Source organism: Trifolium pratense, linkage group LG2, assembly GCF_020283565.1.
Source record: "Trifolium pratense cultivar HEN17-A07 linkage group LG2, ARS_RC_1.1, whole genome shotgun sequence".
Taxonomy (NCBI): Eukaryota; Viridiplantae; Streptophyta; class Magnoliopsida; order Fabales; family Fabaceae; genus Trifolium; species Trifolium pratense.
The window spans coordinates 32,708,797-32,852,975 of NC_060060.1; the positions used below are offsets into that span (position 1 = coordinate 32,708,797).

The following is a 144,179-nucleotide window of genomic DNA, read 5'->3' on the forward strand; positions in this document are numbered from 1 at the left end:
CGCTTTCTAGATAGCAACGCCAACTACAAACGGAGTTCATTTTCTCATCTGAACTATCATCTTCATAATCAGGAAACTAAATCAACTTCTAGATGCTCTTCAACATCTTGTTCATCCATCAAATTTGCAACTATCTCTAAATCTTCATCATCTTGTTCATCCATGGAATCTTCCACAATCTCTAAATCCATGGGGTATTGAAATATTTCTAGAAATATTGGTTCTTCATCCTCTTCACTATCAACAACAATCTCATTTTCCATAGAATTTTCTACTAATTTTGGAAATTTTGTTGAATCTTTAGAATTTTTCATGTTACTAATGTGGAGTAAATTAAAAGATGAGTCCTTGTAGAAAATTTAGTATGTATATAAAGAAGGCATGTACCAATGAAAAATTGCAATGAAACATCAAACAAGTAGTTATTTCCTCTTCTCGTATACTGCTATTCAAAGATGACTTTGTATTGGTAATAAGTAAACTGTAAAAGCATGCATGGGAAAGTTAAAAAGAAAATATAGAAAAAGTAATAACAAGGATATTTTAGGAAGATCAACTAAAATTATACATTGGTATTCTAAAACGACTTACATTTTGGTATAATTTTTTTTCTTCCAAAATGACTTACATTTTTGAATGGAGGGAGTAATTTGTAATTGTCAAACTTTAATTTTTTTATGCAATAATATATTTTAAAAAAAATATTTGCTTTGCATAATCATCAACCCTAGTCGACATGTACATATGTTGATTTTAATTTTAGAATAACATTGAGTAAAAAAAAATTGGAATAGCATAAAGGAAAATGCTAAACAATTTCTCCGGGGCACTAGTTAAGAGTATAAATAAGAAAATTTTATCTCGTAAATTATGCATTCAATGTTTTAATGATCTAAAAATGTATTCTCTCTCATCATTAACTTTTTTATTTGTTTCTTTTTTTAGATGTTTAACTAGTGTCCCGGGAGCACTGTTTAGCATGACCCTAACATAAATTATCAAAAACAAAGACCAAAAGACCATAATCTTATTGGACTTGCATAATCTACTGTGCTAGAGAAAAACAAAGACCATATCTAAAAAGTCAAACTATTCATAGTCAAGTTTGCAGCCGTTCAACTAAAACTTCTTGCAAGAACAGAACAAAAATCAATTGTTAAGTACTTATTCATAGTCAAGGTATATGTTTGAAATTTCCATAGAAAATTCCCAAACCATACTGGACAATAATAATCCTCACAAACAATCACATGCATGATAGTACACAACTTTGTCTATAAAAGTCCACAAAACACGTAAAATTAAAATCATTACCTCAAGCATACCAAAACTACTATTATCATAGACGAATAATATTAAGCTCTTTAGCTCAAAAAATGGCTTCCATCAATTTTTGGTCATTCATTTTAGCACTTCTATTTATAATATTTTCATCAATGACAAATGTTGAAGGTGCACGTAACCTTCAAATGATACATGAAGTGTCCAAAGTTGACTTGCCAGCACTACCTGCTCTGCCAGCATTGCCAGCACTGCCTGCTTCGCCAGGACTTACAACCAATACTGTTATACCAATTGTGCCTCAAGTTCCAATCACTGTGCCTACACCATAAGTACCTAATGTTGATTAATGCTAGTAATTTGTACCGTTTATTTTGATTAACATATATATATATATATATATATATATATATATATATATATATATATATATATATATATATAATAATTACGCATGAATAAAAGTAGACTGGTGACCAGCGCAGACCAGCTGCGCTGCTAAATATTTTTTTTGTACTTTGTACTTTTTATGTGTTTGTTAAAATTTGGTTTATGTCATTTAAGGATATTTCTGTTGGGTTGGGGGTTTCATTTGTACTTTATTATGAATATGAATATGTATCATATAGAATTTCTACAATCCAAAGTTTTTAACTTAAACTTTATCATCATAATCTGTCAAGTAATATTCTTTACTGCAATTTTCCGGTGATGGGTCAGGGATGAATGTGTTGAAGAACAATTCAGAGTCTTTAAGTCCAACAACCCTTTTCTCTTGTTCTTCTGAAACTTCTCTTGTGTGTTTGGGATCAGAAAAGCTTGAAGAAGCACCAATGGCGATGATATAAAGTAGTTTTGGTATAGGAAAAGTTGATAGAACGGTTGGGATTGGGAAAAACAGGCATAGAGAAAATAAAAGAAAATAATCACAATACAAGAATATAACGTGGAAACTCCAAAACTAGAGAAAAAATCACGACTGTTGTCAAAATCGACAACTAGAGAATAAAAACTATGCGAAAATTGTTACAACACATAGACTACCCTCAACCACCTTGAGGGCCCCATACACCCACAACAAATACCTAATTACACATCACAGCACACTAATAAAAAAGTACAAGAAATAAATAAAAAGTCTGATATAAGCTTAAGGTCCTACAGACTGGTCCTACAGATTGGTTTTAGAGAATATCGGTTTTGTAAAAGATCCATTTTTTATGATTTTTAAACACCGATATGATGATACTCAGAATTTATAACAGGAAAAAGAAGTAAGGTTAATATGGTCAAAAAATTAAGGTTTTTAGAGCGGAGGGGTTTATTGTTTATCGATCAAGCATCGTGTTTTGAGAAGAATGAGAAAAGAGTTATAGAAAATTTTTGCTGCATATTTCAATTACAATTGAACTTTACGCAGACTAGATCGCTCTATTTGAGTCCGAGACTCTGAATATTTAGGACACTTTGTTTATACAGAAATTTATCTGGTTAAGCGTATTTAACCACATGACCATAAAATATTAATCACACGGTCAATCCCTACAAAAAGCCATTTAAATTTTGTTATTGTTCGTTCATACAGGGACAACATTACATTTTCATGTTCACGTTCAGGTGATTACATTATTCTTAATTCGATAATAGGGACAACACTACATTATTCTATGGATGTGGATTCAATCTTCAATAATAGACAAAATGTTTTAACTCTTAATTTATAACTTGAGAAGGAAAAAGAAACTAATTGGCACCGAGCAAACTTCAATATTAAAATCTGTTAAGATATTGTGTTCAAGTGGTTAATGAACTTTCACTATAATGAATTATTTGAAAAAATTCAAGTTCGATTTTTACCGTAAACAATTCTTGGCCAAGTTCAAATTGTACGGAGTTTTTTTTTTTTTGTGATTCAACACAATTTTTAAATCATCTAATTTTGATCATATGATGACGATGATGTACCGAGTGGATTTGCTTGAGTGTTCTAATAATAAATTGAGGAAATCGAAATTCTTAGTAGTATATCCCTTTGTTTTAGAGTCCATTGAAAGATTTGGACTTGGATCAATACAAATAACTATCGATTATGAAATAAAAGGAAAAAGTTAAATAAATAATTAATTAGAATTATGGTTGTGAATTTGCATCCGGTGGAGTAGATCCCAGCGGAGATTGTCCCGTTCGGAGCTCCGAAAACAAAGATTTTATTCCTGTGGGGATGGTGGCAAAAATCCTCCCACAGACACTTCGAGGCGGAGATCGGAGACGAAACATCCGTCCCCAGTGAATTTTCTGAATCCGTCCATATATACATTATATTATTATTATTATTATTAATATTATTATTAATATTAATATATATTAAATATTGATTTTTTTTTAAATAAAAAAAGTAATTGAGGAGTCATCTATTATTTTCTCCGCAATTTGTTTTTGTTATTTTAGTGTGAAGGGAAATAATTTGGGTCATATTTGCATGACTTTTATATTTAGTTTTTGCTGTTTCTAGTTGTTATAGGCTTTTTTAAGTAGTTTTACTAGCTTTTGGACTTCTTTCTTTTAAGTAGTCTTTAATCGGATGTTTTCTCTCTCCACCCTCCGTGAATCGTTTATCACTCTGAATTTCCAATTTTGCCCTTGAAAAAACTTCGGTTCGTAGAAACCGAAGTTTTTTTTTTGCCTTGAAAATAAATTTCGGTTTCCAAAAACAGAAATTTACTCTGAATTTGCACTAGTAAAAATTCGGTTTCTGCGAACCGAATTTTTCTGCAATGGCAAAATTGAAATATTGGGGGTATAAAAGATTCACGGGAGGTGGGAAGAGAAAACATACTTTAACCGTAGGTTTCTTTCTTCTGTTTTTGTGACAGTTTTTTCTCTAAAAATGACTCCTAGTCGTAAACGTAAAGCCCAAACAGAAATGGTTCCCGATGAGGTTCCGCCAACACAAGCAACTCAAACTACTCCAAATGAGAGACACAGTGTATGTATGTTTTCAATTCTGAAACAGCCAAAATTGATTCTAGACGTGTAGAATTGATTCTGACTTGTTTGGTTTTTAAAAAGTAAAATTGATTCTGCCTCCAGAATTGATTCTACTTGAAGCTAGAAATTGTAGCTTCTGATTCTAAAATTGATTTTTACACTCAAATTCTTTGTTCCACTCACTTTTATATGAATAAATCCAAACATAAATCAATTTTGTTAAACTCAATTCTATCAAAATCAATTCTATCAAACTTCATACTGTCAAAATCAATTATGTCCATTACAGAACCAAACGCATTCAAGATCAAGATGCAGGAGCTGCTGTTGTGCCGAATGTAAGTCCTAATAAAAAAGGACTAAAATCTGATGTTTGGACACATTTCAGAAGGGAACAAATAGACGGTGTTTGGAATATATGCAAATACCGTAATAAAAGACTTGGTTATGAATGCATTGTTTTTATTTTTTTTTAAAAAGAAAAATGCAAAATATTTGTTTTTTATAAATATGACAGAAAAAATAACGTCATACTACTATCATAATTTGACCGAAAAATAAAGAAGTTTTGTTAATAGTTGCTTATGTAAATAGATAAACTATTGTGTTATTTCATAATCAAAAATTGTGTATTTACAAGTTATTTTTTCATAAACTATATTGAAAAACTTATAATAATACGTAAAATCTTATTTATTTGCAAGTTGTTTCGCATAAGCTCAAAATAAGTCAATCCAAATTATAAAACAAAGAGCGATGTAATTTTTTCTTACAGTCATGGAGCAACGTAAATAAAAAAATTCAATTATTTGGTAAAGATTGCTATAAGGCTACTCTGATCAATGTTTATTAAAAAAATGGCATGGTTTATATTTTACATGAACATAAAAGGGTAAAGTTGAGTTTTAGATAAAACAATAAGGGTAAAATTGAAAATAAAAATGATAAATTATAAGCTCATAAACTGTAAGCTAGTAAAATAAGTAAGCTCATGATGAAAAGACTGTTAACAAACAAATCTTTTAGATTATAAACTATAAGATATAAGTTATAAGCTAGTTTATTGTTCTAGCCAAACAGAGTCAAAGTTTTTTAGATTATGCATAGTAAATCCATATGCATATCTTAACAGAATTTACAGCAAACAAAACATTATACCAATATTCATTCATAATTAAAATTTAAAATTTTCAAGTAAAAAAAACGTTGATAAACAACTGACATAATTTTTTATATTTGCCAAATTCTTCTTAATTAGTATGAAAATTGTGCACCAGTTAATTACTAATTGTCAACCTTTAATTTTCTTTTATGCAATAATATATTTTTAAAAAATTATTTGCTTTGCATAATCCACAATCCTAGTCGACATGTACATCCAGTCGACTTTAATTTTTGAATAAACTTAAATTTACTAAAAAAAATTGGAGGTACAAAGATCATAATCTTATTGGCCTTGCATAATTCACGGCACTAGTCGACATTAATTTTGGAATTACATTCCTCAAAAATCAAAATTTATTTGCAGCCATTAAACTAAAGCTTCTTGCATAAGAGAACAAAAATCAATTACTACTACTACATTACATTAATATGAATCACATGATGTACAAAATTCAAGGTATATGTTTGATTTTACAATAGAAAATTCCCAAACCATACAATACTAATCCTCACAAACAATCACATGCATGATAGTACACAACTTTGTCTATAAAAAGTCCACAACACATAAAATATAAATCATTATCTCAAGCATACCAAAACTATTATCATAGACCAATAGTATTAAGCTCTTTAGCTCACAAAAAATGGCTTCCATGAATTTTTGGTCATTCATTTTAGCACTTCTACTTATAATATTTTCATCAATGACAAATGTTGAAGGTGTACGTAACCTTCAAAAGATACATGAAGTGTCCAAAGTTGACTTGCCAGCACTACCTGCTCTGCCAGCACTGCCTGCTTTGGCAGCACTGCCTGCTTTGCCAGCACTTACAACCATTCCAATCATTTCTGGTGTGCCTGGAGTGTCTATACCATAAGTACCTAATGTTGATGAATTCTAGTACTTTCTACTGTTTATTTTGATTAACACACGTGTATATATATATATATATATATATATATATATATATATATATATATTATATAGAAAATAATTACGCATAACAAAAGGTAGACGGGCGACAAACTGCGTCGCTAAACATTACTTCATACTTTGTACTGTTTGTGTATTTGCTAAAATTTGGTTATGTCAATTAAGGGTGTTTCTGTTGGATTGGGGGTTTCATTTGTACTTTATTATCAATATGAATATGAATATGCATCATATTGAATTTCTACAATCCAAAGTTTTTAACTTAAACTTTATCATCATAATCTGTCAAGTAATAGTCTTTACTGCAATTTTCCGGTGATGGGGTCAGTGATGAATTTGTTGAAGAACAATTCAGAGTCATTAAGTTCAACAACCCTTTTCTCTTGGATTTTTTCGGGGGCACTAAAAAAAGATAATATAAAAATTAAATACGAATTTTTTTTTAACGACTAAATTTTATTAATAACGCAACTGAGCGCGAGACGAGTATAGTGCGTGAAACAAACACATAGATCACATTACAATACAGAAAATAAAACTAAAACTTACTACCAAAAAAAAAAAAAAATAAAACTAAAACAACACCTAAAATCATCAACACCCATGACGGGCCTTACACCAAATACCATCAACCCTACCCATCCAACTCAAGCTCCATAACCACAACCCCAGCTATATTTTGTACGAAAATTATATTTTGTACAAAATTTTGATAATCAATAAATCAAATTACATATTTGAAAATAATAATCTGTATGTCAAGTGACTTGAAATAATCAATAATTGACTTTGAACTAATACTCACACAAAGTTTATCATTAGAAAATTATATTTTTATTATTATATTACATATATACTAAAAAAAATATGTGTTTTTAATTGAAAAGAGTTGTGTCTTTTTTAGAAAAAAAAATAGAAATTGTGCATTTTATGTATTGATATATATATATATAGATGAAAATTAACTTTTTTTAGGAAAATGTACTTGCTAATGGCTTAAGACAAAGTTTTGTCACCAAATAATTGATTTCCTTTTAAAAAAAACAAAAAAACTACCAAGGGTGCTTGGGCGCAACATTTATCCGCTCGGTCAGTCCACAATATTAATCTTTTTACTCCGAAACAAATATATATAATATACATTTGTAATTTTATAAAACTATTAAGAATATACTAGTAATTTCTTATTTTTCCGAGAGTGGCAAGGCCACCCACAACACTCATGGTTCTGCCACTAAGATCAAATGTGTATGGGATTGCTGTTAAAAAAAAAAAATTGTGTATGGAATTATTGCAACTTTTAACAAAACAAGAATTGAGATAATCCCAATTGACATGAGCCCAAATTTTGCAACCCATATAAATATTTTCATTCTGTTTGGTTTTATAGAAGATCAGTTTTTGTAAAAGATCTATTTTTTATGATTTTTAAACATTGATATGATACTCAGAATTTATAACAGGAAAAAGAAGTAAGGGTAATGTGGTCAAGAAATTAAGGTTTTTTTATTTGTTTACAATGTGTTGGGGATTGAACCCATAATCTATAGCGTACTACCAAAACTCCTCACCACTAGATCAAACCTAGTGGCTTAGAAATTTAAGTTTTTAGAGCGGAGGGGTTAATTATTTATCGATCAAGCATCATGTTTTGAGAAGAATGTGAAAAGAGTTATAGGAAAATTTTGTTTCAGTTTTCAATCACAATTAAACTTTAGCTTGAGTCGTAGACTAGATCGCTCTATTTGAGTTTGTGACTCTAAATATTTAGGACACTTTGTTTATACAGAAAATTTATCTAATTAACATATTTAACCATACACTACAAAAAAACATTCATTTACCGACGGAAATTACTAGCAGTTTTGACCCTCTGTAGCTTACTGGCGGCCTAAACCCCCAATAAGTATAAAAAACCGCCACAAACTAAACAAATATTATTTAAACAACAAAATTTAAACTTACTGGCGGACCTGGTCGCCAGAAACTGGGTTTTCTATTAGTGGCGGTCCAGGCCGCCATAAAAGTGTGCGAACGAAACATTTACTTGCGGTCCTGGACGTCTATAATTGTCTTTTCAATTACCGGCGGTCCAGGCCGCCATTACCTATGCAAGAATTTAAAAAAAAAAATAGTTGTACACGTCTTTGGAAATTTTTAAAAAATAATATATGGCCATAAAATATTAATCACATGGCCAATCCCTACAAAAAGCCATTCAAATCTTTTAATTGCTCATATAGGGACAACATTACATTTTCATGTTCACGTGATTACATTATTCTTAATTCTATAGGGACAACACACATTATTCTACGGATGTGGATTCAATCTTCAATAATAGACAAAATGCTTTAACTCTTAATTCAACTTGAGAAGAAAAAAAGAAACTAGTTGGACCTAGTAAACTTCAATCAATACATGATTAGAATCCGCACGCAAGATATTGTATTCAAGTGGTTAATGAATTCTATTATGATGAATTATTTGGAAGAATCCAAATTCAATTTCTACCGTAAACAATTCTTGGCCAGATTCAAAATATATAGAGTGCATTTTTTTTTTTTTTGTGAAGATGCTTATTTATAGACTACAAGTCCTTGAAGGCTATTCAACATAATTTTTAAATCATCACCTGATCTTGATCACATGCAAATGACGATGAGTGTTCTAATAATAAATGGAGGAAATCTAAATTTTTAGCATATGCCTTTGTTGTAGAGTCCATTGAAAGATTTGGACTTGGATCAATACAAATAACTATCTATGTTTATTAAGCTATTTGAAATAGCGTTTGAAAAATAAGTTATAAGCTAGTAAAATAAGCTATAAGCTCGTGATGAAAACTGTTAGCAAACAAGTCTTTTAAATTATAAGTTATAAGACATAAGCTATAAGCTAGCACATAGCCAAACAGAATCAAAGTCTCTTAGATTATCTATAGTAAAATCCATATGCATATCTTAAATTTAAGCAAACAAAACATTATATCAAATATTCATCCATAATAAAAATTTAAAATTTTCAAGTAAAAAAAAGTTGATAAACATCTGACATAAATTTTTATATTTGCCAAATTCTTCTTAATTAGGAGTATGAAAATTGTGCACCAATTAATTACAAATTAGTCAATCTTTAATTTTCTTTTATATTAAAAAAAATTATTTGCCTTGCATAATGCACAACCCTAGTCGACATGTACATCCAGTCGACTTTAATTTTGGAATAAACTTCAATTTACTAAAAAAAATTGGAGGTCCAAAGATCATAATTTTACTAGTCCCACACCCGTGCGATGCACGGGTGTTATGCGGTATTTTATATTATAATAATGTTGAATTCACTTCTTTTAATCACATGTGCAATAACATCTAAAACAATTAAAATAGAGACATATTATTTAGATTAAAATATCAATCAATATATGAGATTTAAATTAAAACGAAAGCTAATAATCATTACCAACTATTTTTTCTTCTTCAGTTGAATTCAAAATATCTTGGAATGGCATGAAGTCAAAATGGTTCAATGGAATGTGTGGAGCATCGATCTTGGTAAATGTAGTAGTGTGCGATGCACGGACATTATGCGTTGTTTTATAATGAAGCGTCAAAAAATTATTTGTATAAATAGTAAATTAATAATTGAAACAATAGATGTTATCAAAATAATATTAGCAATAAAACTTAATTAAAAATATTAACAATATGAATTATATTTGTAATTGCATTTCAAACAATTTATTTGTAGTGTTTCGTAAATATCATGCAAAGTCCCACTGCAGAAATATCACAAATTAGACAATAAGAATGCTAAGAAAAAAAATAAATATTGAATATTAAAAGGGAAAGAAATGAAGAAATAAGGATGAGAAAGAGGGTTGGGTAGAAGGGTTATACAATGACTATGATAAAGTGTTAAAATAGAATAAAGAACATCAAAATCTATATATACTTGCAAAATCAACAAAATAGTTTCACTCGTTAAATACAAAGAAAAAGAAAGATACAATAAAATCATAAAATTTCAGAAACATATCATTCTTCTACAACACTAATAACCCTTCAAAATAGAAATTTCACATGTCCATATATATATATATATATATATATATATGAGGAGGGATATATGACATATATATTATAAAATAATTAATTCACAAAACTATTTTTATTATGGTGGGAATGTCAATCAAAAGGCTTGGCACTAAAAAAACATTAAAAGAGGTTATTGTTTCACTTATTATCTAACTCTTGATTTATCCACAAAAAGAAATGATCCAAAGGCTATGATTGATTGATATAATTAGGGTTAGGATTAGTTGTAGGAGAACTATCTAGAATTTATATATATAGATTGGCCTTGCATAATCCAGGGCGCAAGTCGACATTAATTTTGGAATTACATTCCTCAAAAGTCAAAATTTATTTGCAGCCATTAAACTAAAACTACTTGCAGAAGAGAACGAAAAATCAATTATTATTACATTGATATGAATCACATGATGTATATATCTAAAAAATTAAACTATCCATATTCAAGGTATATGTTTAATTATACCATAGAAAAGTCCCAAACCATACAATACTAATCCTCACAAACAATCACATGCATGATAGTACACAACTTTGTCTATAAATATAAGCCCACAAAACACATTAAATATAAATCATTATCTCAAGTATATACCAAAACTATTATCATAGACCAATAGTATTAAGCTCTTTAACTCAAAAAAATGGCTTCCATGAATTTTTTGTCATTCATTTTAGCACTTCTACTTATAGTATTTTCATCAATGGCAAATGTTGAAGGTGCACGTAACCTTCAAAAGATACATGAAGTGTCCAAAGTTGACTTGCCAGCACTACCTGCTCTGCCTGCATTGCCAGCACTGCCAGCACTGCCTGCTTTGGCAGCACTGCCTGCTTTGCCAGCACTTACAACCATTCCAATCATTTCTGGTTTGCCTGGAGTGTCTATACCATAAGTACCTAATGTTGATGAATTCTAGTATTTTATACTGTTTATGTGTTTGTTAAAATTTGGTTTATGTCATTTAAGTGTGTTTCTGTTGGGTTGGGGGTTTCATTTGTACTTCATTATGAATATGAATATGTATCATATTGAATTTGTATAATAAACCATAGCTTGAAGAAGCTGCAATGGTTATGATGATGAAGTTAACAATGATATAAAGAAAAGGAAGAGTTGATATAATTGTTGGGTAAAATAGAAATAGAGAAAATAAAAGAAAATAATCACAACACATGAATATGAAGTGAAAACTCCAAAACATGATAAAAAATCACGGCTGTTGTCAAAATCGACAACCAGAGAATAAACACTATGTGTAAATTGTTACAACACAGACTACCCTCAACCACCTTGCGGCCTCTACTATACCAACAACAAATATCTAACTACATCTCACAACACACTAATAAAAGAGTATAAGAGAAAAACAAAAAGTCAGATATAAGGTTAAAGTGACAGTGACGGGTGCATCTAAAAACAAAAAAGTTAGGTCTAATATATAATCTTGATTTCCCCATGCTTCACCACTTTAAGCGATGTGAGACTTCTCCAATAACTAATTTTTTAACGATCTTCTTTATTTAAGAAACTGAGCGATGTGAGATTTGACAATCAACCTCAACAAGAACACGATCAAATGTATATGGGATTATTGCAACTTTTAATAAAACAAGAATTGAGATAATCCCAATTGACATGGGCCCAAATTTTGCAACCCATATAGATATTTCCATTTTGTTTGGTTTTAGAGAAGATCGGTTTTGTAATAGATCCATTTTTTATGATTTTTAAACATTGATACGATGATACTCAAAATTTATAACAGGAAAAAGAAGTAAAGGATAATATGGTCAAGAAATTATGTTTTTTACTTTTAGTGCGGAGGGGTTTATTGTTTATCAATCAAGCATCATGTTTTGAGAAGAATGAGAAAAGAGTTATAGGAAAATTTTGCTGCAGATTTCAATCACAACTGAACTTTAGATTGAGTCGCTGACTAGATCGCTCTATTTGAGTACGAGACTCTGAATATTTAGGACACTTTGTTTACACATGGCCAATCCCTATAAAAAGCCATTTAAATTTTGTAATTGTTCATATAGCGACATTACATTTTCATGTTCACGTCATTACATTATTCTTAATTCAATAATAAGGACAACATTACATTTTTTTTTTTGTGTGAAAATGCTTATTTATAGATTACTAAGTCGTTGAAGGCTATTCAACACAATTTTTAAATCATCATCTGATTTTGATCACATCATGATGATGTATTGAGCGGATTTGCTTGGGTGTTTTAATTCTAATAATAAATGAAAGAAATCTAAATTCTTAGCATACGCCTTTATTGTAGAGTCCATTGAAAAATTTGGACTTGAATTAATACAAATAACTATCAATTATAAAATAAAAGTAAAAAAAGGTTTTGTTAAAAAAAAAAGGAAAAAGTTAAATAAATAATTAATTAGAAGGCCGACTTAAGATGAAATCAATTATAAAAAATAGAATCAATTAATCAATGTAAAAAGTCATAGAGACGTACACTACTAGAAATTTACTATTTTTCTGCAAAAAAATATTCACAGATTTTCTGCAGATTTCACACTTAGGATTCATATCCTGCGGATTTAGCGTATAAAATGTTGTTCAATTTATCTCGACGATTATTTTCAAAATATAAAATTTTCATAATTTTTTATAAAAGATATTAATGATCAAAGTTTTTTTTTTTGAAAAAAAATTAATGATCAAAGTTATGCATTGACATATGTGCAAAAATATAAAACGACAAATAAAAAGGAACGGAGGGAATGATATATTAAAAAAAATTATTTGCCTTGCATAATCCACAACCCTAGTCGACATATACATCCAGTCGACTTTAATTTTGGAATAAACTTAAATTTACTAAAAGAAATTGGAGGTCCAAAGATCATAATCTTATTGGCCTTGCATAATCACAACTGAACTTTAGGTTGAGTCGCAGACTAGATCGCTCTATTTGAGTACGAGACTCTGAATATTTAGGACATTTTGTTTACACATGGCCAATCCCTATAAAAAGCCATTTAAATTTTGTAATTGTTCATATAGCGACAACATTACATTTTGATGTTCATGTCATTACATTATTCTTAATTCAATAATAAGGACAATATTACATTTTTTTTTGTGTGAAAATGCTTATTTATAGATTACTAAGTTGTTGAAGGCTATTCAACACAATTTTTAAATCATCATATGATCTTGATCACACGATGATGATGTATTGAGCGGATTTGCTTGGGTGTTCTAATAATAAATGAAAGAAATCTAAATTCTTAGCATACGCGTTGTTGTAGAGTCCATTGAAAAATTTGGACTTGAATTAATACAAATAACTATCAATTATAAAATAAAAGGAAAAAAAGGTTTCGTTAAAAAACAAAAAAAATAAAAAAGGAAAAAGTTAAATAAATAATTAATTAGAAGGCCGACTTAAGATGAAATCAATTATAAAAAATAGAATCAATTAATCAATGTAAAAAGTCATACAAACACTACTAGAAATTTACTATTTTTCAGCAAAAAAATATTCACAGATTTTCTGCAGATTTCACATTTAGGACTCATTTCCTGCTGATTTCGCACTTAGGACTCATTTTCTGCGGATTTAGCATATAAGATGTTTCAATTTGTCTTGACGATTATTTTTAAAATATAAAATTTTCATAATTTTTTATAAAAGATAATTAAAGATATTAATGATCAAAGTTTTTTTTTTGAAGAAAGATTAATGATCAAAGTTGTGCATTGACATATGTGCAAAAATATAAAACGACAAATAATTAAAAGGAACGGAGGGAATGATATATTAAAAAAATAATTATTTTCCTTGCATAATCCGCAACCCTAGTCGACATATACATCCAGTCGCCTTTAATTTTGGAATAAACTTAAATTTACTAAAAGAAATTGGAGGTCCAAAAATCATAATCTTATTGGCCTTGCATAATCCACAACGCTAGTCGACATACAATCGACATTTATTTTGGAATTACACTCCTCAAAAGTCAAAAAATATTTGCAGCCATAAAACTAAATTAAGCTTCTTGCATATGAGAACAAAAATCAATTATTATAATTACATTGATGTGAATCACATGATGTATATCTAAAAAATTGAATTATTCATAAGGTATATGTTTGACTATACCATAGAAAATTCTCAAATATACAATACTAATCCTCACAAACAATCACATGCATGATAGTACACAACTTTGTCTATAAAAGTCCACAAAACACAAAATATAAATCATTACCTCAAGTATACCAAAACTATTATCATAGACCAATAGTATTAAGCTCAAACAAATGGCTTCCATGAATTTTTTGTCATTCATTTTACCACTTCTTCTACTTATAGCATTTTCATCAATGACAAATGTTGAAGGTGCACGTAACCTTCAAAAGATACATGAAATTTCCAAAGTTACCTTGCCAACACTACCTACTCTCCCAACATTGCCAACACTGCCAACACTCCCAACACTACCAACTTTGCCAACATTGCCAACCATAACCATTCCCGGTGTGCCTGGAGGGCTTATACCATAAGTACCCAATGTTGATGAATTCTAGTTTTTTGTACTGTTTATGTATTTATTAAAATTTGGTTTATGTCATTTAAACTTTAAAGGGTGTTTTTTTTTGTTACAAAAGAGGGGTAAAGCCTCATTTAAAGGTGATCCTGTTGGGGGTTTCATTTGTACTTTATTATTAATATGATATGATATGAATACGTATCATATTAAATATGTGGCCTATGTAGCTATTGTTTATTATATATAGTTAATTTCGAATATATCTTTTCTCATCATACCATGCAAGGAATTATGTGGTACGAATAGTCACCATGATTTGTACTTCCTCCGGTCATTTTTATAAGAAACACTTTAAAAAAATCATACAGACTAACTAAACACATTGTAAATATATAGTTATTTTCATTTAATACTTTAAAAAATTAATTTAACATACGTCTTTGTAAATAGTTTTTTTATTTAATACTCTATAACAATAGACTACTAACATTTTGTCAAAAAAAAAATAGACTACTAACATTATATTGGTCCGGATGAAAAGAAACTTGAATATCTTAAATAACGTTTTATGTCCAAATTTTGTGGATGAAAAAAATTGTGAATAAAAAGGAATTAATACTCTACTAAATATAGTCTGTTTTTTCAATAGATATTAGTCATTGGTAATTTTCGTATATAGTTTTCACCAATAATGTGATTACTAACAAAATGAGTCCTTCGAAGTAAAACAAATGAAAGAAAAAAAACAAAATGAGTCCTTCGAAGTAAAAAAAATGAAAGTAAAAAAATTAATCCTTCAATTTTACAAATTAGCAATTTTGTCTTTAAAATTGTAACATGTAAAGCGAAAAAGATTTATTAGTTAAGTTCAATCGTTAGAAAATATGATGTGACACTTGATTTAGATTCCACATCACTATCATGTACTCCTATATAGGATAGAAAAAATTGAGAACCTAACTCCTGGCATTTTGCTCAACTATTTTATTCTTTTTCCATGACAATGATCTGGAATTTAACTTATTATGTCATGGTAACCAACAGTTGAATTTAATTGTGGGTCGTTTTACAATTTGAAGGACATAATTGTTAATTTGTAAAAAATAAAAATAAATTATTAGTTTGATTGATTCCTATCATATCAAGAATAACATTGTATTTTGGATGGGAGGACGATGTCTCGGTCTAAGATAAAAAAAATACAATCAAGGTTTAAAGAGCACTTCAAAAATTATTTATGTTTATCTCCCTTCAAATACACTACCAAAACTCAAACCTAGAACTTTTTTCTCAACATGAAAATTGCTTATGCACTCAAGAAATTTTATACAAAAAATTCGCCTTTTTGCGGCGGTTTTTTAGTGGGGGTTTCTCAAAACCCCCGCAGAATGCTACAAAAGTGACAGAATTTACCTTTTACTGGCAATTTTTTACTGGAGGTTTTCCCGAACCCCCGCAATATACTTCAAATTAATTCCAATTCTTTTCACTCCCCGCTCTATACCTTTTCCCTCTGGCGCTTTTTTAGTTTTTATTTTCCCACTTTTTTATTTTCATTTCTTTTCCCACGTTTTTATTTTCATTATATTTTTCTAAACAACAAAAAAAAAAAAAAAGGAAAGAGAACATTGTTGTTAGTAACACGCAGAAGAACAACCGCTCCTCAAAAGTCTTTCGGTCGGCGCCGCTTCATGGTTAGTAATCACTTCCAGGTTCAATTGTTTTCACTCCCCGCTCACAGTACTCTTCCAGGTTCAATTTCGTTAGAAAAGGAAACCCAACACTGTTGTTCGATTTCGTTAGAAAAGGAAACGCAACACTGTTGTTTGATTTTGTTAACCTCAATTCCTTTTCAATTTATGATTTCTATTTGGTTTCAAAAAATTTCGTTAGGGTTTCTATAATTTCTCTACTTAGGGTTTCAATGATTTATCTACTTAGGCTTTCCTTCTTCGTATGAATTGATTTGTCATTGAAAAGATTTGAAATGTTTTTTGTGTTATTTTTGTAGACTGGTTAGACGAATAAGTGCATATAGTGTTGGTTGATTGAAAGTTGATTGTTAGAGGAAGGGAGTAACAACAAGAAAGAATCATTTGAGGTAATCATTGTCACTTATTTTTTAGTTTTATTGAGTGCATGTAAACTGTTTGATCAAAGTTCTTAATGGTTGGTTTTCCTTAAATTATTAGGTAATTATGAGGAAAAAAATCACTCTTTTTTTCCCTTTCTGTGTTTTCCACTCTTTTGAACAGAGTGAGTTTCATTTTGCTGCTTCATTTTGCTGCTTAATTTTCCTTTAGTAAGTTGAGATTAATATTTGATACATAATTCCACTTGGTAATTATTGTCATTACGGACTTTTCAATCATAGAGTTTTACATAAATAGCTATAATTTAAAAACAACTTACAATACCCTTTAAACTGCTTTGCGCTTTTGTTGTCTGCTGTGTTTGCTTTTTCTTCCTGTAACTGTTTTTTTTTATTTTTCTGCTATAGTTTAGGACTGGTTGTTGCTGCTCTCACTTGGACTGCCCTGTTGGTTTTGGTTTTTCCTGTAGTGCCTCCAGGGCCGTCTCCCACAATTTGGAGGCCCCAGACTAATAATAAAAATGGACCCCAAATAAAAAAATATATAATTTTTTATAAAAAGAACAATATATATTTAAATTGTAAATAACATTAAAAAATAATCATTATAAGATGGGATGAGTAGCTAAACTGATTGTAATATATTTTTTTTGTTACAAGAGAGAACAACTCATTGTAATATACTAACAACTAACGATTTCATATTAAGAAAAATAGTCATTGACCTCAAATAAAATTTAAAAAAATGACAAAATAAAAAAATATTGTCACGGGTGGGAATTGAAGCCACCACCTCCTCCAACTTTGAAACATTTGGAGAGTTGCTGACCACTAGGCCAACAGGCAATTCATGAACTTTGGTGTCCGAAAAACTACTTAAGGCAATAATTTAAATTATGGGTTTGAAAAAAAAAAATTGAGGCCCCATTTTTTTGGAGGCCCTGGGCTGTAGGCCTGCTTGCCTAGGCCCAAAACCGGGCCTGAGTGCCTCATGGACTTAGTTGTTCCATTGTATGTTTCTAACCCATGTAGCACTTCTTGTGCTTGTGGGCTTTATTAATAAATCTTTAGCTTCTAAAAAAAAAACCCTTTGAACCATTCTAATTCCCAAAGGTCAAAGCTCAATCAATCTATGTTTTGGCATAGAGAATCCTTATAGCATATATTGTGTCAAATTTAGGCCACTAATTGAGTATCTTGCTCTTTTTGGATAAAACCAGGTTACAAGAAAACTAGCCATTCTTGATTTCAATGTCTTCCAACATACTTTCAAGCCCCTTCAAATGATTTTCTAGAACATATAGTTCATTCTGGTGCTTGTTCTTATCAAGCAAGTTTGTAGCCTTTGTAATTGCAAGATTGATCTTTTTAACTTTTTGAGATGATAGCTTTGATTTAACATCCTCATTCTTTAGAGCATTCGTCAGCTTGTAGATGCAGTCATCTAATTCATTCATTACCTTAGCCTTTCTTAGGAATCTCTCATCTTAGAATAAAAGAACCAAGCAGATTGTTGTCTGCAACACTTGCTCTCTCACCCTCATAAACCTCAATAGAGGCGCCACAACTATCCTTAGATGTTGCATATCCTTTTGCTAATGATAGGAGAAGTTAAACACTGCTCAGTCAGTTAGTTACAACCTTACAGGGGTGTAGGATAATCCCTCAGTCAGTGTAAATAGATTCTTTATTAACAAGAAATACAGTTACAAAATTCAAAAGAGATGAAATCTCAATTCTCTCTAATAGAGACTTTAACTCTTATCATGTGAGTTTAACCTACAAAGAATCTTCTATTTTAGTATCATCGTTTTAAAACAGAACATACAAGATATCAAAATCAACAAATAAACATATTTTAAGACAGGTCTAAATTGGGTTATTGCTTCAGCATAAACAGGGTCACTGAATCCAGTAAGCTGAAGAATGTCTAGTTATAGCTTTGAGTTCATGTAAGTGTGTCTAGTTATATATATGTGACTATATTAGGTATATATATGTGACTATATTTAAATTAGTTGTAGCTTTGGGTTCATGTAAGTGTGTCTAGTTATAGTTATATATATGTGACTATATTTAAGTTAGTTGAATAGCTTTGGGTTAATGAGTTCATCTGCATGTAAGTGTGTCTAGTTGTATATATTATTCTGGTGTGTAACATGCAAATGTGCCTAGTTATCTTCTTTTTGCATGTAAGTGGCTAGGGAGCTTTTTGTAGTGTTCTTTTGGTGTGTTGGCCTGTTGTTTATAATCCTAGAAAAAATGGCAGATGCAAAATTGTATTTCATTTTGGTTTGTTGTAACTGTGTTTGTTTGTGGAAGCTTTGTCAAATATTTTAACTAATTAAATTGTTATTTTTATTTTCAGCCTGACGTTGCAAGTGAGTCTGATTCACCGTTTAAGGCAAGAGGATCAAGTGGTGGAAGCAATATCTGATGCAAGATTATAATTAGGATTATTACATATTATAGTTTTATCAAACAACATTTTGTTGGGTTATTTTAACATGTGTTTTTGATTCGGAAGGGTGGTCAAGAGTGATATTAATTCTATATTTTGTGAGGATGAATTTTATGCTATTATGAATTGTTAAGTTACATTTGATATTAGACGATATTTATATATTTATGTTGTTTTGAACCAAGTTTATGTCATTATGGTTATATATTATATATTTATTTGGAATATGAGTGAAATAACTTATTATATGCTTATGATATATATATTAAAAACTAAAAATAAACGTTCATGAAAGTATAAAAAATTAAATATAAAAACAAAATCCAGTATTGGTTTTACGGAGGTTAAAAACTCCCAGAAAATAAATATTTTAAATTCATCCGACATAGATTTTCTGGAGGTTAAGAATTCCCAGAAATTAAAGAAACTAAACTGTGGGGGTTTAAAACCCCCTCCTAATAACCTCCGCAGAATGACCGTGATACCAGCGGTTTTCGCGAACTGCCGCAAGTAAGTAAATAACCACCGCAACTATGCTATGGCAACCTATTACGCGGCAGTTTGAAAAAATCCCAGAAAACATATTACAGAGGTTGGAAACCCCCACTAAATAGGTACAAAACCGCCGCAAAAAGGCGCTTTTTTTTGTAGTGGATCTAGTTAACATATTTAACATATTTAACCATACACTACAAGAAAACATTCATTTACCGGCGGAAATTACTAGCGGTTTTGGTCCTCTGTAGCTTACTGGCGGCCTAAGCCCCCAATAAGTATAAAAAACCGCCACAAACTAAACAAATATTATTTAAACAACAAAATTTAAACTTACTGGCGGACCTGGTCGCCAGAAACTGGGTTTTCTATTAGTGGCAGTCCAGGCCGCCATAAAAGTGTGCGAACGAAACATTTATTGGCGGTCCTGGCCATCTGTAATTGTCTTTTCAATTACCGGCGGTCCAGGCTGCCACTACCTATGCAAGAATTAAAAAAAAAAAAACAGCTGTACACGCCTTAAAATTCGCCCAGTCAGTATTGTCGGCCTTGGCCGCCGCAAACGTCTTAGAAATTTTTAAAAAATAATATATGGCCATAAAATATTAATCACATGGCCAATCCATTCAAATCTTTTAATTGCTCATATAGGGACAACATTACATTTTCATGTTCACGTGATTACATTATTCTTAATTCTATAGGGACAACACACATTATTCTACGGATGTGGATTCAATCTTCAATAATAGACAAAATGCTTTAACTCTTAATTCAACTTGAGAAGAAAAAAAGAAACTAGTTGGACCTAGTAAACTTCAATCAATACATGATTAGAATCCGCACGCAAGATATTGTGTTCAAGTGGTTAATGAACTTCTATTATGATGAATTATTTGGAAAAATCCAAATTCAATTTCTACCGTATTATGATGAATTATTTGGAAAAATCCAAATTCAATTTCTACTGTAAACAATTCTTGGCCAGATTCAAAATATATAGAGTGCATTTTTATTTTTTTTTTGTGTGAAGATGCTTATTTATAGACTACTAGTCCTTGAAGGCTATTCAACATAATTTTTAAATCATCACCTGATCTTGATCACATGCAAATGACGATGAATGTTCTAATAATAAATGGAGGAAATCTAAATTTTTAGCATATGCCTTTGTTGTAGAGTCCATTGAAAGATTTGGACTTGGATCAATACAAATAACTATCTATGTTTATTAAGCTATTTGAAATAGCGTTTGAAAAATAAATTATAAGCTAGTAAAATAAGCTATAAGCTCATGATGAAAACTGTTAGCAAACAAGTCTTTTAAATTATAAGTTATATACATAAGCTATAAGCTAGCTTATTGTGCTAGCCAAGCAGAATCAAAGTCTCTTAGATTATCTATAGTAAAATCCATATGCATATCTTAAATTTAAGCAAACAAAACATTATATATATCAAATATTCATCCATAATAAAAATTTAAAATTTTCAAGTAAAAAAAAGTTGATAAACATCTGACATAACTTTTTATATTTGCCAAATTCTTCTTATTTAGGAGTATGAAAATTGTGCACCAATTAATTACAAATTAGTCAAGCTTTAATTTTCTTTTATATTAAAAAAAATTATTTGCCTTGCATAATGCACAACCCTAGACCCGAGTCGACATGTACATCCAGTCGACTTTAATTTTCGAATAAACTTCAATTTACTAAAAAAAATTGGAGGTCCAAAGATCATAATTTTATTGGCCTTGCATAATCCAGGGCGCGAGTCGACATTAATTTTGGAATTACATTCCTCAAAAGTCAAAATTTATTTGCAGCCATTAAACTAAAACTACTTGCATGCAGAAGAGAACGAAAAATCAATTATTATTACATTGATATGAATCACATGATGTATATATCTAAAAAATTAAACTATCCATATTCAAGGTATATGTTTGATTATACCATAGAAAAGTCCCAAACCATACAATACTAATCCTCACAAACAATCACATGCATGATAGTACACAACTTTGTCTATAAATTTAAGCCCACAAAACACATTAAATATAAATCATTATCTCAAGTATACCAAAACTATTATCATAGACCAATAGTATTAAGCTCTTTAGCTCAAAAAAATGGCTTCCATGAATTTTTGGTCATTCATTTTAGCACTTCTACTTATAGTATTTTCATCAATGGCAAATGTTGAAGGTGCACGTAACCTTCAAAAGATACATGAAGTGTCCAAAATTGACTTGCCAGCACTACCTGCTCTGCCTGCATTGCCAGCACTGCCTGCTTTTGCAGCACTGCCTGCTTTGCCAGCACTTACAACCATTCCAATCATTTCTGGTGTGCCTGGAGTGTCTATACCATAAGTACCTAATGTTGATGAATTCTAGTACTTTATACTGTTTATGTGTTTGTTAAAATTTGGTTTATGTCATTTAAGTGTGTTTCTGTTGGGTTGGGGGTTTCATTTGTACTTCATTATGAATATGAATATGTATCATATTGAATTTGTATAATAAACCATAGCTTGAAGAAGCTGCAATGGTTATGATGATGAAGTTAACAATGATATAAAGAAAAGGAAGAGTTGATATAATTGTTGGGTAAAATAGAAATAGAGAAAATAAAAGAAAATAATCACAACACATGAATATGAAGTGAAAACTCCAAAACTTGAGAAAAAATCACGGCCGTTGTCAAAATCGACAACCAGAGAATAAACACTATGTGTAAATTGTTACAACACAGACTACCCTCAACCACCTTGCGCCTCTACTACACCAACAACAAATATCTAACTACACCTCACAACACACTAATAAAAGAGTATAAGAGAAAACAAAAAGTCAGATATAAGGTTAAAGTGACACTGACGGGTGCATCTAAAAACAAAAAAGTTAGGTCTAATATATAATTTTGATTTCCCCCATGCTTCACCACTTTAAGCGATGTGAGACTTCTCCAATAACTAATTTTTTAACGATCTTCTTTATTTAAGAAACTGAGCGATGTGAGATTTGACAATCAACCTCAACAAGAACACGATCAAATGTATATGGGATTATTGCAACTTTTAATAAAACAAGAATTGAGATAATCCCAATTGACATGGGCCCAAATTTTGCAACCCATATAGATATTTCCATTTTGTTTGGTTTTAGAGAAGATCGGTTTTGTAATAGATCCATTTTTTATGATTTTTAAACATTGATACGATGATACTCAAAATTTATAACAGGAAAAAGAAGTAAAGGATAATATGGTCAAGAAATTAAGTTTTTTACTTTTAGTGCGGAGGGGTTTATTGTTTATCAATCAAGCATCATGTTTTGAGAAGAATGAGAAAAGAGTTATAGGAAAATTTTGCTGCAGATTTCAATCACAACTGAACTTTAGATTGAGTCGCTGACTAGATCGCTCTATTTGAGTACGAGACTCTGAATATTTAGGACACTTTGTTTACACATGGCCAATCCCTATAAAAAGCCATTTAAATTTTGTAATTGTTCATATAGCGACATTACATTTTCATGTTCACGTCATTACATTATTCTTAATTCAATAATAAGGACAACATTACATTTTTTTTTGTGTGAAAATGCTTATTTATAGATTACTAAGTCGTTGAAGGCTATTCAACACAATTTTTAAATCATCATCTGATTTTGATCACATGATGATGATGTATTGAGCGGATTTGCTTGGGTGTTTTAATTCTAATAATAAATGAAAGAAATCTAAATTCTTAGCATACGCCTTTATTGTAGAGTCCATTGAAAAATTTGGACTTGAATTAATACAAATAACTATCAATTATAAAATAAAAGTAAAAAAAGGTTTTGTTAAAAAAAAAAGGAAAAAGTTAAATAAATAATTAATTAGAAGGCCGACTTAAGATGAAATCAATTATAAAAAATAGAATCAATTAATCAATGTAAAAAGTCATAGAGACGTACACTACTAGAAATTTACTATTTTTCTGCAAAAAAATATTCACAGATTTTCTGCAGATTTCACACTTAGGATTCATATCCTGCGGATTTAGCGTATAAAATGTTGTTCAATTTATCTCGACGATTATTTTCAAAATATAAAATTTTCATAATTTTTTATAAAAGATATTAATGATCAAAGTTTTTTTTTTTGAAAAAAAATTAATGATCAAAGTTATGCATTGACATATGTGCAAAAATATAAAACGACAAATAAAAAGGAACGGAGGGAATGATATATTAAAAAAAATTATTTGCCTTGCATAATCCACAACCCTAGTCGACATATACATCCAGTCGACTTTAATTTTGGAATAAACTTAAATTTACTAAAAGAAATTGGAGGTCCAAAGATCATAATCTTATTGGCCTTGCATAATCACAACTGAACTTTAGGTTGAGTCGCAGACTAGATCGCTCTATTTGAGTACGAGACTCTGAATATTTAGGACATTTTGTTTACACATGGCCAATCCCTATAAAAAGCCATTTAAATTTTGTAATTGTTCATATAGCGACAACATTACATTTTCATGTTCATGTCATTACATTATTCTTAATTCAATAATAAGGACAATATTACATTTTTTTTTGTGTGAAAATGCTTATTTATAGATTACTAAGTTGTTGAAGGCTATTCAACACAATTTTTAAATCATCATATGATCTTGATCACACGATGATGATGTATTGAGCGGATTTGCTTGGGTGTTCTAATAATAAATGAAAGAAATCTAAATTCTTAGCATACGCGTTGTTGTAGAGTCCATTGAAAAATTTGGACTTGAATTAATACAAATAACTATCAATTATAAAATAAAAGGAAAAAAAGGTTTCGTTAAAAAACAAAAAAAAATAAAAAAGGAAAAAGTTAAATAAATAATTAATTAGAAGGCCGACTTAAGATGAAATCAATTATAAAAAATAGAATCAATTAATCAATGTAAAAAGTCATACAAACACTACTAGAAATTTACTATTTTTCAGCAAAAAAATATTCACAGATTTTCTGCAGATTTCACATTTAGGACTCATTTCCTGCTGATTTCGCACTTAGGACTCATTTTCTGCGGATTTAGCATATAAGATGTTTCAATTTGTCTCGACGATTATTTTCAAAATATAAAATTTTCATAATTTTTTATAAAAGATAATTAAAGATATTAATGATCAAAGTTTTTTTTTTGAAGAAAGATTAATGATCAAAGTTGTGCATTGACATATGTGCAAAAATATAAAACGACAAATAAAAAGGAACGGAGGGAATGATATATTAAAAAAATAATTATTTTCCTTGCATAATCCGCAACCCTAGTCGACATATACATCCAGTCGCCTTTAATTTTGGAATAAACTTAAATTTACTAAAAGAAATTGGAGGTCCAAAAATCATAATCTTATTGGCCTTGCATAATCCACAACGCTAGTCGACATACAATCGACATTTATTTTGAAATTTCCAAAGTTACCTTGCCAACACTACCTACTCTCCCAACATTGCCAACACTACCAACACTGCCAACACTCCCAACACTACCAACTTTGCCAACATTGCCAACCATAACCATTCCCGGTCTGCCTGGAGTACTTATACCATAAGTACCCAATGTTGATGAATTCTAGTTTTTTGTACTGTTTATGTATTTATTAAAATTTGGTTTATGTCATTTAAACTTTAAAGGGTGTTTTTTTTTGTTACAAAAGAGGGGTAAAGCCTCATTTAAAGGTGATCCTGTTGGGGGTTTCATTTGTACTTTATTATTAATATGATATGATATGAATACGTATCATATTAAATATGTGGCCTATGTAGCTATTGTTTATTATATATAGTTAATTTCGAATATATCTTTTCTCATCATACCATGCAAGGAATTATGTGGTATGAATAGTCACCATCATTTGTACTTCCTCCGGTCATTTTTATAAGAAACACTTTAAAAAAATCATACAGACTAAACACATTGTAAATATATAGTTATTTTCATTTAATACTTTAAAAAATTAATTTAACATACATCTTTGTAAATAGTTTTTTTATTTAATACTCTATAACAATATTGTCAAAAAAAAATAGACTACTAACATTATATTGGTCCGGATGAAAAGAAACTTGAATATCTTAAATAAGGTTTTATGTCCAAATTTTGTGGATGAAAAAAATTGTGAATAAAAAGGAATTAATACTCTACTAAATATAGTCTGTTTTTTCAATAGATATTAGTCATTGGTAGTTTCCGTAGATAGTTTTCACCAATAATGTGATTACTAACAAAATGAGTCCTTCGAAGTAAAAAAAATGAAAGAAAAAAAAACAAAATGAGTCCTTCCAAGTAAAAAAAATGAAAGTAAAAAAATTAATCCTTCAATTTTACAAATTAGCAATTTTGTCTTTAAAATTGTAACATGTGAAGCGAAAAAGATTGATTAGTTAAGTTCATTAATTGTTAAAAAATATGATGTGACACTTGATTTAGATTCCACATCACTATCATGTACTCCTATATAGGATAGAAAAAATTGAGAACCTTACTCCTGGCATTTTGCTCAACTATTTTATTCTTTGCATGACAATGATCTGGAATTTAACTTATTATGTCATGGTAACAAACGGTTGAATTTAATTGTGGGTCGTTTTACAATTTGAAGGACATAATTGTTAATTTGTAAAAAATAAAAATCAATTATTAGTTTGATTGATTCATATCATATCAAGAATAACATTGTATTTTGGATGGGAGGACGATGTCTCGGTCTAAGACAAAAAAAATACAATCAAGGTTTAAAGAGCACTTCAAAAATTATTTATCTTTATCTCCCTTCAAATACACTACCAAAACTCAAACCTAGAACTTTTTTCTCAACATGAAAATTGCTTATGCACTCAAGAAATTTTATCTAGTTAACATATTTAACATATTTAACCATACACTACAAGAAAACATTCATTTACCGGCGGAAATTACTAGCGGTTTTGGCCCTCTGTAGCTTACTGGCGGCCTAAGCCCACAATAAGTATAAAAAACCGCCACAAACTAAACAAATATTATTTAAACAACAAAATTTAAACTTACTGGCGGACCTGGTCGCCAGAAACTGGGTTTTCTATTAGTGGCGGTCCAGGCCGCCATAAAAGTGTGCGAACGAAACATTTACTGGCGGTCCTGGCCGTCTGTAATTGTCTTTTCAATTACCGGCGGTCCAGGCTGCCACTACCTATGCAAGAATTTTTTTAAAAAAAAAAACAGCTGTACACGGCGTAAAATTCGCCCAGTGAGTATTGTCGGCCTTAGCCGCCGCAAACGTCTTGGAAATTTTTAAAAAATAATATATGGCCATAAAATATTAATCACATGGCCAATCCATTCAAATCTTTTAATTGCTCATATAGGGACAACATTACATTTTCATGTTCACGTGATTACATTATTCTTAATTCTATAGGGACAACACTACATTATTCTACGGATGTGGATTCAATCTTCAATAATAGACAAAATGCTTTAACTCTTAATTCAACTTGAGAAGAAAAAAAGAAACTAGTTGGACCTAGTAAACTTCAATCAATACATGATTAGAATCCGCATGCAAGATATTGTGTTCAAGGGGTTAATGAACTTCTATTAAAATGAATTATTTGGAAGAATCCAAATTCAATTTCTACCGTAAACAATTCTTGGCCAGATTCAAATTATATAGAGTGCATTTTTTTTTTTGTGTGTGAAGATGCTTATTTATAGACTACTAGTCCTTGAAGGCTATTCAACATAATTTTTAAATCATCACCTGATCTTGATCACATGCAAATGACGATGAGTGTTCTAATAATAAATGGAGGAAATCTAAATTTTTAGCATATGCCTTTGTTGTAGAGTCCATTGAAAGATTTGGACTTGGATCAATACAAATAACTATCTATGTTTATTAAGCTATTTGAAATAGCGTTTGAAAAATAAATTATAAGCTAGTAAAATAAGCTATAAGCTCATGATGAAAACTGTTAGCAAATAAGTCTTTTAAATTATAAGTTATAAGACATAAGCTATAAGCTAGCTTATTGTGCTAGCCAAACAGAATCAAAGTCTCTTAGATTATCTATAGTAAAATCCATATGCATATCTTAAATTTAAGCAAACAAAACATTATATATATCAAATATTCATCCATAATAAAAATTTAAAATTTTCAAGTAAAAAAAAGTTGATAAACATCTGACATAACTTTTTATATTTGCCAAATTCTTCTTATTTAGGAGTATGAAAATTGTGCACCAATTAATTACAAATTAGTCAACCTTTAATTTTCTTTTATATTAAAAAAAATTATTTGCCTTGCATAATGCACAACCCTAGTCGACATGTACAATTTAATTGTGGGTCGTTTTACAATTTGAATTTAATTGTGGGTCGTTTTACAATTTGAAGGACATAATTGTTAATTTGTAAAAAATAAAAATCAATTATTAGTTTGATTGATTCATATCATATCAAGAATAACATTGTATTTTGGATGGGAGGACGATGTCTCGGTCTAAGATAAAAAAAATAATCAAGGTTTAAAGAGCACTTCAAAAATTATTTATGTTTATCTCCCTTCAAATACACTACCAAAACTCAAACCTAGAACTTTTTTCTCAACATGAAAATTGCTTATGCACTCAATTTTTTATCATTTGTATACTTTATAGATCAATCTAATAATAACCAGTAACAAAACTGAAAAAAATTAGTAAAAGTAATTCACATAAAATCTATCTGTTCTGGCTAAGGTATTTAACCACATGACCACAAAATATTAATCACATGGCCAATCCCTAAAAAAGCCATTTAAATTTTGTAATTGTTCATATAGGGACAACATTACATTTTCATGTTCACCTGATTACATTATTCTATACCAATTTCTTTATGTGGATGTGGATTCAATCTTCAATAAGAGACAAAATGTCCGTTTCAAAAAAAAAAAAAAGAGACAAAATGTTTTATCTCTTAATTCAACTTGGAAGAAAAAGAGAAACTAGTTGGGTCTTCGGAAACTTCAATCAATACTTGATTAGAATTCGTACGTGTTAAATCAAGATATATATTGCGTTTAAGTGATTAATGAATTTTTATTAAGAGGAGCTATTCGGAAGAATTCAAGATCAATTTCTCGTGGAAATAATTCTTGGTCAGATTCAAAATAGAGTGAACATATGTTTTTTATGTGAAGATGCTTATTTATAGATGACTAAGTTGTTGAGTGCGTTGAAGGCTATTCGACACAATTTGTAAATTCTCATCTGATCTTGATGATCACATGGTGATGATGTGTTGAGCGGATTTGCTTGGGTGTTTTGATAATGCAGTCCTTTAGGATGATTTCTCTTTTCACCCCCAAGTTTTTCTATTCATGCAAAACATGTAGAAAATTTCAGAAAATGTTTTTCAAAGTTTTTTTTCAGTGTAAATTTTAAAATTTGGAAAAGGTTTTCTGAAATTTGATGCACGAAAAGAGAAATCTGGGGGCGAAAAGAGAAATCATCGCCCTTTAACATACACATTCGTTATAGAGTCCATTGAAAGATTTGAACTTGAACTCGGTACGAAACACCGTCAATTATTATAAAATAAAAGGAAAAAATTAAATTATTAATAATTAATTAGAAGGCCGATTTAAGATGAAATCAATTAAAGAAATAGGCTTATAAAAAAAGTAGAAAAATAGAACCAATTAATTAATGTGAAAAGTCATTGAGCAGATTGCAAATAACCAGACTTTTGTACATCTTCAATTGGCGAAATACGCAATTGTAAAGCTAAGTTATTTTTCTTCAATTGTGTATGTGTGCCATGTAATTGTACAATTTTTTGTTTAAAATTATTAAAATTTCTCCTGAAAAGACTTATTAAATATTATTCAATTAAGCTTTATGAATTGTGGTTGTGTATACCGGTACTAGTAGTGGTAATTTAGGTTTGAGTTAGTTTTGAGAGGCTTAAGCCTATATTTAGATATATAAATAATTGAACAAAAAATCTGATAAAAAGATCATATAATACTTTAATCACAATTAAATTATTTTAAAATACATTTTATAGTGTGTTCTTAATATAAAAAAAAGTAAGTTTTCCCTCCCTCTCCAAAATCAATTCCCAAAATAAAGTAAGTTTTCTTCTTCTTTTTTTTTTTTTTGTGTTTTTCACATGTTCTCTCCACACATGAGGTAATCATGGTCGATCAAATTGGTTCTCTTTGTTTAAAAAATTTTAAGTTGGTATCTTATGTTACTAATAACATCATAAATTCATTATTTAGGACTAGATCGCTCTATTTGAGTTCGTGACTCTAAATATTTAGGACACTTTGTTTATACCGAAAATTTATCTAGTTAACATATTTAACCATACACTACAAGAAAACATTCATTTACCGGCGGAAATTACTGACGGTTTTGGCCCTCTGTAGCTTACTGGCGGCCTAAGCCCCCAATAAGTATAAAAAACCGCCACAAATTAAACAAATATTATTTAAACAACAAAATTTAAACTTACTGGCGGACCTGGCCGTCAGAAACTGGGTTTTCTATTAGTGGCGGTCCAGACCGCCATAAAAGTGTGCGAACGAAACATTTACTGGCGGTCCTGGCCGTCTGTAATTGTCTTTTCAATTACCGGCGGTCCAGGCCGCCACTACCTATGCAAGAATTAAAAAAAAAAAAAAAACAGCTGTACACGCCTTAAAATTCGCCCAGTCAGTATTGTCAGCCTTGGCCGCCGCAAACGTCTTGGAAATTTTAAAAAAATAATATATGGCCATAAAATATTAATCACATGGCCAATCCCTACAAAAAGCCATTCAAATCTTTTAATTGCTCATATAGGGACAACATTACATTTTCATGTTCACGTGATTACATTATTCTTAATTCTATAGGGACAACACACATTATTCTACGGATGTGGATTCAATCTTCAATAATAGACAAAATGCTTTAACTCTTAATTCAACTTGAGAAGAAAAAAAGAAACTAGTTGGACCTAGTAAACTTCAATCAATACATGATTAGAATCCGCACGCAAGATATTGTGTTCAAGTAGTTAATGAACTTCTATTATGATGAATTATTTGGAAGAATCCAAATTCAATTTCTACCGTAAACAATTCTTGGCCAGATTCAAAATATATAGAGTGCATTTTTATTTTATTTTTGTGTGAAGATGCTTATTTATAGACTACAAGTCCTTGAAGGCTATTCAACATAATTTTTAAATCATCACCTGATCTTGATCACATGCAAATGACGATGAGTGTTCTAATAATAAATGGAGGAAATCTAAATTTTTAGCATATGCCTTTGTTGTAGAGTCCATTGAAAGATTTGGACTTGGATCAATACAAATAACTATCTATGTTTATTAAGCTATTTGAAATAGCGTTTGAAAAATAAGTTATAATATAGTAAAATAAGTTATAAGCTCATGATGAAAACTGTTAGCAAACAAGTCTTTTAAATTATAAGCTATAAGACATAAGCTGTAAGCTAGCTTATTATGCTAGCCAAACAGAATCAAAGTCTCTTAGATTATCTATAGTAAAATCCATATGCATATCTTAAATTTAAGCAAACAAAACATTATATCAAATATTCATCCATAATAAAAATTTAAAATTTTCAAGTAAAAAAAAGTTGATAAATCTGACATAACTTTTTATATTTGCCAAATTCTTCTTAATTAGGAGTATGAAAATTGTGCACCAATTAATTACAAATTAGTCAACCTCTAATTTTCTTTTATATTAAAAAAAATTATTTGCCTTGCATAATGCACAACCCTAGTCGACTTTAATTTTGGAATAAACTTCAATTTACTAAAAAAAATTGGAGGTCCAAAGATCATAATTTTATTGGCCTTGCATAATTTAGGCCTTGCAGCCATTAAACTAAAACTACTTGCAGAAGAGAACGAAAAATCAATTATTATTACATTGATATGAATCACATGATGTATATATCTAAAAAATTAAACTATCCATATTCAAGGTATATGTTTGATTATACCATAGAAAAGTCCCAAACCATACAATACTAATCCTCACAAACAATCACATGCATGATAGTACACAACTTTGTCTATAAATTTAAGCCCACAAAACACATTAAATATAAATCATTATCTCAAGTATACCAAAACTATTATCATAGACCAATAGTATTAAGCTCTTTAGCTCAAAAAAAATGGCTTCCATGAATTTTTGGTCATTCATTTTAGCACTTCTACTTATAGTATTTTCATCAATGACAAATGTTGAAGGTGCACGTAACTTTCAAAAGATACATGAAGTGTCCAAACTTGACTTGCCAGCACTACCTGCTCTGCCTGCATTGCCAGCACTGCCAGCACTGCCTGCTTTGGCAGCACTGCCTGCTTTGCCAGCACTTACAACCATTCCAATCATTTCTGGTGTGCCTGGAGTGTCTATACCATAAGTACCTAATGTTGATGAATTCTAGTACTTTATACTGTTTATGTGTTTGTTAAAATTTGGTTTATGTCATTTAAGTGTTTTTCTGTTGGGTTGGGGGTTTCATTTGTACTTCATTATGAATATGAATATGTATCATATTGAATTTGTATAATAAACCATAGCTTGAAGAAGCTGCAATGGTTATGATGATGAAGTTAACAATGATATAAAGAAAAGGAAGAGTTGATATAATTGTTGGGTAAAATAGAAATAGAGAAAATAAAAGAAAATAATCACAACACATGAATATGACGTGAAAACTCCAAAACATGAGAAAAAATCACGGCTGTTGTCAAAATCGACAACCAGAGAATAAACATTATGTGTAAATTGTTACAACACAGACTACCCTCAACCACCTTGCGGCCTCTACTATACCAACAACAAATATCTAACTACATCTCACAACACACTAATAAAAGAGTATAAGAGAAAAACAAAAAGTCAGATATAAGGTTAAAGTGACACTGATGGGTGCATCCAAAAACAAAAAAGTTAGGTCTAATATATAATCTTGATTTCCCCATGCTTCACCACTTTAAGCGATGTGAGACTTCTCCAATAACTAATTTTTTAACGATCTTCTTTATTTAAGAAACTGAGCGATGTGAGATTTGATAATCAACCTCAACAAGAACACGATCAAATGTATATGGGATTATTGCAACTTTTAATAAAACAAGAATTGAGATAATCCCAAATTTGACATGGGCCCAAATTTTGCAACCCATATAGATATTTCCATTTTGTTTGGTTTTAGAGAAGATCGGTTTTGTAAATGATCCATTTTTTATGATTTTTAATCACTAATACGATAATACTCAAAATTTATAACAGGAAAAAGAAGTAAGGATAATATGGTCAAGAAATTAAGTTTTTTACTTTTAGTGCGGAGGGGTTTATTGTTTATCAATCAAGCATCATGTTTTGAGAAGAATGAGAAAAGAGTTATAGGAAAATTTTGCTGCAGATTTTAATCACAACTGAACTTTATTAGATTGAGTCGCTGACTAGATCGCTCTATTTGAGTACGAGACTCTGAATATTTAGGACCCTTTGTTTACACATGGCCAATACCTATAAAAAGCCATTTAAATTTTGTAATTGTTCATATAGCGACATTACATTTTCATGTTCACGTCATTACATTATTCTTAATTCAATAATAAGGACAACATTACATTTTTTTGTGTGAAAATGCTTATTTATAGATTACTAAGTTGTTGAAGGCTATTCAACACAATTTTTAAATCATCATATGATCTTGATCACATGATGATGATGTATTGAGCGGATTTGTTGAGTTCAGATAAGCTCCATTGCCTTACGCCTTTATTGTAGAGTCCATTGAAAAATTTGGACTTGAATTAATACAAATAACTATCAATTATAAAATAAAAGTAAAAAAAGGTTTTGTTAAAAAAAAGAAGGAAAAAGTTAAATAAATAATTAATTAGAAGGCCGACTTAAGATGAAATCAATTATAAAAAATAGAATCAATTAATCAATGTAAAAAGTCATAGAGACGTACACTACTAGAAATTTACTATTTTTCTGCAAAAAAATATTCACAGATTTTCTGCAGATTTCACACTTAGGACTCATTTCTTGCGGATTTAGCGTATAAGATGTTGTTCAATTTATCTTGACGATTATTTTCAAAATATAAAATTTTCATAATTTTTTATAAAAGATAATTAAAGATATTAATGATCAAATTTTTTTTTTTTTGGAAAAAAGATTAATGATCAAAGTTATGCATTGACATATGTGCAAAAATATAAAACGACAAATAAAAAAGAACGGAGGAAATGATATATTAAAAAAAATTATTTGCCTTGCATAATCCACAACCCTAATCGACATATACATCCAGTCGACTTTAATTTTGGAATAAACTTAAATTTACTAAAAGAAATTGGAGGTCCAAAGATCATAATCTTATTGGCCTTGCATAATCCACAACGCTAGTCGACATACAATCGACATTAATTTTGGAATTACATTCCTCAAAAGTCAAAAATTATTTGCAGCCATAAAACTAAATTAAGCTTCTTGCATATGAGAACAAAAATCAATTATTGTAATTACATTGATGTGAATCACATGATGTATATCTAAAAAATTGAATTATTCATAAGGTATATGTTTGACTATACCATAGAAAATTCTCAAACATACAATACTAATCCTCACAAACAATCACATGCATGATAGTACACAACTTTGTCTATAAAAGTCCACAAAACACAAAATATAAATCATTACCTCAAGTATACCAAAACTATTATCATAGACCAATAGTATTAAGCTCAAACAAATGGCTTCCATGAATTTTTGGTCATTCATTTTACCACTTCTTCTACTTATAGCATTTTCATCAATGACAAATGTTGAAGGTGCACGTAACCTTCAAAAGATACATGAAATTTCCAAAGTTACCTTGCCAACACTACCTACTCTCCCAACATTGCCAACACTGCCAACACTCCCAACACTACCAACTTTGCCAACATTGCCAACCATAACCATTCCCGGTGTGCCTGGAGGGCTTATACCATAAGTACCCAATGTTGATGAATTCTAGTTTTTTGTACTGTTTATGTATTTGTTAAAATTTGGTTTATGTCATTTAAACTTTAAAGGGTGTTTTTTTTTGTTACATAAGAGGGGTAAAGCCTCATTTAAAGGTGATCCTGTTGGGGGTTTCATTTGTACTTTATTATTAATATGATATGATATGAATACGTATCATATTAAATATGTGGCCTATGTAGCTATTGTTTATTATATATAGTTAATTTCGTATATATCTTTTCTCATCATACCATGCAAGGAATTATGTGGTATGAATAGTCACCATGATTTGTACTTCATCCGGTCATTTTTATAAGAAACACTTTAAAAAAATCATACAGACTAAACACATTGTAAATATATAGTTATTTTCATTTAATACTTAAAAAAATTAATTTAACATACATCTTTGTAAATAGTTTTTTTATTTAATACTCTATAACAATAGACTACTAACATTTTGTCAAAAAAAAAATAGACTACTAACATTATATTGGTCCGGATGAAAAGAAACTTGAATATCTTAAATAACGTTTTATGTCCAAATTTTGTGGATGAAAAAAATTGTGAATAAAAAGAAATTAATACTCTACTAAATATAGTCTGTTTTTTCAATAGATATTAGTCATTGGTAATTTCCGTAGATAGTTTTCACTAATAATGTGATTACTAACAAAATGAGTCCTTCGAAGTAAAAAAAATGAAAGAAAAAAAAACAAAATGAGTCCTTCGAAGTAAAAAAAATGAAAGTAAAAAAATCAATCCTTCAATTTTACAAATTAGCAATTTTGTCTTTAAAATTGTAACATGTGAAGCGAAAAAGATTTATGGGTCATGTTAACATGTGCCCTAAGGGCACATGATAAGATACCTAAATATAGAAATTTAGCATTTAATGATACAAAATATTAAATGTTAAAAGAGCTGATTACACAATTTTCAAGAGCATATTTCCACATTTATCTCATTAAAATGTGCCTTAAGGGCACAAGTTAACATTTTCCAAGATTTATTAGTTAAGTTCATTAATTGTTAGAAAATATGATGTGACACTTGATTTAGATTCCACATCACTATCATGTACTCCTATATAGGATAGAAAAAATTGAGAACCTAACTCCTGGCATTTTGCTCAACTATTTTATTCTTTTTCCATGACAATGATCTGGAATTAACTTATTATGTCATGGTAACGAACAGTTGAATTTAATTGTGGGTCGTTTTACAATTTGAAGGACATAATTGTTAATTTGTAAAAAATAAAAATCAATTATTAGTTTGATTGATTCATATCATATCAAGAATTGTATTTTGGATGGGAGGACGATGTCTCGGTCTAAGATAAAAAAAATAATCAAGGTTTAAAGAGCACTTCAAAAATTATTTATGTTTATCTCCCTTCAAATACACTACCAAAACTCAAACCTAGAACTTTTTTCTCAACATGAAAATTGCTTATGCACTCAATTTTTTATCATTTGTATACTTTATAGATCAATCTAATAATAACCAGTAACAAAACTGAAAAAAAAAATAGTAAAAGTAATTCACATAAAATCTATCTGTTCTGGTTAAGGTATTTAACCACATGACCACAAAATATTAATCACATGGCCAATCCCTAAAAAAGCCATTTAAATTTTGTAATTGTTCATATAGGGACAACATTACATTTTCATGTTCACCTGATTACATTATTCTATACCAATTTCTTTATGTGGATGTGGATTCAATCTTCAATAAGAGACAAAATGTTTTATCTCTTAATTCAACTTGGGAAGAAAAAGAAAAACTAGTTGGGTCTTCGTAAACTTCAATCAATACTTGATTAGAATTCGTACGTGTTAAATCAAGATATATATTGCGTTCAAGTGATTAATGAACTTCTATTAAGAGGAGCTATTCGGAAGAATCCAAGATCAATTTTTCGTGGAAATAATTCTTGGTCAGATTCAAAATAGAGTGAACATATGTTTTTTATGTGAAAATGCTTATTTATAGATGACTAAGTTGTTGAGTGCGCTGCGACACAATATGTAAATCCTCATCTGATCTTGATGATCACATGGTGATGATGTGCTGAGCGGATTTGCTTGGGTGTTTTGATAATGCAACCCTTTAGGATGATTTCTCTTTTCACCCCCAAGTTTTTCTTTTCATGCAAAACATGTAGAAAATTTCATAAAATGTTTTGCGAAGTTTTTTTTCAGTGTAAATTTTAAAATTTGGAAAAGGTTTTCTGAAATTTGATGCACGAAAAGAGAAATCTGGGGGTGAAAAGAGAAATCATCGCCATTTAGCATACATATTCGTTATAGAGTCCATTGAAAGATTTGAACTTGAACTCGGTACGAAACACCGTCAATTATTATAAAATAAAAGGAAAAAATTAAATGAATAATTAATTAGAAGGCCGATTTAAGATGAAATCAATTAAAAAAATAGGCTTATAAAAAAAGTAGAAAAATAGAACCAATTAATTAATGTGAAAAGTCATTGAGCAGATTGCAAATAATCAGACTTTTGTACATCTTCAATTGGCGAAATACGCAATTGTAAAGCTAAGTTATTTTTCTTCAATTGTGTATGTGTGCCATGTAATTGTACAATTTTTTGTTTAAAATTATTAAAAGTTCTCCTGAAAAGACTTATTAAAAATTATTCAATTAAGCTTTATGAATTGTGGTTGTGTATACCGGTACTAGTAGTGGTAATTTAGGTTTGAGTTAGTTTTGAGAGGCTTAAGTCTATATTTAGATATATAAATAATTGAACAAAAAATCTGATAAAAAGATCATATAATACTTTAATCACCATTAAATTATTTTAAAACACATTTTATAGTGTGTTCTTAATATAAAAAAAAAAAAAAAAAAGTTTTCCCTCCCTCTCCAAAATCAATTCCCAAAATAAAGTAAGTTTTCTTCTTCTTTTTTTTTTTTTGTGTGTTTTTCACATGTTCTCTCCACACATGAGGTAATCATGGTCGATCAAATTGGTTCTCTTTGTTTAAAAAGTTTTAAGTTGGTATTTTCTGTTACTAATAACATCATAAATTCATCATTTCCGTCAAATTTTGAGTTAATTCCATCTATAACTTCCACGTAACGTCCCCTTAAGTTATCACTTACGTGACTCTATGAGCTACATGAATGTCTTAAACATAAATTTGACTAAAAATAACTAGTTTATTGTAACAGCATTGATAAGGCAAAGGATTAACTCAAAACTTTTTTAATATAGAGGACCAAATTAAAACTTTAAATAAATAAATGTAAAGAACCAAAGATACACTTTAACTAGTACAAAACAGTCAGATATTAGAAAACTTATTTCTTTCTTTAGACTCAACCTCATAGGTAGATTCTAGTGCTTATATAATTTTTCCATTAATCATCTCATTGTTGATTACCAAACACATTGGAAATCCACACAAGTAAACTCCTATTCTACTCTACTTCAAACCATTCAAAAAATTGGATGTCCAACTTTTGGGTCTCCATTGTGTTTATACTATCCAACTACCATCACCAAATGAAGGTTAATTAGCTAAACCAACATGGAAAAAACTCAACAATGATATCTATAAAAGACCTTCCACTAATCTCATAAATATACAAACTAATCAACTCATAGTAAAATCTACTAAAAATTAATCACAAACCAAAACCTTTTACCATGGCCTCTTATAGTTCCTTCATTTTAGCAATTTTCATTGCTATTTCCTTCTCAAGCATGAACATTAGCCTAGCAGCTCGTAATCTTCTACAAACATCAAATCCAACTACACCAACACTTCCAAAACCAACACTGCCACCTTTGCCAACAGTTCCAACATTACCTCAAGGAAAGGTTCCACCTTTGCCAACAATTCCAACACTACCTCAAGGAAAAGTTCCACCTTTGCCAACAATTCCAACATTGCCTCAAGCAAATGTTCCACCTTTGCCTACAATCCCAACATTACCAAAACCTACTCAGCCATCAATTCCTAGTACCATTCCAACTATTCCACAATTCACTCTTCCACCACTTCCAAACTTTCCTACTACAATTCCAATCACTTTACCATCATTCCCCTTCTTTACTCCACCACCTTCAAAAACTAGCCCTTGAATGAAGTTCATGTCAAGTGTTTTATAGATTCATTTAACATATTATACATTGTTCATTTGTTGTTTGGGATTATTAGTTTTTGTTTGTGTGCGTGTGATCTTTATTTTTCATTTTTCTTCATACTTGTGTGCATGGGATTGTATTCCCTTTATTCATTACTTTATGTATTTGGAGATCTATTGTTATAGTGTACACTTTATAATATAAATGTTATATTTCATAGTGTTTAAATATGGATGGTTATAATGCATAATATATTAATTTCAAAATATTTTTTCTTGACTATATATGATTTATACAACATTTCAGACATACTTTCACCACTCCCCACCATTTCCCTGCTCTTCTCCCCACCATTCCTCAACACACTTTCCCTTGTTCAGACTTTGTACTCTCTCTAGAACATGGAATGCATGCAATAGATATAGATATAGATATAGTTTTATTACTTTCTTACATTACTACCAGTTATACAACAGTGCAATGCGCAGGTTATAAAAGAACAGTATCCAGTAACATGAGAAATTATGATAACAATATAAAAAATTATGGATTATGAATTGCTAATCGTCAAAACAGGTGGTTAAACATATATAAGAACAGTACACACTTCTCAGTTCTCGGACCCTTTCGGCTTCCCATATAGCACGTTTCACTCATAGTGCAGAAAAATCTTCCTAACAGATATACATTTTTTTGAGTTGTTCAACAGGTTACTGTCAAATATTGACGAATCAACACTCATAATGCAAGATTGACGATTATAGGGATCAATTAAGCAAGAAATGTCAAATATTAACTCTTAAAAGTAAATCTAAATTTTGAGTAAAAATGAAAGGTGCACGGTCTATTAACACACCCACCATATATTCTAACTAAAAATGCATCAGACATTTGAGTATGTATTTCATATATTCTTGAGGCTGCATCCTTATCTAGTCTATGCTTGTAATAATCAACTTAATTCTTATCTCACAATAGATCCAAACCAAAGTGAGTTATGGCTAATTGGAGTTATGGATTAATTGATGGATAAAGAAAGCTACAAGAGAAAAGAGGCCACCCTATCACTATATCTATAATGTCAAGCAACCAATCTATCAGTAATTGGTGCAGATGTGAGTGAATGAAATCAATTGTGCAACATTAATTTGGTTAAAATAGAGTCAAATAAAGTGATGCATGTTACTATGTTTTTACATTAAAAAACAAATTTGATGTGAATCACATGAATTCGTCAAAATTTCGTTATAGTCAAACTTGGACGAGGCAAACTCAATTATGATACAAATTAACCAAACAAACCAAAATCCTACTGGGTTATAGGAAACTCACTTTTCAAATCTCATAGTGCATCCAAATACACACTTCTATCTGAAAAAGATTCATCGCCTGAACTTTCCCCCTTCTCCCGCATACAGCCACCAATCCTCGTGAATAATTTGGTACAAGTATGCTTCACAGAAGACAAATGTAGTCTAATTGACGAGGCATTGCATGAATTTGCAGAATCATTAAGCATAAATTATCAGTAGTCTCTGTCATAACTCATAATTTAAAGCCAATGGCAGCCATGGCCTATAGGGCATGAATACGGGATAGTGGGATACGATTAACTTTCTCAGTTAATCCGAACAAACAACATTGTGGCCGGCCAGCAGCATTTGACAATTAATAGTTTTGTAATATAAACACTAATACGCAAAATATAAACCAACGACAATGAAATATGGTTAATACCAACCATCAAATATTGAAGATTTTAGCTGTTGTCATAAGCTACAAACTGACCTTACAGGCCAACCAACAAAACTGAATCCAACAAAGTTGTATTTTGAATGCATAAAAAAAAAAAAAAATCTTAGTATCTAATTGGCTTCATATTTAGGGTCTGCAATGACCAAATGATATGCTATAACCAGAGCAAAAATGAAAATGCCAAGAAAGTTGGCAATAAATCCCAAAGCTTCATCATCAGTCATCTTTTTCTTCCTGGAGGTGGCAATAAAATCTACATATGATTAAAAACAAATATCAATAAAACTACATACAATGTGATCTACTTGTTAAATCAACTATTAGTGCCTATTTGAATTGACTTATGACCCGCTTGGATAGGTTTGCTTTTGAGCTTATAAAAAATAGGTTATACAAATAAATATGCTTCTATGTTAATTCATAAACTACATTGACAAGTTTATAATAATACATAAAAAAAAATATTTATTTGCATAAGTTGTTTTACATAAGCTAAAAAATAAGCAAATTCAAACGGGCCTATTTGAGCTCATCTACTGGCATAAACACGTGTGAGACCGTTATTTCCATAAGCTCTTCAAGATAACTCGTGAAAATAGCTTATAGCTTACAAACTTGACTTTATTTTACCCTTTATTAGAGAAATAACTTATACATACACACTAAGATGAAAAGTGGTGAGTGTTTATGCTATAAGCACTTGATTAAGTTTGTTTATTTTATGTCCAAACAGAACCTAAATCAAATCTATCTCTGGCTAACTAGTAACTACCCAACCAAAAAAGATTGTTTCTTTTCCAATTTCGCAACAAACCCATCAAACAATTCACATTGCTTACAATTGCAATAATATATAAAAATAAAAATCTGATAAATTGTTCAATGATCACAATAAAACGAATTTCACCATCACTATATATAAATAACGAAATGACAACAAAAAAACGTAGATGAATGAAAGAATGTGAAGGAGAAAAGTAAGAAACTGACCTTTATCTGAGATCGTGAATCGGAATCGGAATCGGAATGACAGACCGAGTTGGTTTTGGTGTGAAGACTTTTTGTTGCTGAGTTTTATTCAAAAATTCACTGAATTGACCAGAACTGTTAAACGCCGTCGTTTTATTTTATGCTACTTTTTTAAAAGGTTTAATCACAGTTTCAGTCTTCTATTTTTACTATTTTGCAGAGTTGATCTTCTATTTTAAAATTTGGCAGTTTTAGTCCATACATCAAATATTTCATCTAAATTATTTATGGTGATACAACATATTTTAAATGAAGTTTATAAATGATTTTTTTTTTCAATTCATGGTATTTTTCAATTTTTTCCCATCATTATTAGATCATATATCATGTCTTTTAAAACATATCACATTATCAATTTTTAGACAATATTTGATGAAGAGACTAAAACTATCAAATTTTAAAATAAAAGAACAATTTTGCAAAATAATAAAAATAGGAGAACCAAAACTATAATTAAGCATTTAAAAAAAATATATGCAACCTTTTTTCCAAAGGGTCACAAAGGCAAATGTTGAAACCATAATAACGCATACACCGATGCAAAATAGCAAAAAACAGATTCAACTAACTCGAAACAATTTAGATGATTGGTCTATTATAAAGACAAAAGATAATCATAACTCTTAAATTTAACTTTAATCCACCACCACGCTCGAATCTTAATCTGGTTAACCACCACCTTGATGTGAAAATCCTTCAAATTAAATACAAGATTATTTCGCGCCTTCCATTATATCCATACCGTAGCAAATGACGAACATGTAACTCACAAAACTGCTGCAAAGCATGACAGTGGCCATTATTTGGTAATGCACTCCGCACACCTAACCTTTTGACTTTTGAGAGATATCATGTTCAAAGAACAAATGCACCAAAGTTTCATCAGCATAGTGTTAAATCCTGTGATAATCTGGTTTTGGTCCAAGAAAGAAATGTTCTAGTTCAAAGAATGAAGCGACTGCGTACCCTACAATTAGATAATTCACTTAATTTCAAGAAGGATGAATGATTAATAGGGACTGGTTATAAAGAATAAGTATTGTTAGTTTGTTGGGTTGTTATGCCATCTTGAAATAGTGTCATGCAGTGTGGGTGTGTAGAATGACTTGAATAATCATCGATAAAATTACTCAATTCTCTTCTTCACCAAAAAGAAGACCCTATTTATCCTAAAACTAATAGAATCCTCATTTCTAACATGTTATAACTTCATTTAATGAGTATGACAATGGTGTGTTTTCAAGCATACACTACGATTACAAATTAAACCGATATTGTTTTGTGGATATCTTTCACATTTTTATCCAGTAAACTTTCACTCTAAGTAACCGGAAAAAAAAAACTTTCACTCTAAATTATCAAAGGCTTTTATTTGATCACTTGTTAGTAGAGCGGAAAATTCACCCTTAAGGTGGATAAGTAAAATACCAGGGTTCAAACTCAGACTCCCTGCATATATAATGCAATGTTACCGAGCTAACCTCACGGGACTGTTTTTATTTGATCATTAAGCCCAATAAAAGAGTGTGTGCCAACGTAGACACTAATGAGAGGTTGAGAATTGTTGAAGACCGATTTATTACATTTTTGGAGTTTAAGAGACAAGAAAATTGTGTTAAAAAAGTACGTTTTTCAGATTTCCTTTAAATAACTAACTTAACTACAAGTTCCAGTATGTTATTACTATATTGGATTAACTTGTTAGTAATAGTATTATCCATAAAAAATGAAGAAAAAAGTGTGAAAGTTCACATATATATCAAGTTATTGGTAGACATAAGTTGAAGAGAACCCCCAAGTTGAATTTGGACATTAAATGTCTGTATTTTTTTGTTGATGAAAATGTGTCTGTAATTGTACAGTGGCCTTTTCTATTGTTTGTAAATGGAGTTACAAATACCACTGAAATTCCGGGTTGAAACCCGGATGAAAGCATCCAATGAGTGAAACCTTTCTTTATGACGATGTGGTGGAAATTTGGGAGCAATAATTTTCGGTAACATCAAGGGTTACCAAACAACAAACCACAACTTGAAAAAATTTAGGACTAAATTGATAATTTTAGGCAGCTGCAGCCAAAGGCACAGATCTGTGGCATGCTCTCTTTGCAGCACGAACAATATCTTCAACCTGTACATTCACATATACCAGAACACAAACAGATTTAAATAATCCATACCATATACACAAATTTAAACCTAAGAAGTACTATTTAAGAAACATTACCTGTGGGACAGCCAATCTCTCTAGATTTGCAGCATAAGGCATGGGAACATCAGCCCCAGCAATTCTCTCAACCGGTGCATCAAGATAGCCAAAACTCTCCTCAATGACGGATGTACTGCACAATAAAAGTATGAACTTAAACAACTTCCGAGAGTTAACTAGAATGATATAGAGAAACTAATGTCAAGAGATAAACCAGATTTCAGCGCCAACACCATGCTGAGGAAACCCTTCTTCAACTGTCACCAGTCTGTTGGTTTTCCTGACAGAAGTATTGATGGTGGATCGATCAAGCGGCCGGATTGAACGTAAATTAATAACCTGTGTGGATATAGACCATCACTCATTTTTAGTCATAACCAAAAAGAAGCTGCATAGGTGAAAATTTAACACACTATTGCAAAGCCTACCTCAGCACTGATTCCTTCTTTTTCCAGTATCTCAGCAGCCTAAACAAAGTAAAAAAGTTATTTACAAATTTTGCTTGTTTGGGAGGACTGGAAGTGGTTAGAGATTCTAATTTTTCTTCAAATATATAAAACACATAACGAACAATTGATCCAAAATAATTATTTCCTCTTTTCTTCTATTATTATTTATTTAACACTTACATGCAAGACAAACCTATATCATTTCACATACTACTAGTACTAGTGCTAGGTAAATGATAATTAAATTCTTGAACAAACAATAAATATCTAGAATAGAAAATGATCTTAGGGTAAAACAAACCTTTAGAGCAAAGCCAACCATTTTTGAGAAGGCTGTAATAGTCACATCTTTTCCTTCTCTCTCAATCTGTCAAGGGAAAACGCATGAATTTGATAAGAATGCTAAATTTCATAATGTGTGACACTAACAAATACAAGAAAGGTGTATCTCAAATACTTCAGACTACAGCTAACTAAGTACCTTCGCTTTTCCAATGGGAAGGCAAAAACTGGAATCAAGAACTTCGGCGGAAACAGGGAATGACTCACCATATCTAGAGCACATAACCCATCAAATTAAATACCATTTAAAACTAGAAATAATGTGGAAAATCTTCAAGCTTCAACAGGTCATTTACAAATTACAATTACTAATCAAGGAGAAAAACTTACAACAACTCATTTTCAAGGAAAACTACAGGATCAGGGTCCCTTATAGCCGCTTTAAGTAAACCACGAGCATCTTCAGATGAATATGGTGCCAAAACTTTTAACCCAGGGCACGATCCATACCAAGCTGCATAACACTGCATAAAAGCAAAGTTATAGGGCACATAAATATATACAAACACTAAAGTACAAAACAAGTGATCATTGGTCATGACCAAAGTAAAACAGTGGATATTGTAAACAAATAGTTAACAGAAGTTTCACATAGAAGAAAATGTTAGGAAAAACATACATGAGAGTGTTGAGCACCAACACCAGCAGCAGCACCATTGGGTCCTCTAAAGACAATAGGTACAGATATTTGCCCAGCAGACATGTAATTTGATTTCGCAGCAGAATTAATGATGTGATCTATTGCCTGCAACACAAATCAATATGAAGTCAAGATGATGAAGGGTATGTTTAGATATTAGTCTTTGGAAAATTATTTTGAATGAACTTGACTTCACACAATTGATTTTCGTCACAAACAGTTTTTTAGGGGAAAGTGATTTTAAGTGAATTGATTTATGTTACGTGAAAAGTGGTTTTGACATAAAGAACTATTTAGTGTTGATAAAAAAAACTTTTGGGCGTGTGATTATTAACATGGGTATTCAGATGAAGAATTGCAAACATAAGGCATGCAGAGTCATAATAGATTTCACCAACAATTAAAGTTGAGAAGGAACAAAGTTCCGGTAAAAAACCTGCCAACTAACAATGCCTTGGTTAATTTATGAAGTCAAGGCACTGTAAACAATAAACTGAACCAGTTCTTCCAACATAGAGGTCAACAGGTTTCCAATAGCCACAAATCCATAGTGTTTCTTTAGCAGGGCAGTCAACCACAGGATTTTGTGGGTTGGGTGTGCTTCCGCAGTACATAAAGAAATGCTTTGGATTTTGAATGAGGAAGCTATCATATCACCAAGATGCATTAAATAGAGACTGCTACTATGTCCCCATCAGATTTATGTTGGGATTCTTGCCATGCCTGCCATTCAAATTTGACGTCCACGCGCACACACACACACCCTCCTTTGATGGTTTGAGCTTTCACAACATCCATATTTTAAGTTTATTGCTGAAACTTACTGATTTTGCTTCAGTTATCAAGGTTTGTACATCTATACTGTATTATCACGACTTCTAAGTATTAAAGAATAATGTCTTTAATTCTGGGTAACTTTTCAACTTTTGAGCATCTATTGCATCTTATATGAATTAATCATCTTATATACATAATCTTCAATATAGTGATCATCTGGGTATAAAATTTTTGGGGTGGAACTCACGGGGAAGTCAATATGTGTCCTTAGTAAATTAATCATCATTTTGAAACTCAGTAACATGTGTATCTTATCATGCAGAAGACAGAATTCATAAGATGCCATCCAATAATTATTAAGGGCAGCCAACTTTTCATGACAAGATTTTAAAAGTTAAGAGCATGGCTTGCAAATTCCAAACAGAAAACAAAACACAGAGAAATTAAGTGGTGGCAAAAGAAGTAAATTAACGCACTTAATTGCACACCCAGTTTAAGAAAGAAACGATGCAGTGAGATAAATGCTAACCTGCATGGAGAAGTTAAATGTCATAAACTCCACAACAGGCTTTAGACCATAGTAAGCAGCGCCAACTCCAATCCCAGTAAACCCAGCCTGCATTATTTAATGAACATTATATTTGAACAAATTATGCCATGCAAACAGTGAATAAATCCTTTTTTTCGTAGGAATTATCGTAAAAAAAAAATTCATACCAAGTCTACTCATTGTGTAACTTTTAAGATGGAAATAAACCAACCACTCATGGTACACTAAAATATCAATTTTGAGCTGTTGGTCACATGTGTTAAGAAGCAGGAATTTTTTTCATGTTCAATAAGCATTTTTTACAAAATATAAATTAGCAGAAGCTTACATGAGGAAAACAGCTGAACATGGCACCTCATACCATCACATTAGCAAAATTTGAATTTTATTTATTTTATTAGATGGTTGCACTAATGGCTGGAAAAATAAAATTTAAACCAATTCACAAGCAAGGGTAAATAAACTTCAGCAAGGAGGGGCAGAAAGACATGAATAAAATAACCTCGCAAATGAATGGGTGCAAATAAAAGCATCAAATAAGTGAGGAAGTGTATGTAAGAAAAATAACCTCAGTGATGGGAGTGTCACGAACCCTCTCAGGGCCATACTTCTCCAGAAGTCCCTTGGATATCTAAAATGAAAGAACAAATAAAATTGGCATATTTCATAATAGATATCAAAGCTCAGCAAGAAAATAACTTGAGCAAGTGGAAACACATAACTAACCTTATATGCACCTTGATATTCTCCAACCTGTAATCAAATACAAGCAAAATGAACATAAGAAAATGAACTCCAATAATTTATTTTCCAATATACTATTAGAGAAAATAGGATACACGTAATGTTGCACTGTCATTTAATAGCAACCATGTATTCCGCCAAACCACCCCACTTTAATTATATGACATGGCGAAATGTTCGATTTCTATTGGATGTCAATGTAAAATTAATTTACGGTGACAAAAAGCATATCCATTAAACTCATACTATTAAATAAATTATGGATGAGCTACTTACCTCTTCACCCATCAAGAAAACTTTAGGATCAGCGGACATTTCCTCATCAAGCGCAGAATTGAGAGCATCTCTCACTGTCATCTGTATAAAGAGATATTTTCATTTCAAAAGGGGAACACTATGAATTAGAGTTTAATAAGGTTTGACGTGATGATAAGTAAGAAAGCAACAAATTAAACCTGTTTGGCGGAAGAAGAGAACTGTCTGAAATTGGAGAGGGTATGGCGAATACTCTGAAAATGGAAGTGTTAATAAAATATTGCAAAATGAAAAGCACAGAAACAGAATTGAAGAAATAAATAAGATTGGTATTTTACCTTGTTTCTTATGACACCCAACATCTTGCTTCCTTGAACTTGATTAAATAAAACTAATCACAAAATTGTAATCCACACATCAGACAAACGAAAAAATCTAGGACAGAAGATAGCTAAGGTATTAACAAAGAGTACGAAACCCTAAGAGGTGTACGGAAGTTGGATGAGCTACTTCACCCAATATTCTGTTTATTAAAACCTCATACAATACTATGAAGCACGAACACTCCTCAAATAAGGTGCGTGGGTGTCGCACATCGGTGTTGTGTCCGGTGTCCATGTCTGTGTTCGTGCTTCATATATACAATATGATCTACTTGTTAAATCAACTATTAGGGGCCTATTTCAATCTACTTATTCGAGCTTATGTACACGACATAACCATCAAATCCTTTCACATTGATTATAAATTACGATATATAAATATAAATCTAATGAAATGCTAACAAGCACTGATATGGATGTAGGTTTTGCGGCGCAACTTGTTATCTTTCATTCATGTGTGTGTATATATATATTATTACAAATAAATTTTTCAATAATCACAAAATAAAACGAATCTCACGCTGAAATTATGCGAAACTAATATTGATCATGTCCAAACAGAGCGTATAAATTAAACAGAATCAAAATTCAACGTGGATTCTTCGATTGAAAAAACGAAGATGAATGAAAGAATGTGAAGAAGAGAGTAAGAAACTGACCTTACGCGAGTGAGATCGGGAATTGGGATTACAGAGCGGGTTTGTTTTATCATTCACATTCACTCTGAATTTATTCATAAGGCGTGAATTGAGCGAAGGTGCTAAACGGTGTCGTTTTGTCTTATGCCGCAAAAAAAAAATGAAAAAAAAATAGAAGTGTGGCTGCTGGGATTCGAGCCCAGGTCTCCACGGCCACAACGTGGAATTCTTACCACTAAACTACAGCCACTTCATGTTATATTTTGTGAATTTTACTTTATATATATAATAATAATGATTACTTAATTGAACATGCTCAAATGGTGCCCCTCTCCATGCACGAACAAGATAAATGCTAATTATGTTGTATGTTGAGAATGTCACATTTTATGTTTGTTAATAAGTCAAAATGATCTTGATAAAAAAAAAAAAAAATCAAAATGATCTATATAATATAAACTTTCAATCCAACGATTGATTTTACAAAATTTGATTTCGTTATCGAGATATTGACAAGTGGTACACTATGCACCACTTGTCTCACTCTTTCATTTTAGCCCAAGCCATAAAAGTGTACCACATTATGAGATATGGCAAATGATAGATAGTTTATTTTTTTTTTTGTAGAGAGATAGTTTTTATTTTATAAATTAAGTTTTGTAGAATTGAATGAGACGAAACTCTAATTCTAACGCGTTATTAGCGATTATCAATTATTTGTCAGTTCATGTGTTATCGGGTAATTTGTGCACGCTCCTTCAAAAGTTTAATCTTAAATACGAGATAATAGATGTTGGAAATCTTGCATTAAATATGATGTGAAAAAATGTTAAAAGATAATAGATTTAATGATAAATTTTCAAAAATTATAGATTTTCATACTAGTACATAAACAAAAATAAAAATAATGATATTTAATGATTAAAAACATATATTTTAAGACAACACTACATAAAAAAAATTAAATTAAATTGGTGAACGCATCTTCGATAAGTATTTGTGTAAAGTGAGAGGTTGAGATAATAGAATGAGATTACTTAACCTTCCTACATGAGAATATAGTCCCCTAATGGCTAACGCAGAGCTAGACCATCAATGTAAGGTGAATCTTGTGGTCTCGACATTGATAATTGTCGGAACAATGGTTGAAAAGTATCATGACATTAAATGTCAATTACTTCGATATCGATTGTTATGGAAGTGCAAACCTCTGTAACCGTTTAACATGAATGTATGGTCTTATGCCAACGTGTTATCGAGCTGAAATTGACGCTAAATAAATCGAACTCAACGTTAAATTGGACCTACACATATTTTAGAACAAGTAGTTTAAAAATTTATTCTATACGACTATGTTTTGTATTTTTTTGTCAAATACTTATATTTTTGCCAATACTAAAAATATAGGTATGTGTAGATTAAATAATAATAAATTGTCATGCAGCTCAAATAACTGCAAGAAATATTATTGGACTGAAGTTCGAACCTGAATTCCACTTTTTTCTCCGCATTTAAATATGCTAGAGAATAGCCATTGGGCTGCTTAAAAAAACAAAACTATTTTATTATAAAAAATACAAAAAGGCACACGAGGGGATAAAATAAAAATAGAGAAAGCTTGTTGCGACTGCGCTGATCAGAAAAGGAGACTGAAGTGAGTGTGAAAGACGAGACGAACGAGAGTAAAGAAGGAATCAATCTCGAAAGATCTTTGAAGAAGAAGATGGGAGTTGAGAAGCAAGTTGTTAGACCTGGAAATGGACCCAAGCCAAATCCCGGTCAGAACGTCACTGTTCACTGCACCGGTTACGGTACTAACTAAACCCTAAAACCCCCTATTTTCTTATTTTTGTTTCTACCCCCTCTTCATAATTCAATTAAATTAATTTATAGTATAAGATCCACCTATTGTTTGATTTTCATTCATTGATTCGCCGCTAATTGTTTGCGATGATGATTGATGAACAGGGAAAAACGGTGACCTTTCTCAGAAGTTCTGGAGGTGCTTATTTACTTTTACTTCTTTACCCTTCTCTATTACCATTTCTTCTATAATAATAATCATAATCATTCATTGTATTTCTCTTTCATTTACATTACAGCACAAAGGATCCTGGTCAGAACCCCTTCACTTTCAAAATTGGACAAGGTTCTGTTATCAAAGGTATTATTATTATTATTATTAGATTATTATACATTTTTATTAAGATTTGTTCTTTTAAGCATTCAAAATTGATTCAATATATGATTTATTCCAATTATTTGTGTCTGTAGGATGGGATGAAGGTGTCCTTGGCATGCAAATCGGCGAAATTGCTCGTCTTCGGGTATAATATATCTATTTTTCACTGCTCGTTTTTACTTATATATTTACCTGTTGCCACTTGGGGCTTTTTTGGATTGGATACTTGCATAAGCACTTGTGATACTGTTTGGAGAGTTTAATGGAAACAACTTATCACATGTCTATAAACTGTTTTTAGCTTATTTATCAAGCTCTAACAACTTATCACTTGTCTATAAACTGTTTTTGGCTTATTTAACAAGCTCTCCAGGATAGGTTATGAAAATAGCTTATATTTTGAAAACAATTTGACTTTACTTATCTTTTATTATAGAAATAGCTTATATATAAACATTTTTATTAAGTACCTGTTAAGAGTCTCACATCAGATGTGAGATAACCTGAACATGGATTTATAAGTTGAGGCAATCCTCACCTTACAAACCGGTTTTGTATGGTCTAAGAGTACTAATGGTATAAGAGTTTAATTGAACTGTTCATCCAAACATGGCCTTAATATATTGAATTTCCTTTGTTGTTTGTTTTTACTTACACGCACATACACAAGGTGGAGGCAACCCACTTACTCGAGTTATAGACATCAAATTTTATCAATCCAACTGCTTAATTTAACAATCTTAATGAGAGTGTCAAGTTTATTAATTTTTGCTAAATATAAAAACGAGTGTTTGATACTTGGTCAAATAGTTGTCAATTTGAATAATCTTTGTTATTCACTTTGTTGTTAATCTTGCAGTGCTCTCCTGATTATGCCTATGGTGCCAGTGGCTTTCCTGCTTGGGGAATACAGCCCAACTCTGTCTTGGAGTTTGAGATCGAGGTCTTAAGTGCACAATGAAAACCTTTTTAGTCTGTCCTGCGGTAAACTATTGTTATGAGTTGAGTATCCTACATTTCCTTGGACATGTGTAAGTGATATCTACAGTGGTTGAGTTGTTGAACTTGAATACTAAATAAAATTCCACTGATATCAAACTCTCGAAGTATTAATATTTGGTAGTGTTTACTGTATCTCTTACCTATTTCCTTATCAATTTGTTGATCAATATTATTCGGCAATGGATGGTCTTAGTTTCTAGCTTTCTGCTTTTGAATGAAAGTCTTTGTCAATTTGTTGATCAATATTATTCGGCAGTGGTTTTTGTGGATCCCGAAGAGTATTTCTTCACCAATGATCTGAAGTTAAATTATCTGGTCTCTGTATTTGTTAATGGATTTATATCATACTTTGAGTTATTGTTACTAGGATTTGCGCTTTTGTTAATAAAAATTAGTTATAAGGTCCTGTTAGGATGAAGGTATTATCTAGAAGAGCTCATAAGAGAGTATATTTTCCCTAAAACTCTAATGTGAAAAGTTGCATTTAGATAAGCTTATTATGCAATTCGATGATACTTGAGCATAAGCTCTTCTGAGAGCTTCTACATATGCTGGGAATAGAGAAGTTTTTGGAATAAGGTTCCGATTAAGCTGTTTTAGGATAATGAACTTACTATGATGACCTCCAAGTCTCTTGTTATTGATATTCTCTTTAACAAATATATCCAAACCCTTGGTAGAGTAGGAAAAAATATTCATCTTTTCATGTTTCTTCCTTCCTCAAAAGCTCAAAAATACGATACAAGCACGCAGTGTCTGATAATATAAGTTTCTCCTTATGAAGTTTTAAGGAAACATGACTTCCCATGCCATTACCAAGCTTCGCCATTGCATGTGTACATTGCTATTTCCATTTCAATATTTCTTTCAAATTATAATATCAAGAATACATTCAAACACAATTCTAAATACTTTTTTAGGGTAGTTTTTGCCGTACAAATCCTAAACCAATTTCCTGATGTGAAACTACAGTATGGATTTTCAACATTCTTGGTTCATACAATGTGAACTTGTACAAAACTGTTAGGAACTGTCTCAAGTGATTAAGTGCCGCATCATATAGAAATTGGCTAGATAAAAGTTGTACGAGATATGACTTATATACCCGGTGCTTTGAAATTCTAGATAGAGATGTAATGTCAGAATCTCTCAACGATCTTATTGCGTCAAATTTATACATGGAAGTATATATTTGTTTTGAAATGTCCAAGTAGAGAGTATCGAAAGTGTATTGATTTAGTTAATTTTATTTTCTAAAAATTTAATTAGGACCCTTGAACTCGACTTGACGACTTGAATCGAAGGAATTTGATTAGGTGATAAATCAGGTTTGGCCTTTACCCGTGTACATTCAATCAAATCTCATAATTTATTATTTTATTTATTTATTTTACAAAAACAAACTTAATTAATTTCTTTTTTTTTTTTTTACAATGAGCTGGGGATCGAACTCATGACCTATAACATACTACCAAAATCCCTCACAGCTAGACCAAACCTAGTGACTTAACTTAATTCATTTCATTGATAATACTTGTTTCAATAAAATGTGGACAATAATTATAAAATTGGGGACTGACAATAAAACGGATCACTTGAGCTAAATCATGAGCTACTTACTGACTTTACAGTTTTTGTTCAATGATAATAGCTTACGACACATACTAATCATCCTGCCATGCTCAGTGTTGTTATTATTTGTAGAATGAATGGCATGCACAACTTGTAAACAATCCATTTCCACTTCAATATCAGTATCCATTTATTTTATTTATTTGATGAGAGAATTTCATAATTTAGATATATAATTGTACTATTTCCTAAAATACATATACAATAATATAAATCTATAAATAATGGAATATATTTGAATATCTATGTGAACTATTTAAATCAATCTCTTAAATTGTAATTGATCACATGGACAACAAAACTCATTCGAACTTGAGATTAATAAGTTTGAAAAAATGTATCATCTCATCGAAACACCATTACTATTTAATATTATTCATTTCCTTATTTTTCTTCATTCAAATTAGGGACAACATAGTTTTTTTTTTTTGACGGTGGACAACATAGTTTTTTTTTTTATTACTGATAAAAGGTGTAATAAGATTGTAATTAAGCTAGCTAACTTATCTTGTCCAAAAAAAAAGCTAGCTAACTTTTTTTTATACAGTAATAAACTCATGCTTTCACTAATTAATCACAATAGGCAAAATACAAGATAATATAGACTCAAATACTTGGTGACTAACGTACAATTTTGACGTTCTTACTAAGGTATGAGCGATTGAATTTGCTCGTCTCCAAATGAAACTTATCTTTAAGTTTGGGTAATGTTGAAATAGTAACTTACAAGCGGACATAATTTTACCAAATTCATTACGGTTGTTAGAAGTATCCATGATGCTATCAACAACGAGTTTACAATGTAATTCTATAGTGTAGACACATCAAATACTTCCATCTCACTTCATAGTTTCCGCTTTCACTTCCAACACCCGCGGTGTACCTTCTATTAGTCGGTCTTTCCTTTGACGAATTGTCCATGATCATTCATAGAGGATCACCATTTCCGATATTTCAATCATATCTATACCTCTAAAATTTGGAATTCTTTTTGTTTTGCTTTAACTTTTAATTTTTTATAGGAGAAATGATCCTCAAGATAAGGAGTTCGCTTAGAGACAAGTAAAATATCACAAAAGATAATTACAATCAAGATTTGAACTCGTATAAACATCCAAAAATTTGGGTTTGGATGGTGCATTTCAAAACAAAGATCTTGTATACTTTTTTTTATACCTAAGATCTTGTACACTTGTATATAATACGACCTCAGAATTTTGTTCAGTCATTTGTTAAAATAAAAGACAGGAGAAATATAAAACTAAACATATACAATTCATATAATATATTTCACCAACAAATTTATTTTGTGGCCAACATTAACTACTCTTGGTGCTTCTGATAAAGCTCGTTGAAAGGAAAATTTGTTGAGAGCCAAAAGGAAATGCATTTATTTTACCTTTGCCTTTTAAAAAGAAAATATAATAAGAAATGAATCAACTCCATCAATGTTCTTTAGTGAAGCATTGATGATGATAAAAGGGTTAAAGGGAATCCCTGAATTCTAGCATTTAGTCTCTGAAATCCAACCGCACTTTGGTATTAGTTGTAACCGAAAGGGAAGACCTCATCATACATTTTTGGTATTTGTTATTTGTGTCCACTTCCACTCTAAGCAAAAAATGTTGTAACATAGCACCATATGTATATACTACTAATTATTTACATATTATACATTAATTATTGGTCTCTTTAAAATTTTGGGTCTTTTTCTTCTTCTTTTTATGCACGGGTGTAATATATTACATTGTATGATTGTAGTTAGTGGGTTTAAAATGGATATTGCAATTGATGGATCCAGCATTTTTTGCATAATTCTATCTTTATTTTTATTGTCAGATGTATTACATGATTAATTCCATGTACCTCGTGCTAATGTATTTGCTTTAAGTGGGGGCAATTGGGCCCTTTGGTTTGTTGAATTTCAAAAAATTGTTACTACTATTGCTAATTAACAACAAATTAGGTTGCTAATGAGTATACTATATTATGTCATGTGTGAGTCAATGGCACATGTATATGTCTCTTGTGAACTGATGTTTAAGTTTCACCTATGTTATTGTCATCATAATTATTCTAAGTATTATTATGAATATTCAACCGTATGATAAGTATATACTCATGCTTTGATAATAGCCAATTAATTAATTAGGGCCACCAACATAAATTCAATTTTTAAGTAAAAAAACATCAATTCAGTTTTAAGCAAACTTATCACCTTTATTTTTCCTTAATCTAACAATATACTCCCTTTGTAATACCTAAAAATCATATTTTTAGGTTCATTGTTAAAGTAATGTATTTGGTCTATATTATAAACCAAATAAATTAATTATGTAATGAATTTAGAAATGTGATTTTTGCTTATATAATGTTACAGAGGGAGTAAGTATTTCCTCCACCAAAAATAATATTATTCAAGACGTGTCAAAAAATACATTTTCTTAAAACGATTTTTTTTTGTCGGAATTTTCTTATCATATCTAGTTGCTTCTAACCCAACTTGTAAAAAGAAACACAGTATATTAGGATAAAAATTTAACTTAAATATACAATATATGGTTCTTCAGAAAAAAAGAAACACAATATGTGGTGACACAATTTTTTTTATTTTTTTTGGTGACACAATTACTCATCATATTATGGGCAATTTTAACTTTAAAAATGATAAAAAAAATAAAATAATCCAACTAACACTTTTGGATGCAGATAAATGTAAGTGTTATTAAACTTAGACACTATATATGATAATATATACTAGAATACTATGTTATTCGTCCTCATGCATGCAGTCTGTCCGGAAAAAAGAATATATATATCTAAACTTATGAGTAACAACTTTAATACTTGTACTCATACCTTATGGGTATATCTAAATGTTCATCCTATATGTATGTATTACTCGCACTTTAATTGTAGTTTTTTTTTTCTTCCTATGGTTTTTTATCTTATTTTTATAACAATTTAGCCATTTTCCGTTTTTCCCGTTTATATCTTTATCTTTTAAAAATGCACAATATTTTTATTTTTCATTTCTTGCTCAAGAAACATTCTCGTGTCAGTTACAAACACAAACATTATACCGACTCAGATATTATTAGGCTGTTTTTTTATTTTATGTTAGTGTAATTTTTGTTAGAAATATAATGTTAGTTGGTATGCTATATTTTTAAGAACAAACCTATAAAAGTGTCACTCTCATAATTTTTAATGAATACATGTGTGAGAATCTTTCGCTTATACGAATATAGTTCGGTTGGTATGAACTTTCTATGTAGTATGCATAGATCGGGATTCTAACCTTAATATACCAACTTATTTTTTTAAGGGGCACCATCTCTCCGACATAAACTCCTTCCTTGAATGTATTTTTTGTTGATCAATTTAGTTTATAAAATTATTATCAAATAAAATATTAAAAATATATTTACAATTTCGGTGGTTTGCCCAAAAATGAATAGTAAGTAAGAATGTGAAAAATGTTTTTTTATTTTTTATTTTTAAAAAGTAAGAGTGTGAAAGTAAAGGGTAAAACGGAGATTTAGTAGTGTATATAATGTGCGCATGCTCAAGGTCCAGTACCTCTTTTCGATATTTTCTAAATTCATATTCCTTCTTCTCTCTACTTCCACACGCACGCACACTTCGTCACTGTATACTCTCTCTATTTCCTTTCATTCCTCTTCTTCTCAATTTTCCAAAACCCTAATCTCACCATCTCCAATCCATCTGTAAGTATTTTCAATTCATCTAATCCCATTTCTCCATTTTTCTTAATTACTATAAATCATGTTCAAATTCAACGCCTAAACTGATTTGGGATTAGGAATTAGAAATCATGGCTATGGTTTGAATTCAAACATATTGTTATTCATCTTGCTGTTAATTTTATGTAATTTCATAATTGTGGAGTAATTTTATCTTTTTATATATTTATTCATTTCTTTTCTTGTTATTAATTTTTTGCTAATTATTTTATTGTTATTATTATTAAGTAAAAAATCTAGGAATTGAGCAATAATCTTACTTTGCTAAGTGAGCTTTATGATAATCTTTGTCAGTTCAAATTTCAAACAAATTAGTAGCATGGTGTTTAGTACTTTGTTTTGGATGCTGCAATGAGCTTTTCTACTGTCATCAAGGTTTTAAAAATTGGTCTGCGCCTGCGGTTTGAGCCACAATGTTAGATTTTTTATGTTTACATGACCGCAATTGTGGCCGCAGTCGTATTTGACTTCAATTTTACACAATTGCGGTTTTAAAACCTTGTTTGTCATATTAGTTATTAGTGTTTTGACTGTCTTGTTATTTTGAATTTTTTCTTAAACTTTGGGGTTATTTAGTTTCTTGTAGTTTTTTTTTAATCATTATTTTTCTTTGACAATTTATTATTATTATTTGCAAAAATGATTTTTTTTTGTATGATACAAATACAATATTGTTTCAGGAAAATTTGTCGACGGCATAACATCTGTGTGAAGTTATTATAAGTAATTCTGGACATCTCAATAAGGAACAAATCAGCATGCGTTGGTTGGGTCGTTTAGTTGATGTATACCGCCAAGTTGTACGCTTGAACTTATACTGTAGAGTTATTCTCTAGATCATCATTCTTTTGGTGTGAGCATTGAATTTAGATTGATTGAGTAGCTAGTGTAGTGAGGATCAAAAGAAGTTATGGTAGGCAAAGCAGCGAGTCAGACAAGATTCCGGGCATTGAAGCATTGGAATGGTGTTGAAGGTGAACCAACAATTATTGTTAGAGTGATAGCATGCTTTCAACCGTTGCATGATTGTCAGGTCAGTATTGTGTTGCTAATTCATAGTGTTTTGCAATTTTTGTTTCTTTCTTTTATAACTCTTAACATGATTGTTTAGGTGGCTGTTTAATGAAAGCTTCGTTTGTTAATAATTGTGTGATGATTTTATGAGCTCGTGTGTGATGAATGTTATTCTTGAATTTTTTGCAGGCTGAGTACTTCCGTCAATTGCTTAAGCCTATCACATAACTGCTCTACATTTATTTTTCTTAAAGCTGGAATTTGTAGTTTTCTTTTTCTGTCATTTGTTCCGAAGAGAAGCAACAAGTTATTGAAGATCCCATATCCAAGAACCCAAGCATTGAGTGATTGATTCTATTGTTCTTTAGAGTCATTTTTTGGGTTGGATGGTTAAGGCCCATGAGTCTTGGCCTTGCCCACAGCATGTGGCTTGGCCATCACATTATTTGAATTGCGACAGCGCGTTGCCGGATCCTAGTATGTGTGGTCATTCGGCAAATCTAAACCCTAGTACATGCACTTTTCCTTCTGTCAGTGCATTTCCGGGATTCACAAGTCTTGCTACCCCAAGCCTGCAGACTGATCAAACCAATGAAGTGCAAGGGTTCCTTCAGGATCCCAAAACAGAACCATGTTTGAAAGAAACACATACTAGTGGGGCTATGCAAAACACAAATCCTGCATCTTTGCAGAAGAAGTTTATTATTTTTGACCGGTCTGGTAATAAGACAAGGTTGTTTTATAGTCCTATCTTCTCACTTGTCCAGAGTCCAATTGTTACTACTACACAATTCACTCAAGCATGTGATGTAAATCTGGATGGACAGGCAACTAATTTTGGTCAGAAATGTTTTCCGAAATACAGTTCGCCCGAAGAGTCAGATCAGGATCATGTAGTTAACGAAGAAAGTGAAATGCATGAAGACACAGAAGAAATCAATGCATTGCTTTATTCTGATGATTATGATTCTGATGATGACGGCGACGGTGACGAAGAGGTAACAAGTACAGGCCATTCTCCATTGGCTAATCAAATGACTTATTTGATACAAGAACAAATCAAGGACACAAAGGAGGATGTTGCTAGCTCTGATTGGCCAAACAAAAGACATAAGTTAATTGACGGTAGGTACACAAGTTTACCACCACCTGTGGACAGTGCTAGTTCAGTAAGACTAAACAAATCATGTGACAGTGTCAGTGATGCTGAGTCAAAGTATTCTTCTGGCGAAATGTATTTCGCCAGGCAAACTGAAGAAGATAATTCAGCAGTTGGCGATATTCAATTGAAAAGGCATAAAATCCGTGAAACATTGAGAATTCTTGAGAACTTAACTCCTGGAGCAAAAGGAAAGCATCCACTGCTAGTCATCGATGAAACTATTGATTACTTAAAATATTTGATGTCCCAAAGTGGTATGCTTGGGGTGAAATATCACTAAATAACATGTCGTCTAAAAGGTAAAATTCGTTGTGTTCTTAGCTTTGTTGCATGGTAAGTCTGAACTTAGCATGGTTTCTTCTGTTATTCTGATTCTCAAGGTATATTTATGATTTAGAAATAAAGGTGCAAAAGCAGCTAAATACATCAGAACTGCAAGTATTGCACTTTGGCACTGTAAAATGTAAAAGAAGAAAAATGGGATTTGGGAGTACTATTAATTTGTTGACCAAAACTTTAAGCTTTGGGAGATAAAAGGTCACATATAGATTGAATAGACAGGGGAATGGTTAGTGGATGGGTGTGCTGTAAATGATGACACTTTCTTTATTTCCCTAAAGAAGTGTTGAAATTTGTTTGTGATTATATGCATGCGTGTTAGGTAACCTGGGGTCCCACTTTCCACCCTGCTACTTTTGATTCTGGATTTTATGCTTTTGTCCTCTCTTCAAAGTGGCACAAGAAAGTTTCTGATGTTAGGGAGCGTGGTGTTTGATTTCATCATGAGTTGATGGGTCCCTTTTTGTTGAATAGCAATATCATCAATTGTTGTTTAAGGTTACTTTGTTTTACGTATTGTGTGGGTGGAATCATAGACAATTCCATTTTCTACGTTGTCATTGAGAGGTGTGTGTGTGTGTGTGTGATGTGTTTGTTGAGTAATCCATTTCAGGTTTCATTTTCATGATGCTATTTTTGTTGGTTGAGTGATTGTATGAATAATTGGAGTGTCAATGTTGTGGCAGTGCTCTATTCTATGTTGGTTTTCTTGTGTGTTTTATCTGTTGTAAATCATTTTACTAAGAATCCATGAATCCTAATTTCCTCTGTTTTATTATATACTTATTTTTTTATTATATGTTTTACTTTAATGAAGCGTATTTGTTATTATATTATAAGATAAGTAAATGATTTTTATTTGACAACATATTTATGGGTATTCAAATTGTTTGAAATTTAATGTACATAATGAAGAAGATAATAATAAGTTAATAACAAACGATGATTCAAATATCGAATTGATAAATTTTATTTTCTACTTTAAGCAATAATCAGTTGATCTTGTTCTTTATAAGAAATCTGAGAGTAGCACCACTAAAAAAAACTAATTAGTAACAAATATGACCGAAGTTTTCATTAAACTTTAATCAAAGAATTAGGGATTTTGCTCAACAATAGTACGTAGCACTAGTAATTGGTATTGTGATTCTTTTTTGAAAGTAGAGGGGACAATTTTTCAAAAGGCCAAAGCTATAGTTTCTGAGTACTCTCCCAAACTCCAATGTATAGAATAAAATCACTAGTCTTCTATTGTGTGTGTGTGAGTTTTATGTAGTATAATATTTACTATTTTTTGTAGAGACAAATATTTAAAGATTTTTTCTAAAGTACCCATTCATAATTTAAGGGTATTTATTTACTCAACAACTAATAAGAATAAGTCATTGCAGTTGAAATTAAAGTTGGTTACAAGTTAGTTGTGAGTACCACATGTAAATCTACTTATGTGGTTTGTTCTTATTGGTTGATGGGTAAATACCTCCAAATTATGAAGGAGTATAGTATGCCTCACCTAAATTAAACGAGTAGAATAAAAGTTGAATATATTTTTTGTTTTTGTTTCAAGGAGTTTAATATTTTCATTTTCCTCAAACTTGTTTATAAAATTTCTTCTAAAGGAAGTCCATGCAGTTGTTGCATTTGTCACCTTTCAAAAAATTGATGATATATGTTACCACTAATATTAAAGTTCCGATAACTAATGACATCAAGTAACATTCCTTTTGCAGAAAATATTGATGATGTCCTCACTTATATTATGGACAGACACTTCATGTTCAAATAGAAAGTAGTGGTGCATGTAAAAAGTAATTTGAAAATAAAGTAATTAAAAAATCGTGTTGTGTGGCATTTGCTTAGATTAGCATCCATTATTTCAAAAGTGAAGTGTATATGAATGAAACTTTTAATTTATTTAACTAAGATCCTCCAAATTGATATTAACAATTCTTATGTAGCCAACTTTGGCCTTCTAGCTAGCTTTTTATCATATGTCCACATTTTGTTGACATAATAAAGCAATCCAAATTTAAAGATTAAAGACTGAATAGTACTAGTAGATTTTATTTTTTTAACTTCTTTCATCTCTTCAAACCTTTATTAACATCCACAATTTCATAAAGAGAAAAATAACATCTCATAATTTGAATTAATTTTGAGTCTTTGGAAACCTTTTATTGACAAAACTAAGGCTCAGTTTGGTTCTGCAGTAAAATTTCCGCATTTTCCCAAAACTACGGCAAGATTTGTGTTAAGATAGAAGCTCCGTTTTGTATAGCCTCTTGAAATTACTGCGAGATTGCCACGGTAAATCCACATACGCAAATCTCTTGCCACCACCAAACACACTATTATACTAGAAATTGTGTAAAACTTTTTAACACTATTTGTTTATATTATAATAATCTATAATGCAAATATCTTTAATGAAATTTGCTACTAATAGGGGCACTACAAGTCTACAATTGATTTTCGTCAAAAAAGAGAGTCTACAATTGATGCTTCATGCAAATATTAAACCTCTATTTTGGTAATTTCTTGATCAATTGACTCAAGAATTAAAAAAGAAAGAAAAAGGCTATGTTGTCTACTTAGCAAACATGAGTTGCAATTATGAAGCAATTTGAAGGAAACCGATTCCTTTAATGTCGATCGTTTGGTCTAAATGTGTAATCTGAGTCGTCCAATTTCACATCAATTATCGATATTCAATAATATTGTTGATTGCGTATAATTATGTAATATTATAGAATCCTCATCTTAATTTGAATTATCATGATCCATGATCACTGTTTCCTGGTTATTAATTAGTGTCAAAATGATGGACCAGGATTCCATGCATTCGAATTTTTGGTGCAGTCGTGCAGTCACTTGATTTACAGTCGTCCGATCAAGATCAGACGGTCATGATTTAAAACTGTATTTATTAATTGCATTTATCTAAACCGTCCGATTGTGATCGGACGGCTATAAAACGACTGCATTGAAAATTGACTGCACACGATCCATTTCCCAAAATGATGCCAATGATAAGTTTCAAAGCTGTTGATTGGCTTTTGCAATCAAGCAGCAGCTACCATAATAGTCAGTTGGTCCTTTTTGGAAACCTCTTGTCATGTCAGTCACATGACAACTGTATTTATGCAGGATGACATGATTTTATGTTCAAATATCAAATCATGTTTTTTTTCTTTGCTCTTCACTGCTTCTGGAATTTTGTTTTTTTGCTTAATTTTATACTCATAATAATAATAATAATAATTTATATTTGGAAATAAAAAATTTATCATTAGAAGTGTTTTCAAGTGTTTTATGCGTGTAATTTTGAAATGCCTGTAAAATATAGATAGTAAAATAAAAGGTAAGCGAGACAAAGATAACTTATGTCTGTCTCGCTTACCTCAGATAAGCACATACAGTTTTCAGTATTTTGATGTTTAAATAACATACCCGTAATAACATACAAATCTCTCTTTCTACTGGTTGAATCTTTTCCTTAGAAATGAAAACAAAGAGAATAAAATTGGAAACATTTGAATATTACACATAAAACTTAAGCAAAATCATTTTTGTGATTAAAAAGCCAATAGAATTCATACATGAAAAAAAGTGATCAACCGAAAACTTTCTCATCATTTAGGAATCAAGATATTGAATTTCTCCACCTTCTAGTAGTCTTTCTGTTCTGTTCTGCAGCTTCTGGAACAATATTATGAGGTGAAACATCATGATCATGATTTTGTTGTACATTTGTCATCTTTGTAAGTTTGCTCAATTTCTTCCAACCACTACTCCAAGCTGAAGTTTGCTTCTGCTTTAACATCTTATCAAATTGTTTCTGCAAATTTTCCATATCATTTTGAAGCTCCAAGTACTTTGCTTTCACACTCTCAACCTCAAATTTTAGTGTGTTGACATCTTTTTTAGCAGATGTCCATCCTTCTTGGAATGATTGTGGCGTTGCCTCGAGAAGTGTTTTTCGGTTTGTAACAATTGGTTGAGGAAAGGATTCAACATCTTTCAGAGAAGGGTTGGATAATGCAGTACTTATTTTTACCTGTTCGGCGAATAGGACTTGTACAACTACTCTTAGTGGAAGCCTTTCATTTTGTGCAGCATGCATGCATGCATCAATTGAGAGTTTTTGACAATCCATTACGCGGCAGAGTCGCTTCCTTTCGTGTTCAGAAAGTGTTGGATGTGCCTGTTAGATTACTTCACAGATAAGAAATCCAATAGTAGAAATCCATACTCATCAATATTTTTTTTATCCTAAGGTTTGAGTGAATCACCAAAATTGTTCTTAAAATTATAAGATGTTGTGAATCCCCGAGTCAACCACATTAGTTATTTTGAGTCGGTCAATTTTGTCACTAAAATTACTCGACAGAAATTAATGTCATCGAATATCTTCAGTTTCAAGAATTATTTTGAAATTATTCAACAACCTCAAATAATGGATGTACAAGTTAACCCTAATGTTTTTTAAGTAAGGACTAATTCGCAAAAGTACCGCAAATCGGTACTCGCAAACCAATTTACGGTTTTCTCTAGCGAATTATGCGAATACGATAGTTAACCTTCTATGCATATATATCCACTTAAAATAAGATCCACCGTGCTTGATTACCAAACTAAATGTAGCGAATTATGTGACTATGACTCTTACTAAATATCACTTGGAGTTTGATTACTCCAGGTGATATAAAACCATTGAAAAAGTAAATAAATAAACAATTTTGATTTATTGTTTCTTAGAAATAGGAAATAATTACCTTAAGATATGAATCAATAGCTCTATAAAGTCCATCATCACAGGTTCTAGCTGATTCAGGCAAAGCTTCAGCAAGTACTTGAAACTTTGTCAATGAAAGGTTTCTATCTCTTGCAACCTCAGTAAGATAACTGTCAACAAGCCTTGCTACTCTTGCTTTAGCATTAAGGTTACATCCCAAATGTTTCTCAGAAAATGATTGTCTTTTAGGACTAGAATTTTCGGTTTGTTCTTGAACAAGAAAATGCTCGAGTAGTCTCAAAACAAGATCAACATCATACATCATTGTATCTCCTTTATTATAACAAGGAATTAAAAGATCAGAAAGTGTAGCTTGCTCAAATTGCATTCCAACTCTTTTCTCTAATTCAGTAACCAATGCAGGTGCGACCTTTAACATGATTGCCATTCTCAAAAGCCGAAGAAGAAAAGTGCATGAAACAGTATCCTTTTGAGGAGGAATAATGCTTATGAGACTCTCGATTATCATCCTTTGTTCTTTTGCTTGAAGACTTGAAGTTTCTTCTCTATTACCGGAAACAATCATATGAAGTCCTCCATCGCCTTTGATCCAGCTACTACCGCTGCTACTACTACTACTATTACTATTACTGACACCGCAATTGCTGGTTTCATCGAATGTGATTGATGTTTCACTAACCAATCCTTGTAACCATTTAGTTGCATAATGCATTATTGCCGCACCAATTAACTCAAATCTCATTCCTTTTACCTTAATAGCAGTAATGACTCTAACAAAGTGATCAATTCTAAGGATTGAAACATCTTCGAACCACCAATCGGGAGGAACTAGTTGATTCCTACTTGGACTTGTATCTTTCATCATATCATTACTATTATTATTAGAATTCCATCTTGGACTTGAAATTTTCGATGATGATCTTCAGTGTAAGACCATTTTATCCCTTTTGGATTAGCACAAGCTTTCCAAGCTATAGACTCACTGCATCGACGAACAATTTGAAGATTCTCGGACCACGGTGATAGCTTTTCGCAACTTTTCAAAACTACTATAGAGTCTCTCCATGATGATAAAACCACATAGCTAAGAAATGCTTCTGTTTTGAATATAAGATTACCTTCTTCTAAATCTTCTGTCATTTCTAGATACTCCGCGGCACATCTTAGTCCTGAGATATTTCCTGCTGTTAAATCAACAGCAATTCCATAGCAGAACTTGGCTGCAAGTTCAAAAGCCTCAAATCCACCAGGGATATCATTCATAACTATCTTATTCACATCCGGTTCACGCGATTCATATATGACTCTACTCAACTTTCCGCTTCGAGATATAAGAGGATACTTTCACAACAAAGGGAAAACATGAACACAAATAATTCAACTGTAATATAAATTAACTAGTGCCTTATCTTAGTGTAAAAATTACTGTTAAATATATTTTTAGTCCCTACAAAATTCAGGATCTTTCAAGTTTAGTCCGGTACAAAAATTAACTAGTCTGGACTAAACTTAAAATATCGTGAATTCTGTAGGTACCAAAAACTGAAAAAATTATAATTGAAAGAATTGAAAACCTTAAGAAACAAAAAATAGATAGCTACCTTGTGTAAATGGAAATTAGCTTCTCCAATTTGAACAAGAAAATCACTTGGAATATCAGTTGCAACATACCTGCATGAAAAATACACCAAATTAATAGCATTTTCAAAGGGTCCTAAACTAATATTAATACTAATTAAGCATTTTAATTAACATACCAAGAGTGACCTCTTTGTAGAAATCCTTCAGTCTTAACAGCAGGTTTGTTTGAAGTGAGAATTCCATCTCCATATTTGTGTCTAGCAGCTGAATCACTCTCAGATTCCCACATAATGGATGAGAAAAAAACCAGATTCACAAAATGTACTGTTTTAAAAGGAAAGTTAGCTTTAACTCAGAAAGAATCAAAACCAAAAATATATAAAAGGAAAGAGAAAAATAAAAGAGTTAGTTAGTTGAGTGAAAATAGTAAGAAATCACATGGAATGGTTGAAACTATTTTAAAGTTATCTTAAAAACTTGTCGGTTTCTTCTTAAAAACATGCAACAAAAATTTCTTGGAAGTGTTACAGGCTGTGATGAAATGGGCAGATAGTACCAATGAGTTAAATAGTGAATCATGTATTAAGTACGGAAAGCAAGTTCCTGTGTCGTATACATGTCAGTATCAGACATGACATCGATGTTTATAATTGCATTAAATTATGTCATTTTTTAAAATTATTATCGATATCGACATAGTCATGTTTATTCTTTTTAAGATTTGGATTGGATGGTAGAAGTGTATGTATAAGTAAGGACAGTGGCAGTTTCAGGGTCTTTATGCTTCACACAATACATGTCTTTTCCTTTTCAGTACACTTTTTTATTCTTTTAGTCTGTTGTTAATTTTTGTTATGTCATAAAAAACATTCCTTTTATGATTAAAAGAATTCCACTTTCATGAATCATGATAGGATTTGGCTTTTATGGGTGTAATTAATTAAATAATGGAGAATGTTAACATGTGAATATATGACACATGTTAAGGTAGTAAAAATAGAAATTATGCCTTAGAATTTATGGATTTTAACTTTTCAAGCATTAAATGTCTTGTATCATTAAATGTTAAATTTCTATATTAAGATACCTTATCATGTGCCCTATATGCACATGTTAACAAGACCCTTAAATAATTAATCAGAGGAAAGATAAAAGATAAAATTTGCAATAGTTATTAACAGAAAAAAAAAGTTGAAATAAGTTGGATTATTTTGACAACTTTTGCAATAACAATCTAATTTCAGAGGAAAGGTAAAAGATAATTTTCTTCTTATTTAGCCTCTTACTTCTTGAAAAGAAAAAACAAAGTGGCGGTGGATGATGGGATGGGAGGCAAAATGAAAGTGACATGTGTGGCTATATGTTTCGTCTTACTCTATTCTACTAGTACTGACTACTTGTAACCAAAATCGACAATTGCTATTTTTACAACCATAGACCTTATGTTATTATAGTACTACTATAATAAATAAATGTTGTAGGTACAATAATTAAATGTTCTAGTATGTTTGAGAATTGCAGATGAATGATTGGTGTAAGATAATTAGTCGTGGCTGCCTGTGTAAATTAACATTCTCTGTCTGTGTGTGCCTGCAATGCATTACATTACAGTGCCTTGACTCCAACTGTTGCACTAGTAGTGTAAATTTTTAACAAATTATTTACTACTCATCATAATTAGTCATGGAGTTTAATTGATATGTACCGACAGTGTAAAATAGTTTTACACCATCGTCCAATAAACAACCATCATTTTGCCATGTCATATCAAGAAAGTGGGGTGAAATGGGGTGATGTGGCGAAAAATATGGTTGGTATTGGTTGATAGTGTAAAATTATTTTACACCGTCGGTGCATATCAATTAAATCCTTAGTCATGGTAGTTTTTTGTGTATCAATAAATTAAGTCCTAGTAAGCTCAAATGCCATCATAAATATCTTACTTTCTTCTGCCTTGTTAAACCATATTTTCCATTTCGAAATAAGTGTTACATTTGCAACAAATAAATTGTTTTAAAATAAGTGTCACTCTAAGTTTTTAATGTAATTTTCATTGTTTATTTTGTACCTTCTAATTAATTAATGTTATGTATTGTCAAAAAAAAAATAATTAATGTTATGTGTATATTATTCTAAAGTTATTATTTTCCCCTCTACATATTGCAGATCAAATTCTCCCCTCTACATTTATTTTTTTTGGTACATCTCTACATTTATGATAATAAAAATACATCAATACTATCTTTGGCCCTTTTTATAATTTTTTTTTTATACAAAAAATTAATTTTTTAGATTTATTGAATAATTGATATAGCTGATTTATATTATAAACAAAAAATTACTTAATGAATCTAAAAATTAAAATGTTTCTTATAAAAAAGATAGAGTATTTATTTATCATCTTTTTTTAATCTGTTTGAAGTGATAAACTGCGACATTTATTTTGAATGGAGGGAGTGATGCGTATCCTATAACAAATTTTAAGATACATCTTTGTCAATTAATTTTGATATTGATTATTAAAAGTTATAGTTATTTTTTTGTTGTTAAAGTTATACTAGTTACTTTAGCATTTTAGCCCTTAAAAATATGAAAAATGCAAGAATGATCCCTTCTCCCTTCCATTTGACCAATAGATCATTAGATTTGTTCAGGTACAACAATGACTTGCGATCTAAGAAATTGATTCAATCAAAATTTAGAGACAAAATAGGGTCTATTGTGAGTGATATCTACGGAATTGAGTGTAATGGAAGAGGAAGGACTTGAACGACTTGGGAAATTTAAGTAAAAGGGATCAACTAATAATTAGTAACAAGTCGAAAAAGTTGTAAAAAAAAAAATTAAGACATCGAGGGATATTTAAAGATAAATTCAGAAAATAATGCAATCACATAAGACTAGGTATTTGTAGGCCTTAGTTGATTTAAACCCAAAAACTCCACAATGAAATAATTTTGGGCCTTAAAACCTTATTGAGGCCCAATAAGACAATATTTTGAGAATTTCTTTTGGCGTCCATTGAATTGTCTTATGCACCCCCTAAAATAATCAAAATACCCCTTCCATTACTTAACTAGTGAACTCAGCGGACGTGTAGAATTTTGAAAATTCCTTGTTAGGGGGTATTTTTATCTCAAATTTCTCATTTTTATAACGTCCGTTACTTAAATAGCGGACGTGTAAAAACTTAAAATTTTTATGTCATGGGATATTTTTTTTTGTTTAAATTTCTCATTTTTATAACATCCGCTACTTAAGTAACAGAAAGGTAACATAGAAAACTAAAAAGACGCGCGAGAACTACAGGGCAAAAAAAAACTCTCCAATATCATGGGGAGAAACAACTGAGGACAATATCACAAAGAATAAAAATAAAATATCACCCAAATCATATGATAGGAGTAAATTTGAGGATCTCAAACAGCAATATATCACTTTAAATAATACTATACTGTTTAATGCAGGTCAGCTCTTCTGCATATACTCCTAAACATGTAACTATAGTAATATTCAAGTGTTTAATGCATATAGGACTTTAAATAATACTATATTGTTTAATGCAGGTCAGCTCTTCTGCATATACTCCTAAACATGTAACTATAGTAATATTCAAGTGTTTAATGCATATAGGACTATACTGTTTAATGCAGGTCAGCTCTTCTGCATATACTCCTAAACATGTAACTATAGTAATATTCAAGTGTTTGAATATTACTATAGTTCCTTTGTTTGTTCCTTTGTTTAATGCTGACCATCCTGTGTTTATTGATGTTGTATTGTGAGCTATGGAAATATTTTTTATTTTCTATAATTTCCTGTGAAAATGTGTAACACATGCTCGAGTATTTATTTCTAAACATTTTCATGTGACACAAAAAATAATATGATCAAGACCATGAGGGAAAGTACCGGCATCAAATGCCGGTATGGAAACTCGAACACAAACTCGTTCAAAAACGAGGGTGTAGTGCCAACTGTCGAGTGTCGTGATCTCCGTGCAATTTTTTGCAGTCATGGGAACAACTACCATTTAGATGGTACCTGCGACACTATTCTTCACTTCGACGTCCATGGGCAAATCGACACAAATCTGCTGTAAAGCGACAATTGCCCGCTTTCCAAGCCCGGCAAACATCATGCCTGAATAGGCAAGAAAGGCCAAATTTGCATGGAACATTATCTAAAATGTTCCGGCACGGTGTGTCATGTACCCATTTGTTGTATACCCATCGTACCCTCCTCCTAGGCTGTCCCTCCTGCAACAGACAAGTAATTGCACAAATCAAGATACAACTGAGTAAATATACTAAATTAATCACTTGTAGTAATGTCTATTTGTTGTATACCCATCATATTCTCCTCCTCCTAGGTTGTCCCTCTTGCCCCACCCTAGGTTGTCCCTCCTGCAACAGACAAGTAATAGCACAAATCAACATACGACGAGCTGAGTAAATATACTAAATTAATCACTTGTAGTAATGTTTGTAAACTCTTGCATTTTAAAAATCACATCACTTGTTCATAATGCAAAGGATATTTTTATTACTTGTAAAATATTTTACATTCCCTGGCAACAAGACAAATATGATATATAATGCATATAGGACTTTAAATATAGTAATATTCAAGTGTTTAATGCATATAAGACTTTAAATAATACTATACTGTTTAATGCAGGTCAGCTCTTCTGCATATACTCCTAAACATGTAACTATAGTAATATTCAAGTGTTTAATGCATATAGGACTATACTGTTTAATGTAAACATGTAACTATAGTAATATTCAAGTGTTTAATGCATATAGGACTTTAAATAATACTATATTGTTTAATGCAGGTCAGCTCTTCTGCATATACTCCTAAACATGTAACTATAGTAATATTCAAGTGTTTAATGCATATAGGACTTTAAATAATACTATACTGTTTAATGCATGTCAGTTCTTCTGCATATACTCCTAAACATGTAACTATACTTTAAAAATGTAACTATACTTTTTTGGTATTAATACTACACTTTTTATTAACACTATACTCCTAAACATTTAAATTCATATAGGACTTATTCTTAACATTATACTGTTTAATGCAGGTCAGCTCTTCTGCTTGAAGCTCTTCTTCCTTAGAATATTAATTTACAAAGTGAAGATCACACATTAGCACTCCTTAGAATACATCATATATAGAAAGTGCTCACATTAATTTATTTACAAACTAGTTTAGAATATTAGCACTTTGAATAATTATATTTTATATTCTTATCACATTATTGTTACAAAAAAGTGAGTTTCGTTTAATAATCACATTATTGTGACAAAATTTTTGATCGAATCTCTAATCTAATACAACATTATTGTATATCAAAATTGTGATTGACCAATTAGAACGTGAATCTTATATTGTAATAAGATCAAACAGTGAAAAAAGGTTTAAGAGACATATTAATATAAAATGATTAATAATAACAGAACACAAAATAAGCAGGATAAAGATCAAAAAACTGAAAGGATAAAAAGCGATTAAACAAGATTAAAGAAAATAAGCGGAAATGTACTTGCGCGTTCGCAATCGCATCTGAAATTCTGATATCACTAGAATGATGTTGCCTAAGATGTCCCAACAACTACTTTATGAATAATGTTATTTCTATTGTTGGCACATCTTATATAACATATAAAATACTGACAGAGAATAAATAAATTGCACAAGTAATTGTTAACTCAGTTCAGCCAACTGCATACTCTGGGGGATACCAATCCAGGAAGGAAATTCACTAATAGTTCTAGTTACTAAAACCTCCAGCAAACCCTAGGATTTACGCCTTAAACTAAGACCTCCAGCAAACCCCTGGTTTACGCCTTATAACCTCGACACTACTCATGCAACTTCTGCCTAGGAACTCCTAGACATGAGATCCCATCTCACTTTCACTCACACAACACAACCTGTGTTGTTTATACAATGTTGGGAATGATGTGGCAACAACTTACCAATACACTACTTCACTCTTGCTTAAAAGCTTCAAGTGAATCACACACGGTAAACTCCGTACTTCAAAGCTTAGGAGTAACCTTAAAATAATAACCTCACTTCTTAACTCGTGTTATAGAATCCACAAGCAAGAATTACAATCAAATAATAAAAGACTGAACAAAGACTCAATATATGTAACTAATACTTTTTCAATAAGATCCTTAGTCTTGAACTTGGTCTTTGTATATACTAGTGTAACTTACCCGTGCTATCGTCCGGGTTAATGTTCTATGAAAAATATAGATCATTATTTTCACACATGAAAAATATGGATTATTAAAATTTTAATATTGTGATTTTTTTAATTATTTGTAAAATTAATTTTATATTTAATGTAATAGTTTATTTAAATATGATAAAATATCCAAATTTTGGAGATTTTAAGGAGAAATGGCAGAATGGAGAGTGATACTCTACTCCGCGTTCTCAACTCACATGTTCATATATTTGTTCTTTTATTTTCATAAAAAAAAAGGTCATTATGCAAAAACTAATCTAACGGTTAATATATTTGTTCTTAATTGTCATCTCTCTCCTTTAGACATTTGTTTTCTTCAGGAGTATTTTATCTCATGTCCCCGTGTGAAAAAATTTCACATTTGAGAAGGAAAATGGGGCGATTTTTATTTTAATATTATTTATTTAAAAGTAATGAACAGTAAAATTGTTTGTCATTTGCTTGACACAAAAAAAAATTATATAATTTTATTAAGCATATCTCATTTGTTAATGTGCAAATTTTAAAAAATGTATCTATTTGTTTTTATTTTTATTTGTTTATTTTACAGTGATGTATGGAGAATAAAAATAAAGTAATACATGATATTGTTGCTTTTAATTCTTTTTTTTTATATATATAAAATCATTGTTACTTTCCCTGCTTTCAATTGATATCATATTTTTTATATAATAAAATCTACAAATGTATGTCTCACCCCGTGTAAGTTATTTTTTGCTTAATACCTCCATGTAGGTTTTTTTTTTATCAATACCCCTGTATTTTAATATTTTGTTTGGTACATATCACTATGTATTTTTTTTTATTAGAAAAACCACGTTAAGGTAAACCATAATTAATAAAATAATAAAATGAAATAGAAAAATAATCTATGAAGTCAATTACTTCATTCCTTTTATATTTCAGACAATGACACCTTTTTCTCTACGTGATAAGTATGAAGTTTAAGAATAATTTTTTTTTAAGCATATCAATTTCTCAATACCACATTTTTCCAATTCATTCTATAGTATAGTTATTCGAGGAGTTTCTATAATTTTATCAGTATATTTGTTAAATATCACATGAAAAATTAGACAAATAAAAAAATAATGAGTAAAAAAATAGAGTACAACATTTATTTATAAATAATAGTAAAAAAAACATTTATAAGCATGGTTTAAATCCAATAAAAAATAATACGAACAACAATTCTTTTTTAATAAGTAAACATATGATTAAAAAAATGACAATAAAATATAAATAAATACTTAAAACTCTAACATCAATTGATAATACTTAATCCTAATTTGAATAACAAACAATGTTGTTCTTCCGTATATGGACCTGCAAATAAAGAATTATAACTTAAAATTAGTACAATTTTCTGATTATATGGACCTGCGAATGAGAGGATGCCACATTGGATTAATAAAAATTAAAGTTTATAAGAAAGTGACACGTAGATTTGTTTCCTTGAGAAAAAATTTTTGTGGGATATATAAAAAAAAATATTACGTAAAAAAACTCCATTGTTTGGTATATATAAAATTTCATATATAATACTTTCACAAAAAAAAAATTCATGTATAATATTATGTATTATATTAATATATATATATATATATTAATGAGATATAATTATTTTTATTTGAATTTGAGTTATTTCCTTTTAAAATTATTTTTAATAGGTGTATTAAATACGATTTATAAACAATAATTGAGAAATGATTGAATTTCCAAATTAACCAAAGATTCTAACTAAAATGATATCATCATGTATTAGAGAAATTGCAAAGGCCTTCATAGTTAGCCACATAGGAATTGGAGAAATATTAGAATGTCACATAAGACATGAATCAATGAAATGGTGCCATATAAGAATAAGATTATGAGAGAGAAACTCCTAAACATATAAATAATAGATAATGAGCTAGCACGCTCCTCTTGCTTCATAACTGATAGGACGCTCCTTGAGAGTCATAAAGAGTGATCTGATTCTCTTTTGATCTTCATCAAGAGTGTATAGAAACTTTCCAAAAGTGTTTACGGGACTTTAGAGGATAAGTGTGATCATACCGTTGTACCATTAAGTCTTATCTTATCCTTAAAACTACTGATCAGATCAAATCTTCATTAAGCGTGCTCTTAAGTGGATTTCCATATATAGCAGATGCTCTCATTAAATGCGCGAGATTTCCTTAGTCAATATGATGTTGTAACATGTTTTCCAACATCTTGTTAGTATATTTGTTTTAGCAAAATTAAGCCAATTCAAATATCCAACAGCATCCATTTCTAAAACCGAACAATAACGAAGAGTTAAGCTACCTGCTTGTGGTCCATCCATGGCGGTTCAACGAGGAGCGTTGATTGTTGTGATTAAGAGAAGTAACAACGAGGGTTTTATCTTATATAGACACGCGTATTGTTTGATTGATTTTTTGATGCAATTCAATTTTTATTTTTTTATGCAAATTGTTTGATTGATTTGAATATGTTAGTATTTCTATATTGAACTTTTTCTAAATTGAACTTTAAATGGAAAATTTATTTGTTTTACTTTACCATTTGATTTAGATTAAAATTGATTTTTTTTTTGTTGGCATAAGTATTACTCGCTCCGTTCCAAAACGTTGGTCCTTTTAGAGTTTTGTACACGAATTAAAAATTAATATTGATTAGTTAACTCATTTTTGCCACGCGAATTAAGAAATAATAGTGATAAGTTAAGTCATTTTTACCCTTACTTTATTAAGAAAGAGAAAATCTATTTGATGATTGTTTTAGTTTTTACAAGGGTATAAATGGTAAGATATCATTCATTGTGCATTGGTTTTTTAAAAGACTAAAGTTTTGGACAGAGTGAGTAGCTATTTAATTACTCCCTCTGGTCCTTTTTATAACTAGTATCCGGACCCGTGCCAAGCACGGGTTAAAAAGTGAGTATAAAAATTAACATTGTAATATTTCAAATTTCATAATTATCTAACACAAAAAATTATAAATTACACTAATATGTTACAAAAGTTACACCGAATTTTTTTGTCTTTAAAAATCTGTGTAACAAATTTTGCTACTTCAAAAATTAAAATGCCAATAATTAAATAATGACTAAGTTTTTGAAAAAAAAATTAAGCCCAAAAAATCTTTTTTTTTTAATAAGGGGTCTAAATTTTACTTTTATGAAAATATGAAGACTAATATACATTTAAATTTATTTTTATTACAAAAATGACTTAACACAATTCAAATTTGTTAAACACATAAAATAAAGTAGAGTAGTTACATTCAAAAATCATCTTTTTATTTCTAAACTTTTGACTTTCTGCATTTTATTTAAAGTAAAATAGTTATATGCGAAGATCATCTTTTTCTTACGGTTAGCCTGTCATAATTTGGTTCATGCTTTCCTTACTCAATCATCGGAAGTTGGACACTTCCTCTATTTTTACTCGATGTGGCCTCCAAGAAACGACTTTCCTTCATTGTGTTCAGGACTATACATTCCCTACAAACCCTTGGCACCACATTGAATTCAATGACTGAACTTTTTTCTCTTTAATTGACCCACATGATTGGCTCAAGGTCGGCTTCATGGGTCCCCAAGCTAATCCTTTCTCGGCTGGTGTTTGATGTATATGGAGATATCATAATTTAATTTATTTAAACAATGAATTTTGTCCCTAAATCAGCTATCCTTCAACATCCAGAGTTTGGTCTAGATTTTCACATCTTTTTTCTCCTCTAATCACGTTGATACACACTCATCAAATGGAACAATGAAAACTTCTCTTGTGTGATCCTCAACGTTGACGGTAGTTGTTTAGGTTCCCCGATTAGAGCTAGTTATGAGGGTTTTATCATAAACAATTTAGGTTTTTACTTATCAAACTTTTCTGGCTTCATTCGTGAGTCGTCTGAAATGATGTTTGTGAAACTTTATGTCGTTTATAGAGGTTTTACATTGGCCAAAAACTTGGCTATTGAAGAACTTGTTTGCTACTCCGACTCATTACTCTATATCAAATATTGAATGTTAATATTCAATATAAGTATAATATTACAAAACAAATAAAATTCAAGATAAAGCGTGTTATAGTGATTATAACGCAAAACTTAAAATCATGAAACAAATCAAATGAAATCGATTCGGTGGTAAGATTAAACATTGATCTTGGTAGTGGAGTTTGGGTAAAAATCTTCAAGCTATTGTCATTTATATGAATTTTTTTTTTTAAGGAATTTATATGAATGGCTTATGACACATATAAAATGTTAACTAAAGGCAAGAGATTAAATGACCACAATGTACAAAGCAAATGGAGCAACATGCCATTTTCTTATAACAACAACTACACCAAGAACATATCCACATGAATTCCATTCCAAAACTTGACATTTTCCTATGTCAATCTTATTAGTGAGGTGATCTCTAATAAATATGTTATATTTCAGTACCTTCCAAAGCTTGACATTTTTTTTCTTTCTTATTTCCACTCAGTTATTCATCAGAACATATCTACATGAATTCCATTCATCTCTTTGGGTAATAACATGTTTCCAGCATAATGTTCCGCAAGAGCTGGAATACATCTTAAACATCTTTTTACAACAACTTCACTTTCAAAAGTACACCTTCCACTGATTTAGAAATAACATCATTGTTGAAATCAAATCACCAATGGTCTCTTTGACTCAAGGACGACATGAAAAAAATAGAATTTAAAATCTGGATACTTGTTCTTGATATTAGCACAAAAGTCAGCTTACGAACTATTTTTTTTAAATAAAATGAAATTGCAGTGACAAAATGAAAGGTTTTTAAAATGCAGGGACTAAAACTCAAATGACCCGTCAGTACATGGACCTTTTGCATATTTAAGCCCCAAACGAATTATGTAGATTTTGCATAAATTGTAATTGTATAATTTGCTTACTTCATATCCTGCAAGATGCACTAATACTATGCTGAAATTTTACCCAACCCAAACAATGAAAGTGTTAAAGTTGTTGATTATGAATAGTTGGAAACACATCTAGAAATTACGTCTCAAATTTCAAGCTATAATCCTGACATCAGCTTCAGAATTATGTTTGATGTGACTCAAACTTTGCAAAGTTAAAAGAACATAAGATCTTTGTGCAAAACTTGTGAAAACAAATAAGTGCAACATATTTGATATGATTTATAAGCTTCTGAAGTTGGCTTTGATCTTGCTGGTAGCAACTGCAAATAACAAACATGTTTATTCAACTATGAAATTTGTGAACGTGTTTTTTTCAGCCACACTAATATGTCAGGTTTGGTTCCGCCCTTGTACCCGAGAGAACTTGATACATGCAATGGATTTAAAGAAATGAAAACACAGATATCAAACTATTCAAGAGAATTTGAAACACAAAGAATTTGAAGCATGAAGAGAAGAATGATGGTTTTGTTGAACTTAATGATGAAGAGAATGATAAATTTTAGGTTGTTGACACATATTGTTTTATTGAATCTGAAACATGAGCATGTTAACTCGTATTGTTTGAGTGTTACCTCGTAGGCAAAGTCAAAGTGAAATTCGTAAGCTTAATAAATTTATTGGTGCAGTTCCTTGGTTAATTAAAATCAAAAACAAAAAACAAACATATTCAGTTTAGTTTTTTTGGTTTAGTTAATTTTTTGACTTAAAGTAAAAAAAGATCGAGTAATTTGCACTTTGATTTGATTTTTTGGGTTCATCGATTTTGTCCAAAATATTTCTACATACTTAAGTATACTGACCACTTTTTATGGAAAAATATGCATAATCAACACTTAGCAACATGATTTTTTTTTTTGACAACACTTAGCAACATGAAATGAAACCTAAAAAAACTACTATTTTTGCCACATTTAATTGAATATATGATTTTTTCTTACAAAAATTGAAAATATGAATTTATATGAATTAATGAAACATTTAATTTCATAATTAAAAAAAATGCAACTATTCTTTGAACTCTAAGGTGTTTCATGTCTTAGAGTAAGTACCATCTCGTGTACCTTAAATTATTTTTAATAAAAGTTAATATAAAAATGAATTTGAATATATTTTTTAACGGAATTATTTAGGAGCAAAGTAATTATTTAGGAGTATAATAACATTTGAATTTTTTTTCTAGAAAAAACATTTACATTTCTTTTTTACCAAAAGTCATTTAAAATTTGAAATTGAATTGACTAATTAAAAACTATTCGCGACTCATTAAGTCTAGAATATTTCACTATTATATTCTTATTGCATTTGAAAAGTTTTTTCCTTAAAAAAAAATCTGAAGAATCATGTAGTGTTTTTTTTTTTTAAGAATCATGTAGAATTTGACATGTAGGAGTATAAGATTAGTACGTTGACAAAGTGTTAAGAAAATTTGCATTAGAAGTCAAAAAAAAAAAATGCATTGATTATTTTGATTTTGTATAGAAAAACTGACAATTTGAAACAAAAGTAAAAAAAATTGAGAAAATCTGATTTTCGTTCCTTTAATTCATGATTCTGAATTAATTAATTAATTAATTAATTGAGAATTGTGACATTTATCGTAGTTCAATTTTAAATAAATGTCCATTATTAAGTTGAAAAGGTTATGGTAGGAGAAGTCAAGTCAAAATTATGGGACATAATTAAGTAATTTTAATTTATAATCATATTCAAAATCTCATGTATTTGAATTACAAAATTGGTCTCAATTTTACTCTTTGTTCAATTGTCGAACAAAAGTTAATTACTTTTTTTTTGTGAATAAAGTTAATTACCCTTTATTTATATTAAAACGTTAATTTCCTTATATTTGGAGTGTGTTAGTAGCAAATAATAAAATGTCTTTAATTATGAATTGAGTTAAAACGCAATGTTTTTCTGTCAATGGGAATGAGCAATAAATAACAATAAATACACGTACAATTTTTTAAGGTTAATCGGGATTTATATGTTTACATACCCTTTTTTCGTGATATGCATAGGTTAATCCGATTATTAGAGAAAAAAAATAGGAGAATCAACAAAATTATTGTGGACATTAAATACGATATTATTTTCCTTAATAAGTTTGGTGAAAATAATAACATTTAAATATAAAATGCATGAAAATGAACTTTCATTGTGGGACTGCCACATGTACAAAATGCTTTGAAAAATAAGTCCTAATTATAATATTAGTATTAGTATAGTTTAGTATAGATATAGGCCACATAGAATTTTTTAAAAAATAAAAAAGTTTTTTAATAATATATGAATAGAAATGTAAACTACAATATAAATTACAAAAATAAAATAGATCCCATATTAATATATAAAAAGAAAAATAAGTTTATGTAGTAATTAAGAAAAAGTAATCATTGAGTCAAAAAAAGAAAAAGTAATCATCTTTTAAAAAAAAAAAGTAATCATCTTATTAATAAGAGTTAAAATATAGATTTTCATAAAAATTACAAAAAGAAAAAGATGGACCTTCATAAAAGTAATATGCATTGGCAGTGTAAAATAATTTTTTTTTTTTACTTTATTGTCCATCACCTGAAGAGAGAAAAATGGTTATAGTCATAAATTCATAATCATAACTTTAATACAATATTATCATACCAAAATGTCTTTAATTTTCTTTTCCAATCCATAGGACCATATCTACGGCAGCCGCCAGCCACAACATATGAGGGCGTTTGGTATTTTAATTTAAAATTTAATATTAAGGAACACCAATGATTGAATTTCAATCAATTTTTCATATCCCTTGTTAGTACTTTTACGGTTTAGTAGGCATAATATAGATGATTTGTCCAAAATTTTACAACCTATAAAATTAGAGAAAGTGTGGTTTCTTTTGAATGAGAAAATAGAGGATCACTATTTCACTCTCTTTAGAATTTATATTATTAAAGAAAAATTTGTATTATTAATTAAATATATAAAAACGGAAAAAGATACACACGTGCTTGAAAACTAAATCAGTATTATTTCTTCTGTTGTAGCAATGCTCGCATTTTTTATATTTTATTTTTGTCAGGTATCCTAATGGCAACGCCCACATGTTTTAGTGCTATGCAATTTGTATGTTTAGACGCAAGTGATGTAGTATTATTTTCTTGGCACCCCTATGGACTTGATCTTGTGAAAGGAAGTTTGTCTTATAATATGTATTGCTATAAAAAGAACATTTAACAAATCTACATTAGTTCTTCTACAAATAAATAATGGAAACAACATTGATATATTACATGTGTTTTTTGATCGGTTAAAAGGAAAAAAGTAAAACCAAGGTAATAGATATCTATATTTAAAAATACAAATCATGTAACACTATTCCATCATAAATGGATTCAATTGCTCATCTTTTGTCTCAAAATCGTTAACGTCATATAATTCTTCTACACACCTGTGCCAATAAACATTCTCATATATATGTCTGCAAATAAAATATTATAAAAAATGACTAAATTCAACTCATAATATCATATTGACAAAAATATATAACTAAGATATTAAAATATAATGACATAACTTGAATTAGTTTTTGGAATCAGAATCATGTAACAAATAAGAATAAAGAAATCGTTTCAATAAAAAGAAAGACAAAGATTTTGAGAAGAATTTCAGAATTTCATAATGGTGTGAAAATTGTAAAACTCAAAAGCAATATATATATAGCCAAAGAGAGCAAGTAACATTATCAATTATTCCCTTAATTTAAGCTTGTAATTGGAAAAAAATAATCTTCATGCACACGTTTTTATTAAAAATATATTCTTTCTTATATTGCTTTAAACATTGTTGCTAAGAAAGGAAATTATTACTGGTTAAAAAGAATATTATCATATTAATACTGCTTTAAACATTGTTGCTATAAAATGATGGGTAATATAATAATATTCATAAATATTCATAAAAGTAATAAATGTGTGAGGAGTGATGGCGCATTTCAAATAAAAATGGCTTCCATATTTTGGCAATATATTGATTTTGTTTATGATTTAGCAATAAATTCATTTAATGTAGTACAAATAATTTCTCACTAATCAAATATAAATTGTTTATAAAATATATTAATTTAATTATTAATTATTGTAATAATAGCATTTAATATCAAATGCATGAGAAGAGGAGAGAGAAAGAGAAATAAGTCTGGCTTATTACATATTATAGATAAACATCTTGAAAAAATCACACAGACCAAGGAAGCACATTTAACATAGTTATTTTCATTTAATTTTCTTACAAATTTAAATTTATTCCATGTATATCCTTATTTAATTACTCTATATTCAACTAACTTACTTTTTTAAAATTTCCTCTCATAATAAATAAGGGCATAAGTGAAATTGAACATTTAAAACATTTGAAAATTGGTCAAAGTTTCTTATAAAAAAGACCAAATTTTTTTTCTCCAAAGTGTTCATTATAAAAAAGACCAGAGGAAATAGATATTTAAGTTTCACAACCATTTGGTCTTGGCCTCGGGTTCATCCATGGCAGGTGCGCATAATGTTTATTGAAAAAATTAATCACTTAAATGAATCTCAGTTACTTCGAGACAATCGGTCTCTGCCTTTGCGTTCAATGGATACATTTAGTTTACCAAAAATAAAATGAATTTCTACACCTACATCTAATTAAATTATGTCAAATAGAAATATATTTGTTGAGATATTTTAAGAACTAGGGTCGTGTTTTAGAAAGAAAAAAATTGTTGTATTTTTTATGTATAATTATTTATTTTAAAAATATAATTTTATTATTGTTTTATTTATATAACTATATTAAAAAAAATTATATACTGCACCTTAATTTTTTTAAAAATATTGCATGTAAGCAACATACGTAAACTCATATAACTATATCCTAATTACTCCCTCCGGTCCTTATTATAAGGAACACTTTGGGAAAAAAATTTGGTCCTTTTTATAAGAAACTTTGACCAATTTTCAAATGTTCTAAATGTTCAATTTCACTTATGCCCTTATTTATTATGAGAGAGAATTTAAAAATAAGTAAGTTAGTTGAATAAAAAGTAATTAAATAAGGGTAAACATTGAATAAATTTAAATTTATAAGAGTATTAAATGAAAATAACTATGTTAAATGTGTTTTCTTGGTCTGTGTGATTTTTTCAAAGTGTTTCTTATAAAAAGGACCGGAGGGAGTAATTTAATACCTTGGGAAATGCAACCACACCTATAAATAAGATCTCACTTTCTCAAATGAATAATATTAATCATTGATTAACAAATGTAAATATTAGCAGGTCCATCTTGAGTTTGTTAAAATAACAAGGAGTTTAAGGATACTACTTTGTTTTACGTATTGTGTGGGTGGAATCATAGGCAATTCCATTTTCTACGTTGTCATTGAGAGGTGTGTGTGTTTGTTGAGTAATCTATTTCAGGTTTCATTTTCATGATGCTATTATGCATGTTTTTGTTGGTTGAGTGATTGTATGAATAAATATGTTGGTTTTCTTGTCTGTTTTTTTTATTTTTATTTTTTGGTGATAAAAGAGGGTTTTTTTTTTTTTTGAATATAGAGGGGCTATAGGTTAGAGTGAAACTTAGTGTGATCAATGCAAGTCAGTAAGAATAGTTTGTTCTAATGTTATTCGGTATTAATGCGAGTAAAAATATACAAGGCACCAAAATTGTTCGCCAGATATATGTGGTGTCTCGTGTTCGAAGAACCACAATTTTTTTATTGTGTGTGAGTTTTATGTAGTATCTTTTTTTCTAGATACACAAATAAATAAATTAAATGATTAGAATAAAAAATATTCAAGAGGGCCAAGTTGAATATAACTGTTTGTATTTCAAAGAGTCTAATATTTTCATTTTTCTCAAACTTCTTTATAAAATTTGTTCTAAAGGAAGTCCATGCAGTTGTTGCATTTGTCACCTTTCAAAAAATTGATGATATATTTTGTCAAAAACAACAAAAAAAAAATGATGATATATGTTACCACTAATATTAAAGTTCCAATAACTAATGACATCAAGTAACATTCCTATTGCAGAAAATATTGATGATGTCCTCACTTATATTATGGACAGACACTTCATGTTCAAATAAAAAGTAGTACTGGTGCATGTAAAAAGTAATTTGAAAATAAAATTAATAAAAAAATGGCTTAACTATACATTTGGCCCTTTATGTTTATTTTAGGTTTTAATTTGATCCCTTACATTTAAAAAATATCAATTTGGTCCCTTACGTTTATTTTATGTTTCAAGTTAGTCATTTCCGTCAATTTTGTCACATATGGCAGCCAATTTGCATATGTGGACTGACACGTGGCACTTGGACACGCTGACACGTGTATTGTTCAAACGGTGACGGAAATGACTAACTTGAAACCTAAAATAAACGTAAGAGACAAAATTATACTTTTTAAACGTAATGGACCAAATTGAAACCCAAAATAAACGTAAGGGACCAAATGTGTAGTTAAGCCTAAAAAAATCGTGTTGTGCGGCATTTGCATAACCTAGCAGGTAAATTCTAATATGACCACTTCATCAAGTGGTCCATGGTAGCCCAGTCACGAATAACATTATAACGAATACAAATTTTATAAAATCTACCGTTGAATTGAAAGTTTAGATCATATAAATCATCCATAGAAAAAATTTAAAAAAATTGAAAATCATTTGTTTTCATCCTCTGGTTCCTAGGGGAAGGGGACACTCTAGTAGTTCAAAATTCGGGGCAAGTTCTAATATCAAGTGATTTTAGTCCCCTCCCAAATGCAGTTGCGAGTGATCGAACTGTAGTCCTCCCTACCAAGTACAACACCAATCACCACTAAACCAACTTTGATATTAACAATTCTTATTTAGCCAACTTTGGTCTTCTAGCTAGCTTTTTATCAAATGTCCATATTTTGTTGACATAATAAAGCAATGGTATGAAACACCAAATTTAAAGATTAAAGAGTGAATAGTAGTAGATTTTATTTATTTTTAACTTCTTTCATCTCTTCAAACCTTTATTACCATCCACAATTTCAAAAGGAGAAAAATAGTATACTACTATTTGACTTAATTTTATGCAAATTAAAGAGAAAAATAACATCTCATAATTTGAATAAATGTTAAGTCCATGGAAGTTTTTTCTTTTCTTTGCGACAAAGTCACAAAACTAAGCCTCAGTTTAGTTCTGTGGCAAGATCTATCCGTTAAGGTAGAAACTCCGTTTTGTAACTTGTTGAAGAGAAAAAGTCTATGTTGGCTCATTAGCAAACACATGAGTTGCAATTGTGAAGCAATTTGAAGGAAACCAATTCACTTAATGTCGACCGTCTGGTCTAAATGTGTAATCTAAGTCGTCGAATTTCACATCAATGATCAATATTCGATATTGATGATTGCATATAATTATATAATATTAGAATCCTTATCTCAATTTGAATTATCATGATCCATGATCACTGTTTCCAGGTTATTAGTGTCAAAATGATGCCAATGATAAGTTTCAAAGCTGTTGATTGGTTTTTGCAATCAAGCAATGTTACATGTATCCCCATTATCAAAAGAATGAAATTGAAAAACTAGGAGAAATGTAGAATTATTACATTACAGGTATCACTCTCATTTATTTATTACATTACCAAAGAACATTTCGTTAACAAAAAGAAAGAAAGTATTACCTGTGTTGATAACAATCTTTAATCAAAGAAATTACAGTCGTTATAACAAGTAAATTATAGACACAACCACAAATTAAATATATTTGGGCACATATGTTAAGAGTAGTACTAGTAGTATTAATTCCATATAATTGTTAATAGTGTGTAACTAAGTAGTAAAAAGATGTAATATCATCTGTTAGCTTAGAGCTTCTTCTTCACTCTGTAACCGTTTACTAACTAACTCAACAGCACACATACAAATGAAGAAAATAAAATAAAAATAAAACAATTTAATCACATCACTTAATATTAATCCATCATTTTATCGGTGGGAATATTATGTTCAGCTATGTGATCCACATCAATATGTTAATTCCTCCTAAAGAGAAGAGTTGCCTGCATGGTTTCACATTAGTTCTTGATTCAATGGCTAATAAGAAATTGTTTCATGCATGTTTATTTTTGTTCATCTTTCTATTCTGTTTTACATTTCAATTCTAGATAGTGTTCTAAATTTATTTGTGATTTTTTTTTAATTTTTTTTTTTATGTTTTCCTTGGCTAGCATCTTTGATATATTGCTGTTGAGAATTGAGATCATCAAATTTACTCTTATCCTATGATTTGGGTGATATTTTATTTTCATTCCAAGTGTTATATGTCCTCGCTGTTTCTCACATTAAATTATGTGTTTTCCGTTTTATATCTTTTCGTTACTTAAGTAGCGAACATTATTAAAAAAAATAAATTTGGTAGGGTATTCCGTTATCTAAATAGGGGACACAAGTATTTTTCTAATTTCGTAGGACGCACAAGAAAATAATTATGGCGACAAAATAAAATCTCACATGATATCGCGCTATTGGGCCTCAATAAGGTTTTAAGGTTTAAAGTTATTTCAGTAGGAAGTTTTTCGGTTTAAATTAACTAAGGATTACAAATATCCTTTTTTTTTCCTGATAATTGTGCTTCATTCTTTATACATTGTTCAGAATTCTTCATCCATTAAAAGATGTTTTTTAATAAATAAACCTCACAAAAGATATCTTTCAATAATGTAATTTTTATCAAAAATTTTCCGATAGTGTTTTTTTTATAAGCAAAAGATATATTATAAGAGAGTATTAGGGGTACTCAATCCCTTACAATGAAACACTCATGATTAAGAGCTTTGAATACAAGACATAGGGTTCAAACACCAACTAAAAAAAGGAAAACAAGCATTACGACCATACCGATTACTAAACCCACATCCAGGATGTAATTTTCACTTCCTCCACTAATGATGATGCATCTGCTATGTTACCTTTAAAAATTACATTATTTCGAAGTCTCCACATACTTCAAGTGGTTGTTAACCAAATCAAATGCCCAACACGCCCCTTATCCTTCACTTTAAAGAGAACACCAAATAGCAAGAAATGATTACGTCCTTGGACTCCCGTTTGAAAAGACTTTCCCTAACCATTTAAGAACATTTTCACCATCCACAAGTAACCACTCACAACAGTGGTGCTCCTCTCTTCTCTATTAACCCACAAAAATTTGAAAGTCGGTGCTCCCACCAACAATACCCTAACCCCAGAAAAAGAGGGTATGATAGCAAAAAATATATTTTTGAAGTCTATTTGTGGACCACCTTCATAGGTCAATTGATGTATCACTTTAACATTGATCCATCTTTAATGCAGTTTTTTTTTACTCAATCTTAAATGCAATTAGAAGACCAAAATCACACAATTTAAATTGTAGAAATAAAAATTACAATTAAACTTGTATAATTGTTTTCACTTAACTAATGAGAAAAAAGTGAAAAAGATAACACAAGATAAACATACTAAAAATTAAAAAAAAAATTAAATATAAATATACACAATATCAGTATTTGTATCTTAAAAATAAATTTTACATTTAAGTATCCACCCCATATTCATAGATAACTAGCAACTAACTACTTATCAGTTGCCTGGTTTCAACTTTATACTTAGCATTCTCAGCATCCCGCCAGCCTAGGACTCCTTACTCCTCAGGGATCGTTACAACATGAATTTAAGAATACCAAGGAAAGAAGTATAAATTGTTACAATCGGTCTAGGAATTTTCATAATAAGGAGACCAATGTTTCAAAAATCGGAATGGTTATCGAACCCATTGAGAGTACCGAGTCACTAGTTTATTGGTCGGACCACTAGGTCTCTGGTCAAAATGCATGACTAAATTGGATAACTCGGTGTCTAGATTGAGTAAACCGGTGTCTATAACAAAATTATATTGGTATTAAACTGGGTTGAACTAGTGGCGTAGCTAGAAAAATTATAGAGCCTATGCAAAATTTCAGTTTTGAACAAAAAATTTCAGTTTTACAGAAAAATTCTCAGTTTTACCCTAAACTTTTTTTGAAGAAGCTAAATTAGCCCACCCAAATTGGCGCCAAAGAGAATCGAACCTCAGACCTCAAGAGGAGCACACTCCCAGGTCCCAAGCCAATACCAATGCACCAACCCAAGTGGGTTAGTTTTACCCTAAACTAATCTCAGTTATGAATAAAAAATCTCAGTTTTTCCCTAAACTAATCCTAAAAATCTACGGTTTGTCCTAAACTAACCCCTAAAAATATCAAAAATTTTGGTCAGAGCTCGTACAAGACAACTGCCCAAACTTGCTGGGTCTTGGCTCCGCACATGGAACCAGATGAATCGGTCCCTAAAAAAATTCATGACACCTAAAAAATATGAAAGTTTGAAAATTTCATAGTCTCACAAGTTCTTTTTTTTATTTTTTGACACAACAAAATTTATTCTTTAATTTCAAATTCTAAACATAGTCATCACACATACAACAAAATTTATTCATCATAATTTCAACCATTTACTTAGATAATTATGATCTTTAGTAATCTTTAGGGAGGCGTCCATTGAGAGAAGCAAGCCTATTTCCCAATTGAAGAAGTTCTTTGCTTGTATCATCTTTGTGGACAATCACTTCAATGAAACATAGAGAATTCTTTTTACTCTCCATTGTTGTATTTATTGCTTCAATTAGCTCCTCCTCACAATGCACCTTGATCAAGTAGAAAGATAAATAGGTTGACATTAATTGATGTTAAGAGCTTATGAATTTGATATTCTTATAATTGATGTTTTCAAGTATTTTGTAAGATTGTCTCACCTTGGCTGTAAAACACTTGCCTTCACCATTGTCTATTGTATCAACTAGTCCAGCATAATTCCAATTTTTTATCACATTGTATGGTCCATCATGAATTTCTGCCTCTGTTGTGTAACCACCATTGTTGATTAGAAAGATGATGACATTCTGTCCGCATCGCAACATTGTTGAGACTTCTTGTCCCGACACCTGTAGTACAATTTAAAATCGGCCAAAATGTTGTGAGACAATTCGATATTACGTAGTATTAACTAAAATATGAGCAATTCAAAGAGTAAAGTTGAATCACCTGGAAACAACCATCACCAATACAAGCTATGACTCTCTTTTTGGGATTAGCTTTTGCATAACCAAGAGTTGCACCAATTGACCAACCTAATGAAGCATATTGAATTTGACATTCATACCTATGATAATATAAACCAAAATGTTAGTCTTATTTTCATTATATTCTTAAATTTTGTATTCAGTTTTCATACCCGCATCCGTGTGGAAGTTTCAACTTCTGACAATTAAACCAAGCATCACCACATTCAACAATCATAGCAGTGTCACAAGACAACATATTTTGTATATGTTTGAACAAGACATTGATTCTTAATGCCTCCTTTGGGTTACATGGAATTGGAAAACCATCCGGTATACAAATTCTTTGATAGTTCTCAATTGCGGTCGTGTTGCGTTCGAGTCTTTTCGTAAGCTCTTTAAGAAATTTCTTCATTGAAATATTTCCAAAAGTAGGTCCATTTCCAATAACAACTCTGTTAGGTAACACTGTGATTGATTTTTCCTTTTTGATTAATAGTGAGTGTCCCATTGAGATAATATCATTGAATAATGGACCAGCAAATAGATATGCATCAGAAGATTCAATAATTTCTGCACAGAAAGAAGTGCTAGATACACCCCAATAAGTTCCAATGAAGTGAGGGTGATTCTCTGACACCATACCTTTTGCTGAAGGTAAGATTGCTATGGCATAACCTGAAGCATCTGCCATTTCCATGAAAGAGTCACTGACCTTTTCTATACGCATCATCGGACCGCCTATCATTACTGGTTTCTTTGCTTGGTTTAAGAATTTAGCTGTTGCTTCAACAGCAATTTCCAAACTCATTTGATTTGTTACTCTGGAGAAGAACAAAAAACATCATTACAGTACATTCTTAATGTTAACTTAATGCAGTTCAAATTCATGGTTATTTTCGTTTAGTAGATGGCTAATAGATAGGCGTGTGGCAAAATAATCCATTAATCTATCATTCATCCGATCCAATCCATTTGATTTATTGGATGATCGTGCAAAACTATTTTACATTGTCAGTGCATCTCCATTAACTTTACACTGACGGTGTATATAAATTAAATTCATATCTGTGTGTGTTTGTGTGTGTGAGTGATAGTATGACTTACTTGGGAGCAAAATAAAATGGGAGAGAGTGGTGAATGAAGGAAGGGTGAGGGATGTTAGACAAATTGCAGGCTACACTGATATATACAGGCTTGCTTTCTTTAAGAGCAATTGCAATAGCTGTGTCTATCTTTTCTTGTGCATCCTCTACCTCTTTTATTACAACCTGAAATAATCAAATTCCATGACTTCATGCAGTCAGCCACATGCATCGATGGTCGTTTGGTCAAGGTCGAACATTTCACATTCAAAATCTGTATTTTAGATTATTATTATTTTTTTAAATTGAAATATAAATCGGTCGATCTTGATCAAACAACCACTAAAATGACTGATTGAGTGCAGTCAATGTCACGATGTCTGCACACAATCCAAATCCACGAGTTTGGTGAGAAAGTTATTACCTGGTGGCAAGTTACAGGCTGAAAGCAACGAAGTTCCTCAGTAAAATCAGGCAAGCCAATGGTGTGATGCAAAATCTTGTTACTTCCAAAGTCATTGGAATTTGGAGCACCAACAATGCAAATAATAGGAAGATCTTCACTATAAGCACCAGCAATAGCATTAAGAATGCTAAGTCCACCAACATTAAAAGTAACAACACATGCACCAACACCTTTACATCTAGCATAACCATCAGTGGCATAACCTGCATTTAACTCATTACAACATCCAATAAGATTTATTTCAGGTTCAGCTACTAAATAATCAAGAAGTGTAAGGTTAAAATCTCCAGGAACAGTAAATACATCATTGATTCCGATTTCAACTAAACGTTTTGCAATGTGGTGACCAAGTGTGTTGTTGTTACTCTCATTTTTAACCAACAAAGGTTTATTATTGATATGGATACTACCATTAGTTGCATGATTTTGGAAACCATTTAAACTAACATGGTTGGTGATATGCTCATGCTCATTGGTATTTTTCCTAATTGTTGTCATTTTTGAGGTATGAAAGTTCAAATATGCAACTAACTACTAATGTGATGGAAATAAAGGAGTACAAGTTAATTTGCATGCAGTGATGTATTTTGTTCTAGCTAATTGCTCTAGTATTTATATATAAAAACTTTCTGAATTATGTTTCATCAAATGAATAGTTACTAGTTAGTACATGCATGTATTGAGAAGTCAGTCAATGATGATTTTATTCCTTGACTATATATACAACATATACCCTACTATATATCAGAAACAAATCTGATTCATATCTCCCCTAATAATGAACAAATACCAAAATAATTTACAACAAATAAATCCTAATTTGTAGTTAATTTGTTTCCTAATTTACTACTGATATGATTATCAAATTACAGCTAATTCCAACAACATGAAATAAAAAGTACAAAGTTATGGTCCCAATTTTAAGTAAAAAAAAAAAAAAGTTATGGTCCCAATTTAAATTTCTAAACGTGTAATTCTAATGTTAAAATTTATTTTATCTGTCTTTTTTTTTCTCCTGCATTGAAGAAATTGAAAAGTCTTCAATTTGTTCTTTCTTTCTCACATGCCCTGTTTCTTTCTCAAACACTCAACACATCCATTTCAAAGATATTAAATTGATGGTCGGGTTAAACAGGGCTCCGAGATATACCAAAAATAAAAATAAAAGATAAAATTAATGTGAAAAATATTTTTTTATATTTATAAGATATTGAACACATAAGTTTCTAGACAAAATTTTCTTATTAATAAGTTTAACTAATACTTCGGAGATACTGTTTAGCATTTTTCTAAATTGATAACTACACTACACCAATTTGAACTCAAATATTATTTGGAATATGATGTTGAAAGTTAGGCCAATAGTTGGATGGGTCTCAATAGCATATGGATGATCTATGATATAAATTTATGGTCCCAATTTGAAGTAAAAAAAAAAAAAATATGGTCCCAATTTAAAATTCTAAACGTGTAATTCTAATGTTAAAATTTATTTTATCTCTGTCATTTTTTTCTCTCTCCTGCATTGAAGAAATTGAGTTGGCATCAATCATGACCATTTATTTTTCATTCATTATTTATATCATAATAACATGTAGTTTACAAAACTAGTACTCTAAAATAGTATAATTGTAAAAACACCCACTAAATTTTAACACTAATTTTTTCTATTCAATTGAAAGAGAAAGAAATAGCAGCAAGCATCTGGTGAAACATACTAGAGAAGGAATGGTTAAATAAACCATATTGAGAACAAAGTCTCATTCTAAGAGTTTCAGTCTGATGAGTCCCAATAACCTTCTTCTTCTACATGTTTCCAAATGAACTTCTTTATTTTTTTTAACTAAACTAAACCATTTTCGTTTTTTATTTGTCAATTTTTCGAATCTTAATTTTCAACAAAATGGAGTGAAAACTGATATGGCTTTGGTAGAGCACGATTTTACGAATCTGATGCCATAAGTTTCGTGTTTTTTGGACAATTATAGAGGGAGAAATCAAAGAAAAACTATGATTTATGGGTTTCACGGATTTCTCTTTAAAACTCATGTTTTGATGTTTAATACTTGATAATTTTATGCTAAAATGATTAGGAATTGTATTCTGGTCGAAACCCAACAAAAATCGTGCAAAACAGAGTTGTGAAACGGAAGATATCCATACCGACCCGCGACCCGCGTTTGACCCGGTTCTTGGTCGTGGGTCAACCCGCTAGAGGTTGAAGACAACACTGTTCATGCAGGTAAGAAGCCCACTCGCGCGCTAGAGAGAGTGAGGGAGAGTGCGGTCACTACAAACATCTGTTTTTTATGCCGTTTTTTGCATTGCACTCTACTTAACGAGATTAATTTTTCTAATATTTTTTCATATTTTTTTATGCATTAAATTTATTTTATAAATTATAACATGTTACATTTGTAATTAAATTTTTTAAAATTAAATTATTATGAAGAAATACTAATAATACAATATGAATTTTATTCAATTATATATTCACTCAAATTACTATTTATAAGTTTTTTATTGGACATGTGAAACAATATTGCAAGATCGAATTTAAGTTATAATCTGTATATATTTGACAAAGACTATGATTTTATTTGGTAAAAATAGTGGATAGCTTATGGCTAATAGTTTATAGCTTATAACTGATGGCTGATAACTGATAACCTGATTGTAGTGTTTGATAAAATTAGTGGTTCAATTGACATATAAATGCAAAAAGACAAAAAAGGGCATTCTAAATTTAAAATAAAATCTCTTATGAAAAAATCATTATAAAATCTATATCTAATTAATATTTAAGATACTTCAAATTTAGTTATTTAAATTTATTAATTTACTATATCTTTTATATATTATAAAAATAAATTTTATTCTTTAAAATTTTATTTTAAATTTATTTTCAATGGAATGAAACATTATAATTAAAATATTATCAACAATGTAACCCTATTGTGTTTCATGATCTACTCAATCTGGCAGGTGAAAATACTTCATTGTACTATTTTGCTTCTTCACGTCCATTTGAAGCACCGATACTCCAAAAATGACGAAGTATTGTGTCGATACGTATCCGATACTGATACTCGTCTGATACTTCCTGATACGCGTATCAGAGAAGTATCGTTAATTAATATTATGTTTTTTAAAAAAGATAATCGATATGTGTCAGATACTTCTCCGATACGGGTATTAGATAAGTATCAGACAATTAATATTTTTTGATGATGGAAACAGATGAGAGGAGACTAATACAATTTGTGTTTCCTGGTAATGAATGTTAGAGTATAATGTTTTTTATGGATAACCAATTATGTCTCTTTTGGGTAGCACTGATGATGTTTTTTGGGATAGTATTAATTATCTTTTTTGGGTAGTATTTAACTTAAGAAAAAAAACAAATATTTGTGGAGATATTTATGCCAAATTAAATCATCATTTAAATAAAATTAAAATCTGAGAATAAACATGGATTTCCCATGTGGCACAAAATATATTTATATTAATATTTAATTTTTTATGAAATATATTTTCTAAATGGCTTTGCCATTCAGAAAGGACTAGCGGCGCAGCTTGTTGTCCGTTTATCTTTCATTAATGTGTAATTATTTTGGATATATAATATATATATATATATATATATATATATATATATATATATATATAAATAATTGAAATATTTGTATAAGAGAATATAATATTATAATTATACTAAAAATGTGGTAAAATATTGTACGAGATGTCCCCACGAGCTTAGCTCAATTAATACGTAGGGACATTATATTATATATGCAGGCAGTGACGGATCTTACTTAAAATGTTAGCGGGTGCAGTGAGACGAAAAATTGGACCTCATATAGTGAAGTAACAAAAAAAATAGTAGAATATAAATTCTAACTAATCAACCCATGTGACTTTCTTTAATTAATTATTATTTTTTATTACATAAGAAAAAAAAAATAGAACATTTATAAACTTGGGAGTATTTGAAGTTTGAACATATGACAAAAGGAGAAAAAAAATAATAGGCATCAACAGGTGTTGAACCCGGGAACGCAAGCTTAACATGGATAAAAAAATTGATACCAACCACTGGGCAAATAGGCGCAATTTTCTAGTTTATGGAAGTCAATCGTATATATACATAATTTAATATTACTACTATATGAAAATACATATATTTATGAAGTAAAAAATAATTTTGACGGGTGCAGCGACTCTTCCCCGCTTCTAAAAGATCTGCCCCTGTAATGAAGGGGTTGGGGTTTGAACCTCGAACATCAACCCCACTTATCAATCTTTAAGGTATCAATATTCATGGGGTCTTATGATCTGCACCCCTTTTGCTTAAAAAAATGCATCAGGTCTTATTATTTTTTATGTCAATTTTGTAATACAATCATCAGATAAATAATTTTTTTTATAGTCACTAAAGACACAGAGGTGTCAAACTTTTTATATGATGACAATTCCGATAATTATTTATCGGATGATTGTATTACAAAATTGACCTAAAAAATAGTAAGACCTCATGCATATTGACCAAATCTAGCGGCTTAAAAAAATATTTTACTTTAAATATTATTATAATATAACAAATTATTAAATTTAAGCGTGATATTATATATTGAACTCTATTCAAATAATTAATCTTATATAATTTTTATTTTATTTTATGAAATATAACTTTTAGAAAATTCATAATATTTTCCTTACTTTCTTTTAGATAACGAATATCAATAAAAAGACCATTAAATATTTCAAAAACTCATAAATAATATATCATTTTAATGTAGTTTTTAAAGAAATTTCCTTCTATTTGTATAATATTTTTTTCATTTATTGTATTTCTTTTCAAGGTATGGACTTTCAATAAAAAAATAAAATAAATAACAAGCCTTAAAAATTAGCAATTAAATTTTACATTAAAGATAGCTTTTAAGGGGAAAAATCAATAAAGTTTTCGAACAATTTTAAATTTTATTATCAAAGGTCTTGATCCTTTTGGACCTGGAGACCTGTGTGGATTGGATAATTTTAAGCCGTTGATGTTCGATCGTAGATCAGAGATTTTCGTTGCGGTGGAGGTGTATCTACACACATTATGACAATCAAGTTAATAAGCGGCAAAAAGTGAGAGGTATTAAAATTTAGGAGGGACTGTACCTACACACACTACTTTAATTATAAAATAGTTTTAAGACTAAAAAAGTCGGGACAATCGCAGCCTAATTTGTGTTAAATGGCCAAAGCGAATTAGGTGAACTCGTAACATACAATTGATAACTTAACTTACAACATATGAATTTATAGAGGAAAACCGATAAACTGATTTGTTAACTAATTGCAAATAAACTACTTTATAGTGGATAACCGATAAACTGACTAACAAATTAACCGTACTTGATAATATAATATCTACAAAGGAAAGTGAATATCAACATACAATCCATAATATATCATATCAATTTGTAACATATTTTAGATAATAATTTAATTTAAAAAATATTTAATTAACTAATATAAGGTGTTATATTTTATAAAAAATTCCATCCCTGCAAAAACAAATTCTAAAAAATGTTAGAAAAATAAAACACGTTAAATAGAGTACAACGCAAAAAATGGCATAAAAAACGGACGCTCGTAGAGGTTACACTCTCCCTCACTCTCTCTAACCCGCAAGTGGGCTTAGTTTACACATGAACAGTGATGTCTTCTACCTCTGGCGGGTCAACCCATGACCAGAAACGGGTCAAAACGCGGGTCATGCTCCAGCATCCATATCTTCCGTTTTTCAGCTCCGTTTTTCGCGATTTTTTGTGCGTTTTGATCGGAATACAATTTCTAATGATTCTAACACAAAATTATAAAGTATCAAACATCAAAACGTGAGATCTAATGAGAAATTCGTGAATCTATTAACACCATTAAAGACATGGTTTTTCTTTGATTTCTCCCTCTATGTTTGTCCAAAAAACACAAAATTTGTGGCATTAGATTCGTACAATGATGGTCTACATAAGCCTTATAATTTTTCACTTCAATTTGTTGCATATTAAAATTCGAAATTTTAAAAAAATAAGAAAACGAAAATGATAAAAAAAAGATGACTATTTTAGTTTTTTTGGAAAAAAGAAGAAGTTTATTTGCATTCTTGAAGAAGAAGATGGAATGAAAATTTAATTTTAAATTTAGTGGGTGTTTTTGCAATTATACTATTTTAACTTAGTTTTTATATCATAAATGATTGAAGATAAAATAAATGGTCTTGATTGATGCCAACTAAGATGGGTCAATTCTGCCCATTTTCATAAAATGGGTAGATAAGAATTTGCCTTTCAAAGATATTAAATTGATGGTCGGGTTAAACAGGGCCCCGAGATATACCAAAAATGAAAATAAAAGATAAAATTAATGTGAAAAATATTTTTTTATATTTATAAGGTATTGAACACATAAGTTTTTAGACAAAATTTTCTTATTAATAAGTTTAACTAATATTTCGGAGATACTGTTTAGCATTTTTCTAAATTTATAATTACACCAATTTGAACTCAAAGATATTATTTGGAATATGACGTTGAAAGTTAGGCCATTAGTTGGATGGGTCTCAATAGCATATGGATGATCTATGATATAAATTTTTAATCCAACTATAAATTTTATAAAATTTGTATTTGTTATAATAATATTCACAACTTATGCACAACACAATAAAAGACTTAACGATATCTTTCACTATAGACTTGACCATAACTTACTATCAACAACTCTACCGTATCTTCTTCTTCATTGCAATTGCTAACTACCATGAATGATTATGATTAACAATTTATATAATTAGTACTCCCTCCGGTCTTAAATATAAATAAAAGTGAAAATGTATTAAGTCTAAATTTGAGTCGAATATGTTTTGACTTTTGCTTATATTTAAGACCGGAGGGACTAGGGAGTATAGATTAATGATTCCTCGAATCACCTGTGCAGAATTTGGTATCGAAGTATGGATTTTGATTATTGCTAACTATCATGATTGATTATGATTAACAATTTAAAAAAATTTAGTATATTAAATAATAATTTTTTCCTAAAAATAATTCTATTAATAGCTCACAACAATAATTCTATTTTTTTCAAGTTAGTTGATTTTTTTTTATTTAATTTTTTTGATAAGCTTTCAAGTTAGTTTTTTTTTTTAACGATAACAAAATGATATTCATTCATTCATTCAAATTGATAAATTACATCAAAAACAACCACATAATCAACATCGCTAAAAACGTAAAGGATGAATCTGCGAACAAAACTCACAGCATCCGAGTTAATAGCATACAATGGCAAAATGCCTACAACAAATAATATGATAAAGTTAAAGTCACCGAAGTATCCATGCCTCCGGATCTGCAGCGTTGAAGCCCAAATCATTGGTTGAATATGTAATTGACTGAAGCCGATCTTTTCAATAGAAATCAAATGAACACTGCACAATACGAGACAACAAAAATGTCGCAAAGACGACCAACAACACAACGCCGCATCATCAACGTGAAGATCACTTATTTAAATAAAGAAGAAAATGAAAAACAATTATGAGGGGTGATTTTGAGTCAAAAATTGACCCTAAAACCACCCCCTCCTTGATAGATCAAGAAGAAAAAAAACTAGGTTAAGGTGGGGGGTAAGGGGTGGGGGGCGGCTATGAAGAAAATGAGAAGCTAGGTTAAGGTGTGGGGTGGGGGGGGGGGGCGGCTATGAAGAAAATGAGAAGAAAGGTTTCCCCTAATTAATGTTAGTTGATGATTCGATTAATAGCTCACAATAATAATTCTATTTTTTTTTTTTCAAGTTAGTTGAGAATTTGAAAGTTAGTTATTGATTTTGTTTTCCAACAACACATTTTTTGTCATCCGTGGGAGCACTCTAACAAACCCTTTTTATTTGGTGAACACCCCCCAGTCCCCAATATCGACACATACATTTTGTACTTGCCATGAATTAACTCGGCATTCATTTCATAGCTGCAAACTTCAGCCCCATAATTAATACCAGCAGAGGCGGCTTGGAGGCATGTGCAAGGTGTGCGACGACATATGACGTCAAAATGATGGTTATTTATTGGACGATCGTATAAAACCATTTTACACCGTCAGTACATATTAATTAAATTCAAAACTCATAAGGCCCGAACTTTATAGTATGGGAAATTTTTTTTGTCTACCCCAACAATTACACCTCTACCCTTACAAATCAATTTATTTTCCAATTTTACCTTTTTTTATGGTAGAATAATTTTACCCTTTTTTTGACACACCCCATCATCTCTCCCAATACCATCACCTCCACCCTCGCCCTTCCGACGCCATCTTGGCAACCGCGAGAACTGATTTGATGACACCATTTTCATACTCTTTTTCAGTTAAGCTTTCAATTGAACCAAATAGTTTGAGCAACTTCATCTCTTTCTCCTTCCTCACGTAGCTTGAAGCAAAGCCAGCACATTAGATTTCTCTCCCTTGCGATCATGGCTGTTTGTTTCTTCATTAAATCCTTCACTTGTGTTTAAAATAGTGAAAATCTCATTTTCTATTTTGGAACCCTAACTTTGCTCAATGATAAAAAATCTAAAATTTACCATTTTCGGTCTTCTTGGACTTACCTCCTAACAATGATGGAAACATTAAATTTTATACGTGAAACACGTTGAATACTACTCATATTTAATTTAAATTAATGGATATGCTACATCAATGTAAAACATTTGTACACAAACATCCATTAAAAATAAGTTATTCCTCTACATCATATCATTAAAGTTGTGTGATTTTATCTATTTAATTATAGGGTTAAATATGTTTTTGGTCCCTATAGTTTCACAGAATTTTTGTTTTAGTCCCTGAAGTTTGTTTTCACATTTTTTAGTCCCTGAAGTTTCTTCACTCAAGATTTTTAGTCTCTACTTTTAATCAAACTATTGTATAGTTTTACATTTTTGAATGATCTTTTATATTCATGTTTATAATATTATAAGAACATCTCCAATAAAAAATTAGATTTTTTTAACATAAGATGAATTATTTATGAATTTTTATGTGCAAAAAACTAAAAAATTCATATTTAATTCATCTCTTGTTAAAAAAAATTAAACTTTTGTAACAAAGATTCATATAATATACTAAACATGACCGCAGAAAAAAAATTAAAATTTCGAATGATATGTACAAGTTGAATGAAAAGTATGAACTAAAAACTGAGTGAAGAAACTTAATGGACTAAAAAGTGTGAAAATAAATTTCAGGGACTAAAACGAAAATTCTGTGAAACTATAGGGATCAAAAACATATTTAACCCTTAATTATATCACGGACTCAAAATTAACATGGTATATAATAATGATTGTTTGAAGACAAACTTGATTTTGAGCTTATAACTAATCAACTCTGGGTATTAGTAGTTTAATGTGAAAATTTCAGAAGATATTCAGCTTTGCATCAAGTCAGTTTTACCTTTGAATTCTGAATTAGGTGCTGATAAATGTTTGTGGTTAGGGAATGGGAAAGGAGAATTTACAGTAGCTAGACAAAAAATACAAAGTAATTGTATCCTAAAATTATAGTATGTTTCTGTTGAATATTAGAATTTTCTGATTCTTTTCCTTTCTCATTTAAATGTATGCATTGTAATGCCTCATATAACTGCGGCAGAAAATGAACAAAAGGAGAAAAAACATTTCTCAATCACTTGTGCCCTTCTCTTTTCTCATTTATATCAGCAACAATATGAATTTTCTAGTTTCTAAACATCAAGCTAATTAAATAATAAACCCTTATGGAGAACAATACAATCTTTTATTGCTATTATTGAAAGAAAAAAAATGTTGAAAAAAATAAGAACAGTGTGTATTTTACATTTACTTGGTCACAAATTTAGAAATCATTACATTATAATTGATGCCCCTCTTTGCTTTTGATCTCATGCTTCAAAGAGGTAAACATGAAATTCCCTGAAAGTAGTGCTTCTTTATCTGCCATTCAAATTTCATGATTTAGTAAATACAAAGTTGAAAGGGGGAAAAATAACATTTCTATAATATCTGCAGAATTTTTCATAAACATAACTTTCACAGTTTCATGTATTCTACTAGTAAAACAGTTATTATGCATGGAGTATTCGAGTTCCGCATAACTCTGTTTTCATGGAGGTCAAAAGTGACATGCAGTGAGCATTATATAACTAATATTACATGACTTGATGACAACGCTATCTTTCTAACTAGATGTCACAGACACCAGGAAAAGGAATGATGCCTGTTGAAAACAGTCTGGTTAAAAGGCAGAATGCAGTCCATAAAGAGTATTATTAGAAAGATTAGAAATGCATCGTTAACTAGCATGTGGTTAGCAATTGTGAAAAATTGTATGAAATTAAACAAGTTGATCAAAAATTTTGGTTGGAATTAAAGCAGAACTCCTAACAAAAAACTATTATTATATCGGTCTGTGGCCTCAAAACCCTTCAGGGAAGGTTTTCCCATGAGAGCCCTGTAGTGAGATGGGGATCTCTTCACTCTTCAGCCTATTTTAGCAGTATACAGAAGTAAAGTAAGCATTGGCCGGTTTATTTCCGCCTACTTCATGATCAATAATATATGACAAACAGAAACAGTTATATTTACCTGTTAAAGTCATGCAACTTACTTCCCGTCGAGCATATCTGGCCAATGCCTATATAAAAACTTGATTTCAGTATCAATGTTGTTGTACTCAATATAATTAAGGAAAATAAGTTAGCATTTTGAAAGCAAATATAAGCATCAAGTATTTACAAAAAATGAAAGGCAAAGGAAACGAAGAAAAACAAAACAGTACAAAAGATGGTGATGACATGGAGTTTTTCAATATGTCAATATTATTTTTAGAGAAAGAGGCAAATCAACAGTTAATACGAAAAAGACAGGAAGCTCTAGCAACAGAGAAAGGTGGCAATCTCATAGGTACTTCATGCAAGTATAGTGATAATCACTATAAGCTCCCCGGTTTGACAGGCAAAGAGACTCCAATATGCTAATAATATATCATAAAAATATCAACTATAAAATGGAGAATTCTTCAAGCGAAGTCAAAATTTAAACCGAGAGTCTCACAACTGTCAGCTGAATGAAGTAATTTGACTGATTAATGTTGAATGGGTAATAAATTGTATGACTTGAATTGGTCTCTGGATTCAACATGTTGGCTTAGATAGACTTTTCAGGAAGTCACACGCAGCGTAATATCTGTTCCACAAATATATAATGAACAATGTTAACTTCATTTAGAAGACATACCTGCACTGATTGCCATGCAGCTTCGTCTGGTGTTGAAGAACCATCGTCCGAGAATATATTCCTGGAGAAAAAAACACAGATAAGATATACATTTTTTAGAATCTGAGTTGGGACTAACACAACTCCTACAAAACCGACTTATAAACATATTTTTCGGCCATATATCATCTGTTGTGGGACTCTAACCCCCCCCCCCCAGCCTGATAGCAGGTGCCCCGGCCCAATGGATCTTGGATAGGCTCTAATACTATCTTCGATATTGGGTTGAGCCTAACTCAACCCTAACAAAACCGGATTGTAAGGTGAGCGGTGTCACTCTTTATAAACTCATTTCAAGCTTTATCTCTAATCTACGCAGAACTTGGGTTTTACCCAATATAATTTCAAGCCTTTTCACAAATATCTTCTCAACCATTAAAATCAATCCGGTGAGTACCAAAAGGCGAGGTCACATAATGCCAGAGTACTCCAATCATGTCATTACCTCATTTTGAACTCTTTGGCTATTTATAGGGGTTAGTGTTTAATCATTCGTGTGAGCTACTATCAAGTTCTTGTTATTTCTCTCATCCTTTGTATCTAAAACCCATTACTTAAACAACTTTGAATATCTCTTTGTTTTTATCAAAACCCCATTACTTCGACAACTTTGAATAAAGCATATCTTTTATATGAAGTATGCAATAGGAGGAGTTCGTAGCAAAACCAACCGCCATAAAACAGTAGCGAAATCACCCGGTTTAGCTTCTGGAAGTATAGCAGCATCATAAGCAACAATATTTCCATAAAAAATCTTCTCGAGCTCCTTCATCCACTTAATCAATAGTAGGTTAACCTGTCATTTCAAATTAAATGAGCACAATTCACCCAACATGTACTCAAACTATTTTGGGAAAAATGAATTTATGGTAAAAATATTATATCTATTTGTAGAATACAACTCACCCCAGCTTTGGACACTCTAAGCTCCACATCGTGATTGTAAATCTCATAAAGGTACTGGCCAAATTCAACACCATCATTTCCCTCTTGCTTAATGCGGCGCAAGTAAAACCACATGTGAAGTACAAGCAAAGAGAATGTAGTTTTGAATGTTTTCTCCAAGTTAAACACTGCAAACAGAAGAAAGAAATTTATAGGATGTTGTGAACTACTCGTATGACAAGCACTGATCCACATCAAACTCCTACACCAAAATTACTTGACTTTGACTGATTTGCAAACATATAATTTTATAAAATGGTATGTCTAGCCACCAGATACGTGATGGGATTGCTGATGTGAAGCTTTTTCCAGTTGTCTTTACTTAAAATGGTCGGAAATTATAAGTGAGAAAAAAAATAATAAAGAGGAAATTTGATATTGGTAATTCAATCAGAAAACGAGCAAAAAGATATAGTTTTTAGTTTAAATAAGATTTCTTTCATCATTACAGAATGAAATCATTAGGTAAAAAACAGAGGGAAAGAAAGATCAACATGATCGGCCAAAGTAATACACGCGGAGACACTTGAACAACTAGCTTTAAATCTCCAAATATTCAACAGAGAAACAAGCCAAAATAAATATGAGCCAAAAAATAGAGGGAAGTGAAGGGAACATTTCTGTCCCACAGTACATGTGGAGGAGTTTATCTAAGTTGCATGTAAAAAATTTCACAAAATTTATCTGTCTTCTTCCAATTAAAATTCAGTTGGGTGGACCTAAAACATCCCACTAATGCGAAACAAGTAGAATATCAAAGAAAATGGCGACAAATCTCAGACTAAACTACCGATGTGCAAACTAACCTGGTTGTGAAATTACAAAACACCAAACCAACCTAGATGAGTGAATTGATGGACTATAGGCGCACAAAGCACTTCCATATGCAAGCCTATGCGCATAATGATATATATATATATATATATATATATATATATATATATATATATATATATATATATATATATATATATATATATATATATATATTATGGGCATGCTTTGATTGACTTATTTGAGAATATCTACTACTATAAAACACTAGCGAAACTGTTTGGGAGAGACTATTGAAACAACTTATTTCCATAAGGTCTCCAGGATATCTATGAAAACAGCTTATAGCTATACAAAAACACGATTTTATTTTATCTTTGGTTACAAAAAAATCTTATAGCACAGCACTTAATTAAACAGTTTATACATCAGAGTCTATGTATATGTAAATAAAGCATATATTTTCTAATGGTATGAAGAGAATGAACCTTCATATATAAGCGGTTTATCAACTTGAGAGACGATTCTTTTGTAAACAACATTAGCCCCCCGAATGGACTTGCTCTGCTTACTATAAAACAGCATAAGTTTGAGCATGAAACGCTTAAACCCCTGATAATCAGGTTCATCAACTCGAAGAGGCGAGTCAGGTGGCAGGACCAGAGAACATGGTTTAGACCAAAACAATTTGTCTAGGTTAACCTGCAAAGTACAAAAATAAAAATTGGTTCATATTTTTGTGTTTCTGTGTAATAAATCAAAGTAATACTGTCCCGGGAGCTTAGCTGAGCCGGGGTTCACTCCACTTATCCGCGTTTAAGGTGGAATTTCTAGCCACTAGGCTACTTGACCAAAAAAACAAAAATATAAGTAATACTCGTCCCTATGAGTTTAGCCCAGTTCGTAGGGACATCGCATTTTATATGCAGGAGCCGCGGTTCGAACCCCGAACACTCCATTTATTCACTTTAAAGGTGAAATTTCTAGCCACTAGACTACCTAACCGATACATTTGCTATATATTATAGACCAGTTACATGAGTTATTGAAAGAAGTTGAAATTTTTCTTATAAGAGAAAGTTTGCAATTGCATACCAAAGGTTGAACTTTGTCTTCAATGGTTGGTGCAGGGGCAGCTGCTGCAACCCTAGCGTAGGTTTGGTGCAATGGAAGTCGGAATTTGGAGAGTGGAATAATTGCTTTGCTCCATGTTCGAAACATTCTGTATCAATCAATCAATCAAAAATGATGATTGAATGAATGAATTGTATAATAAAAATGAAAATAAAAGAAAAGGAATTTTGAGGTTACTTTAGGAGTAATCTGTATAGTGTATGAATAATGAATCAATCCGTTGGGAAAGCAAGGTGCAATCTGAAAGTATTGCTGCTTCGTTACTGGAGAATTGTGGAAGAACTGAGGAGTGAGATGGCGGAGGAGACGTGATCTGAGTGCGACTGAGAGATGGGTGGCTGCCTGCGGGACACGGAGGTGTGTCTAACTCTCAACTCAACACACACACACACGAGATCAAGCCTACTGTTCAAGACGTACCAAACCAAACTAAACCTTTTAATTGTAAAGGTTAAATCTCTTTTCTTTTTTTTTTTGGGTTAACTAATTTTAATCTTATTTTGTTTTTTTTTGGATGTTAACTAATATAATTGTTTTATTTTGAAGTCGAATTCTTCTCAAATTGATTTTTGGAGTTCATTAATCACTTAATTTTAATTATTTGGAGGATTAATTACATGGATGAAAAAAAATTTACAAAGTCATGCTCTGTGAGCAACTGCAGAGACTAATCTCTTCGAGGTAACTGAATTTATTTAAAGGGTAGACATCTTTCAACAAATGTTTCTCCATACGTACCGATCACGGATTGAACTCGGGACAATTTTGTGTTTTTTAAAGAGAACATGGATATTATGAAGAAAAAAAAAGTCACCCTTTTTCTGAGGAATAAAAGTATGGAAAAAAAAATAAAAAATTGTTTAAAAAAAAAAGTATGGAAAAATTGAACTCTAAAATAAAATGGGAAATTCTTTGTTTTGTTGATAATTAAACTATGGTTTATGATGAAACTTACTTATAATTAAACCATTAGGTCATAGGTTTGATGATCCCTTAACCTGTATTAATATGTCTATTTGAACTATGAATAAATTTCTCTATGTATAGATGTGTCAATATTGATTTTTTTTCCTTTGAAAGGCAAATTTGTACTTTTAATAAGAAATATATTTGAAGAAGAAAAAAAAAGGTATATAGTAGTAATTTATATATTTAGACACATTTTTTTCGAAGTGCTTGTAAGTAGTGATAGTGAAGTAGTATTATTGTTATCTATATTTTATACTCATCCAAAGACCATTGAAAAGCAAATGCAATGAGCTCCTGTATGAGCAAAACTTCCATACTTGACTGGTTTAACCACTCAGTCAACACTCAACACTATTGTAGCCTTCGTGCATGAGTGGTTAAAATGTATTGCACACAAAAAGGACCAAGGATAACTTTTCCTATGTAAGGTAACTCTGCCACATGGTTGTCTTACCTTAATTCCATTGCTATGTTGTAGCCTCTATGTGTTTGAAGTGTGATTTTTGCACTTTATTGGTACTCCATTGCTGTGGTGTGACTCTATAGGAAAATGACTCTTGGTTTAACTTAAATCTATCTTTGAGCTGTGATTTTTGTACCTTGTTGTTTCCATTCCTATATTGTGCCTACTCTATATGGAAAACTCTGAATCTTTCTGTGAACTGATTTTTTCCAACTGATATTTAATCCTTTTATAATTAGCCATAGTAGTAGCTTTATTTGCTGCCACTCCAAATTGTTATTTCTATTGCATGTTGAACGGTATAACTAATTCAATTTCTGAATTAGATTCTTGCTTAAAACAATGGAAGCATACGCAAATATACAAGTGTAGAGAACAAAATCAAATTGATTAGATTCTTGCTTAAAACAAGGGAAGCATAAGCAAATATACAAGTGTAGAGAACAAAATCAAAGCATATATGCTAGTAAAGGGACAAAAGTAAATTTAGAACGAAACAAAGATATGTAGAATGAAGAGTTAGCTATTTGGACAAACCATGATGGTGCCAAAATGACATATATGCAATGAATATGGACTCAAGAATACCATAGTGTAGACACTAGAATACCAGAATAACTTGTGATGAATAAATCTTAGTAAAATATGGAGCAATATGAACAAAATAACTAAGCAACATTTATTTGTAACCTTTTTGTTTTGCTATTATACACTTGATAATGATGCATCACATAATTTTTATGATACAGAAAACTTTGAAAGTCTCAGCCTCTCAGCTTGTTGAGAGTTACTGAGTTACATGTATATTTGAGTTGGGAAGTTAGCACAAAAGACGGTAATAATAACACAATTAACTTAAAAGCTTCTCAGAATAGCATTTGGCTTCTTCTGAGTGCGACCATACCAAGACAGAAGAAATTTTCCATTGTATGAACTTGATCTCTTCATTGGACTAGGAACACCCTGCAAATATCTTGTTGGCCTAAAAGAAAAGCTACTGCTACCTTTGGAAGTAGTAGCCAAATTCTCATTTCCATTAACCTTAGAAATAGTATCTTCATTGAAAATCACTCTACTTGATTCACCATTACTTTTCGATTCGATTGATACAACATTTGCAAGAGCATTATTGATATTTGCAACAAAAGAATCATCCATAGAAACCGATCTCCTAGGCCGAACAACACCAACCGCATCGACAACTCGCCTTTCATTTTCACATACCCCCAATTGCCCTTCTCCTTCCTCCTCCGCCGTCGCCCTATTCCTCGATTCCGATTCAAAATCACAACTTTCAAACCCTAAATTGGTTTCACCATCACCGCTATTTTCATCAAAAACCTCAATTTGTGTATGTTCCAATGAACTTGAATTCAAATCATCAACAACAACAGACTCCAAAGACTCTACCCTATCAATTGGAGGGTTGGTACTACTATTAACAATTGGAGCTCTACACATAGGACAATTGGTATGTGACCTAAGCCAAGTATCAATACAAGGTAAATGAAAAGCATGATTACACTTAGGTAAAAGTCTAAGATTTTCATCTTCTTCAAATTCACTCAAACAAACAGAACATTCAGTTCCATCAATCAAACCTTCACCTTTCTTATACTTACAAACACTAATTGCATTTATAACAGATTGATTAAGACCTAGGGTTCGAATATACCAAATTGGATGATCCACAACATGTTGATTTTCATCAAAATTCTCATCAATTTGTTGAATTGTTGTTGATGATGATGGTGATACTCTTGTCACTTCCAATAATCTTGTTCTTCTTCTTGACCTAAAAGTGATACAAATTGCACGAATACAAACAAGAAAGAAAACAAAAGCAACAAGAGAAAGGGTAAGGATGAAGTAATTGGTGAGTTTGTGGCTGTTGTTGTTTTCATCTGATATGATAAAAGAAGGAACTTGTGGTGGTTTTTGTGGTGGTGGTGGTGGATAATTGAAAAATGGGTATTGAGGATTGGGAAGACAAATTTTGAAGCAAACGGTGGTGCAATCTTTGTTGTTTGGTAAACAATTTGATAGAGATTCCTTTCCATGACATATTAAATTGCATAATTCTGTGAGAAATTTTCTGTGATGAGATCCCATTTTATCATTACAGCTCAGATTTTCTCATCAGAGTTGTTGATGAAGAAGATGATCATGATAGAGTCAGGTCTACAACTTTGACTTTGCATTTTACACTTTACATATACTCCCTCCCTAGATATAGCTGTTATTTGTTTTTATTTTGTTTTTTTAACAAATAAATAAATATAGTTGTGATTATTTTTTTAATTTTTTATCGATTCCGGCATATAGTTTCTGTTATCGTGAACTTAGCTTAATTGATAATAACATCATATTATATATGTAAAGGTTGACATTTGAAATTCAGACACTCTACTTAATTTATTTCAAGATGAAATTTTAGTCATAGGTTACTCGATAAATAAAAATTTATTAAAAAAATATAAAACTTGAAATAATTAAATATAAAAAAATTAAAATGATATTAAATAATATGATGTTGAATAAGAGTATTCCTTCCGGTCATTATTATAAAGAGTAGAGGTAATATATCATCATAGTAAAGAGAATGTTTAGGGTGGTCACAAAGATTTCATCACACATATATGGTTTTTTTTATTACGAGGAAAATAAACAAAAAAACAATAGACTAAGTCATTTGTTGCAAATACACTTCGAAGATATCTGCAAGAAAAATATTATTCAACTAAGGAGAATGAGCAATCCAAATCTGCAAGAAGATTTTCACACACAGATATATGATAAAAAGTAGAAAGAAAAAATAATTAAATAATATGTATTTTTATGTGAATGTGAGGAAATTGGATGGTCAAATCTTTGTGACCATATAAATGCTTTTCCATAATAAAACCTCAAATTATAGCGCATTAATTATCAAATGCGTAATTTTCTTTCCTCCCACTTTCTTTCTATCATACCAAACGAGTCATGCTAAACAGTGTGCCAGGACACTTGCTAAGCATACCAAAAATAAAAATTAATGACAAAATTAACATTGGAAAGTTAACTTTTTACATTTTTAATTCATTGAATGCATAATTTTCAAGATAAATTTTTTTCATTAGTATGCTCAAGTAGTGTCCCGAGAGTACTGTGTAGAGGTGGGAATAGGCTAGGTCTAGCTAGGTTTTGCCAAGCCCGAGTCTGGCCTGTCCAAAAATCGAAGGCTTGAGTCTGGCCTGTGGCTTATCACAAGCTTATCTTTTAGGCCTGAGCCTGACATATTGAAAGCCTAGTGTGGCCTGTTAGTTTGTTTAAAAGCCTATTTCACATGAATATATTTAAATAAATAATTATATTTATTTTTAAATATACTTATGAACTAATAAACCAATTTTCTGATATTTAACATGATATTTTAAAGACTTTGACTATATATGTCATCATATTTCAATTCTAGTTTATAATAATACATTTATATATGTGAAAAATTAATATAGATTAATAAACTTAAACTACTGAAAAAGTTAATAAATTTATAATTTAATCAAAATAAATTTTAATATATAAATAATAATAGTAATAAAAATATTATTCATATTAACTTAAATAGGCCGGTCTAGTAGGCTAAAATGTTTTTTTAGTGGCCTGCAATCTGACCTATTTAACTAAATAGACTTATAAAAAAGTCTTGGCCTGTTTTATTTAAATAAATAGGTTGGTCGGGTCTGAACCTATATAGGCTAGGCTTTAAGGCCATGTAGGCCGGCCTGACCTATTCCCACCTCTAATACTGGGTTGGAATTTTCCATTTATCAATTTATTACAACAAGAATTAATAGAAAGTTTTTTTTTGTAAAGCAGTCGATTATTAGAAAAAAGTTTCTGATAATTTAAAATTTCACCGCCATTGACTTTTAAGCCATTTGATTAAGATGTTTTCTCTTCGGGCCCCCCGTGTTTCTTTTATACCCCCCAATATTCCAATTTTGCCCTTGTGAAAAATTCGGTTCGCAGAAACCGAATTTTTTCTAGTGCAAATTCAGAGTAAATTTCGGTTTCTAAAAACCAAAATTTGTTTTCAAGGCAAAAAAAAACTTCGGTTTCTACGAACCGAAGTTTTTTCAAGGGCAAAATTGGAAACTCAGGGGGGATAAAAGAAACACGGGGGGTGGGGAGAGAAAACATCTTTGATTAATTTTTACATGGACAGTTAGTTGGTTGGACTTCACTTTCAATTCGTACTATGTCGGTTGGATTGGGCCTACTTTATTTCATCTCGGCCCAATTTATTACAACCACGAAATTAGTACTTTCTTTACAAGGGATTTATTTTTTCAACAACACAAAAGTTGTCATTTTCATTTTTAATAACATGATGATATGAATGAACAAGTAATATGATCTATTACGTTGACTTGTCTAAAAATGAACTCTATAAAAAAATCAATGAAAATAAGTGGATATAAGAGCTCCACAATTATCTATAATATATGGTTCCATGTGTGCTTGACTGGTTGAAATAACCTTTGGAGTTTGTATAATAGTGAAAATGTTTCTAATGCAAACTCTGTTTGCCTGCAAATTTTACATAGGTCACAACACTATTATTGAAATTGTCAAATTAGAGAAATTCAAGTGCATAATAATTATTAAATACAGTATCAATTATCAACCTAAGCTTAGAGAGCTCATATGGACTAACATAATAATCTTGTGAGTTGTTAGAGAAAACGGAAGTTTTATACTTGATGACGGATCGTCACACTCTCTAATCCATGCCTATTTTAGCAACATTAAATACTTTTTAGTAGGTTTTTAGCAATAAATATAAGAGAAATCTAATCAGAAACTTGATTACTTGTTTTACAAGAAAACAGGAAAATTGCAGGAAATTACTGAGGTTCACTACGCTGGGGGCGTAGCCCATCACGCGCCGCGTGATGGAGATCACAGGGAGCCAAGTTTTCACTCTGATCACGCGCGGCGTGAAACCTGACCACGCGCGGCGTGAAGCTTTGTTCAGGAATTGGTTTGCTCTCTGACTTGATCACGCGCCGCGTGATTCTGTTACCACGCGCGGCGTAGTTGATGGATTTGCAACCACGCGCGGCGTGATAGATCTGACGCGCGGCGTGGTTGCAATATTATATAAGGAATTCTGTTTTTCTGAGAAAGGGTGGGAAAATTGGGGAATCTGATCTTGATCTTGGGAATTCCAGGCACGATTGAAGACTGATCCTGTGTTCCAGAGGCTAAAGGTGGCTAGATTGGAAGCATTCAACATCATGGGAGTGGATTCTTTGAAGTTGGAGCAAGAATCGAGCTACTTCACGATGAGAGGCTAGACCTCCATTGAGGTTGGATCATGATGAGGAACTAAACTACTGTATTCCATGTAATCAATTGTATCTGTATTGAATCTCTCTCTTATGAATGTTATTCAATGAAATTCTATCCTTAATGCTTTACAATTTCTGATCAATCTTGCAATGAACTTAGATTTTAATTATGTACGAGAGTATGAGTTGAAATCAGAACTGAATTCATTGTGCATTTGAGTGTTTCCGGTCGAGAGATTGAAACATAGAATGTAGCATACGATCAACGCGTTTTCAAATACTCCGCTACCGGTAGCTTCCATCCAAGAGATTGGAGAAGTATCGGTAGAGGATAGGGTGGATTTTGACAAGAGATTGCGACTCACCATATTGTTGATCTAGTTGTAACATTCGAGTGATTCATTACGATACAATTGAATTGCATGGAATACTATTGTTTAGGGAATTGTCGACGATCCAACCTCATTCTTAATCAATTGATTTCTCAACATTTTCGTACAAGCACATCTTTCAAACCAAACCCCCAATTTATGTGTATTCTTTGCATCATGTTTATGAACACTATTAGACTCGTTTAATCACACAATCCCTGTGGATCGATATTTTTATTACTACGTGGTAATTCGTTCACTTGCGAAAATTATCCATCAATACTCAACTTATGTGTCCTATTTTGATAAAGAATTGTATTTTTAATGATGGGTATTTTAAAAATAAATAAAAGAATTTAACGAGGAGCATTTTTAAAATAAATAACTAATGTGAATGTTTGTGCTCGCGTTTAAATAAAAATTATTCGTGATTATGCTTATATGGAAATATTTTCCGTTCGCCTGCAATTGCAATCGAAAGAAGGTTGAAACCACTTGATATTGGAACTGACTCCCGAGTTAGATTAGGCGGTGGAAAAAAATATGTTATACATTTTATTTTACTATGTTATTATACAATTGTTTTTTTTAATGTACTTATTAAAAAAATAGTACTCTCTCTAATTTTAAATATAAATAAAAAATAATTCTTTTAGATTCACTAAATAATCAATTAATTTAAAAAGGGTTTTTTCTTATATTTGAAATTGAAGAGAGTGTGTGATTTCAAGAGATCAGACATATGCTTTTAAAAGAGTTGGGCTATAACATAACAAGTTGGATTGGACTATTTAGTCCATGATGGGAAATTTTTTTTTTCTACCCAACAATTGTCATTTTACCCCAACATTAATTTTAAATGGACGAATTTACCCTCATATAAAAACTAAAACCCTGAAGAAAAAAGTGTTCTGACATGTAAATTTTTTTTTGGTTACCGGAACACTTTGGAAAAAAGTGTTCAGGTATATAAAATTTTTCTAATTTTTTTTTACCTGAACACTTTGAAAAAAAGTATGTAGGTATGTAAAATTTTTCCAAATTTATTTTGTTACCTACACACTTTGGAAAAAAGTGTTCAGGTATGTAAAATTTTTCTATTTTTTTGTTACAAGAACACTTTGAAAAAAAGTGTGTAGGTATGTAAAAATTTTCCAAATTTATTTTGTTACCTAAAATAGAAAAATTTTACATACCTGAACACTTTTTTCCAAAGTGTGTAGGTAATAAATTTGGAAAAATTTTACACACCTACACACTTTTTTTCAAAGTGTTCAGGTAACAAAAAAAATTAGAAAATTTTTACATACCTGAACACTTTTTTCCAAAGTGTGTACGCAACAAAATAAATTTGGAAAAATTTTACATACCTACACACTTTTTTTCAAAGTGTTCAGGTAACAAAAAAAAAAATTAGAAAAATTTTACATAACTGAACACTTTTTTCCAAAGTGTGTAGGTAACAAAATAAATTTAGAAAATTTTTACATACGTGAACACTTTTTTCCAAAGTGCAGTGTTCAGGTATGTAAAATTTTTCTAATTTTTTTTTGTTACCTGAACACTTTGAAAAAAAGTGTGTAGGTATGTAAAATTTTTCCAAATTTATTACCTACACACTTTGGAAAAAAATGTTCAGGTATGTAAAATTTTTCTATTTTAGGTAACAAAATAAATTTGGAAAAATTTTACATACCTACACACTTTTTTGCAAAGTGTTCCGGTAACAATTTTTTTTTTACATATCAGAACATTTTTTTCCAAACTGTTCCGATAACCAAATTTTTTCCTTCAGGGTTTTAGTTTATATATGAGGGCAAATTCGTCAATTCAAAATTAATGTTGGGGTACATTGACAATTGTTGGGGTAGAAAATTTTTTTTCAAGGGAACGATAACATTGGAGGCAATGAAGGACGTGGCACCGACGAAGGAGTTTTCTAGGACGGACATGAGCATCTAAATCTAGTTCAACATATATAATACTATTTTTAAGTAAAAAAATAAATTAAATTACACATATATTATGTACTTTAAGTTAAGTAATTCAAATTTTTCTATAATTAAGATATAATGATATTCAATATAGTACAACATATAATAATTTTTTGAGTCAAAAAATAAAATTATACATTTATTACGTGTTTTAATTAAGAAGTTCAGATTTTTCCTTAATTAAGAAATATTCTTGACTATATAGGAGGTTTTACTTTTAATATGTTAGACGGTCTTAGGAAAAAAGTATTAAAAGAAATTTTCTATATGTTTTAGACCTTTTTACCTTATTATAAAAATATTTGATATCATATCCGTTGAACAATATAGTGTATGTTTGTGTATAAATTTCTAAAAATTATAAAATCATATGACTAAACTTGATTTTTCAGTCAACTTGTGTATGTGTGTGTATAATTCTTTTTTTTTTTTTTACTAAAAATGGTCAAAAAGAAATAATTTATTTAAAGTAGTCAAACATAATTCGTCATCTTCTTCTTTGATACATTACTTTATAATTTCCTTTGTCTTAAATTAACCTTTTAGATTGCCTCATTATATGCTACTATAAATATGTTAACGTAGCCAACATGCTTTAACATCCAAGACAAAGTAGCCACAATTATATTTCTATTCTATATTTTTTGTGGCAGCAACATCATGGATTCTGAACTAGTCCACCCTTCAGGTGTAATTGGTTATGATGAAACTGGTTTCTCAGCACCCAAAATCACAGTTGCAGAAGGGAATGGAGAACCAAGAGCTGATGAACATCCACAAATTCCTGGTTGGTTTGCTGAACATTGTCCAATATGGCCTGGTAGGTTAATGAAAAAATTAATCATTTTTTAAGTTTCTCATTGATCAATAGCTTGTACAAATATAGTGTTAATTACCCTCCACTTAATGACACATGAATATGTATGTATTAATGTTGCAGGGGAAGCACACTTCTTGAAGGTAGAAAACACTTGTTTCCAAGGGAAATCTGAATTTCAAGATATGCTAGTTTTTCAGGTAATAATGATTTGATAACCATATATATACAGTAAAATACTAGTATAGTAGTATTATCTCAATTACTTGGCTTGATATCAAATTATTAAGCATGAAATTAATTAATTTAATTGAATTGCAGACATCAACATATGGCAAGGTATTTGTTCTTGATGGAGCACTCCAACTCACTGAGAAAGATGAATGTTCTTACCAAGAAATGATGACTCACCTTCCTCTTTGCTCAATCCCAAACCCAAAAAAGGTTTATGTTAATTATAATGTTACATAATTGCGAGAAATATTAGAATCCAAATCATTTCAATGTTCAACCTTGAAGTATGTATAAACCATGATTTGCTAAAACGTGTGACATTTTTATTTTGATTGTCCTCTTATTTATAGGTGCTGCTTTTTGGTGGAGGTGATGGTGGCATCCTTAGGGAAATTTCCCGACACTCTTCTGTTGAACACATTGACATTTGTGAAATTGACACTATGCTCATTGATGTGAGTAAAATAAAGTTTGACATTCTTTTTGTATATATACTACTAGTTATCAAAAGGGTCAACTTAATGCATAGCAATATTATAATTCCAAAATAATCTACTAGTAGTAAATTAAAAATATTTTATATTTTTGAATTTGTCAATTTGTGGTCACTAAAATTGTATGACAAAGACAAATGTGATCACAAATTTTAAAAAAAAATTAATTAATTTTTTTTTAAAATTAATGATTTGTTCCTTCTAGCTATTTATGAGTCTGTTTGTTATAGATTTTTTTAAAATAGATTCTTATAGTGTTACATAATTTTATGTAAAAAAAATTTACAAAGATACTTTTTATAAAGACTTCAAATAAAAATTTGGTTTGAATAGTTATTCTTAAAATGTTATTTTAGGTATTTGATCATTTTATTGAAACTTTTTTTATATCAAAATTTCGAAAAAAATCACTTAATTTTGAAGTTATTTCAAATAGATTTTCATAAAATTCATTTTCGAAATACAACTTTTTGAAAAAATTGTTATTTTGACTATGTTTTGATCTTCAATAATGTGTGTTTATGTTATATGATGTCAATTAGTGTTTCAATTTTAAAAAAACAAATATAAAAAACTTGTAATATTTTGAAAAACGATTTTAGAAAATTTATTTTTAAAATACAAATAAAAAATTCATTTTTTTAAAGCTGAATCAAACAACACTATATAAATAGTTTTAGACTCTTATTATTGGATTTTTTTGTTTTCAGGTTTATAAAAAATATTTCCCTGATATAGCTGTTGGATACAAGGACCCCAGAGTCAAGCTTCATGTTATAGATGGTACATAAAACATTATCCAAATATATAGTTCATTATCTCATTGTTATTATTGCAGTACGTAGTTTATGATGCTTAATTAATTGAAACTGGCGCAGGAACAATTTTTCTGAATTCTGTCCCAAAAGGAACTTACGATGCAATTATAGTGGATGCCTTCGACCCAATAAGTACGTACCCTCCTTAATTCATCTTCTACTAATTTGTTTTGTATATATATATATATATATATATAGTTCATGATATGCATGATATCTATATAGTATCTATGTTTCTATAATTAATAATATATGATTCAGGGCCTGATCATGAGCTATTTGAAACTCAATTCTTTGAATTGATTTCAAAAGCTCTTCGTCCCGGAGGAGTTCTATGCATCCAAGCTGAGAGCTTTTGGTACAAGTCGTTAGATATTGAACAACTTTTAATCAAAAGCCGCCAAATTTTCAAAGGCTCTAGTGACTATGCATGGACAAATGTTCCAACATATCCAAGGCAAGTGACCATGCAGATGCAGTGCACATAGAAATTAACTAGTATACATCTCAATTATGATAATATATAACTATAATAATCAATTCTCAATATAATTTTTTATTGATTCAGTGGGGTCATTGGTTTCTTGCTTTGTTCCACTCAAGGTCAACATGTGGACTTCAGAAATCCAATTAACCCAATTGGTCAAGAAAATTATGGTGTATCAAAGTACCCTTTGAAGTATTACAACTCAGAGGTAACCTCACTAATATAATAAGCAAGCATATATAGTTATAGTATATTTGATTATATATATCTTCATTTTTCTTCGCTTCTTAATTTAAATATATATTTTTCAAATTTCAGATTCATTCAGCTTCATTTTGCTTGCCATCTTTTGCCAAAAGAAATGAAGCTAAGAGTGTTGCAAAAGGAGTTTGATGCTAGCAGCATAGGACATAGAGCAATAATAATGGAACCGGATAACTGCTGAGGATCCGGTTCCTGGTCATAATAATACCAACAATTCAACTTGCATCTATTATTCATAACCATTTCGGCAATAATCATTGATTGCTAGATACTATTATGCATGTCAGGGTTTTTAGAAAAATAAAGTTTGTACTTTGGTTTACTTAAGACGTTTATTATTATTCATGCTTTCTAATAAATTATGTTCTTCACAAATGTTTTTTCTATTAAGCTGAATAATGGAATCTATATTTTGGTGCAACTGTAGTACTAATGGAGTGGGCAAATAGATAGACGAATTGATATTAGAAAGACAAATAATTAAGCACCATGTGAAGGAAACTGTACAATTTGTTTATTTTGCGATAATTTAAATAAATTAATCGGAACAAAAATAGCTATTTCGGAAGCAAGCTAACACCAGTTACTGGTAACTAGAAGCCATAGATGATTTATATAATGCACTATCCCAATTTTGACTTATAATAGAACTTATTTAATGTTTCAAAAAAAAATAGAACTTATTTAATAATTCTTTTTTGACAAAAACACTTTTAAAGGCATTTTAAAAATGTATATGGAGATTTATACTAGCGGTTTTGTTACTTTTAATACTAAACAAAACATATTAAACATGATATTTGCAAACCGAAAAATGAAGCGGGTTTGGGAATACGAGACCTACGATTAGTTAATACCAGCCTACTTGCAAAATGGCGGTGGAAACTTTTGTCACAAGAAAATGAGTTGTGGAAAGATGTTGTTATAGCTAGATATGGGAGTGATGTTATTGGTAAAAGAACACTAGGGGATGTAAATGTACCAAGACTTGCTTCAAATTGGTGGAGGGACCTATGTCATTTGGAGAACGGATCTAATTGGTTTAGTCTAGCGGTTGGGAAGAAGGTGGGGAGAGGAGACTCAACATCTTTTTGGAATGAAGTGTGGGTGGGCGTCCAATCCTTACGGCAACGCTTCCCACATTTGTTTGGAATTTCTTTGCAACAACAGGTTATGATTCAAGAGGCAGGAAGTTTGATTGATGGTAGATGGCAGTGGAACTTGATGTGGTGCAGGGAAATGTTCCAATGGGAGGAGGATCAATACAGTGAGTTAGTTGAAATTATCGCACCATTCTTTCCCTTGGATATTAATGACAAGTGGTTGTGGCTTGGAGATGGAATTCAGGGTTTTACTGTCAAAACAGCATATCTGCAATTGGAGAATATGGCAAATAATCGCAGGACACTAGAACCGATCGAGGTTTTTGTTTTTAAAAGGCCCTGGGAGTGTGCTTCGCCTTCCAAGATACGTGCTTTTGTGTGGCAACTGTTACTAAACCGTGTGCAGACCAAGGATAATTTATACAAGCGAAAGATGCTGCGAATTGATCAACAAACGTGTGTGATGTGTGAACAAAAGGCTGAAACTGCAGTTCATCTTTTCCTTCATTGTGATTGTGTGTCGAAGGTTTGGTATGAATTACGAGGTGGCTGGGTTTTACCTTGATTATTCCCCCGAATCTTTCTACCTCCTTTGCTATGTGGGCTACCTGTGTCACAAACAAGAAAGAAAAGGCAAGGATGTGTTTGATCTGGAATGCTTTTATGTGGGTGGTGTGGAAGAGATGGAACAATTCCGTGTTTAATAATGGTACAGTCACGGTTGAGGAGATGGTGGGGCAAATAAAGGTGATGTCGAGGCAATGGTTCATTGGAAGGATTGCGAAAGGGCCGTGTATGTTATATGAATGAAAGTGGAGTCCGGTCGATTGTATGTAGAGATGACGGGGCTTGTTGCGCGTGTCTGCTTCAAGGGTTGTTTTGTTTTGGATGATGCTTTTTGTTTTTTGTGTTTCCGCGGTTTGCTATTATTATGTCTTGTTAGTTTTTTAGTTTTTTTTTAGCATTTTGTCTTAGAATATTTTCTAATATTTTGTGGGCTGCAATCAATTGTGGGTTTTGGTTTTTAATAAAAACGGGTTGATGTTGTTGTGATCCATTTGATGATGCTTAAGCCCGATAATTGTGATCAGTAATAATGGGTTTGAACACTAATTCTGATTTGTGTAGAAACAAAGTGTAGGCCCAACTCTAGAGTCCATGATGGGTGGTACTAGGGTTGTTATCTTATAAATAGATAGGCTAGGTCCCCTTTGCCGTCACGTTGTCAAGCTAGCAATAAGCTGAACGCTCATTTGTTGTCTTCCCCATCAAAGACCTCAAAGACTGGAGCAAGTGATAGGCAAAGGAAGACCTTGTCTAGTATATCGATGTTTTCGATATTGGTGCGCTTCCGGTAAAGATAGTTTGTGATTATGATTATCAAGTAAGTGTGTTCTAAGTTCATATAATATATCGATTTCTAATTATTAATTATTACATGTGGTATCAGAGCTCCTATTATATGATTTAGAACCCTAATTTTGATGAATTGAAAGATCACCTAATACCTGCCGTTCTTGAAATTCATCGATCAATAAGTTGGGGATTATTTTAATTCAAGGTTTTGACTTTGTTAATTTATTTTGATGAATCGCTATATCGCTTAAAAAATAACTACTAATCGTTGAGAAATTTTTATTCGGGTATATTTGTTCCTATGGGGTTTATGCGATTAAAGTGTGATATCCCAAATCTGTACTATTTTCCAATAGCTTGATTGGTTGCTGTGTTTGAAACGATTTATGCTATGTGTTTCTCCATGTTATGAGTATTGAGTAATTTTTCCGTGTACCATAAAATCGTGGAGCCTGTTTGTTCCAAACAAATAAATATTGCTATTGGTTGTACATTATTTGTCTCTTGAATCCCACAAGAAAAGCCACTAATATTGAATAATTGGTTTGTGTCTCTTGACATATGCTTTGAGTAATTTGCTAAAAATCGTTGATTTATTTCCGTCGTGATATGTTATTTCGGTAGCAAATAAATAAATTGATTTCGATCGGTTCATGGATCGGTGTATCTCACATGCTTCTCTTTAGTTGTTGCCGTGTTCAATGAATATTTGTGTTTCTTTTGTGAATCAAGAATGAAAAGGGGTTTCTCAAATTGTTTTTATATAGATGTGCAACACATAATCAGTTGGACTGTTTTTTTTTTTTTTTCTTCAATTTTTTGACCAAGTATAAGACAAATTATTTCTTAAAAGGTCATTGGGGTTTATTCACATGATGCACTGCTTGTTGCTTTCCGTTATTTGATTTCATTTGGATTAAGTTTTAATGGATTTTTTTTTGTTTGAAACTACTGTTCTTGAAATTCATCATCGCTATTTGAAAGTTTTATTCTTTCATTGATTTTTTATAGCCAATTCTTTTATGTGAATTGAAATTAATCATACTTTGGTTTTATAACATGTTTGATATGTGGTAGTGTGCGGCGACTGTGTTTGAAATTAATCATAGTTTCAATTGTCATATGTATTACGTTGCCGGCTGCCACTTTATTTATACTGTTCTATTGAGAATCATGGTTTGGACAATAAAACCATACTGATAAAATTTTGTTATTTTCATATCTCCGTTTTCAATTCTATATCGGTGGGATGAAATTTTTGGTTTCAATTCAGCATGAAAGAATTAAGGTTTTGCTTAATTGGTCATGTGGCTACCTTTGTTCAGATTTTGATTATCACTATTATTGTGCGGTGCTATATTTTTAGGCACACTATCTCAAATCAGGGTTTATAAATATTTGTTACGGTTCAATTTCGATTTAAATTCGTGTTTCTTGTTTTGGTGTACACGATTTGAACTTAAAGATTTATCGATTTGAATGGTTCATATACAGTATGAATTATTTGAAATTGTTAATCTATGTACAAAACTCATATGGCTTTTAACAAGATAACTGAAATGTAAAGCTCATATAAAGCTCTTGAATTTAATGGTATTGTCTTTGAGTTTGGTTATCTATTTTTTTTTTTTTTTTTTGGCGTACTTGTATTTTGATCATATTTATTATTATTTGATCAAAATTTGTGTGACCATAACAAGGACTATCATTGTGATTATCCTTTGGATCCTGAGATACTTTGTGCACTACACTGAATTAGTTGGTTTGGTTTGGCAAAGAACCAGAAACTTTCTATGGCAAATTTCTCAATTTGGATTGAGTTCCCTTTATAAACCGGAGAGGAAAGAAATTGTTTTACTTGATTTGAATTCGATCCAATTGATGGGTTAGTTTGTTCGGTTTTCCTCCATCTCTGTAGGTTTGTTTTCTAACTCCATCTTTATAAATGTAAAGAAAGTATTCTTCTGGTGCTTTTATTGACTTAATTAATTGAAAATTGTATTGTCCTTGCATTGATTTATTATTTGAGTATTTTTATTACGATATAACGGTTTACTAATGATTTGTGAAATGTTTGAGATGAAACCGTAAAAGACTATACTCTCAAGTCAACAAAATTTATTGACTCTACTTGCAAGGATGAAAGTCACACTCTTGGAGGTTAGTGGTGCAATTACTTGTCCTCTTGTGACTGCATATATAATTGCTTATGAGGAGAAATTTGCTTCTAAATTTGTTTTGAAACAGTAAATATGCAATTATATATGAAAGTTTTATTGTTTTTCCAGAATATTTTAAATTTCATGTTATATACTCCATTTTTTTTAAATTTTACTCTATTGAGTGAGAGTATTTCAAGTTTAATATTTTGAGAATTCTATTCTGGAAAAATATAAATTTAGTGTGACATTGTTTGACATGTCCATTGTGTGATAGAGGAAATAGTTGAATATTTGTTTAAATATTTTAACATTTTTGGATTGGTAATTCAACTATAATTCTCTATCAAGTGGGAGAGTTTTACATGTCAACTATTTATAAATGTTTATAGAGACTTATATTGAGGAGTCCTATGTTATTTATAAAAGTTCGGGACTATTTGCTTTATATCCTCAATAATATTTCAAATGAAGTCTCATATTATTCCGCTGCATAAATTATGTATTTATTATATTGAGTTGACTATTTCACAGTAATAATCTCTTATGAGTTGACTGTTTAATAGTAATGATCTCTCCCCTAAAATACTAATTTTCCGCATTAAAAGAAATATGTTGGGAATGCGAATTAAAATAATGAATGATCAGTTTAGATGCATTTAAATAATGCATATTTTTACTGAGTCGTGTTCTGACAAGAGATATTGATTCCTATGCAAGAAATTTCATGCATTGATAGGCCGTTACCATCAAAGTGGGACTGCTTATATTATTGATTTGATGAAATTTTCTTTGTAGCTTGAGGAAAGTTTTTTTTTCTTAATTGTGACATGTGATTTTCTGTCTAAAGGTGATGATTATATGTTATAATTAAAAAAAAAAATTTAAGATGAAGTTATTGGAGGATGCATTGATTGGAGGAATTTGTCTGCCTAAAGGTGACAAATTTCAAAGTTCAGTGTATACTCATTGATTAACTCGTCTGAGGTTTTGACTAGGGTTTTATCCTTAGTGAGTGCATTCTGCCCAAAGGTGATTGTACCATTATATTGGCCTCGTTGTGATAGCTTCTTGATTTTGAGCTATATCTTGTCCTTAAGATAATTGACTGATGAGGTTTTGACCGAGACATTGATCTTAGTTTGTGCATTCTGCCCAAAGGTGATTGCACTATTATATTTGTCTCTTATGATAATACTAATGCATTCTGGTTTTGATTTAAGTATGAATTTCTCCACATATAATTGTTATGCTTCCATCAAAATTTTGAACATCATAAAATTATAAGAAATGGAAGCAAGATTTGGAGAATAAGCCTATGATTAATGCGGAGAGCACACCTGAATAAAAGGATCATTTGGGTAAGTGGGAGAGAATTGACTACTTGATTGTCACTTTGATCTTGTTAAAAATTTTATATTAGTTGATCCCTTAATCAAGAAACTTAGGACCGTTGTTTTCAAGAGTAACATTGCAAACACGGACATTGTGAGTTCTTTTAATATGTTTGATTAGTGGGAGTTTGAAAATAACATTTGAATAAGTGACACATAATTAAGATTCTTTTGATATGTTTCATTAGTGGGAGTTATTTTAAATTTTATATTTACTCTTTTATAATGTTGAAATTATTTCTTATCAAATATAAATAAATAAATAAAGTTGTTCACTATGAATCTGTCACTACAATTTGCTATCATATAAGAGTAAAATGTGTGAATCCCTTTCTTATACACATTTTTTTTATAGTCTATCAAGTATAAGATCTTTATGCTACAGGTGATGCATACCTTTGCCTTATATGTACAGATATGAAAGAATTCTAGTTTTTGATAATTTTTCTTAGTCTCAATTTTGGTTTGGTTTGTTTGGCTAATTTGTTGCGGAGATCAAAAGCTTGTTGACTTAAACTGAGCCTATGTGATTTTGTGAATGTGTGGTTTTACAAAATATGGGTACATATTCATTCACACGTTCCTTTCTTTAGCTGGAAGCTTTGGTTACTGTTATTCATTTTAAAATAACCATGTATCATGGTTTGTTGGAGATATATATTAGAGACTTATCTACCTAAATAATTCAAGTTTTCATATATGATGGATTGGGTTTTTGAGTCAATTCAAAATTTTGATTCAGGCTTTAGTTTATGCAATATGATGGATTGTTGTGCCTTGCTAAAGGAACCGTAGTGTATGACAATTGATATATGTGAAAATTTTGAGCTCAGTGTTATTAGGACTGTGCCCGTGCTCCACAATATTTTGGAGTTGAGGCATTACATAAATAAATATTATAGCTCAGTGTTGTTGGGATCACTATGCCGGTGATCAACACTATTTTGGAGTTGAGGCATTATATAAATAAATATTATAGCTCGGTGTTGTTGGGATCACTATGCCGGTGATCAACACTATTTTGGAGCTGAGGCATTATGTGTAAACATAAATAAATAAATTAAGCTCAGTGTTGTCGGGATCACTTAGCCGGTGATCAACACTATTTTGGAGCTGAGACATTATGGTATCTTAAGAACCATGTAATTTCTCTGGCTTTGATGCATTTGAGAGAAATTATGTCTAAAATATTGGAGCTCGATGTTGATTAGATCGTTATACTGCAGTAGTCAACATCATTTGGGAGCTTGGACTTGTGGTATCTTATGGACCATTGAATTTCTCTGGCTTTAATGCATTTGAGAGAAATTGAGGACTGACGAAGAAAATGATAGTATGGTTGAGATCACAGACATATCATTTTCTCGCTACACTCTACACAGATGACTAGTCGACGGGGTTAGGTGGTATTTGTAACCATGGAAGGTGTTGTATCGATAATGATATAATTACCGCTATGATTCGATATCATTTAACTTTTGTTGGACGGAGTCTTAATTAGATGTTGCATCTTGGGATCATTGTGGCCACGTTAAAATATGTTGTCAACCCGAGAGTGGTTTTCACAATGTTTTCTTCAAATTAAATATACACAATTGATTTTGTCCAAGTGGGAGAATGTTAGAATATTTTCTAATATTTTGTGGGCTGCAATCAATTGTGGGTTTTGGTTTTAATAAAAACGGGTTGATGTTGTTGTGATCCATTTGATGATGCTTAAGCCCGATAATTGTGATCAGTAATAATGGGCTTGAACACTAATTCTGATTTGTGTAGAAACAAAGTGTAGGCCCAACTCTAGAGTCCATGATGGGTGGTACTAGGGTTGTTATCTTATAAATAGATAGGCTAGGTCCCCTTTGCCGTCACGTTGTCAAGCTAGCAATAAGCTGAACGCTCATTTGTTGTCTTCCCCATCAAAGACCTCAAAGACTGGAGCAAGTGATAGGCAAAGGAAGACCTTGTCTAGTATATCGATGTTTTCGATATTGGTGCGCTTCCGGTAAAGATAGTTTGTGATTGTTATTATGATTATCAAGTAAGTGTGTTCTAAGTTCATATAATATATCGATTTCTAATTATTAATTATTACACAATGTTTTAGCTGTGATAACATATCTTATGTTATGAAGAGTGCTTTTTAATATAAATTATGCTGCTAAAAAAAAAAAAACTTAAAATAGTCTTCTTTCTTGATATGGTTAAGTACAGAATTAACGCATTACTCTTACTTAAAGACCTAGGCATAAGTTTTAGGGTGAGAAACAAAACATGTTTTAATTGAACTGTAATAAATTAAGTCTGCATAGACATAGGACAATTATAATATAGAGCAATGAAAGTATGACAATTCAGCATTCTATAAGCCAAGCTGTATAAAGTCAAAGTTACAACGACTTCATTAAGTGTAGCCATGTCACAATACACTCACTTTGGTTCATAAAAATATTTCATACACTTAAAATTAGGGGTGTTAGCTGGTAGGGGGTGATCCGTTTAACTCTGCAGTCTAATTCAACCCAATTCACATTTCATTTGGATTTTGGATTCATTTAAGTGCAGGTTCAATATGAACCAACCCGTTACCCGTGGTTTTGTTCAGGTAATAAGTTTATGATTCTAAATCCATAAACCCGTTAATTCAACCAATTTTAAAAAAATTTCACATTTATTATATTTTATAATAATATAGTTTAATATTTTTATGTTTTAAATTTTGATAGAATTTCATGTAATTTCAATTGTTTAAATTTTAAATAGTAAAATTTAGTCTAAATTTTAAAATTTTCATGAAATAAAATGTCATATAACTATATATTATTTTGAGAATTGTTTATAAAATTTATACGTAATGATCCATCCCCCCAACTCAACTCGCTCATTATCGGATTGGATCAGTTCGAGTTTAACAAAAAAAATATGAATTTTACATCCAACCCATTTATCTTTGATCGGGTCGGATAGCTGATTTGGTTAAAATCGACTCAACCCGACCCGCTTACACCTCTACGTAAAATGGATGAGATGATTCCGATCTATTCTACTTTAATCAATATCCTAAATTTAATAATTAATTTCAATATGCAACAATGTTGAAATTTTTTGGAATAAACTGTCACCCAATTAAATTCAACAAAAAATTAAAGGATTGGTTTCAACAATTATATATGTGTGAAAGATACCGACATTAAAACTCATCTTAATCTTCTTTTTTTTACGAAAATGTGTTTATAGCATTTCATTAATTAAAATGTGTTCAATACAATTTGGTATATCAACCAAAATCTGAAAACTAGCAGACAATATGGCCGCCTTAGCAAGTTTATGAGCAACCTCATTTGCTTGTTTTTGCACAAACTCTACGCTTGAGTTTCTATAATAGTTGTAAAAAATAGATTTACGATGCTCAAAAATCACCTCAAAAACTGTGTAGTCACATTTGCTCATAAACTTATTTTTTTGTAACACTAGAGTCACTAGAATATAAATACACTCAAATGTATCAAATATAATAGGTAATCTAACTTCTCATATTTAAAAGTGTGAGTTTAGCGACTATTTCCGTCCTAAGATCTTTTTGTAAAATTTGGTTATTCCAATTTTCAAAGTTTAATTTGCATTAACTAATTTTTTAAAGTTTAATTTACATTAACTAAATTTTCACAAAAATACTCCTAATTAAACAAAAAGAAATAAAATATTATTATTTTTCTCTCTCTCTCTTAATAATTAATGTAAAAACATTTTTTCTTAATTCTTGTGGTTTTATGAAAGATGTCTTATATATTGGGACATAATGAAAATTAACTACTCTCTATTTTTTTAATTGTCGTTTGACGGTAGATTTAGTGAAAAAAATAGAAATTTATTGTTATATTAAAATAAAGATATAATCCTATCAAAATAAAATAAAGGTATAATAAAAAGAAAATATGCAAAAGATAATCTTCATCAATTTAATCTTACTTTATTGGTCCAAAACGACACTTAAAAAAATAAAGATAAGGTATTTTTTTAAAAAAAATTAATATTTTCTTCGGTAAACTGATAGTTGTAGCTGATCGAGTCACTAAATGATTGGGTTTAGGAACTTAATATCCGTTACGTTACAGATATATAAGACAATTTATTGCATCATTTCCTCAACTACGATTAACACTACAAAAAAAAAAAAAACTACCAAACGCCGCAACGGCATGGAGATGGAGCTTGATTCATCATCATCACCCGGCGTTGAAGACACCACAAACACACGCTGCACCTTCTGCTGCTTCGGTTCCCGTCGTTCCACCACCCTCAACTTACCATGGTGGGAGCGCGTGCGACCCACATCATGGTCCGAATCTCGCTCTAACTCCCCAACGATAACCGCCACTTCCGGTCAACAGTGGTACTCCCGTGGCTTCATGAAAATCCGCGAGTGGTCGGAGATCGTAGCAGGACCACGCTGGAAGACGTTTATCCGACGGTTCGACCGGAATAGAAGCGGAGGTTTCCGGCATGCCGGAAAATATCAGTACGATCCTTTGAGTTACTCCTTGAACTTCGATGAGGGACAAAACGGGGATTTCGAAGATGATTCTCCTGATAGATTTCGGAGCTTTTCCACCTGTTACGTTGCGGTGGTTCCTCCTATCAAGTCTGTTTCGACTGATTTGGAACAGAACGTCGTCGTTTCCAGCTAAGAATTGGAAATTAGATTACCGTGATTGAAAGCGTGACGTGATTTTTTAAATTTATTTTTAGAAATTAAGGTGAAAATTTTGAAGAAGAATTATGATAATAGGACAGGTGTATTTCATTTGTTAATTTTTTTTATTTTTTTTATTTACAGTATAGTTTTATATTTTCTTATGTACATTTTCAGTTGTGACTTGTGAGTCAATTTTTTTGGGTCCTGTTTTTGTTTCCATAATGTAATTTTTCAGCATAATTTTCAGAATATTCTTATTTTATGTGACTGAATAGTGAATACTAATTTGTTTCCAGAATATTCTGCATATAAAATTTTCATAATCACTATCATGATTAATTTTAAGGGTCATGCTAACCAGTGCCCCCGAAGCACTAGTTAAGGAACTAAAAAGGGAAAGAAAAGAAAAGAATTGCATTAAAAAAATAAAAATTTAAACTTTTAAGATGTTGACTTCACAAGTTTCAAGATAATATTACTATATTTAGTTACCTTAACCGGTGCCCCCGAGGCACCGGTTAGCATTTTCCTAATTTTAATACTAGTTGGTGCCTTGGTGGCGTGTACGTCAGTGTATTGAATTAAATCTTGATAATCACTAGGAGCGCCCATAGTCTATGATATGAAACTTGGATTGCAATTTAATTTTTCTGTATTACTTATTTTGGATTTTGTAGGCAAATGCACAAAACAGTTTGAACGTGTAGTGTAGTCCATCTTATAGATAATTTGAATCTGATTGGATTGATTGAATCGACTTATTTGAACTTTTTTATTAACATAAACATTTCTGAGACTATTTAGAAGAATTACCTTATACATAAAGGTTATCATGATAAGCGTTTATGTTATAAGCTGCAAATTAAGCCGTTTATCAAGACATGACCTATATCAATCAAATTTATTGGATTATTTTTCTTTCTATATCTATCTGTCATTACCTTTTAAAATAATTTATGTCATTTTCATGAGTTAAAAATTGTTGGGTGATCAAACAAATAAACATGTTTTTTGGTTGTGACTTATTAGGCAAATGGATAAGCTTTACTTGGGAACACGATCAAGCTACTTGTGTCCCTACCTTAACTTCTTTATAGTGATGTGGTGTTGACATGTAGGTATGTTTTTCTTTATATTTTTTGTCAAAGATAAACATTCTTATCAAGTTTGGTAGATGTTGCAAAGGTTCAATTGTTGGATTTGAATTTGTTTATGTCAAGTTAATATGTTTTTAATTAATTAAATTGAAACTCAATAAACAAGTGGTACAAAAACTGTTAGTTAGTAAAAGGAATGACCAGTGTGGTGAGAATTACTGCAAAATAGTATGGCAATTCATTGTGATAGCCAAAGTGTTAATCATCAAGTTTATCAAATCACATTAATATTTGGACTTCACTTTACCAGAAATGTGGTTGAATTAATTGATCAATATAAGGAAATTCATATTAACAAGATTGTATCTGAAGATAATCTTGCTGATGACTGAGGTCTGAGTGCTAGGATAATAGGATTGGATTATCTTTTTCTAACATCTATGATATATATACATGCATAGGAAGGGTTTTAGGGCATAGAATGTAAAGTTTGATTGATCTTGAAATCATAGCGAATTTCTCTCCCTTGTAGATCTAAGTGACATAGGATGAACTAAAGTGAATTGAAATGTGAAAATATTTCATGATTCGTTTTCTTGTTGTTTCCCCTCTGTTGACTCTTCTTGTGTATTGTTGGTTAATAAATCTTTTGCTATTAAAAAAAAAATTATATGTCGATTAGGTTTATTCGTGGTTCAGTATTTTCAATATATAGACACACAAAATAGTTGTAAAAAAAAATAGCTCAATTAAATATTGAAGTGTTTAATGACTGCATGAACCGAACCGAGATAGATTCTTTTTCCATGCACCAATTTTTGTTTGGTAAGATCTAAAAAGGATGTTTCATAATATTGTCAATAAATGTCAAAAGAAATATATTTATGTTCGACAACTATTTTATGTGAAACTTCAATTTGGTCTCTTACAGAATAAAGAATAAATCATCATATTTTAAACTTTTTGACAAAAAATATAAGTTTTTGTAGTTTTGCATTCTTAAACCTCCCAAGTACGCACAACTCTTACTACCAATATCCATGATTATTTCATTGGTGATATCTCAATAATGAAATTGTGGAAAAATCACTTCTATTTATACAAAATTAAATATGACTTTATGATAATTAATATAATACTGAGACTATGAGACGTTTATTTTAATAATTTTTAGTAATATAACTGTTACAACTTTAATATATTGAAATGTTTATTTTAATAATTATGTAACCGAAATATTTTTTATTTCATATTTAAATATAAATTAAAATTATTTTGTTAATTATAATTTGTTTGTAACTGACAAATGTATTATGTCAAATTTAATAATATTATTAAATTAGTTAAATTAGAACTAAATTAATATTTTTTTGTAACCGACAAAAATATAATGTAAAAATTATATTTTTAATATTTTTACTTTTATACAAAAATATTATAGAAAATTATTAAATGAATTTATTGTCAAATCAACTATAGAAAATAATGCATGAGAGGCAAGTATTTGAGAGGAAAGAAAAAGGTAAATTGTTCTAGCTTATACATATTATAGATTAAGAAAATTTTCAACTTGTATATCAAATAAAATTAATTTTAAAATTCCTTGAAAAAAATACCAATTTTAAGCTAGTACCATAAAATATTAATTCTGAGCGGGTTTAAATTTTTTAAAATTCAACTTTTTTAACATCAATTATATTCTTAAAAATTCACCATGAAGTATCTATGAACCGGAAATAATTTATTTATATTAAAAGAAAATAAATTATCATGTGTAAATTTGCACACGTTAAGAACTTCAAAATTATAAATTTGTATTAAAACAACTATATTTAATATTAATTGTTTAAATTTTTAATAAATATTTATTGTTTTTCAATAAAAAATTACTACTTTTAATTGTTTTAACATACAAAATATTAGTTGTCAAAAAAAAAATACAAAATATTGAACATTTTAGACAAACCCTGAAAACACCTACGAACTAAGAAGAAAAACAAAGACACTTAATTAAATCAACAAAGATAAACTATAGTTGCAAAGGATAATTAAATCAACAAAGATGAAAATAATAATAATTGCAAAGGATAATTAAATCAACAAAAGATGAAAATGCAAATCAATGAATATATATATATATATATATATTATTTAGTTTAAATGAATAAACTCCATATAAGAAGAATAACGTCTCTACATGATCAAAGCTGCTACGAAAATGACAAGCGTAGCAGATCCAGCAGCGACATATCCTCTTTTCAAGCGTAGCAGATCCAGCAGCGACATATCCTCTTAATTAGGCGCTGGTGCTTCAGCTTTTTGCTCTTTAGATGGATAAGTGACGTCGGCAACAGGTGACGGAGAGATTACTTTTCCCGATGTTTGCGGTTTGGAAGGAGACGAAGCCGGAGATTCAGCCGCCATTGTTGTAATGCTGCTCAACAACAATGCAGCAACAATCATAACTGAAATCAAGTTCAATTTGAAAAGACTCATTTTTGTTCGTGTGAGAATTGGATCAGTGTAGAAGGGTATTTATAGGAAGGTACTTGCACACAGTTTACGGGCTGTGTTGTTTTATTGTTAGCTGTTGATATTTAAATTAAAGGGTCAGCTAATCATAATTTGATTATCAATTATGGTAATTAACTAGTATTAATATATTATACTATCACATGTTGAGTTGTCATATAGTATCTTCTGATCTTGAACTATATTACATGTTGAGCGGGCATATATATCTTTTAATCTTGAATTATATTACGTAGTGTTTAGTTGGCATGTCATATACGTTTTCAAATTTCGAACGTGAGTTAGTGCAGAGTAAGATTTTTTTTTTGTCTTCTTCATTTTTCAAAATAAATGAAGAATTTTGTTGTCTAAATTTTAATCTAGTTATTTTTTTGATGCAAAATTTAAATTAGTTATTCCGAGTTAGTGACCGCTGCCAAAGGGAGTGGCGATTCCATACACAAAAAGGAAGAGACTCAGTAGAATGGTGGAGGCAAATAATAGAGTTAGAGTTATCATTTCGATCAGTTTAGATCTATGTGCGTGGTGATAAAAAGAAAGAAAAAATAAAAAAGGTTTGTATTGGATATTAAAAAAGTACCTACAGTTTAAAACAGTACCAAGTGGAAGCGTAAAACGTAGAAAAAATGTACATTAGCAAAATAAGAAAGATAATAATAAAATTGGAAAAGATCTACAAAATAAAAGGAAAAAAGAAAAAAAAAAAATTGACAATATAACATATAAGATTTAGTGATTATAAAATTAATTTGGTCTAATTTTATTCGGTTGCTATTGAGCATATATTCTTGTTTCTTTTTTTGTATGGGTTGAGCATATTCTTTTTAGAGATTGAATGGTTATTTTATAGTAGTACATTCTATCTGAAGGTAGTTGACTTATGTATTAAAACGGGTGTTCTACTTGATAACAACTCATCTTTAGCACAACCAATCATGTATTTATACCAAGCCACTAGGTTTGGTCTAGTGGTGAGGGGTTTTGATCTTATGCTATAGGTCATGTATTCGATTCCAGCTCATTTTGAACCAAAGAAAATATCATGTATTTATACCTAATAAATAAATAAATTCAACCAGTAAAATAAGGAAATAAAATAGGACACTTTTATTTTATTTTTCCTTTTTTTTCCATCATTTTCATATGTTTTTCTCAATTTTGGTTCACAAGTTAAATGAATTTTTTGAAGAAATGTCTGGAAAGAGGGATTTTCATGGTGCTAAAGTTAGATTTGGTTGTTGCCACTTTTTATACCCACATATCATGTTCATGAAGTTCTTTGTCGAAATTGATTTTTTACTATGTTAGACTTTAGTCATTTTTGGAATGCAATTGAATTGAGATTTCGTAGGATTTTAAAAAAAAAAAATTATAATAAAAAAATTTTATGTTATTCAATCAAGATTTTTATGAAAAGTAAATAAATATTGTGATATTCAATTAAGACAATTAAGATTTTTTTTTTTCAAGTCAACGAAATACGTTGATATTCAATTGAGATTTCTCACTACTTATAAAAAAGTCTTTTGGTATTCAAAAATATACAGATTTCAATGAATTCTTCCCTATAGTTAGGGATGGCAATGGGCGCCCACGGGTGCGGGTTTGAGTGATACCAAACCCACACCCGAAATCAACACCCAAACCCAAACCCAAACCCAAATCTGTTCGGGTGGCAAAACCACACCCACGCCCACACCCATTGGGTTCGGGTTTTTTACACCCAAACCCAAACCCACAACACATTTTGTACTACTTTGCAAATTTAAGCAAAACAAGGTAAATTTAAGCAAAAACAATGGAATTTAAACATATTGTCAATCACTTAGCAAAAACATAGGTTTAAAATTACAAGGGAATTTAAAATTACAAAATAGTCTTTCAAGAAATTAAATTACAACTAAACCAAAATTAAGTTCTTCCAACTTTCAAGCAAAATTCAAACACAATTTTGGTTTGTGGTTTGTGAAAAACCTAATTTTACTTTTACACTTATATATATATATATATGTGGGGGTATTTAGGTAATTTTAACATGTTTCGGGTGGGTGTATGGGTTTCGGGTGTGGGTTTGAGTGATACCAAACCCACACCCATATTTTCGGGTGTCACCCAAACCCAAACCCAAACCCAGTCAATTCGAGTTTCGCCCGTTGACTTGGATTTGGGTTCGGGTGGGTCTCACGGGTTTGGGTTTTTCTGCCATCCCTACCTATAGTAGATTTTTTAGTTCAAAATACACATGATAATTTATTTCAACAATCTCACGTAAAACCTCGAGACTTTCTCAAACTCACTCCATGAATTTTTTTTTTGATTGTCTCTCTTGCACTCTCTCACTTCCCATTCTTTTTTTCCACGACGGTAATCAACCATGGACGTGATGCAGCACCACTTTTGGTATATGTTCTTTTAACATCCATCCCTTTTATACAGATTTTATAGTCTGTTAATTTATTTTTTTTAACATTCATACCCTTTTTAACATTGGTTTTGGTTTATGTTCTTCACCCTGATTCAAAACGTTAGAATAATGTTCCCCACCCTTTTCCAACATTCATCCCCTTTTATAACATTTGTTCTTATATGATTGATTAATATATCACAAAATATTCCAATTGTTCTTCGAGTAACAAATCTGAATGCAGTCCAACAACAATTGTATGAAGTTAGATGACAATGAGTTAGATGATTGTTGGTAAAATTATGAGAGATAAAGATTGGTCTTTCGGATTAATCGGTCATAGAGTCGGAAACAAACAAAAAAATGAAAAATAAAATTATCAAAGCTACCATTATCAATACAGTTGTTTGATTTTATTTTATTTTTGGTTTGATGAACATTTGTACGGTGATTGTGCGGAAAAAGCCACTAGGTTTGGTCTAGTGGTGAGGGATTTAGGTAGTATGTTATAGGTCCTTTCGCCACTAGTATGTCATAAATCCATCAAAATCCAAATTAAAAAATCCTGATTGTAAACTTTTTTTAAAAAAAAAAGAACTATTAAAAGTCAATACAATCCTTCAAAATTGGTTAAAATCTTCCGGATTTATTTTGCCAAAATTGTAATATCAATCCAATACATCCCCTAAAGAATAAACAATCATTTGGGTCACTGAAATTGTCATGAGCTATTATAATAATCCTTTTTGTTGTACATAAAGGGATCAAAGCCTCCACTATTACAGCAGTCCTTAATTAGTAAAAGAAAACATTTTAAAATACCCGATCTTACGTGGCGAAAGTAAGAGACACATCACACATCATCAAAGTTAACACTAATTTAACATTTTTGACTAATTTGACTAATGAAATCAACAACCAGGAACTTTAAAATGTTTTTGTATGCCGATTGAAGGACTATTATGACAATGAGTATCAAGAGATCAAAACGACTCTCTCCATAACTAAAGTGTAAACGACTAAAGTAGTCTCTATACCATGACTCTTTCAATATTTCAAATTAGTGAATGTGTTTGTCAAAATTGGTAAAGTTATCGACCAAATTGAAAAACATTCAACATAAATTAATTTGAGACATTTTATCAAAGAAATCACTGGTGTATTTCTGTTTTTTATGGTCTTCTTGTCTCAAGGATTAAAGCAAAAGATCATCATCACTATCAAAGTTTGATATCTGAGGTCTATGGACTATGGAATTCCTTATTTTTATGGTCTTCTTGCCTCAAGGATTAAAGTAAAAAGTACGCATCTCACACTATAATCAACCATATTTGATCTATAGAATTAGTTATTAGTAATTGATTTGTTAATGTCTTGTGAAATTCTAAACAAATTTTGTACTATTAAGTATTAACATAATAACATGTTTCTAAAAAATAATCCTATGTTTCTCTATTTTAATTACTACTAGTACGGATCTCAAAACGTGACCGGTAAATTCACAAATATGAACCGAAATTTTTCTTACAAACTATGAAACGAAGTTAAAACAATTAATAAGAATAATAACAAGGATATTTAAAGAAATCAATAAATATATCATATCATATAAAAGTTTAATTGAGAAGAACACACACTGTAATACAAAATAAATAAATAAATAAATTGAATCATAGAAGTTTAATTATTAATAAAATAAAGAAAACAAAAGATAACCCTGGTTATCTATCTACATGATGAAAACCGCTGCAAAAACAACAATCGCAGCAGATCCAGCAGAAACAGATACTCTGTTGAAAACGACACCGCTTGAAGCAGGTCCTGGTGCTTTAGATGGTGGAGCAGAGATTGAAGAAGGAGAGATAGCTGCATCTGATGGTTGAGAAGGAGAAGACGCCGGTGATTGAGTGACGGCTGCAGGCGACGGAGAGATTGCTTTCCTCGGTGGTTGTGATTTGGTAAGAGATTGAGCCATTGTTGTTGTGCTCAACAACAATGCAGCAATAATCATAACAGAAAACAATTTGAAGAGACCCATTTTTTTGGTAATTTTTCAGATTTTTTTTCAAAATACAAAGAGAATAGAGAAAGAAGAGTGTTTGTTTTGTTGAGATTGAGATAGTAAAGTGTGTGTGAGAGTGAGAATAAGAGATTAGGGTAGAAGAGTATTTATAGGAATTGCAAGCGCGTGAAGTTGAAAAAGTTGTTTATGGGCTGGGTCGTTTTATTTTCAGCCGTTGATGTTGAAAGTGTCTCTACTAGTACTTAATATGATATGATTGATGATTGATTACTACTATTATTGCTATGGATTAGTAATAATTAATTATTAACTATGGCGTGTTGAGCTGGTAATCTCGAATATGCGCGTGGTTATTATGGAAAATAAATAAATGAAGGTTTCCGTTGGATATTGGATGGAAAAGGGCTAACGGTCGGAAATAAATAGGACCAGGTGTAGAGTAGAAAATATCTACCAAAAAGGAAAAGTAGAAAAAAGTGCAAAATATACTACTCGTATTTTCGACAATATCAGATTTAGTGATTCATCTAAGAAAATTAGACCATATACATCTAAATGGGCACAAACCCAAATAAATTATTCTTAGGCATACAAATTTTAAGTGATTTTTTTTTTTATATAAAAAATATGATTAAAATTATATTAATTGATGTGATTATTTTATTTTTCTTTTAATTTTTTTGATTGATGTTTGTGTGTCTAAGTTTATACGTAAATGTGTAGTGCCTATTAAGAATGTCTTATGCATCTAAGAGAAATGCTAACATGGGCACCAACCCAAATAAATTATTGGCTAAATTGTATTTTTGGCTCCCTAAATTTTACAAATTTGCAATTTTAGCCCCCCTAATTTTAAAAATAGCATTTCTAGCTAAAATAAAAATAAATGAATATAAAGTGCAATTTTGTGAAACTTCGGAGGGTAAAAGTGCAATTTAGCCTAAATTATTCTTCGGCATACAAATTACACTGACGGTGCTAACATGGACACAAACCCAAATAAATTTTACACTCATGGTTTAATTTGTATGCACCGTCAGTGTAAAACTTTTTTACATATGCATTCAATGACATGCCGGCACATCATTAAATCCATGTGTAAAATAACTTTACACTGATGATGGTGTATATAATTTTTTTTAAAACAATATAAATTAAATTCAGAAATCATATCTTATTAACAGCGCAACAAGCTACTTAAATTTAATTCAACAATGTATTTTCTTTTTACTTTATTGATGATTGATTGATATTCATGATTGATGATGATGATGATTAAAGAGTAATTCATGATTTGCAAAAATCAAGTCTACTTTGAAGAAAATTAGTATATCACAAAACAACACATAACAAAGTTTAAAGCATTGTATAAATTTTTTCCGGGCGATGTTTGGTAAATAAAATACTATTTTGGTATTTTAGATAATTTGTATCGAGGACAAAAAGTTGTTATGTGGTTCGGTAGGTAGACAAGAATTTCAATTTTTATCTGGTGTTTTTGCTACCAGTTTGTTCAATCTCAATAACAATTTTAAAATCAAACAGAATTGTGACATTAAATATTTATCAAAGCAATATAACCCCAGTAATAAGAAAGAAATAGAGTAATAAAAAAAAACCTTTACTCTAATTTATAGTTATGTTATTTAGTACTTCTTTCGATCTTTAATATAAGAAAAAAAATATTTTTAAAATTCATAGAATGATTGATGTATTTGATCTAGAAAATGGATCATGTACATCAATTATTCTAAGAACTAAAAAGAAAAAAAAAATCTTATATAAAAAATTAGAGGGGGTATATTTTTGCATTGACCAACTAACAAGTGGCAACTTTTTATTGACGATTAAATTCATTAAAAAATGTTCACAAATCTTAGTTCAACTGACAGAAATATCGAAATTGTTATGTCAAACATCATGATTGGGGTTCGAACTCTGATCCCTCCACTTCGTATGTGAGTTTTCAATAACTTGTCATTTCGTCTATGTACAAAAAAAAAATCCATTTAAATTTTTTCACTATACCTCCGAGAGTGTGTGGGTTGGAGGGGGGGAGAGGGAAGCACGAAAAAGTGAGAGGATGAGAGGTGCTTATGAGTTTCTTCGTTCCAATTTTAACGCAGGTCTTTTTTTTCCCTTCCATCTTACCCTTTCTAATTTTAATCATCAATTTAGACATGAAGGTAGATAGACATGACATGGTACATAGACAATTAAGCATCGATTAAGCATGTTACCATGCTTTTCCAATCTCTGTTCAGTGGTGGTACATATACATGAATGGAATGCATCATGGTCCAGGGAATCAAGGCAAGTTTGTTTTCCCCTTCTTTTCTATTTTTAAGGTTTATTAGAATTAGAATAAACGAATCTTTTTCTTCTTTTTTTTAATATATTTGTTTGTAATTTAATGATTACAAATGCAATTTGATTTCATCTTTTATTTTAATATTTGGGATTCTCCTTTGAAGCATAATGGTGTGGCTTTGTTTATAGGATTAATCTACATGTTGTGATTTACTATTCGGTTCGGTAACATAACTTATTGATTATTGAAAGAAGAGGTATGTGATTATAATAGTTTATTCATTCAAATTTATGTGTATCGTCATGTCTTGGTGTATTTGGACGGTTAGTCATTGACATATGGTAGTTCTTTTATAGTTCCTATTTTTAAATACCTCACTCTCGGTGTCCATTTTTACCATTTTGTAGATACATTTGATGGTACAATGATGTTATTTGAGGAACATGGATATTTTTAATCTATACATCTAGACTATATATTGACAGACAAAACAAATAATTGTACTTTTTCACATAATTTGAAATGATGTTCGACCACATTCACATTTAGAAGCTTACCATGTCCTACAAGTTGAGATTAATAGTATATAGTTTAATATATGATTTTAATTTTGTCTAATCTAATGCAATTTTCTTCTCAATAACTGCACTATACATTTAAAGATGTATTAGTTAGCATTAGAACTTGACCTTCTCTATGACATATTGAACTGAACGAATTTCTAGCAATTCACGTGACAATGTGTCATGCTAGATGAAGGGACTAAAAAACATGTGCACAGTGCTATCACAAGTGGAAATGAACTCTTTGTTCTATTGAGACAGTAAAAACCACACCAAATATTGTGTGCAGTTGTCGGACCCAAAGAGGTAAAACACAATCCATTAATTACAGGTGCAACCAAATTTCTTAATCGCCAAGTATTTGGTAATATTCAGTACCATTAAAAAAAATTATTTGAGAACAAAATTTCGAAAGTATGCATATATGGGGAATTCAGCCGTGATAAGATTTTGTAACTTTTGAATTTTTGTTTCTAGACAAACTACCAAAGTATGCATATGCTGGGAATTGAGCTATAGAGCATTCATTTAAAAGAGTATTAAATTTATTAATCTTCAAAGCTCTTGCATAATATTGTGTACGTAGCTTTGTTCCTCATGGAACACTTTTGCTCTTATATCTTATGTATCAATTATTTCACGAGTCTTCAAAGCTATCAATTAACATGGAAGATTCAAAAGTATGATACTTAATAATGTTATATGTTGATGCAACTCTTTCTTTCTCAATTACCAATGATTTGCTCATATTTTTTCTATCATTCAATTTTAGATTTTTCTGTTATTGTTTCTCAAATAAAGGGATGTCTATGATGTAACAAAAAAAAAGGACGTCTATGATGTTTTCACGGACATATTGTTTCTTAAGTAAAGGGACCTCTTTGATGTTTTCAGAGACATTCAAGCTTGATGAAGAATTCATTTTTGGTCTACCATTGAATTTGGATGCTGTATGTTATCTAATTACTTTCTATCATAAGAATGAATGCAATTTGATTATGAACTAAATAGCAAGTAAATTCTAGAATATGCAATTTGATTATGAACTATATAGCAAGTAAATTATAGAAATATTAATTGCAAAACTTTAAATAAGTCTAATTCTCTATAATCATTCACTTATTTTTTATTAAGTTCAATTCTATATGAAGTGTAGGCTCTACTTTCAGATTGATAAGTGAATGATTTGGAAAATGCATAACTTGAAACCAAATGCTTTCTTCCCAAACGAAATTGGCCAAAGTTGGTAAAGGAGAAATACTCCCTCCGGTCCTTTTTATAAGGAACACTTAGGGCAAAAAATTTGGTCCTTTTTATAAGAAACTTTGACCAATTTTCAAATGTTTTAAATGTTCAATTTCACTTATGCCCTTATTTATTATGAGAGAAAATTTAAAAATAAGTAAATTAGTTGAATAAAGAGTAATTAAATAAGAGTATATATGGAATAAATTTAAATTTATAAGAGTATTAAATGAAAATAATTATGTTAAATGTGATTCCTTGGTCTATGTGATTTTTTCAAATTGTTCCCTATAAAAAGGACCGGAGAGAGAGTAGTTGTTACAGCGCATCAATCGTTGAAGATGTACAAGCCAAAACATACTGGTAGCTTTTATAGTTTAGTCTTTTACCTTGGTAGAAAATGTTTGAATTTCTGAAATTTGTAGCATATCATTTATGTCCAGCAATTTCTGTAATAATTATAAATTGCTATAATTTTCAGGTGGGGTGCAACTTAAGGGTCCAGCTATAGACACGGTCCTTGCATTAATGTAATATTTTCTTCAAATTGGACAAATGGTAATACAACTATAAACTTCATGTTTGTGATTGTGTCTTTATAAATTATAGCACAAATTCTTGACGTTGCTCTATCATATATATATTTTTGAAGTTTGCATTATGCTACATTTAGAGTTGGCCTTCCTAATACATTTAGTTAACCTTATTCAGCATTGGTTGGTGTATCTGTAGCTGGTCTTGGTTGGGGAGTATTTGAAAGGGATTAGAGTTTAGGATTGGACCAACAATGCCACAGTGATCTTATTTGAAATCTATCTATTTATATATTGTTTAAGACATTTATACGAGATTTTATATTTTTATGGGGCCTGTGTTCATCTTTTTTTGTTATTTATCTATGACTTTTTATTTTGTTGTTGATTTATATGAGGACTGTATATTTATATTCATATATTAATACTGGAATCTATTTTTATTTTATAATTTACGTGAGACTTTTGTATTTATAATTTATATGGGCATGTATTTTTGCACATGTATTATTTTGGGGCTATATTTACCTAGCGATCGAACTCTGAATTATTATGGAATTCTTCCATGAGAACAAGAGGGTTAATACAAAAAAAAAAATTATTATAAGGACTATAGTTTTATTCATATATTAACACAAAGACATATTTTTTATGTGTCTAACCCTGCCTTGATGTCTAGATGCTTTTAATTTATATAAAAAAAAAAAACATTTTTTTAATAATTTATACGACGTTCTATATTCATTTTATTTGGAGGATATTGATGTGGAAATTAACTAATAAGATATATTCAGATAATTTTTTTTGCGTATTTTTGTTTCATATTTATTTTACTATGGATATTATGAGATTAATTTAACTTTTTTGTGTTTGCTTGGGGGCTTTTTTTAAAAAGTTTACACATGAGTCTATACTTTATTTTTTTTAATTTATATGGGGCCTACTCTTTTTCTATTTTTTTTATTTACACATGAATTATATTTATATATTGATACAGGATCCTACTTTTTTTTTATGTTATAATTTTTCATTTTTTTTATTTGAAAATTATGAAAATTCTAATATTTAAATGTTATTTTTCGTACGGGTTCGGATACTAGTTAATAGTACGCATGAAAACAAATTGTTGACGCAATAGTACCCGAGATGAATACATACTATATAATAAATAAATTATGTTATGTATGGAAAAAATTCAGTTGAGAGAGGATAATCCATCTTATGTGTCATAGGTTTTTTAATGGAGATTAGTAATCGCTAATGATGCTGGAGACTTCGTGCCGATATCATGATAATCCAAAACAAAAAATCACGTCCATGGATATCGAACATGGGTTTTTTTTTTTTGAAAGGGATATCGAACATGGGTTGCCTACAATTTTTTATAAATATTAACTTTGCACATCAAAATTAAGCAACTTTTTATATTAAGGGAGTAAAAATTGTTTGCCCAAAAAAAATTGAATTAAGTTGGGCCAAATAGTACATTATACAGTGTAAGTGTCTAAAATATACAATCCAAAACACAAACTACAAAAAAAGATTGAGTTTTAAAAAGTAGAGATATTACGTTAGGATTTAAGTATATGAGGAGAACCCAATTGTGGGATGGTGAACACCCTGTTACACGATTTAGGTGGATGATTGTGATTGGTCAATAAATATTATTTAATATAGAAAAATCAATAAATATTATTTATAAACCAATCATAATCATTCACTTCAGCAAATGTTACGATACATATCCACATAATATGTGTACCAAAGAATTCACCTTGTGGGAGAGCTTCATGACTTAATATATATTATGAATATTAATTAAAAGAATAAAACACAATTAATATATATATATATATATATATTATAAATTTTTACTATTAATTATTCTTCATCCTAATATACTAAATATGATCATTAAAGTCATGCATGTTAATCATCAAGAATATCACCACTACAGGATCCACATCATCAACATATCTTCCTCATTCTTCACAAATTTAATAGACTCTTAGAGTTATGCATGTTAATCATCAAAAACATTACCAACTATATGCACATACCACAACACCAACGCATCTCTTTAATTATTCATGTATTAAATATGAGTATTAGAATCATTTCCATCATGTAAGAATGAATATTATATAGAGTAATAATGATACAAAGGGAATGTAAATTCCATCCCCTACTATATTTGTGTATTATGTATCTATTTTCCATCAAATGGTTGTTCTTTTAGGGACAAATTAAAAGTTCTTTTATAACATTTTAAACTTAAATACCCATTCGATCTCATATATAATAGAAAGTTTAGTTTTTAGATTCATTAAAAATATAATGTATCTAGACCATATTATTATGGATCAGATACATTAGATTTTTAATGAATCTAAAAAGTAAACTTTATTTTATATATAGGACCGGAGGGAGTAAGAAATATCATCGATTAATTATTTATTTGATTTTCATTTGTGTTCATCTATTTTTTTATATTTTATTATTTTCATGTTTTTCTTCTTTTTACACGTGTAAAAATAAAAAAATACATGTGTAAACATACATGCACCTTTTTTTTTTTTATGAACATACATCCAACTTGTTGGAATGTTCATATCTAAATCAGTCTAAATAAAAAACTACAAATATATCTAAAAAAATAAAAAATCACAAAAAAAAACTAAATATTATTGGATGTATTTAGATGTTCTTTTGTGTAAATTGTTCATAATAAATTATAGATTCCTTTTAACCACACCATATACATTTTTTTATCCACACCGTATACATAAACTTTAGTACTTAATTTTTATTTATTGGCATGATATTTTGCATAAATCTATTTTTTTAATTATACTTATTAGTTTAATTTTTTATTATTTTTTTCATCAAACCAATTACTTTGTCGTGTTTTTACAATATTAATATAACATTTTTTACAAATATAATTTGGATGACCACTTTTAATTGATTTTTTTTTATATATATTGAAATAAACCACGTTTAATTGATTTTTTTTTTTGTTTCTTTAAAACATGTTAAAATCATGATTTGGTGTCGTTGCTACGCATTCAACCACCTAAGAATCATCTAATCAAAATTTGAAGGTCCAAATTTAACATCTAATCAACATTTTATATTTATAAAAGAAAAAAAATTATATTATAATTTAGACCATCGATACTTTGAGTTGGTTGACTACATATCATGTAACTACTTTGAATCTTACCCTTGAGGGCGCTGGCAAGCGCCGAATATTTACTATTTCCGACTACACTAAGTTTATCACTACTCTGAGATGGTTGACTATATGTCATGTCACAATGTTAAACTAAGTTTGTCGATCGTAAAACTTGATTGTCAATGATGAATCATGGCGCAAACCTATCCAGATAGAAGTTAATCAAGAAAGTAGAGAATAATAGTAATTCAAAGACAGGATTATGTTTAACATAGATTTTTAATTTTACCAAGAACTGATCGATTGCGTCAGCTATACCCGGAGCTACTTTTTAGAAGGTAAAAAACATATATCAAAAGTATTAAAAAATGAATTTATACCAAACAATGGTAATGCTCTCTTGTTGAGCCTCTTATTGTATACAATTAATGTAACTTAACATATAAACAATTCAAATAAATATTTCACACTTTGTAAGAAAAATCAGTGAATAAGTCTACCATTATTTATTTATTTATTTTATTTATTTATTTTTTTGAAAACATAAGTTTACCATTATTAGCCTCCTTACTTCTATAAAACTAGAGTGTACGATACATTTACAACAATGTTAGAACTCATTCTCCCAAAGGAGCTGTTAAATAGACCTAGTGACAACAAATAATTCAAAAATCAAAACAAACAAAAACGACTAGTGCATTAATAGATTAAACGTTACACTCAATATCTACCTATGTACCTTAATGTTAG

At 30.4% G+C, this 144,179-nt stretch overlaps 11 protein-coding genes, 1 long non-coding RNA gene, 1 other non-coding gene and 1 pseudogene across 13 annotated transcripts; 6 read left to right on the top strand and 8 right to left on the bottom strand.

The window, feature by feature from the left end:
• Window positions 1-16,546: 16,546 nt before the first annotated feature.
• On the top strand, window positions 16,547-19,734 carry LOC123910572. Its single transcript, XR_006810235.1, has 3 exons — window positions 16,547-16,691; window positions 17,009-17,098; window positions 19,458-19,734. It is a non-coding gene; the product is annotated as an uncharacterized LOC123910572 (long non-coding RNA).
• An 18,998-nt stretch (window positions 19,735-38,732) lies between these two features.
• Window positions 38,733-39,482, top strand: LOC123910573 (protein PELPK2-like). The gene has a single exon (XM_045961731.1). The coding sequence runs from the start codon at window positions 38,812-38,814 to the stop codon at window positions 39,247-39,249; it is 438 nt and encodes a 145-aa protein (XP_045817687.1). The 5' UTR covers window positions 38,733-38,811; the 3' UTR covers window positions 39,250-39,482.
• Window positions 39,483-40,958: 1,476 nt separating this feature from the next.
• Window positions 40,959-42,104, bottom strand: LOC123910574 (dolichyl-diphosphooligosaccharide--protein glycosyltransferase subunit 4A-like). Its single transcript, XM_045961732.1, has 2 exons — window positions 41,998-42,104; window positions 40,959-41,260 (listed from the first exon to the last, which is right to left on the bottom strand). The coding sequence occupies exon 2, from the start codon at window positions 41,229-41,231 to the stop codon at window positions 41,118-41,120; it is 114 nt and encodes a 37-aa protein (XP_045817688.1). The 5' UTR covers window positions 41,232-41,260; window positions 41,998-42,104; the 3' UTR covers window positions 40,959-41,117.
• A 1,736-nt stretch (window positions 42,105-43,840) lies between these two features.
• LOC123910575 (pyruvate dehydrogenase E1 component subunit beta, mitochondrial) lies at window positions 43,841-49,257 on the bottom strand. The gene is made up of 15 exons (XM_045961734.1): window positions 49,044-49,257; window positions 48,340-48,392; window positions 48,202-48,255; window positions 48,023-48,103; window positions 47,729-47,755; window positions 47,571-47,633; window positions 46,982-47,068; window positions 45,655-45,780; window positions 45,366-45,499; window positions 45,175-45,247; window positions 44,995-45,060; window positions 44,673-44,711; window positions 44,459-44,583; window positions 44,263-44,377; window positions 43,841-44,166 (listed from the first exon to the last, which is right to left on the bottom strand). The coding sequence occupies exons 2-15, from the start codon at window positions 48,361-48,363 to the stop codon at window positions 44,098-44,100; spliced, it is 1,083 nt and encodes a 360-aa protein (XP_045817690.1). The 5' UTR covers window positions 48,364-48,392; window positions 49,044-49,257; the 3' UTR covers window positions 43,841-44,097.
• TRNAH-GUG lies at window positions 49,201-49,272 on the bottom strand. The gene has a single exon. It is a non-coding gene; the product is annotated as a tRNA-His (tRNA).
• A 1,338-nt stretch (window positions 49,273-50,610) lies between these two features.
• On the top strand, window positions 50,611-52,386 carry LOC123910576 (peptidyl-prolyl cis-trans isomerase FKBP12). Its single transcript, XM_045961735.1, has 5 exons — window positions 50,611-50,833; window positions 50,991-51,024; window positions 51,125-51,186; window positions 51,297-51,349; window positions 52,064-52,386. Exons 1-5 carry the CDS (start codon window positions 50,746-50,748, stop codon window positions 52,163-52,165), a joined length of 339 nt encoding a protein of 112 aa, XP_045817691.1. The 5' UTR covers window positions 50,611-50,745; the 3' UTR covers window positions 52,166-52,386.
• Window positions 52,387-57,418: 5,032 nt separating this feature from the next.
• LOC123910577 (transcription factor bHLH143-like) lies at window positions 57,419-60,895 on the top strand. The gene is made up of 3 exons (XM_045961736.1): window positions 57,419-57,569; window positions 58,286-58,638; window positions 58,809-60,895. The coding sequence occupies exon 3, from the start codon at window positions 59,006-59,008 to the stop codon at window positions 60,059-60,061; it is 1,056 nt and encodes a 351-aa protein (XP_045817692.1). The 5' UTR covers window positions 57,419-57,569; window positions 58,286-58,638; window positions 58,809-59,005; the 3' UTR covers window positions 60,062-60,895.
• A 2,547-nt stretch (window positions 60,896-63,442) lies between these two features.
• Window positions 63,443-67,004, bottom strand: LOC123910578 (annotated as a pseudogene).
• Window positions 67,005-88,086: 21,082 nt separating this feature from the next.
• Window positions 88,087-90,962, bottom strand: LOC123910579 (pyruvate decarboxylase 1-like). The gene is made up of 6 exons (XM_045961737.1): window positions 90,332-90,962; window positions 89,930-90,093; window positions 88,996-89,646; window positions 88,806-88,923; window positions 88,517-88,705; window positions 88,087-88,408 (listed from the first exon to the last, which is right to left on the bottom strand). The coding sequence occupies exons 1-6, from the start codon at window positions 90,869-90,871 to the stop codon at window positions 88,238-88,240; spliced, it is 1,833 nt and encodes a 610-aa protein (XP_045817693.1). The 5' UTR covers window positions 90,872-90,962; the 3' UTR covers window positions 88,087-88,237.
• Window positions 90,963-100,102: 9,140 nt separating this feature from the next.
• On the bottom strand, window positions 100,103-105,056 carry LOC123910580 (ubiquinol-cytochrome-c reductase complex assembly factor 1-like). Its single transcript, XM_045961738.1, has 8 exons — window positions 104,769-105,056; window positions 104,553-104,679; window positions 103,946-104,159; window positions 102,645-102,811; window positions 102,410-102,534; window positions 101,700-101,760; window positions 101,049-101,097; window positions 100,103-100,397 (listed from the first exon to the last, which is right to left on the bottom strand). Exons 2-8 carry the CDS (start codon window positions 104,676-104,678, stop codon window positions 100,315-100,317), a joined length of 825 nt encoding a protein of 274 aa, XP_045817694.1. The 5' UTR covers window position 104,679; window positions 104,769-105,056; the 3' UTR covers window positions 100,103-100,314.
• Window positions 105,057-106,688: 1,632 nt separating this feature from the next.
• On the bottom strand, window positions 106,689-108,248 carry LOC123910581 (RING-H2 finger protein ATL52-like). Its single transcript, XM_045961739.1, has one exon. The coding sequence runs from the start codon at window positions 108,133-108,135 to the stop codon at window positions 106,879-106,881; it is 1,257 nt and encodes a 418-aa protein (XP_045817695.1). The 5' UTR covers window positions 108,136-108,248; the 3' UTR covers window positions 106,689-106,878.
• Window positions 108,249-114,384: 6,136 nt separating this feature from the next.
• Window positions 114,385-118,506, top strand: LOC123904575 (spermidine synthase 2-like). The gene is made up of 10 exons (XM_045954223.1): window positions 114,385-114,544; window positions 114,665-114,741; window positions 114,863-114,985; window positions 115,126-115,230; window positions 115,980-116,052; window positions 116,148-116,219; window positions 116,349-116,544; window positions 116,656-116,782; window positions 116,893-116,961; window positions 118,009-118,506. The coding sequence occupies exons 1-10, from the start codon at window positions 114,385-114,387 to the stop codon at window positions 118,504-118,506; spliced, it is 1,500 nt and encodes a 499-aa protein (XP_045810179.1).
• Window positions 118,507-126,942: 8,436 nt separating this feature from the next.
• LOC123910583 lies at window positions 126,943-127,535 on the top strand. The gene has a single exon (XM_045961740.1). It carries the CDS (start codon window positions 127,047-127,049, stop codon window positions 127,533-127,535), a length of 489 nt encoding a protein of 162 aa, XP_045817696.1. The 5' UTR covers window positions 126,943-127,046.
• A 7,539-nt stretch (window positions 127,536-135,074) lies between these two features.
• Window positions 135,075-135,710, bottom strand: LOC123910584 (classical arabinogalactan protein 1-like). The gene has a single exon (XM_045961741.1). It carries the CDS (start codon window positions 135,612-135,614, stop codon window positions 135,306-135,308), a length of 309 nt encoding a protein of 102 aa, XP_045817697.1. The 5' UTR covers window positions 135,615-135,710; the 3' UTR covers window positions 135,075-135,305.
• Between the last annotated feature and the right edge of the window lie 8,469 nt (window positions 135,711-144,179).

What these genes read in the sequence shown, in the direction of transcription:
- LOC123910577 (XM_045961736.1), top strand. Translation starts at nt 59,006, where the DNA reads ATGGTTAAGGCCCATGAGTCTTGGCCTTGCCCACAGCATGTGGCTTGG.
- LOC123910576 (XM_045961735.1), top strand. Translation starts at nt 50,746, where the DNA reads ATGGGAGTTGAGAAGCAAGTTGTTAGACCTGGAAATGGACCCAAGCCA. An exon ending in ACAAGGTTCTGTTATCAAAG is followed by an intron (nt 51,187 to 51,296) that starts GTATTATTATTA and finishes TTGTGTCTGTAG; the next exon opens with GATGGGATGAAGGTGTCCTT. An exon ending in GCGAAATTGCTCGTCTTCGG is followed by an intron (nt 51,350 to 52,063) that starts GTATAATATATC and finishes TTAATCTTGCAG; the next exon opens with TGCTCTCCTGATTATGCCTA.
- LOC123904575 (XM_045954223.1), top strand. Translation starts at nt 114,385, where the DNA reads ATGGATTCTGAACTAGTCCACCCTTCAGGTGTAATTGGTTATGATGAA. An exon ending in CAAGCTTCATGTTATAGATG is followed by an intron (nt 116,053 to 116,147) that starts GTACATAAAACA and finishes AAACTGGCGCAG; the next exon opens with GAACAATTTTTCTGAATTCT. An exon ending in TGAAGTATTACAACTCAGAG is followed by an intron (nt 116,783 to 116,892) that starts GTAACCTCACTA and finishes TTCAAATTTCAG; the next exon opens with ATTCATTCAGCTTCATTTTG.
- LOC123910573 (XM_045961731.1), top strand. Translation starts at nt 38,812, where the DNA reads ATGGCCTCTTATAGTTCCTTCATTTTAGCAATTTTCATTGCTATTTCC.
- LOC123910581 (XM_045961739.1), bottom strand. Translation starts at nt 108,135, where the DNA reads ATGGGATCTCATCACAGAAAATTTCTCACAGAATTATGCAATTTAATA.
- LOC123910584 (XM_045961741.1), bottom strand. Translation starts at nt 135,614, where the DNA reads ATGGGTCTCTTCAAATTGTTTTCTGTTATGATTATTGCTGCATTGTTG.
- LOC123910579 (XM_045961737.1), bottom strand. Translation starts at nt 90,871, where the DNA reads ATGACAACAATTAGGAAAAATACCAATGAGCATGAGCATATCACCAAC. An exon ending in TTGGTGATGGTTGTTTCCAG is followed by an intron (nt 88,706 to 88,805) that starts GTGATTCAACTT and finishes ATTGTACTACAG; the next exon opens with GTGTCGGGACAAGAAGTCTC. An exon ending in GCAAGTGTTTTACAGCCAAG is followed by an intron (nt 88,409 to 88,516) that starts GTGAGACAATCT and finishes TACTTGATCAAG; the next exon opens with GTGCATTGTGAGGAGGAGCT.
- LOC123910583 (XM_045961740.1), top strand. Translation starts at nt 127,047, where the DNA reads ATGGAGATGGAGCTTGATTCATCATCATCACCCGGCGTTGAAGACACC.
- LOC123910575 (XM_045961734.1), bottom strand. Translation starts at nt 48,363, where the DNA reads ATGTTGGGTGTCATAAGAAACAAG. An exon ending in CATTTAACTTCTCCATGCAG is followed by an intron (nt 45,781 to 46,981) that starts GTTAGCATTTAT and finishes TTTGTGTTGCAG; the next exon opens with GCAATAGATCACATCATTAA. An exon ending in TGGTTGGCTTTGCTCTAAAG is followed by an intron (nt 44,712 to 44,994) that starts GTTTGTTTTACC and finishes TACTTTGTTTAG; the next exon opens with GCTGCTGAGATACTGGAAAA.
- LOC123910580 (XM_045961738.1), bottom strand. Translation starts at nt 104,678, where the DNA reads ATGTTTCGAACATGGAGCAAAGCAATTATTCCACTCTCCAAATTCCGA. An exon ending in TTAGAGTGTCCAAAGCTGGG is followed by an intron (nt 102,535 to 102,644) that starts GTGAGTTGTATT and finishes TTGAAATGACAG; the next exon opens with GTTAACCTACTATTGATTAA. An exon ending in TTCGCTACTGTTTTATGGCG is followed by an intron (nt 101,761 to 102,409) that starts GTTGGTTTTGCT and finishes TTTTTTCTCCAG; the next exon opens with GAATATATTCTCGGACGATG.
- LOC123910574 (XM_045961732.1), bottom strand. Translation starts at nt 41,231, where the DNA reads ATGACTGATGATGAAGCTTTGGGATTTATTGCCAACTTTCTTGGCATT.